Raw genomic sequence first — 144,179 nt, forward strand, 5'->3', positions numbered from 1 at the left:
CGAGAGAGAGAGAGAGGTCCAGAAGAAAACACCTCACAGTGCCAGGCTATAGAAATAAAAAATAAGTCTCTCTTTGTGAAGTAACTCAGCTTCACCTTCTGTAATAATCACCCATCTACATATAACCGGTGTGAAATGGCTAGCTAGTTAGCGGGGTGCGTGCTAATAGCGTTTCAATCGGTGATGCCACTCGCTCTGAGACCTTGAAATAGGTGTTTCCCTTGCTCGGCATGGGCTGCGGCTTTGAGGAGCGATGGGTAACGGTGCTTCGAGGGTGACTGTTGTCGATGTGTGCAGAGGGTCCCTGGTTCAAACCCAGGTAGGGGCGAGGAGAAGGACGGAAGCAAAACTGTTACATTGGTGCCGTGACCCGGATCACTGGTGTAATAAATTATATTTTTGATTAATAACATTACACAGTTAAAACTTGTTATAACTACTTCTTTTATAAGCATGGTCTGTTGTTCAACACACCCCATTTCTAAAGCACAAAATTGCTGATGCACGAACAGGATACCCAGTGTTATAAAACTGCAGACCGCACAAAACAGTTATGGAGCAATAAAACTAAACCGCCCGACTTGGGTAATTGCTCACATTCCTCCAGGCAGGAAACCCCCTGGCCCTAAGACAATAACTGCTGGTTACTGTCTCCTCTTATCTCGTGACTGCAGAAACACACAGGAATGCCACTACACGAACGCACACACATACACACCCACACCCCTCTGTCGGGACTGGGTTCCAAGGACAAAGAACACTGCCAAGAACCAATGGGACATTGATACCAGCCTGGAGGGGACCACCCTCAACTCACAACGACCAGTCAGGAGCACAGACTACCAGAATCTACCTACGTCATTTTAATGTATAAAATGTAAATCCACTCCTTGTTTCGGGGCTCTCTTCCGATAGTTCCCTAAGAACTAGACGAACGAGCCCGTGCACGCTTTCCCAGATATCTTTACCTCTGAATAAACTGCCTTTACTATACCTTATCCACCTCGTCCAGCGTCTCAACTTGGTCTCATTTCTCCAGTAAATGCTTTATCAACACTGGTTACTGCGGAAAAGGAGGAGGTCAAAAGGGGGGTGAGTGTAACTAGTGTGAAATGGCTAGCTAGTTAGCAAGGTGTGCGCTAATAGCATTTCAATTGGTGACGTCACTCACACTGAGACCTTGAAGTAGGTGTTTCCCTTGCTCCTCAAGAGCCGTGACTTTTGTGGAGCAATGGGTAACGGTGCTTCGAAGGTGACTGTTGTCGATGTGTGCAGAGGGTCCCTGGTTCGAGCCCAGGTAGGGGCGAGGAGAGGGACGGAAGCAAAACTGTTACATACATATAAAGTATGAAAGAGAGAGAACGTTACGGTTTGTATGGTGGATAGGAGCTCTGTTTTCAGTTCGATTTTCATTAATAAAGTAATTTAATTTAAACAATTTGTCAATAAAAACAAACACAGAAGAGTGTTGATTTTAATGTTTATTGTATTTTACACAACACAGGAAATGTGAATTGATTATATTTGAATCAAAACAGTTGCTGAATCATAACACGATATTCGTTCTATTTTTATTGTTTTAAAACTTTGTTAAGGAAAATACATTTCCACATTAGCTATTGTTTATAGTCAACAGAAAAATCCCTTTAAATCTGTGTTAATCTCTCGTGGACAGATTCTCGTAACAGGAAATTACAAACTTTCATGGGAGAATTCTACTTCTGGGTAACCAAGATTAAACATATGTTAATATTAAGGCTTTGTTCACCATTGCTCTCATGTGGTGAAATGATTTATGATGCATACTGTATATTTGCAAAACAATGTGTAACTGTAATCATTGTATCTGTGGTTGAAATCAGTTCAGGTAACAGAACCGAAAATCATAAAATAACTAAATAAGAATGGATTAACTTTTTCAATGCTAGTTATCACATTTCGCATTGGATTTATAAACGACAAAAAGGTAAGACGTGTTTTTAATTCTGGTGCTGCTCTGCATACACAAGCGTGTTAGCTATCTAGCTCAAAAGACATTCAAAGTTCCTCAATAGAAGCCGCTCCTCTTAGGTATAATTACGTGGACCTAAATCAGATCATGCATGTCATAACAAGATGCCCAGCACTTCAAGACTCCTCCTCAACCCTCTCTTGCTCTCTCCCCACCCACACAATTTCAGTCGCATCTTGCGCCGTAAGCTACAGTTGTCTGTACATCACGCGTGTAAACAACTAATAGCTTGCCTGCTCTATCCGCGCTGATTGGTGAAGTAATTTAATGAGCTAAATGTAAAACACGGTTGATTCACAGGTTAAAAAAGGAACAGAAAGGAACGATATAATCCAGTATTTGTTTTGGTTCGAACCAGTTCAGAACATTATTTTGCTGGTCGGAACAGTGGAAGCCAAACCTTGACCCGGAAAATAAAAAAAACTATCGGCCTATATCGAATCTTCCATTCCTCTCAAAAATGTTAGAAAAAGCTGTTGCGCAGCAACTCACTGCCTTCCTGAAGACAAACAATGTATACGAAATGCTTCAGTCTGGTTTTAGACCCCATCATAGCACTGAGACTGCACTTGTGAAGGTGGTAAATTACCTTTTAATGGCGTCAGACCGAGGCTCTGCATCTGTCCTCGTGCTACTAGACCTTAGTGCTGCCTTTGACACCATCGATCACCACATTCTTTTGGAGAGACTGGAAACCCAAATTGGTCTACACGGACAAGTTCTGGCCTGGTTTAGATCTTATCTGTCGGAAAGATATCAGTTTGTCTCTGTGAATGGTTTGTCCTCTGACAAATCAACTGTACATTTCGGTGTTCCTCAAGGTTCCGTTTTAGGACCACTATTGTTTTCACTATATATTTTACCTCTTGGGGATGTTATTCGAAAACATAATGTTAACTTTCACTGCTATGCGGATGACACACAGCTGTACATTTCAATGAAACATGGTGAAGCCCCAAAATTGCCCTCGCTAGAAGCCTGTGTTTCAGACATAAGGAAGTGGATGGCTGAAAACTTTCTACTTTTAAACTCGGACAAAACAGAGATGCTTGTTCTAGGTCCCAAGAAACAAAGAGATCTTCTGTTAAATCTGACAATTAATCTTGATGGTTGTAAAGTCGTCTCAAATAAAACTGTGAAGGACCTCGGCGTTACTCTTGACCCTGATCTCTCTTTTGACGAACATATCAAGACTGTTTCAAGGACAGCTTTTTTCCATCTACGTAACATTGCAAAAATCAGAAATTTTCTGTCCAAAAATGATGCAGAAATATGTATCCATGCATTTGTTACTTCTAGGTTAGACTACTGCAATGCTCTACTTTCCGGCTACCCGGATAAAGCACTAAATAAACTTCAGTTAGTGCTAAATACGGCTGCTAGAATCCTGACTAGAACCAAGAAATTTGATCATATTACTCCAGTGCTAGCTTCCCTACACTGGCTTCCTGTTAAGGCAAGGGCTGATTTCAAGGTTTTACTGTTAACCTATAAAGCGTTACATGGGCTTGCTCCTACCTATCTTTCCAAGTTGGTCCTGCCGTACATACCTACACGTACGCTACGGTCACAAGACGCAGGCCTCCTAATTGTCCCTAGAATTTCTAAGCAAACAGCTGGAGGCAGGGCTTTCTCCTATAGATCTCCATTTTTATGGAATGGTCTGCCTACCCATGTGAGAGACGCAGACTCGGTCTCAACCTTTAAGTCTTTACTGAAGACTTATCTCTTCAGTAGGTCATATGATTGAGTGTAGTCTGGCCCAGGAGTGTGAAGGTGAACGGAAAGGCTCTGGAGCAACGAACCGCCCTTGCTGTCTCTGCCTGGCCGGTTCCCCTCCACTGGGATTCTCTACCTCTAACCCTATTACAGGGGCTGAGTCACTGGCTTACTGGTGCTCTTTCATGCCGTCCCTAGGAGGGGTGCGTCACTTGAGTGGGTTGAGTTACTGACGTGATCTTCCTGTCTGGGTTGGCGCCCCCCCTTGGTTTGTGCTGTGGTGGAGATCTTTGTGGGCTATACTCGGCCTTGTCTCAGGATTGTAAGTTGGTGGTTGAAGATATCCCTCTAGTGGTGCGGGGGCTGTGCTTTGGCAAAGTGGGTGGGGTTATATCCTTCCTGTTTGGCCCTGTCCGGGGGTATCATCGGATGGGGCCACAGTGTCTCCTGACCCCTCCTGTCTCAGCCTCCAGTATTTATGCTGCAGTAGTTTGTGTCGGGGGGCTAGGGCCAGTTGGTTATATCTGGAGTACTTCTCCTGTCTTATCCAGTGTCCTGTGTGAATTTAAGTATGCTCTCTCTAATTCTCTCCTTCTCTCTTTCTTTCTCTCTCTCGGAGGACCTGAGCCCTAGGACCATACGTCAGGACTACTGGGCATGATGACTCCTTGCTGTCCCCAGTCCACCTGGCCTTGCTGCTGTCCCAGTTTCAACTGTTCTGCCTGCGGTTATGGAACCCCTACCTGCCCCAGACCTGCTGTTTTCAACTCTTAATGATCGGCTATGAAAAGCCAACTGACATTTATTCCTGATTATTATTTGACCATGCTTGTCATTTATGAACATTTTGAACATCTTGGCCATGTTCTGTTATAATCTCCACCCGGCACAGCCAGAAGAGGACTGGCCACCCCTCATAGCCTGGTTCCTCTCTAGGTTTCTTCCTAGGTTTTTGCCTTTCTAGGGAGTTTTTCCTAGCCACCGTGCTTCTACACCTGCATTGCTTGCTGTTTGGGGTTTTAGGCTGGGTTTCTGTACAGCACTTCGAGATATTAGCTGATGTATGAAGGGCTATATAAAATAAACTTGATTGATTGATTGATTGAAGGAAACAAAAAAACATTGTGATTCTGTTCAGAACGAAACGATTGGAAAATCATTTCCGTTCCAACCCTTGCTCAACACCAAAAAATTTTTTTGCAGCTTTGAAATTGGCCACTAGTGTGACCTTACACATTGTTAATCATTTAATAATAAAACATTGGATTGGTTTAGAACCGAAAAATGTATTTTTATTCCCCAAAAAATGAAATACAAAGATAGAAATGGGCTTAGTAGGTATGGGGGCTTAGTAGGTATGCTTACCCTAATTCTCCTAACCTGCTGCGTAAGTTCTCCTAACCTGATACGAAAAGTCAATTCTAACATAAATTGTATCCCATCTAGACAGCCTAGAATGGTTCCACCTAATCTTGCCTGTCTGCCAATGAGGAACTACAGGCTCATCTTTTGCCATAACCCGAAGCAGCCATAGATGACCATTCGATTCACTGCTAGTGAGTGGTGCTGAAGATAAGGTGAACTATTGGGTGTTTTAAGTGCTGAACGGTGAGTACAACAACATATAGGTTTGTGTGAGCATTGAGCTGACATTATTGTCAACATGTTTAGAGCAAATGGTGAGCCACAATACACTGCTGTGGTTGAATAGAGGCTGCAGTCAGTCATTTTGTTTTCACAGCCTAATATGCCCCATGCTGACCTGCAGTAGAGCCCTTTTTAGAGAGGTCGCTGGCCTGGGTAGTGTGTGTTTGTTAAATAGGGCACAGATCATTGAAACCATCACTGTCATTTACATATTCTTTGGTTTTAATGATGTAATCTTGATAGGTTGTTTTAGTCTTGAACTTTCCTCCCACAGCTCCTTTTTGAGTAAAAGTCAGAAGTGTCGGCTCCCGAGTGGTGCAGCGGTCTAAGGCACTGCATCTCAGTGCAAGAGGTGTCACTACAGTATCTGGTTAGAATCCAGGCTGTATCACATCTGGCCGTGATTGGGAGGCGCCCAATTGGCCCAGCGTCGTTCTTTACTGACTTGCCTAGTTAAATAAAGGTAAAAAAAAATATGTTTACTATATTTTCCTAAATGTTACCTCAGAAATACATAAACAAATAGTCAGAAATAGAAGATATGGGAAATCCCCAACCTTTTGACCACTGTAAACCTTGTCTGGGGGGTTGTGTGGTGTGGCCAGGATACGTATGGCATCTCAGTTTCACCCTGCTTACTGGGTCAGTCTGACACCAGACCCCAAATGCCACACCACAGACGTTAACTGCCAAGGTTAGGTCTTGTTCCAGGGTCAAGAGGATTGCAACGGTGAAACTGCCTCAAATTATTTCCCATTAACAAAATAACGCACTTCGTTTTATGGGCTAAAATTGGTGTGAATATGTGGTGGAATTCAATCCTAATTTCCATTCATTTTTAGTTAGTGAGTTATTTTGGGGGGGGGAACAACCTTTCACCTCAACCTTTTAAATTAAGACATGAACTTTCACATGACTTCTAACTTCACATGTATGGGAGTCAGCATTCCTAAATTCTACATTTTCCCAAAAGTTCAAACGCACTGGCCCCGCAGACATCACCTCTGAGCCAAGAGTTAAAAGGTTCCGCAATCGTCACCCCTGTCCACCTGTTTCAGCTATTCCACTGCTCTCCTCAAACCCCCTTCCTCAAAATCCGCAATCTTCCTCTGCTCTTCCTTCATATAACTATTTAGCTAATGACACTCTGACCTACTGCATGTGTAATATCACTCCCCCTCCCACCTGTTCCAACCCTGCACTGCTATGTGTCCACAGTGTGCAGGTTATTAATCAACTGCTATGTGTCCACAGTGTGCAGGTTATTAATCAACTGCTATGTGTCCACAGTGTACAGGTTATTAATCAACTGCTATGTGTCCACAGTGTGCAGGTTATTAATCAACTGCTATGTGTCCACAGTGTGCAGGTTATTAATCAACTGCTATGTGTCCACAGTGTGCAGGTTATTAATCAACTGCTATGTGTCCACAGTGTGCAGGTTATTAATCAACTGCTATGTGTCCACAGTGTGCAGGTTATTAATCAACTGCTATGTGTTCACAGTGTGCAGGTTATTAATCAACTGCTATGTGTTCACAGTGTGCAGGTTATTAATCAACTGCTATGTGTCCACAGTGTACAGGTTATTAATCAACTGCTATGTGTCCACAGTGTGCAGGTTATTAATCAACTGCTATGTGTTCACAGTGTGCAGGTTATTAATCAACTGCTATGTGTTCACAGTGTGCAGGTTATTAATCAACTGCTATGTGTCCACAGTGTACAGGTTATTAATCAACTGCTATGTGTCCACAGTGTGCAGGTTATTAATCAACCGCTGTGTGTTCACAGTGTGCAGGTTATTAATCAACTGCTATGTGTCCACAGTGTGCAGGTTATTAATCAACTGCTGTGTGTTCACAGTGTGCAGGTTATTAATCAACTGCTATGTGTCCACAGTCTGCAAGCTATTAATCAACTGCTATGTGTCCACAGTCTGCAAGCTATTAATCAACTGCTATGTGTTCACAGTGTGCAGGTTATTAATCAACTGCTGTGTGTTCACAGTGTGCAGGTTATTAATCAACTGCTATGTGTCCACAGTCTGCAAGCTATTAATCAACTGCTATGTGTCCACAGTGTGCAAGCTATTAATCAACTGCTATGTGTTCACAATGTGCAGGTTATTAATCAACTGCTGTGTTCACAGTGTATATGTTATTAATCAACTGTTATGTGTTCACAGTGTGCAAGCTATTCATCAATTGCTGTGTCCACAGTGTGCAGGTTATGAATCAACTGCTGTGTTCACAGTGTACAGGCTATTAATCAACTGCTATGTGTTCACAGTGTATATGTTATTAATCAACTGCTATGTGTTCACAGTGTGTAGGCTATTAATCAACTGCTATGTGGTCACAATGTGCAGCCTACTACGTTATGAAGTAGTAAGGTAGACTGCTGATGCCACAACCTAGTAGATAACAGGGTTGGGGTCGATTTGAATTGAAGGCTGTCAATTCAGGAAGTAAACTGAAATTCCAATTCAATAATTGGACAAAGGGCCTCTTTTTATTTTATGACTTGTCAATAAACTGAAAAGTAGAAGCTTTTCCATACGTTTTTCCATATTTGAATGTTAAATTCACATCACTTCCTGAACCCTGGTAGATAGATAGACACCCATATCCTATTCTACCCAATCACTGATGAAGATACCTTTTCTAAACTTGTATTTTTTTCCTGAGATGGTCCCCAAAATATAAGTGCTAAAAATGGAAAGGTTCTGCTACCTGAATGATTAGTCCCTGAATTTGCAATTTTGAGATAACATATTATGTTTTGATATGAGGAGTGTTTTTTCATCCTGTGATGTACCTTTTAAGCTAACTAAACTAACCCCTGCACACAGCACACCCTTGCTAAACATGGGTTCTATTCAGAAGGGTCCAATGTAGTGAACAAACATTCAGGCAGGAATATAATATATATAATTCTGCAGAGTAAGGAATCGTTTCAGCTCTTTGTATTATTTTGATCTGTGATTAAAATGTTAATATGGCACCCTCCTGAACAAACCCTGCTTCTCCCCCCTGAGTTCCTGTCTAGTTGAAATGGGACAGGAAGTAGCCCAGGTCGTAGCGTGGAGGACAGTGCAGGCCCAGCCCTTGGCAGAGGGCGAGGAGGCGCTGGCGAGCGTTGGTGGCATTGTGGGCATCTCTCACCCCGACATTACAGAAGGGCTCCTCGTACTCACCAGAGATCAGTTCATCCTCCTCTGCCAGCTCGTTCAGCCACAACGCACCCTCCTGGTGGAGCCCTCTCAGGCGCTCAGGGCTGGCTGTCGTCTTCAGGGCCTGGAGGTGCCGTGACACCACCACCATCACCCCAGCAAAGTGGCCTCTGGCTGGGAGGGCTGTGGCCGAGGGCAGGCAGGGACGCACCCCACAGGACACCATGAAGGCGGCCATCAGGAGGTCCACGCCGTACAGCTGGCGGATCCAGTCGCACAGGTAGAAGCCGCCCATGCGGGCGTTGATCTCGATGAGCCTCGGGCCCACTTCTGTCATCTTCAGCTCCACGTTGAACACGCCGTCTCGCAGGCCACAGCCCAGGCATGCGTGGTGTGCCGCGCGGATCAGCTGAGCACGCTTGTCCGGCGCCAGCCCCGAGGGCATCTGGGCGGCCGTCTCGGTGAAGGCCGGGGTGCGCGTGGGGCCGTTGTCGGACACGAAGGCGCCCTCCAGTCTCCCGTCGAACATGACCACGTCCACGTCGTGCTCGGTGCCTCCCACGTACTCCATTAGGATCATGGCGTTGCCCCAGCCCAGGCCGATGCCGGGGTAGTCTGTCTCCTCGCGGAGGTCCCCGGCGATCCTCTCAAAGTGTGCCAGACTTTCCTCCAGAGATCCTACCTTCCTCACGCCCACCGCCCCCGCGCCGTACTCCAGCTTCATCACCGCTGGGAATCTCACCACCCCCACACTGGCCCCACCAGGCCCCCCCTCCCCCCCACTGGCTGCCTTCTCCAGATCCAGGGTGCTCTCCACGTGGATACAGGGAACAGCATAGGAGGATGGGGAGGGAGAGAGGAGAGGAGCGGAGGGACGGAAAGTGCCAAAGGAATGTGAGGAGGGTGAGGAGGGTGAGGTGGAGGAAGAGGTAGGGGCGGTTGTGTCGTGTTTGCCCATTGCCTCATTGAAGAGATCTCCCCTGTCGAAATCGGCCATAGCTCTCATGCTATCTCCTTCCATGTTGACCATGCCATTCTGCTGTCTACCTCTCCTCTCATCCTCTCTAAACTCAACCAGGCTATCTGGCTGACCGGAGGGCTGCTCAACACTGATCAGGTTAGTCCCAGTAGACTTCAGTAGGCCCAAGAGGTGCCTGTGGGTGCGGCTCTTCTCCTTCGCAATGCGGATGGCCTCAGGGGGAGGCCCCCTAAGCCCCAGCCTATCACAGACCAGCGATGTCAGCACCACGCATTCGTCCCAGAAGCACACGCAGCCGTCAGGGCGGAGGCTGGAGGACAACAGCCAATCACAGATGCGGGAGCAGTGCTGGTCGTCACGCCGATGGTCGGGGAGGTCTGGCAGGGGGAGGAAGTGGTCGACCAACTGGGAGGCGAAGTGGGCAGAGTCACTGTCCACGAGCAGGATCTGATTGTAGGGGAGAAAGTTAATGAGTTCAATTCGCACATTAGCATAACTAGCTAGCCAGTAACCATTAATGTGCCATTTAATCGGACTTTGCAGTGCAGTAAAATGCACTACTAAAATAGCTGAAAAGTCTATGTTGGGCAATCTAATGTATTTACTTTCACTGTGTACACTCTTAGAAAATAATGTGCAATCTAGAACCTTAAAGGGTTCTTCGGCTGTCCCCAGAGGAAAACCCTATGAAAAACACTTTTTGGTTGCAGGTAAGAACCCTTTTGGTTCCAGGTAGAACCGTTTTGGGTTCCATGTAGAACCCTTTCTACAGAGGGTTCTACATGGAACCCAAAAGGGTTCTACCTGGAACCAAAAAGGGTTCTCTTATGGGGACAGCTGAAGAACCCTTTTGGAACCCTTTTTTTCTAAGAGTGTAGTTATTCTACATTCATCTATATAGTTATTCTCCATGTAGACATTCACCTTGAGTTTGTACTGTTTGGCTGTTTTCCAGATGAACCTCTTACTGTGTCCTCCAGCTCCCACCACCAGCACAGTTTTCCCCTGCATCAGGTAGTACTGGGAGCGGGTGAGGGGGGTGAGGAGGAGGGTGCCCCTACTCCACCCCTCTATCCCACTGTCGCATCCCTCCATCCCCATCCCTCGCTCTTGGAAGGAGGAGTGAAGACAGAGGGAGGGATGTAGGCCCAAAATAACAGGCCTGATGATGGAGCCATCCATGGTGAAAAGGAGGTCCACGCCTACGAGAGAGGGAGTAGAAAGAAGGTAGAGAGAGATAGAGATATGGAGTGGTAGAGAGGGAGATATGGAGAGGGAGATTCCTCTCAGATAGTAGCTCAGTGAGACATAGTGTTGACAGAGCGTGAGACTTATGATGTCATAAGTATACCCATGCTTTCAGAGGCTTCAACAGTAATCTGCAGTAATCTTTATCAAATCATATATCAACTCAGACAGCTTCATGAACCAACACACACCTATCATGTCGGTCTGGGCACCCGCTCCACCGCGTTGTTCTGCGGACATGCTTGACTCTGTTTCCATGACAACACAGAGGCAGGACAGGGCGGTGTCCAGTGCTAGGCGGCAGAGAGATTTTGCCATGGTAGGGTCAGTGAAACCGCACTCTAATAGGGTGGTCTCCAAAGACTGAGAGAGGGAGTGGCTGTGAGAGAGAGGATCGTCGGACACACCCACTCTACACACCAACTGAGGGAGAGGAAGAGAAAGGGAGAGGAAGAGAGAGGGAGAGGAAGAAGATAGAAGAGAAGTTAGAGATAAGGTCATTGATTTCAAACAAACAGTTCAGTTCAAGTATTTGGCATATTACATGAATGTGTCTCCCATTCCCGAGTTAAAGACAACCTCTTAGATGTTAAGTCCCCTATTTAGGGGACTTTGAGCGGTTCTGGACCGGTTCTGACTGATATTTTGGTGTACAGAACACTCTGTGAACGTCGGAGGGTCCAATTCCTTATAGTGCTTTCCGCTACCACTCTCACTTGAAGTATCAGGTTGGCTTGAAGTGAAGAGTTGACTTAAAGTGTCAGGTTTCATACATTTGCATAGGGAGTGACGTGTCACATTTTCTGGCCTATCCAGACAAATAATCGATTTCCTTTGCCTCTGAGCGATAGAGCCCAGCCTGGTAGACGACATATTAACGGGGACAGTCTAGCGAATACAACTGCTGTAGTTTCATCTCACTGTGATATTCTCAGCCAGATGTAGCCCTCTCACAATGAAAAAATACTAAATGATTTTGTAGAATTCAAACACGACCACTTTCTCTTGGTCACAGACGGTGGATTCTGCAGACATTTAAATGGTGTCTGTACGTTGTTCAAAGGACACTTGGCAGAAAATGCTCCATCATTAATTATATGAAATGGTGCCAAAATTGTATTGTCACTAAATATGATCATATTTATTTTACAGTTATAAGAAATGTGAAATCTTATAGTAAGTCGTTTATAATTTGGTTGTTACTATATTTAGAAAGCATTTCAGTCATTTCAAGCCCTAATAGGAAAAAAATTACATAAATTATATATTTTCATATTATTTGTAGTATGTACTGTACACCTCAGCTATTGATAAAAAAAGGACCAGAAAACTATGCATCATTACTCGTTATTGTTAATGACCATGTCATTAAAAAGTATTACTTTTGGGTATGTCTATTTAAATCTACATTTTGCCATAACGTTGAAGAGGAGACAACATCAACATTTTACAGAGCTATATACAAATACACTGAGTGTATAAAACATTAGGAACACCTTCCTAATATTGAGTTGCACCCCCCTTTTCCTTCAGAACAGCCTCAATTCGTCAGGGCATGGACTCTACAAGGTGTCGAAAGCATTCCACAGGGATGCTGGCCCATGTTGACTCCAATGCTTCCCACAGTTGTGTCAAGTTGGCTGGATGTCCATTGGGTGCTGGACCATTCTTGAAATTGCTGAGCGTGAAAAACCCAGCAGCTCTACAGTTCTTGAGACAAACTGGTATGCCTGGCACCTACTACCAGACCCCGTTGAAAGGCACTTCAATCTTTTGTCTTGACCATTCACCCTCTGAATGCCACACATACACAATCCATGTCTCAATTGCCTCAAGGCTTAAAAATCCTTCTTTAACCTGTCTCTACCCTTCATCTACACTGACTGAAGTGGATTTAACAAGTGACATCGATAAGAGATCATAGCTTTCACCTGGTCAGTCTATGTCATGGAAAAAGCAGGTGTTCTTAATGTTTTGTACACTCAGCTATACGTTGACAGTATTGAGGGTCAATGCAAATACATGGTAAAGGGTCAAAAAGCTGCTGCTAGTCATACAACAATGTGTTCATGATGCACATAGTCAACATTTCATTTTTCTCTCCTACCTCGTTCTCTCTCGTTCTCTGTCTCTCTTACTCTCACCTTGTAGAGGAGAGGCAGGTCCAGAGGTGAGCGAGTTACTATGGCACACAGTCTGAAGGACAGGTCTGGAACCTGAGGCCTGCAGTCTGACAGACACACAGGCACACAACAACTACCTCATTAGAACAGAGATGGAGAGGACCATCTTTAGTAATGGTCGTAGTATATTACATTGAAAGTAGTTAGAGAGTCTTTACAAGTTCAATGTCATATGAAGACCACATACAAATAAGCATGAAAACAAGGTCCTCAAACATCAAACTACACTCATCCATCCTTACTAAAGCCCTCACCGGTGTACTGTTCCCAGGTGCGGTCCTCTACCCGTGGCCCAGGCTTCAGTGGGGAGCAGTAGGCCTCCAGCAGCACTGCCTCGCCAGGGAGGAGCTGGGGAAGGAGATAACTCACCTTGGCCCAGACCTCATCCCTGCTGTTCCTGGACAGGTAGACAGGGGGTGAGGTTGCCTCGCCCACGAACCTCCCCCCACTGCACCTGAGCACCACCTAGGCACAGAGAGAAAGGAAAGCTTTGTGTACTTTTACATAAAGGCTGACTGAATTCTTTAACAAACAGGACATACCCTCTCTGATCCCCTCATATTCTCAGACTCCAGGAAACTGTCCACCTTGTTTCGGACAGAGTTCATCCCTTCCTCCGCCCCCATTTCCAGGTGCACCACCTCCACCCCTCCTGTCCTGCCCTCCTCCAGCCTCATCTGCCCCGGTGGTAACAGAAGGGCCAGGGTTGGGGGGCAGTGGATCTTGGCCTTCTGCAGCAGAACCCTGGTGGTCAGAACATTCCCCCAGAACTGACCCAGTGCTCCAGAACCTCCGCTTGGGCAGTCTGTCTCTCGGGTCATTTCCTCCTTAGCCCAAGGGTCAGATGACAGGAAGTAGGTGACCTTGCGAGGCGGGTTGAAGTTGGATAGGAAAGTGCGCCCTCCCAGGTCAAAGGTGACAGCCTTGTGGACCAGGAGGGAGGAGGAGCGAGAGAGCCAGGATGGACAGAGACACAGGAGAGCATCTCCTAAAGAGAGAGAGAGAAAGAGGGGGGGGGGGGATTTGAAAGGGGTAAACGAGAGAGAGAGAAGAAGGGAGAAACAGAAGGAGTGGGTGATGGGGGAAGTGAGGTAGAGAGAAATTGGAAGGGTGTAAGAGAGTGAGAAGAGGGGGAGGAAGGGAGAGAAGAATTATAGAGGGGTGCTAGACATCTTGTGTTTGGCATAGGGCCGATGTACCTAGAAAACTGGAGATTGGAAATATCATTGACATATTTCCATAGAAAAAGGTCAAAAGTCATAAAGATGATCGTGCCACATGTAAACAGAACTATTTTTTTACCACTTGTTCCCACTTCAACGTTGGAGTAAAGTGTTTTAATCTGTTATTGGTCCTAAGAGAGGGACAAAGTAGGCGGGAGAATGACTATTTATCATTGCTGGGATAATTATAGTTTTAACTATGCTTTGTGGAAAGTAACTACTTTGTGGGGGAACAAACAGTTACAAACAGTTACCTACAGTCTTAACATTTTTTTGCTATCATAAACCTAAAAGGGTTCTTTGGCTGTCCTCATAGGATAACCATTTGAAGAACCCTTTTGAGTTCCATGTTGAACCCTTTCCATAGAGAGTTCTACATGGAACCCAAAAGAGTTCTATCTGGAATGAAAAATGCAACCCCATTTAGACGTTTTAAGAGGAAGCTGATTCCAACTCCAATATGTGATAGATGCCGAATGAATGCTTTTGGAACACTAATGCACATGTTTTGGGAATGTCCTGTGGTGTCCCAGTGCTGGTCACATGTTTCAGATTTCTTCACAAAAATGATAGGTTTCCCTGTGAACTAAGATCCACCTTTGTTTTTGTTGAATGACTCTTCACTTGTATTGCAACTGGTTCAGAAAATAATAGTTTATGCAGGGTTAACAGCAGCAAAAAAGGTTATCCTTAGTGCTTGGATTTCCCCTACAATCCTCTCCCCTCAAACATGGTTATCATATTTTCAAGATATTATTCGTATAGAGCGATCAGTGGCCGTGATAAACAAAGCTCGGGCAAATACAGTTGAGGCATGGGATGTATTATGCAAAAACTCTATCAGATATCAACAACTCTTGACCAAGCAATGGACCTACATGGTTAGGGGAGTGAGGGAGACGCCATTTTCTTTTCTGAGAATAAAATTGAATGTTTTATTGTAAACTCTTACTTCCTTTCTGTAAATGTCATATTGTGCACTCATATAATTGATGTAAATATGTAAATAGTTGTATTGAATGTTAATGTTGTCATGTCGGCTAGTATTTGTAAAGTGATCCGGCCTTGTGTGTTGTATATTGTGAAATAAAAATAAAATGTTGATCACAAAAAAAGGGTTCTACCTAGAAACAAAAAGGGTTCTCCTTTGGGGACAGACGAAGAACCCTTTTTTCTAAGAGTGTACAACTATTTGAATACAGATCCCAAAAAATTACTATGTTTTGAAACAATTTGAATACAGATCTCAGAAAGCAACTACTTAAAAAATATATTTACAGATCTGTGGAAGTGACTACTTTTCAGAAACTATTGGATTGCCTGCCTTCAACTAATGGCAGGGTTGTATCTGGAACGGTATGTTGGAAGAAAGAAGCAGAATGAATAGCAAACACAATCTCCTATACTATTCCAATCTGACAGTCATTGGATCTACACAATACATTTCTATCTGAACATTCTGTAAATGTCCATTCTCCTGAATGACCATTGTCCCAGGCGTACATTATCAAGTCAAACAAAAACAAATGATATTTTGTACAGATATGTAAAAATACGTTGTGATGCTCAACGTCTGTATGACTCTTTCAACATGCCACTACAGTACCTACAGTACCCGATGTCACAGGAAGGCCAAAAAGATCATCAAGGACAACAACCACCCGAGCCACTGCCTGTTCACCCCGCTATCATCCAGAAGGCGAGGTCAGTACAGATGCATCAATGCTGGGACCATCTACTGCATCTTGCCTATGCCTATCATTAGTCACTTTAAATAACGCCACTTTAATAATGTTTACATATCCTACATCACTCATCTCATATATATATACTGCTCTACCATCTACTGCATCTTGCCTATGCCACATGATCATTGCTCACCCATATATTTATACGTACATATTCTTATTCATCCTTTACATTTGTGTGTGTATAATAAGATAGTTGTTGTGAATTTGTTATATTGCTTGTTAGATATTACTGCATTGTCGGAACTAGAAGCACAAGCATTTCGCTACACTCACATTAACATCTGCTAACCATGTGTATGTGACCAATGAAGTTTGATTTGAAAAAGTTGAAAGCTGCAATTTATTTGATTAATTAATGCCACTGAAAATACTGCAGAGAAATTCAAAGCCATTTGCAAACAGCAAGTTGGATGCTTAGCAAAAACAACTTTGATACTCTTTGGCCATCTGAGGGGAAGTGATCTTGTTTCAAACACAACTTTAAAGGGATAGTTTATTTAGTACACAAACTAACATGATTTCCAACTTACCTTGGCTGTAGTTGATACATGACGGCAGTTTCTGGATATATTGTTTCCTTTCGACACGTAATAGCCATATTTTGTTACTGTTAGCATTCTCAGTAACACTTAAAATCAAACTGTTACTGTGCCTGTGTTATAAAACTGTAATTCGTTTGGAAGCAACATTTTAACATGTTGTTACATAATACTTTGGTAATTGCATTTTAATTGCATAGCAATGAGCTGAAAGTTTTAGTAACTACTGTACACAAGAGGAATAGTGACTGTTCCTTATTCCACGTATGTAACAATTCCAACGTATGTAATAATTCCATTATTATGCAACAATAAAGCAATTTCTAAAGTCCTATGTAACAGCAATGTTGCTATTGTAATAATCACTAAGTTACTACATATGTATAAAAACTTGATGTTAAGTGTTACTGTATAACTTATGTCACTCATTATGAAAATATATTTGTTAAGTCATTTTGAAACTGCAAAAGTTGTCTACTCTAATGTTGAGGTGATACCATGTCCCCCTTAAAATCAGTTGGAGCTGATTTGCTGGAGTAAAAAAAAAAGAAAGTATGTCCAACAAAAGTGTATTTTATTTTTTTGCTCTTAAAACTTTGGGGGGCCAAATAATATCACTGGGGTGCCAGTTGGGGAACCCTGCTACTGTAGTTTTTGGTTCCTCGTCAAATATTTGCCAGCCATCAAATATATGTATATATTTTTCTCAAATAACTGTATATATTCAAATACCTTCAACTATTATTTATTTTTCTGAGACCTGTATTTGAATATCACAGAAAATAGTTGCCTTTTAGTTGAAACTATAAAGACTATATTCAACTACCTGAGTATTTTCAAATAAACTACAAATAAACACATACTGTAAAGTACAAAATGCAACTATTTTCTGCCCATGTCTGCTATTTATGTATAAAAAGAGTCAAGGAGGGGAGTGACATTCTAATGAAATGTCAACCTACACTAGTGAGCTTTCCCCTCAACCCGTTGGCCATCAGGCTAAAATTAGAGCTATTACTGTTAGACTCAGAGTTTTTCTCTAGAAGGCGATTATGTTATTTGATAATGACACTAATGAATCACATAAAAGGATTGCCGTTCCAATATATACACTACATGACCAAAAGTATGTGGACACCTGCTTGTCGAACATCTCATTCCAAAATCATGGGCATTAATATGGAGTTGGTCCCCCCTTTGCTGCTATAACAGCCTACACTCTTCTGGGAAGTCTTTCTAGTAGATGTTGGAACATTGCTGCAGGGACTTGCTTCCATTCAGCCACGAGAGCATTAGTGAGGTCGGGCACTGATGTTGGGCGATTAGGCCTGGCTTGCAGTCAGTGTTCCAATTCATCTCAAAGTTGTTTGATGGGGTTGAGGTCAGGGCTCTGTGCAGGCCAATCAAGTTCTTCCACACGATCTCGACAACTCATTTCTGTATGTTCTTGCTTGTGCACAGGGGCATTGTCATTCTGAAACAGGAAAGGGCCTTTCCCAAGCTGTTGCCATGAAGTTGGAAGCACGGAATCGTCTAGAACGTCATTGTATGCTGTAGCGTTAAGATTTCACTTCACTGGAACTAAGGAGTCTGAACCATGAAAAACAGCCCCAGACCATTATTCCTCTTCCACCAATCTTTACAGTTGGTACTGCATTGGGGCTGGTAGCATTCTCCTGGCATCCGCCAAACCCAGATTAGTCCTTTGGACAGCCAGATGGTGAAGCGTGATTCATCACTCCAGAGAACACGTTTCCACTCCAGAGTCCAATGGCGGCGAGCTTCACACCACTCCAGCCGACGCTTGGCATTGCGCATGGTGATCTTAGGCTTGTGTGCGGCTGCTCAGCCATGTAAACCCATTTCATGAAGCTCCCGACGAGCAGTTCTTGTGCTGATGTTGCTTCCAGAGGCCGTCTGGAACTTGGTAGTGAGTCTTGCAACCGAGGACAGACAATTTTTACACGCTACTCACTTCAGCAGTCCTGTTCTGTGAGCTTGTGTGCCCTAGCACTTCACGGCTTAGCTGTTGTTGCTCCTAGACGTTTTCATTTCACAATGACAGCACTTACAGTTGACCGGGGCAGCTCTAGCAGGGCAGAAATTTGGCGAACTGACTTGTTGGAAAGGTGGCATCCTATGACGGTGCCATGTTGAAAGTCACTGACTTCTTCAGTAAGGCCATTCTACTGCCAATGTTTGTCTATGGAGATTGCATGGCTATGTGCCCTGTCAGCAACAGCTGTGGCTGAAATAGCCAAATCTACTAATGTGAATGGGTGTCGACATATTTTTGTATATATAGTGTATTTTACTGGTGCTCTGACAAGGTAAAGTTTTTAGGTCTATAGATGGATAAGAAAACCATGTACAATCTAACACCATTCTGCTTGGCACTAAGGGACACTTGGAAGACATCTTGGAAAACAATTTGGCACATACTTTGAAGGGTAAAGGTATATGTTTTGGCCGATGCTCTAGCCAAACAGGCTTTACATTGATTTACTGTTAGACTGATACCGGCAAGTGTGTAACGGCAGTCTAGCTCTCCCTCCTCCTCGGACGAGGAGAGGCGAGAAGGATCGGAGGACCAATGTGCAGCGTGGTAAGTTTCCATGATTTAATATGCACGAAAACAATACACAATACAAAATAACAAAAGAACTAACCGCAACAGTCCCGTGTGGCACAAACACTGACACAGGAAACAACCACCCACAATCCCCAACACAAAACAAGCCACCTATATATGATTCTCAATCAGGGACAACGATTGACAGCTGCCTCTGATTGAGAACCTTGCTTGGTCCGAGAACCATATTAGGCTGAACACAGAAACAGACAAACTAGACACACAACATAGAATGCCCACCCAGCTCACGTCCTGACCAACACTAAAACAAGCACAACACATAAGAACTATGGTCAGGACGTGACAGTACCCCCCTCCTGAGGTGCGGACTCCGAACGCACCCCTAAAACTCAAGGGGAGGGTCTGGGTGGGCATCTGTCCGCGGTGGCGGCTCCGGCGCAGGACGAGGACACCACTCCACCATTGTCTTTGTCCCCCTCCTTAGCGTCCTTTGAGTGGCGACCCTCGCCCCCGACCTTGACCTAGGAATCCTCACTAAGGTCCCCACATGATTTAGGAGACAGCTCAGGACAGAGAGGTAGCTCAGGACAGCTCAGGACTGAAGGGCAGCTCCGGACTAATGGCAGCTCCGGGCTGAGGGGCAGCTCATGACTGGAGGGCAGCTCATGACTGGAGGGCAGCTCATGACTGGAGGGCAGCTCCTGTCTGGCGGGCGGCTCTGGCTGCTCCTGTCTGGCGGGCGGCTCTGGCTGCTCCTGTCTGGCGGGCGGCTCTGGCTGCTCCTGTCTGGCGGGCGGCTCTAGCGGCTCCTGACTGACGGACGGCTCTAGCGGCTCAGGACAGACGGGCGGCTTTGAAGGCTCAGGACAGACGGGCGGCTTTGAAGGCTCAGGACAGACGGGCAGTGCAGGCGGCTCTGGGCAGACGGGCAGTGCAGGCGGCTCTGGGCAGACGGGCAGTGCAGGCGGCACTGTGCAGACGGGCAGTGCAGGCGGCACTGGGCAGACGGGCAGTGCAGGCGGCACTGGGCAGACGGCAGACTCTGGCCGGCTGAGGCGCACAGTAGGCCTGGTGCGTGGTGCCGGAACTGGTGGTACCGGGCTAAGGACACGCACCTTAAGGCTAGTGCGGGGAGCAGGAACAGGGCACACTGAACTCTCGAGGCGCACTATAGGCCTGGTGCGTGGTACCCGCACTGGTGGTACCGGGCTGAGGGCACGCACCTCAGGGCGAGTGCGGGGAGAAGGAACAGTGCGTACAGGGCTCTGGAGACGCACAGGAGGCTTGGTGCGTGGTGCCGGAACTGGAGGTACTGGGCTGGAGACACGCACCACAGGGAGAGTGCGTGGAGGAGAAACAGGGCTCTGGAGACGCACTGGAAGCCTGGTGCGTGGTGTAGGCACTGGTGGTACTGGGCTGGAGACACGCACCTCAAAGCTAGTGCGGGGAGCAGGAACAGGGCACACTGGACTCTCGAGGCGCACTATAGGCCTGGTGCGTGGTACCGGCACTGGTGGTACCGGGCTGAGGGCACGCACCTCAGGGCGAGTGCGGGGAGAAGGAACAGTGCGTACAGGGCTCTGGAGACGCACAGGAGGCTTGGTGCGTGGTGCCGGAACTGGAGGTACTGGGCTGGAGACACGCACCACAGGGAGAGTGCGTGGAGGAGGAACAGGGCTCTGGAGACGCACTGGAAGCCTGGTGCGTGGTGTAGGCACTGGTGGTACTGGGCTGGAGACACGCACCTCAAAGCTAGTGCGGGGAGCAGGAACAGGGCACACTGGACTCTCGAGGCGCACTATAGGCCTGGTGCGTGGTACCGGCACTGGTGGTACCGGGCTGAGGGCACGCACCTCAGGGCGAGTGCGGGGAGAAGGAACAGTGCGTACAGGGCTCTGGAGACGCACAGGAGGCTTGGTGCGTGGTGCCGGAACTGGAGGTACTGGGCTGGAGACACGCACCACAGGGAGAGTGCGTGGAGGAGGAACAGGGCTCTGGAGACGCACTGGAAGCCTGGTGCGTGGTGTAGGCACTGGTGGTACTGGGCTGGGGCGGGAAGGTGGCGCCGGATATACCGGACCGTGCAGCCGTACTTGCTCCCTTGAGCACCGAGCCTGCCCAACCTTACCTGGTTGCATGCTCCCCGTAGCCCGACCAGTGCGGGGAGGTGGAATAACCCGCACTGGGCTGTGTTGGCGAACCGGGGACACCATGCGTAAGGCTGGTGCCATGCATGCCGGCCTGAGGAGACGTACTGGAGGCCAGATACGTTGAGCCGGCCTCATGGCACCTGGCTCAATGCTCGCTCTAGCCCGGCCGATACGTGGAGCTGGAATGTACCGCACCGGGCTATACACACGTACAGGAGACACCGTGCGCTCTTCCGCATAACACGGTGTCTGCCCGTACTCCCGCTCTCCACGGTAAGCATGGGAAGTGGGCGCAGGTTTCCTACCTGACTTCGCCACACTCCTCTTTAGCCCCCCCCCCCCCCCCCAATACATTTTTGGGGTTTCTTCACGGGCTTCCAGCCACGCTTCCGTGCTGCCTCCTCATACCACCGCTCCTGGGCTTTAGCTGCCTCCATCTCTTCCCGAGAGCGGCGATGTTCTCCTAAGTGAGCCCAGTGTCCTTTTCCCTCCAAAATTTCCTCCCATGTCCAGGAGTCCTGTGTAGTTGGCCACTGCTGCTGCTGTCGCTGCCCGTAGCCACGCTGCTTGGTCCGAGTTTGGTGGGTGGTTCTGTAACGGCAGTCTAGCTCTTCCTCCTCCTCGGACGAGGAGAGGCGAGAAGGATCGGAGGACCAATGTGCAGTGTGGTAAGTTTCCATGATTTAATATGCACGAAAACAATACAAAATAACAAAAGAACTAACCGTAACAGTCCCGTGTGGCACAAACACTGACACAGGAAACAACCACTCACAATCCCCAACACAAAACAAGCCACCTATATATGATTCTCAATCAGGGACAACGATTGACAGCTGCCTCTGATTGAGAACCATATTAGGCTGAACACAGAAACAGACAAACTAGACACACAACATAGAATGCCCACCCAGCTCACGTCCTGACCAACACTAAAACAAGCACAACACATAAGAACTCTGGTCAGGACGTGACAAAGTGTGTACTGGTACTTATACAAAAACTGTGACCAAATGTTTATTTTGTTTTGACATTTTGACAGATTTCCATGACCAACAATTGGCGGAGTCTCTACATACATATAAAAAAGTAATGATAAATGTGGTATTGACACTGGCTGCTGGCTGCTCTCTGATCCCATGTAGCCTGTTAGGCAACTTCATAAAACACATGTGGTCAACCCTCAGTCTGGACAGCTACTGGGTGTGCAGGCTTTTGATCCAGCCCTGCTCAAACACAAACAGTGTATTACTGTCTGTGCACATCAAGCCCAGACGATAGTGGAGATCCATAAAGCCCACTAGCGGCTGCCCAGGCTACTTTGCAGGCTGACTAGCATCTATTGATGTTGCAATGTCCCATATATTGGATGCCCAAATCAACTGGAAGTATCTACAAAACAAGTTGAAGCCACTTAATACAAAAGAAAGGCTACATCTAATATGTTTTCCTAAAATTACTTTTCACGATTCATATGATTAAATTCACCGCGATTGAACAGAATCCCAATTAATACAATGGCAAAATGAATCATTAGTTTCATAAAAAATAATAGTTTATATTAATCATTTGAATCGTTATTCGCGAGTGTCAGTGGAACGTTTTTGGACATGATGAAAACATTAATACATGCTAATAATAACTAAACAGTTAACTATAAAGATAACTAGCCAGGCTACAATATATATTTTTTCTACCTATTTAATCTGTTCTCTATCATATTTTATAGTCTAAGCCAGGGCTCTCCAACCCTGTTCCTGGAGCGCTACCCTCCTGTAGGTTTTCTCTCCAACACCAGTTGTAACTAACCTGATTTCAATTTATCAACCAGCTAATTATTACAATCAGGTGTGATGGATTAGGGTTGGAGTGAAAACCTACAGGACAGTAGTTCTCTAGGAACAGGGTTGGAGACCCCTGGTCTAGGCCTACCTGCTGCTACAATATCCTTGAGCAACCGCCCACTCGCACACATGTAGGTGATGCGCGCACACACATACAGTACTGTCACGTGTGCTCCCTCTCCGGCCTCTAGGTCACCAGCCTGCTCGTTATGGCGCACACCTGTCACCATTGTTGCGTGCACCTGGGCGTCATCAGACTCACTTGGACTCCATCACTTCCCTGATTACCTTCGCTTTATATGTCACTCTCTTTGGTTCCTTCCCCAGGCATTATTGTTTCTGTTCCTGTGTTATGTATGTGCGTTGTTCGTGTTTCCTATTTTGTATTATGTTGTGTTTTGTTTATTTATTAAAAACACTCACTCCTTGAACTTGCTTCCCGACTCTCAGCGCACATCGTTACAAGTATGCACTAAAGCAAGGCTATTCAGCTATATTCTCATGGGGCCAGATGTAAAAAAAAGGTTAATTGTGAGCATAATATTGTGTCGCTTAATTAAACCGTTCAAGTGCAGGAGTCAAGTTTATATGAATAAAAAATAATCAACATGCCACACAGGTGCTAGAAACCGCTAGAAACCGCTAAATAACTACACTATACAGTATACAACCACCATAGTGCATGTCATTTTGGCACTGAATGTCGTATTTTTGCGTTTTTAAAAATATTAATGTTCAGAATTGATCAAAGGGCCAATCTAAATTAATAACACGGGCCGGATCTAGCAGCTGTGCCGCCAGTTGAATAGTCTTGCGCTAAAGTGTCATATTCCGATCCTGGCTGATATGGTGATTATTATGTGATTGATCAACTATTCAAAAATAACAGTTCCTAAATTACATTAAAATAAATGATGAAATTAATTTCCATGACTTTTCCTGGCATGGAAAACACAATTGTAAAAATCTATGTATTTTCCAGGATTTTCATGAAGTACAAACCCTGCTTGTACATATCTGCTGTGTTTCCTGTCTGGGTGTGTTCTGCTACCATACCTGGGCTCCGTTGGCCTGCCTCTAACAGCAGAGAGAGGTAGGGGAGTGGGGATCCCAAAACACAGATGCACATCTCAGAGTGACTCATACCTGGAAGAGAACACAGTAGAACTGCCATTATGGTCAAAATCCCCATACATCGGTACTTCAGCCTTTCATGAAATAGAAAGTAGTTAGGTCCAAAAACAACTATACAGGGGTCAGCAATATGGTAGGTCATCTAAGCTAATTTCCTACATGCACACAGCCCTCTGGCCCTTTCCGGTCTGCAGACACACTTTGATACACCTGTTCACCTGCTAACCCAGTGACATATAGTGCTAAACTCACATGGTCTGGGTGACTCTGTGCAGGTTAAGATCCAGTGATAGGTTCACCTGGCCTGTAGGCTTAGTTCTGATTTAACGGTTCAGAGAGTCACAGGTAGAAATGAAAGGTGATAGAGCATGACTCCAATATCATAGAGATTGTAATAAACATGGAGGTGTCTTTCTAGCCTGGTACACTTTTATCTGACACATCCTGAATGTTTCAGCCTGGTGATCGTAGCTCGGGTCTCACCCTGTGGCAGGTCCTGTGTTTCAGGCAGGTCGATCTCCCTCAGAGCCTCCTGCAGGGTCTGGAACAGCGCCACCTCCTGTCTGGAGGACCGTGCCCTCGGTCCCCCAGTAGCACAGCCCCCTGGAGAGGAGGGGAGGCTGGGGACAACGGTGCTGGGGGGAGAGCTGAGAGAGAGCTGTGGGGGATAGGTGTGAGATGGACAATGTGTGTGTGTGTGTGTGTGTGTGTGTGTGTGTGTGTGTGTGTGTGTGTGTGTGTGTGTGTGTGTGTGTGTGTGTGTGTGTGTGTGTGTGTGTGTGTGTGTGAGCGAGCGAGAGAGCCAGAGAGTGTAATATAATAGGATTAATGAGAAAATAATCTAAAATTGAGAGGAGACCTGTCATCAAAGGGATTGTATTATAATCTATACATTTATAAACTATCTACAATTACAATTTATAAACAAAGCAGTTCGACACATACAACAACACAGAGTTACACATGGAGTAAAACAAACATACAGTCAATAATACAGTAGAAAAATAAGTCGATATACAATGTGAGCAAGTGAGGTGAGATAAGGGAGGTGAAGGCAAAAAAAGGCCATGGTGGCGAAGTAAATACAATATAGCAAGTAAAACACAATGGTAGATTTGCAGTGGAAGAATGTACAAAGTAGAAATAGAAATAATGGGGTGCAAAGGAGCAAAATAAATAAATAAATACAGTAGGGGAAGAGGTAGTTGTTTGGGCAAAATTATAGATGGGCTATGTACAGGTGCAATAATCTGTGAGCTGCTCTGACAGCTGGTACTTAAAACTAGTGAGGGAGATAAGTGTTTCCAGTTTCAGAGATTTTTGTAGTTCGTTCTAGTCATTGGCAGCAGAGAACTGGAAGGAGAGGCGGCCAAAGGAGGAATTGGTTTTGGGGGTGACCAGAGAGATATACCTGCTGGAGCGCGTGCTACAGGTGGGTGCTGCTATGGTGACCAGTGAACTGAGATAAGGGGGGACTTTACCTAGCAGGGTCTTGTAGATGACCTGGAGCCAGTGGGTTTGGCGACGAGTATGAAGCGAGGGCTAGCCAACAAGAGCGTACAGGTCGCAGTGGTGGGTAGTATATGGGGCTTTGGTGACAAAACGGATAGCACTGTGATAGACTGCATCCAATTTATTGAGTAGGGTATTGGAGGCTATTTTGTAAATGACATCGCTGAAGTCGAGGATCGGTAGGATGGTCAGTTTTATGAGGGTATGTTTTGCAGCATTAGTGAAGGATGCTTTGTTGCAAAATAGGAAGCCAATTCTAGATTTAACTTTGGATTGGAGATGTTTGATGTGAGTCTGGAAGGAGAGTTTACAGTCTAACCAGACACCTAGGTATTTGTAGTTGTTCACATATTCTAAGTCAGAACCGTCCAGAGCAGTGATGCTGGACGGGCGGGCAGGTGCAGGCAGCGATCGGTTAAAGAGCATGCATTTAGTTTTATTTGTATTTAAGAGCAGTTGGAGGCCACGGAAGGAGAGTTGTATGGCATTGAAGCTCGTCTGGAGGGTTGTTAACACAGTGTCCAAAGAAGGGCCAGAATGGTGTCGTCTGAGACAGTATACCACGCGTATGACAAAACATGTTGTCACGCCCTGACCTTAGAGATCCTTTTATTTCTCCATTTGGTTAGGTCAGGGTGTGATTAGGGTGGGCATTCTAGTATTTTCGTTTCTATGTTGGCCTGGTATGGTTCCCAATCAGAGGCAGCTGTCTATCATTGTCTCTGATTGGGGATCATATTTAGGCATCCTTTTCCCACCTGTTGTTTGTGGGATCTTGTTTTTGTGCAGTTGCCTTGAGCACTGCAATACTGCACGTTTGTTATATTCTTTGTTGTTTTGGTTGTAAGTTTCATTATTAAATATAATGTGGAACTCTACACACGCTGCGCCTTGGTTCACTCATTTCAACAAGCGTGACACATGTATTTTTACTGCTCTAATTACTTTGGTAAACAGTTTATAATAGCAATAAGGCACCTCAGGGGTTTGCAATATACACTGAACAAAAACATAAACGCAACATGCAATAATTTCAAAGATTTTACTTACAGTTCATATAAGACAATCTGTCAATTGAAATAAATTCATTAGGCCCTAATCTATGGATTTCACATTGAAATAAATTCATTAGGCACTAATCTATGGATTTCACATGACTGGGAAAACAGATATGCAGATACCTTAAAAAAAAGGTACGGGCATGGATCAAAAAACCAGAACCATCTGGTGTGACCACCCTTTGCCTCAAGCAGCATGACACATGTCCTTCGCATAGAGTTGTTCAGGCTGTTGATTGTGGCCTGTGCAATGTTGTCCCACTCCTCTTCACGTCGATCCAGAGCATCTCAAACATGCTCAATGGGTGACATGTCTGGTGAGTATGCAGGCCATGGAAGAACTGGGCCATTTTCAGTTTCCAGGAATTGTGTACGGATGCCTGCGAAATGGGGCAGTGCATTATCATGCTGAAATATGAGGTGATGGCGGCGGATGAATAGAACGACAATGGGCCTCAGGATCTCGTGACGGTATCTCTGTGCAATCAAATTACCATCAATAAAATACAATTGTATTCGTTGTCCGTAGCCCCAACACCACCATAGGGCACTCTGTTCACAACGTTGCCATCAGAAAACCGCTCTCCCAAATGACGCCAAACACGCTGTCTGCCTGGTGCAGTTGAAACTGTGATTCATCTGTGAAGAGCACGCTTCTCCAGCGTTCCAGTGGCCATCGAAGGTAAGCATTTGCACAATGAAGTCGATTATGACGACAAACTGCAGTCAGGTTAAGACCCTGGTGAGGACGACGAGCACGCAGATGAGCTTCCCTGAGACAGTTTCTGACAGTTTGTGATGAAATTCTTCAGTTGTGCAAACCCACACTTTCATCAGCTGTCCGGTGGATGGTCTCAGATGATCCCGCAGTTGAAGAAGCCGGATGTGGAGGTCCTGGGCTGGCGAGGTTACATGTGGTCTGAGGTTGTGACGATGTTTGGACGTACTGCCAAATTCTCTAAAACGACATTGGAGGTGGCTTTTGGTAGATAAATGAACATTAAATGATCTGGAAACAGCTCTGGTGGACATTCCTGCAGTCAGCAAGTCAATTGCACACTCCCTCAAAACTTCAGACATCTGTGGCATTATGTTGTGTGACAAAACTTCACATTTTAGAGTGGCCTTTTATTGTCCCCGGCACAAGGTGCACCTGTGTAATGATCATGCTGTTTAATCGGCTTCTTGATATGCCATACCTGTCAGGTGGATGGATTATCTTGGCAAATGAGAAATACTTACTAACAGGGATGTAAACAAATTTGTGCACAAAATTTGAGAGAAATACGTTTTTGTGCGTAAGGAACATTTCTGTGATCTTTTATTTCAGCTCATGAAACATGGCAACAACACTTTACATGTTGCATTTATATTTTTGTTCAGTGTAGTATCGTCCAAAATGTATATTGTGATAGTTAACTGCATAATTCCCCCCCCCACCACTACTATAAACTACTTAAAACCCCTTTACAAACCCTTCATGAACTGTTTTTCCTTGATGTAAGGTATGAACACTTCCCCCCCCCCCAATTGATTTCCAACCAGTTTCCCTTTCCAACTATAAATAATTAATAGTCAATAAACCATTCCATGATGTAAATTGTGAACACGATTTTTCCCTCAAGTGTTACCCAACACTGTCTGAGAGGGGAATGTGAACGTCAGAGTCACACTGATACTGTTAAACACATGCCACTGACAGCTGATAGCTGATAGCTGTGTGTGTACATATAATACCGCATCACACCCACGTAGTAAACACTCTTTCATTAGCATACACACACACGGTTTTGGTCCTATGGCTTTTTAAACACTGGAATATATTCCAATAAAGTATGGATTGGTATGGGCCCCAGAAAAACATTGTTAATTAAATGCTAAGATCTCTCTTTTATGTTTATAGGTTTTATATTATAATCACATCAGTTATTTACAGCTATACTGTTTGAAGTTTATATTTTTTTAGAACACAAAATGTTATTTCATAATATTTATCAGTTAGCTGGCTAAATCATTGTTATGTGGGCGCTAAAATCAGATATCAAATACAAACATGCATTAATTATTTATGCAAATGAATCACATACACAGAAACAGCATTGTTTGGTATGCAATCATGCAGAAGAACTATACACACGGTCGGCTTGTTCTCCTTCAAACCTCTCTCTTTGTCCATCAAGCTACAGTTGAAGTCTGAAGTTTACATACACCTTAGCCAAATACATTTAAACTCAGTTTTTCACAATTCCTGACATTTAATCCAAGTAAAAATTCACTGTCTTAGGTCAGTTAGGATCACCACTTTATTTTAAGAATGTGAAGTGTCAGAATAATAGTAGAGAAAATGATTTATTTCAGCTTTTATTTCTTTCATCACATTCCCAGTGGGTCAGAAGTTTACACACACTTAATTAGTATTTGGTAGCATTGCCTTTAAATTGTTTAACTTGGGTCAAATGTTTTGGGTAGCCTTCCACAAGCTTCCCACAATAAGTTGAGTGAAATTTGGCCCATTCCTCCTGACAGAGCTGGTGTAACTGAGTCAGGTTTGTAGGCCTCCTTGCTCGCACACACTTTTTCAGTTCTGCCCACAAATGTTCTATAGAATTGAGGTCAGGGCTTTGTGATGGCCACTCCAATACCTTGACTTTGTTGTCCTTAAGCCATTTTGCCACAACTTTGGAAGTATGCTTGGGGTCATTGTCCACTTGAAACACCCATTTGCGACCAAGCTTTAATTTCCTGACTGATGTCTTGAGATGTTGCTTCAATATATCCACATCATTTTCTATCCTCATGATGCCATCTATTTTGTGAAGTGCACCAGTCCCCCCTGCAGCAAAGCACCCCCACAACATTATTCTGCCGCCCCTGTGCTTCATGGTTAGGATGGTGTTCTTCGGCTTGCAAGCCTCCCCCTGTTTCCTCCAAACAATTGTTGGAAAAATGACTTGTGTCATGCACGAAGTAGATGTCCTAACCTACTTGCCAAAACTATAGTTTGTTAACAAGACATTTTTGGAGTGGTTGAAAAACGAGTTTTGATGACTCCAACCTAAGTGTATGTAGACTTCCGACTTCAACTGTACATCTACTCAGGGTTTTCTAAAGCTAACCAGATTCAGTTAGCTTCACATTCCAGCTCAGGCTTCATCCGTACTACGAAGGTCGGTATTGCTCATCCGCCTACAGCTAACTCTAGCAGGCTTTTAACTGCGCCTGCATGTTAAAAAAATTAAAATAAAATATTTAACCTTTATTTAACTGGCTAGTCGAACACCTAACTCGTCATTAAAGACAATGGTGAATCATCAATCCATGGCCGAGTCAGTGACATTTTCATTTGTGCTGAAATCGAAATAAAAAACACAAAATCGTTCAAATCCAGCATGCTATTGTGTGAAATAGGCTTTTAGAAGTTCTGTCTATCTAACATTTCCGGAAATGACCATTCAAAACCTGCCCACGAGTCCTGAAAACTAGCCCAACATGGTGTTTTTCCCAGCATGTCACGCCCCGATCTGTTTCACCTGTCTTTGTGATTGTCTCCACCCCCTCTAGGTGTCACTTATTTTCCCCGGTGTATTTATCCCTGTGTTTCCTGTCTCTCTGTGCCAGTTTGTCTTGTCTGTTCAAGTCAACCAGTGTGTTTTTCCCGTGCTCCTGCTTTTTCTATTCTCTTTTGCTAGTCCTCTCGGTTTTGACCCTTGCCTGTTTCTGGACTCTGTACCCGCCTGCCTGACCATTCTGCCTGCACTGACCTCGAGCCTGCCTGCCACACTGTACCTCCTGGACTCTGAACTGGTTTTGACCTTTATCCTGTCCACGACCATTCTATTGCCTCCCCTTTTGGAATATAATAAATATCAAAGACTCAAACCATTTGCCTCCCGTATCTGCATCTGCGTCTGGCCTTGTGCTCTTATACAGCAAGAGAGGAGTTGGCACATTTAGCCAATAAACCCTTTTTCCATAATGTTATCGAGCGAATTAAGGAATGTCAACGTAATTTGTAAAGACGTAAGGAGCTAAATTCGGTTCTCCATCAAAATAATAATTATTGCGAGCTAACATGACTATTAAAGGAATTTGAATATGTCGAAAGAGAAAAGAGAATTAGTTGGCCCTTAATAAACTCGCCAGATAATTATCCGTCAATGGATGTTGATTTAACGGCTATGATTGTAAATCCCTTATGCACATGTGCATAACTATAGACCAATCTGACAGGAGAGTTTGAGGGATGAAATCTGGACAAAGGATCTCAATCTCTGTTCAAGAAACATTTGGGGGAAAATCGAACTAATGTTAGGCTATTTATTTTCTGGCAATTGTACCGTTATTATGTGCCAGACTGCAAACCGTTATAAATGAATTGGCTTATCATTTCAATAGGCTAGGCTTACTGACTCCGGGTTTATGATTGTAATTACATTTTGCCATGGTTTTCTGTTGTTTAATAGCCTGCTGGAATAGGATATTGAGGGTTGTAATTTTCAAACATTAATAATATGAACTGAATAGGCCCATGCTTGTCAACAGACAGTGTTTTTTTTAACCTGTAGCCTAATCTGACTGAATGTTACCTAATCTAATGCATTCTGACTACAGCTGATCTGCAATTGCGATAGAACTGTGACCATGTTCACAGTTGATAATTTCCAATTTCATTAACTAAACATGGCCATTAATAATTGCATAATAACACAAGGCTACAACAACAATAAACTGAAGTTATAGGCTGTTTATTAAATCCGTTTGCCAGCTCCAGGTAGGCTACACAAGTGGCACAAATTGATTTGCAATGGCTCCAGTGATATCCTCATTTCAACATATGTATTGTATCAAATGGTAGGCTACAGTAGCCTACAGTAGCATATAAAATAATAGGCTACTTGATGACCAACAGATGCAGATGTATCATTCTCCACATTTAATGTCAGTTTTATTGTGGACTTTTCAGAAGCATGCCAGGGAGTTCCATAACTTCCATGGTTTTCCATAAGCAAAGTCGACATTAGAATTAAGCAATAAGGTTTGAGGGGGAGTGGTATTTGGCCAATATTTGTTTGTATGGTCTGATATAACACAGCTTTCAGCCAATCAGCATTCAGAGCTTGAACCACCCAGTTTATAATTAAGCAATAAGGCGCTAGGGGGTGTGGTATATGGCCAATATACCACTGCTAAGGGCTGTTCTTAAAACACTAAGCAAAGCGGAGTGCCTGTATACAGCCCTTAGCCGTGGTATATTGGCCATATACCACAACCCCCCAAGGTGCCTTATTGCTATTATAAACTGGTTATCAACGTAAGAAGAGCAGTAAAAATACATGTTTTGCCATACCCGTGGTATAGCCAATCAGCATTCAGGGCTCAAACCACCCAGTTTATAATGCAGTTTAAACCACCTCTGAGGCGAATGTATCTAATATGTGCTGGAGCGCCTAAAGTAGTTTTCCTGTGCTTTGACGCTGTTATTTCTTGATGCACATCAGTTCTAGCGCGTTAATATGTTTTATGGAAAAATAGTTGGAAAAACAGTAGGTTGTCTCAATAATGACAATATAACCTACAACATGTAAAAGGTTGACACGACATGCGCGCGTGCTGCTTTGTCTCCTCTCACTCAAATCACTCAGCTGCAGCGCTCAATCTCAACACACACACACCTCTCTTGCCCTCTCCCCACCACTCACTCACTCATCAACAGGCTGCTTCACTGCCTGATAGTAAGCAGCAGCAGGTCACGGTGAAATATAGATTTTTCAGAAAAATGCCAGGGCGGCCGCGGTGCAATTTAGGAGTAGCCGCGACCAATACATTTTCAGACGCGTGTACAAAAGTGTTACTGTCTGTTAAGTTTAAAATGCAGTCTGTCATTACCAAATTAATAAAATATTTAAGCAGTCGTCTGCCTCAAATGAAGGGGACGGGGACGCAATCTTTGCAAGAGGGAGGTCATCTGATGTAAATGGAGATAGCCGTGAGTTAGCATCCCCCAGAGCAGGTTAGATCTGAAGGATTCGTTGCCATAGGAATGTACCTGGCTAAAAGGTGAGCCACTTTCGTATGACCGGTTATCTCGAGTTGAACTCAGTTTACCAAAGTTATCTCACTAACTCCTCAACCTGCTTTGTAGTATACCCCTATGATCCCGCTTTCACCCCTCTCTCCCTCTGTTTGCCTATTATCACCCTGTTTATTTACCTTTCTATTTCTAACTTATCACCCTGTTTATTTACTTTCTATTTCTAACTTATCACCCTGTTTATTTACTTTCTATTTCTAACTTATCACCCTGTTTATTTAACTTTCTATTTCTAACTTATCACCATGTTTATTTACCTTTCTATTTCTAACTTATCACCCTGTTTATTTACTTTCTATTTCTAACTTATCACCCTGTTTATTTAACTTTCTATTTACCTTTCTATTTCTAACTTATCACCCTGTTTATTTACCTTTCTATTCTAACTTATCACCCTGTTGATCTACTTTCGTATTTCTAACTTCTTTCCTACTGACCTACCGGTACACACCTGAAGGGGTTTACTCTATTGTTTAATTCCCACCACCACCAGCTACAGTAGTTTGCTGCTTCATCACAGTAATATCGTGTCATACGAAAGAATGCCAAGGTTTTCAGTTTCACATACTGTAAAAAATATTAAATTAAGCTATAAATACTTATTGGCACTGCAGGAAATACAGCCCCACCTCTCGCTTAGCATTCATTGCACTATAACCTCTGTAAATCACACTTGACACTCTACATTTAACACGATACGCAGAGACCCTTAATAGACACTGTTTCTCACACAGACAACACACAGACAACAGGCAGACAACAGGCAGAACTGTAACGGTTCCGAGAGTAATATTGCAGCTACTGTCCTTCCAATCTCTCCTTATTCCGCTACACAGCAATATCTCTTCTTTACACCCCTTCCTTTGGTCTCTACCACCCTCAGTCTTTCTCCCTCTTCCATTCCTCGCCCTATCACTGATTCCCTGACAGACATTGTCACACACACACAAAAAAACCATTCTAATTCTTCTGTCAATACACTGTACGGCATTGTATTTCAACACAAACATGTTGCACTCAATTGCATTTGTACGCCAAACGCCGCAAAACACTATTCAGTCAATTTATGAAATGTTATAAATGCAGATCAAGAACAAGCAAAACTTTTGAAGACTTCTCATCTGACAACAATTCAAATAGCATCATGCAATAACATACAACACTGAAAAACATTGTCTCATTCACACATTTACAAGAAAAGCTTTTCAGAAAAGCTAAGGAACACTTGATTAAAAGAGAAACATTCAACACCTGCAGATATAAACTCACATCAATGTTCATTCAACCAAACTGTGTCTCTCTCTCTCTCTCTCTCATTCATCTCACCATAGTGTCTGCAGTGACCAAGTGGCAACCTGGAAATGACAGAAAGAGGAAGAAATTGAGAGGGGTAAGGAAAGAGAGAGGGAGGGAGCAAGCTGGAAAGGGTCAGAGGAGGGGTAAGAGGGGGGGTTCAGAGGAGGGAGGGGTCAGAGAGGAAGGGGTCAGAGGAGGGAGGGGTCAGAAAGAAGAAAAGTGCAGATAGCAGAGAAGAAGAGTACAAGTAAAAACATAACAGATGACATGCTATAAAACATGTCTGTTTTCTATGTAATATCTTGTAAAAAGGAATATCTTGTAAAAGGCCCATGTGAGCCTAATACATTTAAGTGGCAACATTACTAGTACGCTGACCCATATTGACTTTGTAAAACCCAACACATTTTGAGAGCCCAGTACTTCCATTGACCTTGGAGATCACAGGAATGCCAACCTGTTGTTCTATTATGATAACACATACTTCCTGGGGTAGTCTGCAAATGGGCATCCATTTTTCACTTGGTTGACCGTTTTTCAACATTCAAACTTTTTCTGTAATTGAAATTCAAAACAACTTGACTCTCTGAAAGAAAATAGGTCAATCACAGATATTATAGTCTACCCTTTTCAAACCTGTTATCTTTGGCCTTTCTGCCTGAACTTTGCCAATGTAAACAGATGGAGTAGATTGCAGGTCTCTAGGACGGGCGTTGATTGGCAGGGGATCTAAGGAGCCAGGCTGTACCTCTGCACCAGCTGACAGGCTCCACAGGTGAGTGTCGACTAAGGGACGTTCCCATACCTTATCAGGTGCCATGCAGGTATAGGACAGGTATGGAGCACGTTTTAACAGTCCGACGCTATCAGTCGGTCTCACTACTTCACACACACATTGTACCAGCCAGCCTCTCTGGCTATCTGATCACTGGGATGGTCAAGGGCTGGCCTCTTAGATTTTCTGAAACACACAACCCAGACAAAGGTAATGTTATCAGAAGTAATCAAACTTTATAAAACCTGATGACTGATGGGAACATGGTGTGTATGTTTACTGTTGTTGAGTCACTAACCTCGTTCACCGGACACTTCCTGGCTATGCACAATTAGCCTGGGGAAGAGGTTACAAGGTCAATCTCGCGCTCACACACCTTTTAATATGCTCTGATGGAGGTTGACTGATCGAAAGCTTAGCCTCTATTAAAATACATTTGCATCTGACTAAGTGTGAAGAGACTTTTTCCTGTTTCTCCAACTGGCCTGAATAACAAATGGGCAGGAATAACAAAACAATTAATTTACATTTGAGTAATTTTATCCAGAGCAACTTACAGGAGCAATTAGGGTTAGGTGCCTTGCTCAAGCGCACATCGACAGTTGTTAACCGCTAGGCTACCGGTCAAAACACATCTGCTATCTATTGAAATCAAGAGGTTCTTAAGAAAAATCACATTCTGTTAGTTGAAAATTTCGCATTTTATAAAAACATTATAAAAATAACATCTGATTGTTTTACTGTACAGATATCCAGCACATAATATTGTTGAAAAAACATTTGAAGATCACATAATTTCATAAAAACATTTGTACATCACATAATTTCATAAAACATTTTAAATGTACATGGTAGGTCTGAGCAAGATGGGGAGTCACCACCTCAGGGTTGGCCATCTTCAGTGTGGCGCAGGCAGAAGGCCAGCCTGGGCCAGGTGGAGTGACCACCTCAGGGTCAGCCATCTTGAGTGTGGCACAGAGAGGAGGCAGTAGGCCAGCCTGAGCCAGGTGGAGTCACCACCTCAGGGTCAGCCATCTTGAGTGTGGCACAGAGAGCAGGCAGTAGGCCAGCCTGAGCCAGGTAGAGCCAGTAATCTCTCCCCTGATGGGAAATGTTACCCAGAACCCTTAGCACATGGTGGGTTGGGGAGAAAGATTATCATTCAATCTCATTATCAAATCCTTTCCCTGACCAAACTGAGTCAAAGTGCATGGCTCAGTGGATGGTGAAGCATAGTGCTGGACACATATAGGTTAAATATGCCACATAATGTGTCAATAAGAGAATGTAAGTTGACCAGGAAAAAATCTGTAATGCTGTAACTTTTTCTGACTGGGTCAAATTATGCATGTGTTCCGTCAAATTAGATACTCGAATCGTGTTTAAAGGAGTTGACATTTGTAATATGATGGATATCACACAAGCATTCTACATGGCAGAGCTCCAGTGTGAAGGGGGTGATGTATCCCTGCTGCTAAAAATACTATCACTTTATATGACAAGCAGTAATCTATACGGCTTGATAACACACACGGATGTATAAATCAATTCACTCTCTCACACACAACACATACACCAGTGGAGGCTCCTCAGAGGAGGAAGGGGAGGACCGACCATCCTTCTCAGTGAAATTTCATAGAAATAAAAATAGTGAAACTAAAAATGTTTTCCTGTTTAGATAAAACTATACTAAATATATTCACGTCACCAAAAACAGATTAGAAAACACTGTTTTGCAATGAAGGTCTATAGTAACTTCAACAGCACTCGCTGGGGTAGCACCATGGTTTAGCCGGAGGACAGCTAGCTTCTGTCCTCCTCTGGGTACATTGACTTCAATACAAAACCAAGGAGGCTCGTAGGCCTCACCCCCTTCCATAGACCTAGATGGTAATTATGACCACTTCTGGAGGACGACCTCCAACCAATCAAAGCTTTTGCAGTATGAACTGATATGTTGTCCATCCAATCATAGGATTAGGATCAGAGAATGAACCTAGTGTGTTGTATTGGGGTTGTGCCAAAGAGCATTATAGGGCGGGGCGGGTCTATGTGTTGAGAAGCTTGGTGAGTTGGTGACATTATTGGATAGTGATAGTTGAGCAATTTTTGGATATTATTCAATTCCAATTAGGTTCTTCAAATCACAGGAGACGGTGGAGGTAGATTATACATTGTTTTCTTGGTTTTAGAACTTTATTTTTGCTAGCTACCAGCTCCAGTGTGCAGGAAAATGTTGTTGACTTTTTGTTGAAGAACCCCTTTCATTCTCTGGGGTACACGGAAAAGGTGTGAATTAAAACCGAGGTTCGACCTCTGCCTGAGATCAGTTTCATGAAGAAATATGAAAAGGTGATGGCGTTCAATACGAATGAATATCAAAGGTATAGCTGGTTAACAGGGAGCCTTTCATCAAGCTGCCTGTATTGCAGGCCTTGCCTGCTCTTTGGAAAGTCAGCCTTGGGCGAAAGAGAGGTACAGTGACCTGAAGAACATCAATCGTTCAGCTAAACGCCAAAACAAAAGCAGGGAGCATATAAATGCCACATCCGATTCAAGATTCTGCAAAAAAGCTGCATCACTCATGAAGAAGGTCTATGTATTCAAGCTGCGCAACATATGAGAAAGTAAGAAGAAACAGGGATGTTCTCAAGCGGCTTATCAACATCACTGTGTTTTTGGGCCTGCAAGAATGGGCTTTTAGAGGACACAACAAGAGGGAAAGTTCCTCTAACAGGTGCAACTACAAGGAGCTTGCAGCGATAATTGCAGGTTAAGATGCTTTACTTGCTGAACATATGAAACGTTCTACTGTCTAGTGTCTTTTTCTGAGATGTCGAAATCAATTCAATAGCTTCCATCGCATCATCCATAAAAAGTTAGATTAAAGAGCGAGGTTGACGCAGAATGCTCAAGTAGGCTTTCCACTGTACTCAGGTATGCCTATACGTTTTCAATCCAAAATGATTATCTGGAATTAACTGGAATTAATCAATCAACATAATAGTCTACAGTTGCAACTGTCAAACTGCAGTAACTTGTTCATATGATTTATATCAGTTGTCCAACTGAATGTATTCAACTGAAATGTGTCTTCTGCATTTAACCCAACCCCTCTGAATTAAAGAGGTGGAGGGGGCTGCCCTCCTTGACATCCACGTCTTGGGTGCCCGGGGAACAGTGGGTTAACTGTCTTGCTCAGGGACAGAATGACAGATTTTTATCTTGTCAGCTCGGGGATTCGATTCAGTTGCTGCAGTTTTACAGGGTTTTCACCCACCCCCAGGGCCTAGAGTTTTTTTCCAGTTTTTTTAAAACCATGTGACCTGATTAGGAAAAACGATGGGACCCTTTTTTTCACTTTTTAATCACTGATGTTGTGCGTAATGTCACTTTCTCCAGAGTCCATTCTCCAGAGTCCGTAAGGCCTCTGGAAATAGGCCATGGGCTATTATTGCATGTTTTGACAAATTTAAGCAAAAGGAAATGGCGAAGAGCAGGGGCAAAGAACTCAGAAACACAGATTTTGGAATGAATGATCACTTTCCCACCGAGATCAATGAAAGGAGAAAAAAACAATATCACCATCATGAAAGCAAAGCGCTGCCTGAATCAACGAGTCTCCATGGGGATGGATAAACTTTATATCAACGGGCAATTGTATGGAGTAACTCCCTGGCTATTTTAATTTAACGTTCAAATTTGAGTTTGTGTGTTGTAGTGTATCATGACAACTTCAACTATAACGAATACATGCTCTATTGATCTACACTTAATAAGGAAAGGGTTGCATATAGCTCAGGTTAATGTATGTAGCCTTCCTAACAAAATACATGAGGCTTTTTACTTGGTCAACATAAATAATATTCATATTTTGGCTTTGACCGAAACACATTTAGATGCATCTGTAAATGATGGGCAAATGAACATTCATGGATATAGTCTACTGAGAAGAGATAGGAATAGGAATGGTGGGGGTGTAGCACTGTACATTCAGAATCATATACCTTTTAAGAGAAGGGATGACCTTAATGTATGTCAAGTAGAGGCACTATGGGCTCAGGTACATCTGCCTCACCAGGCACCCATATTGGTAGGATGTGTGTATAGACCTCCTAGCTCTAAGGTGTCCTATCTGGATGACTTATGTACTGGGTTTGACCAGGCCACAGATAGCAACAGAGATGTATTTATCTTGGGTGATTTTAATATAAATTGTTAGGGTCATAATAATTCAAATAGAACAAAATTGATGAGATATGCCAAGAACTGTGGTTTGAAACAAATGGTTAATGATACTACTAGATCATCAATTAAGTTGGGTCATCGTTCAGACACATGCATTGATCTGATTTTCTGTAATATACCATTGCAATGCTTAAAAGACAGATCAATGCCAGTGGGCTGGACAGACCATAATATTGTGACCATAACCATGAACACCAAGGTTCCAAAGAAACCCCCTAGGATTGTGGTTAAGAGAAATTTTTAAACATTTAATCATGAGATATTTCAAAATGATTTGGCTGCTGTACCCTGGGAGCTGATTTGTCTAGAGGATGATTTAAATCATGCTACAGAATGTTTTATTGATTTGCTCACTGAGGTAATGGACCATCATGCCCCTATAAGAAAGAGTACAGTTGGTGCTCGTCCATCTCCATGGATTGATGATGAACTGGGTGAGGCTTTTTCTCAAAGAAATATGGCAAAAGTCTTTGCAGCCAAGTCAAAATTAGAAATTGATGAACAGAATTATAGAACATTACGTAATTCTGCAGTTAAATTGAATCAAAAGAAAAAAAAGTTATTTTACAACAATGCTTTTATTGATTGTAAAAATGATTATTAAAAGGTATGGAACACAGTTAAGGGCTTACTTGGTACATCTATCTCATCATGTCCATCTAGTGTGGAGGTTGACGGGAGAATAATAACAAAACCAGTTGATATTGCCAATCATTTTGCAGATTTTTTTTACAAAGAAAATGAATTTACTGAGCAACAATGTAAACATACATTCTTCCAAACAAGCTATTGTCCAATGGATTGATGATCATATTATGAGCAACAAGATCTGCTCTTTTAGTCTGCAAACGGTGTCAGTGGAGGAGGTGTTAAACCTATTGAAGTCATTACCTGATGGTAAATCTACAGGTTATGGTCTTATGGACAATTTTTTGCTTCACTGTGCTGCTCCAAAGATTGCAGTTCCACTGAGATACATATTTAATTGGTCACTGGAAAAGGGGATGTTTGCAAATGTATGGAAGCATGCAAAACTGTATCCTATTCCGAAAGACTGCAAAGAACCCATTACTCCTGCCAATAGTCGAACAATTAGTCTACTCCCTGCACTCGGTAAGATATTGGAGGGTATTGTGAGTAGACAAATATGGGAGTACATGGAAAAGAATGATCTGATTACAGCCAATCAGCATGCTTATCGCAAAAACCATTCCACTACCACTGCATTGGTTGACATGACTGACCAGTGGCTCAATGCTATGGATAATGGCAAGTTTGTGGGTGTACTATTTTTAGATTTCAGTGCAGCATTTGATTTAGTGGATCATTAAATAATTTTGACAAAATGAATGCATTATGGTTTTAAGGAGGTAGCATTGAATTGGATACAGTCATATCTAACTGACAGGAAACAGTCCACCTATATCAATGGTTCATTTTCTTCCCCTCATGTGTTAAACTGTGGAATACCGCAGGGCAGCTGCCTTGGGCCACTTCTCTATTTAATATATACCAACGACCTTCCCTATGCCTTAGCTGAAACTCAAGCTACTATATTTGCAGATGATACTACAATTTATGCAGCAAGACAATCGGTTCAACAGGTACAGCAAGCTTTACATGGAGAATTGGAGAATATTAGGGAGTGGGTTTGCCAAAACAAACTTGTTTTAAACACCAAGAAAACCAAAATTATGTTGGTCTGTTCCACTAGGAAAAGGCCAAAACAGCATGGGATAGAATTAAGTATGGGAGGAGTACAAATTGAAGAAGTGGCAGAAACCAAACTATTGGGAGTGCAGCTAGACAACTGCTTATCATGGTCGTCTCAAATAACTAATCTATGTAAAAAAAATATTAAAACAGCATGCATAATCAGAAGGATAGCTAAATATTTACCAGGAAAAATTCTTCAGCAAATAACACAAGCATTAATTGAGAGTCAAGTGAACTACTGTTCTGTGGTCTGGGGAAATGCATCATCAAGTGAAGTTATGAGGCTGCAGAATGCACAGAACAAAGCAGCAAGGATTGTTTTAAGGTGGAGATATGGTTCTTCTGTTGCAGTCATGCGCAATGTTCTTGGTTGGTCATCAATCGACAAGATAATTGAAAAAAACATGCTTATTTTATTTCATAATATACATCATTTAAAATGGCCAAGTTCTATTCACAACGGTATTCAGTTGGTAAGAGACAGACATTCCGTAAATACTAGGAATAGATTGTCCACCATCTATGCGTTGTCCAGACAGAAAAGAGAAATAGGCAAAATAACATTTTGATTTAGAGCAATAAAGAAATGGAATAAATTAACTGAGCAAACTAGAAACCTTTCAATATATACATTTAAACATTATTTTAAAACGATTTAAATATAATACATAGAAATGTTGTGGGACTATAGTAGATGAAGAATCACTATTTTTTAGATTGAGTATTTATTGGGTCATTATGTTAGTATATTATGTATGTTTGTAGTAGTGTGTTATATGTGAAAATGTGTTTGTATTATAAATTGTATTTTAATGTTTTCCAGCATCTTGAACAGCTCCGCCACCTAGGGAAGAGAAGGCAGAACAACGGTCCCAGGATAGAGAGGATAAAATATCTGTCATATTCAGTGTCCTTCAGCTGCTAGTTGCTGTACTTCTCTGCTGGGTTACTGACTAGAATATTCATCTCTGACACGTGGTTGTTATATTAGAGCACAATACCTGATCGCTGGCGAGTGTGTCCATGGTTAGTGCTATCTACCTCATAACTAGATACCAAAAAGCCATTTCAGACTATCAATCAAGTTAGAGTAGCTAGCTTGTTCTATCTTAGCAGGCAATCCTGCTGGTAAGGTTGGTAGACTTTAGAACTGCAAGCAATAACTAAATGTACTGAATTATACTCACATTCCTTTCAATCTTTTACCCAGATTTTAGCAGAGAAGCATATACACAGAACACAAATATATGCAACATGCAACAATTTCTAAGATTTTACTGAGTTACAGTTCATATAAGAAAATCAGTCAATTTAAATAAATTCATTAGGCCCTAATCTAGGGATTTCACATGACTGGGAATACAGATATGTGTCTGTTGGTCACACATGCCTTAAAAAAGGTGATGTGACACCTCTTTCACATAGAGTTGATCAGCCTGTTGATTGTGGCCTGTGGAAAGTTGTCCCACAATTGAGGTAATATGTACATGTAGGTAGGGGTAAAGTGATTATGATAGATAATAAACAGAGTAGCAGCAGCGTATGTGAAGAGTGTGAAGGAATGTGTGTGGTAGCAGTGTGGTAGCAGAGAGAACAGTCTATGACTTGGGTGACTGTAATTTTTAAAAATGTTTAGGGCCTTCCTCTGACACTGCTTAGTATAGAGGTCCTGGATGGCAGGAAGCTCAGCCACAGTGATGTACTGGGCTGTACGCACTGCCCTCTGCTGAGCAGTTGCCATATGCAGCCGGTCAGGATGCTCTCGATGGTGCAGTTGTAGAACTTTTTGAGGATCTGTGGGCCCATGCCAAATCTTTTCAGCTTCATGAAGGGGAATCGGCATTGTCGTATTGGGACCATTTAAAAAAAAAAACTTTATTTAAAACCTCTTATGGCTGCAAGCCCGAGGTCGGTACACCTATGACAACATCCCCCACCCCCCCCACACTGATTAGCATCGCTAGCATAGCGTCACAATTAAATAGTAGCATCTAAATATCATTAAATCACAAGTCCAAGACACCAAATGAAAGATACAGATCTTGTGAATAAAGCCACCATTTCAGATTTTTAAAATGTTTTACAGGGAAGACAAAATATGTAAATCTATTAGCTAACCACGTTAGCAAAAGACACCATTTTTCTTTGTCCACCATTTTTTCTCTCCACCAGTAGCTATCACCAATTCGGCCAAATAAAGATATTGATAGCCACTAACCAAGAAAAAACCTCATCAGATGACAGTCTGATAACATATTTATTGTATAGGATAGGTTTTGTTAGAAAAATGTGCATATTTCAGGTATAAATCATAGTTTACAATTGCACCCACCATCACAACTCGACTAGAATAAATACACAGAGCAACGTGTATTACCTAATTACTAATCATAAAACATTTCTTAAAAATACACAGCTCACAGCAATGGAAAGACACAGATCTTGTGAATTCAGACAATATTTCAGATGTTCTAAGTGTTTTACAGCGAAAACACAATAAATCGTTATATTAGCATACCACATGTGCAAACGTTACCAGAGCATTGATTCTAGCCAAAGAGAGCGATAACGTAATCATCGCCAAAATATATGAATTTTTTCACTAACCTTCTCAGAATTCTTCCGATGACACTCCTGAAACATCATATTACAACATACATATAGAGTTTGTTCGAAAATGTGCATATTTAGCCACAAAAAACCGTGGTTATACAATGACAAAACTAGCAAAACTAGCCTGAAAATGTCGGGCGCCATATTTGACAGTGATCTTGTCTCATGATTAACTATTCATAAACTTGACTAAAAAAATATAAGTTGGACAGCTATCGAAAGACAAATTAGTTCTTAATGCAATCGCTGAATTACATTTCTAAAATTATCCTTACTGTGCAATACAGGGTTCGCCAAGCGAAGCTATACCAAAGAAAATGGCGGAATACGCGTTTAAAATTTTTCGACAGAACAACGATTTATCATCTTAAATATTTCTTACTATGAGGTGATCTTCCATCAGAATCTTGGGCAATGTATCCTTTCTTGGGTCTAATCTTCTTTTGGTCGAAAGATGTCCTCTTGTCCGTCGAAATGCCCACTAACGTTCGACCGGTACTGGAAACGTGCCCAAAGCTTCAAAGTGCATCACTAAGAATTGCCTCAAAATCGCACTAAACGGATATAAATTGCTATAAAACGGTTTAAATTAACTACCTTATGATGTCTTTAACACCTATAACGAGTAAAAACATGACCGGCGAAATATTACTGGCTAAACCCAAGCTTGGAAAGAGAGCAGGTCCAACGTCCATCGTGCGTCAGGCGCAGCAGGAAAAGAACGGTACATCCGGTCTTTGGCGTTTTATACAGGCCCTGATTGCGCAATCGACTCCATTCAAATTGTCACCTCTTACTGACATCTAGAGGAAGACGTGGGCAGTGTTTGTATCCTCATAGGATTTACAGGGACTTTAAAACTGACCTGGGACCAGAGGCCAACATTTCTGAAATCTCACTCCATATCAGGAAAAGTGCTGTAGAATGAGTTCTGTTCCACTCAGAGACATAATTCAAACGGCTATAGAAACTAGAGAGTGTTTTCTATCCAATAATAACAATAATATGCATATTGTACGAGCAAGAATTGAGTACGAGGCCGTTTGAAATGGGCACCTTAAACAGAGCTACTCAATACTGCCCCTGCAGCCATAAAAAGTTAACTAGGCAAGTCAGTTAAGAACAAATTCTTATTTTCAATGATGGCCTAGGAACAGCGGGTTAACGGATAACTGCCTTGTTCAGGGGCAGAACGATTTCTACCTTGTCAGCTTGGAGATTCGATCTGGCAACCTTCCGGTTACTAGTCCAACGCTCTAACCACTAGGCTACCTGCCACCCACTATGGTGGTCTGCTTGAAACATGCAGGTATCATAGATTGGAACAGGGAGAGGTTGAAAATGTGGTCTTAGTGCCAGCATCGGTTTGTGGTGGTTAATAGACAGCCACGAAATATATAGATGAAAACTCTCTCGGTAATGCACGGAAAACCCAGCTAACTATATATTATCCATGTCCTGGTTCAGCCACGACTCTGTGAAACATAGGATATTATCGTTTTTAATGTCCTGTTGATAGGATAGTCTCGAACGGAGCTCATCCAGTTTATTCTCCAGTGATTGCATGTTCGCTAGTAGAACAGAGGGTGAAGGTGGATTATCCACTTGCCGACGCAGTCTCGCAACGCAAACGGCTTTTCGACCTCTGTAACGGCATCTCCTCTTCATACGAATGATGGGGATTTGGGCTTGGTCTAGGAATAGCAGTATATCCTTCGCGTCCGACTCCAGTTCAAGGTTATATCTGTTCTGATATACAGAAGCTCTTTTCGGTCATAGGAAACGATGGCGGAAACATTATGTACAAAACAAGTAAAAAATTGCGCAAAAAAACACACAATTGGACAGGAGCCCGTAAAACGGCGGCCAGCACCTCTGGCGCCAATCTTTCATATTCAGGGTATAAACCTTCAAACTTATTTTTCGATAATATAGACATTAGTTTAGATTAGGTTCTAACTTTTCTTTGGACATTTCAAAATGGATTAACAATTTTACTTTTCCCATTACATGATTGCGCATGAATTACCTTTTACACTACGACACATCTGTTTGGTGATTAGGCTTACGATAGTGTTCTGCCCTGGAACTTGTTATTGAATGGCATCTGAAAGCAAAAGTAGCCTATTGTATAGCAGATGATTAGGATGAATTATTCCTCCATGGTTCTGACCTGCTCGTTGTGCATTGCCTTGTATCAATCTGGCTGAACTCACCTTTTTCATATGCTCGCCTCTTGAATTGAACTCTGAACCGCTGCCCTGACGACCAGCTTTGTGGCGGACTGCATTCAACCTAAACATTTCATATATCTACCAATCTATCCGGTTTAATAAGTTAGATAGCTAAGTTGATAAGACATGAGTTTGTTAACGTCACATTTTACCAAGAGTTGTTGACGTTATCTGTCTTGTTTTGCACACTTTGTACAAAATAATAAAATGCAGTACTACAGGATATTTCTTAACGTAGCTCTTTATTAGCTAGCTATAACTGGCATGTTCACGTATCGCCAACCAGGATCAAACTGACCATCACCTAACCATTTGGGTGGTCTTAACCAATCATAGCACAGTATGATATGGCGGTAAAATGCATCCAATTATAATTCAGTATGTTTACACATATGAATATTACATCCCCCTTCTTTTAAAACAAAAGAAAAATGTTTACATATTCTAAGCATTTCTTTTGAAAACATGCTCTGCAGTTTGAACTCAAGGTAAGTAACCATTTATATTGCATACTATACCAACTGAATCAACATAGACTCTGAAACAATAATCCAACATACTGTTACTTTTCAAACAAGGGATTCTCAGCAACTCAGCTTTCACTGTAGAAATAACATCTTAACATTTCAAACAAATACAATACCAAAGCATTTCAAGTGAACTTTCAATAACAAGTTTACAGTCTGGAACTCTTTTAGGGCAGCGATCCGCCCACACCCTTTGACATTTCACAGGTCTAGGACAGCTCTGGGCTTGACCTCTCTTCCTGACCTTGTGCGATATGATGCTGAGCATGCTTCTGTGTCAGTCAACAGTTCTTGTGGTGTTGCAGGTAAGTATGGTGTATGTTGTGCTGTGTGTGTGTTTAGTCCATCACGTTCTCTTTCAGGGGAACAGTTCATCTCATCAGTGTGTTGTTCTTTTGTGTTCAGTAGGTGACGGCGATTGCGGCGGTACACGTGCGGACGTGATATGAACGTTCAGTGTCAGCTGGCTGGATGACGACTGCTGGCTTCCAGAGGCCATGCTCTTGGATTCTAACTGACTCCCCGTCGATCAGTGGTGGCAGTGGTCTAGCTGACCTGTCGTAGTATCGCTTTTGTTGTTGTTGTCTCTGTGCACGTTTTCCATGCATTTCCTTGTAGCTGACGACCTCAGGTTGCAGCTGCTGGTTGGTGCTGGGAAGGATTGAGCGAAGGCTGCGGCTCATCAACAGCTGGGCTGGTGATTTGAAGTTGTCAACTGGAGTGTTGCGGTATTCAAGGAGACTGAGGTAGGGGTCTCTCTTGTCTGCTTTTGCTTTATCCATGAGTGATTTAGCAATCTGCACTGATTTTTCAGCAAGGCCATTACTTTGAGGGTAATGCGGGCTTGTGGTGACATGTGTGAACTCCCATGCTTTTCTGAAGGATTCAAACTCATTTGATTTGTAACAGGCCCCATTGTCAGATATTAAAGTCTCTACAATGCCATGCCTGGCAAAGGCTGCTTTCAGCTTGTGTATCACAGCTGCAGATGTGGTGCTGTGAAACTTGTCGAGTTCGAAGTATCTGCTGTAGTAGTCCACTGTTACGATGTAGTCCTCGTTGTTCCAGGTGAACAGATCGGTTGCCACGACCTGCCAGGGTCGGTCTGGGATACAGTGAGGTAACATTGTCTCTTTGGTGTTTGAGGGGCGTCGTTCAAGACATATGGCGCATTTACCAACAATGTCCTCTATTTGTTTGCACATTCCGGGCCAGAACAAAATGTCCCGTGCTCTCTGTTTGCACTTTTCCATGCCCATGTGTCCAGCATGGATCTTTGTCAAAATCTCTTCTCTGAGACAGGTAGGAATAATGATTTTCTCTCCTTTGAAAATTATTCCGTTGATCTGTGATAGTTCATCACGATGGTTCCAGAATTCTGAGACGCTCTGAGGGCATTTTCTCCTCTCCTCAGGCCATCCATCCTGTATGACTTTCCTCAGCTGTGCGAGTTGTGAGTCCTTTTCTGTTTCTGCTTGGATCGCCTTCAGTTTTGTGTCACTAACTGGTAAGTTGCTGTACACAGTGTGCACTTGCATGTCCATGCCTTCACTGAGGCTGCTGTCCTTATAGGTAAGAAACTTCCTGGAGAGCGTGTCTGCGACAGAGATGTCTTCGCCTGGACGGTGAGTGATTGTGAAGTCGTATTTTTGTAGTTGAAGGATCATTCTCTATAGCCTTGGCGGGGCTGCGGCTAGTGGTTTCCTCATGATTGACTCAAGGGGCTTGTGGTCGGATTCCACAATGACTTGTCGTACATATATGTACTGATGGAAACGTTTACATCCGAACAGAATGGCGTAGAGCTCCTTTTCAATTTGAGCGTAGTTGATTTCACAGTCTGTGAGAGATTTGGAAGCGTAGCCGATGGGCTTTCCTTCTTGCAGTAGCACTGCACCTAGTCCATACTTCGACGCGTCCACTTGGAGTCTGAGCTCTTTGTTGGGGTCGTAGTAGGCAAGGATTGGTCCTGGTTCTCTCGCTTCTGACACCATGTCTTGTTTTGCACACTTTGTACAAAATAATAAAATGCAGTACTACAGGATATTTCTTAACGTAGCTCTTTATTAGCTAGCTATAACTGGCATGTTCACGTATCGCCAACCAGGATCAAACTGACCATCACCTAACCATTTGGGTGGTCTTAACCAATCATAGCACAGTATGATATGGCGGTAAAATGCATCCAATTATAATTCAGTATGTTTACACATATGAATATTACATTATCTTCTTCATCGGTAGAATAGTCAAAAGTAATGTTTTTAGACAAGGTACGAGATGATGGTGATAAAGTGGGCCAGCTGTAAAGTGCTTCAGGAGTGCTTCAAGATAAAGCTATTGGCACCAGTGCCTCCAACCTACTGCAACAAAATGCACTTAAAAACAAACTGTAGAAAAATATGACTTTTAATTCCATTAAAAATACAGTAGAAAAGTAACATACTTTCTGACCATGAAACTTTTCGAAAAATGTTCTTAGTCCTAATATCTTTAAAATATTTTTCAACCTCATGATTCTCTTACCATTTAAGTTATGCATTCATCACTAGGGTGTAAGGGTAAAACAAGGGCCCCTTGGTTTCATTGGTATTTTGAGGTTCATTTGATCTTTAGGATCGGCTATATGTATTCACCACGTAAGACATACAGCAGCAGATGCTGTCCTAGCCCAATAATGGACCAAAGTAGCCTAACGTTACTCCTTATAGTTCAAGGACCTTTACGTGTTCTGTTTAAAGGGCAAATTGGCTCTGGCAGCCAAAACAGCATCTAAACGGAAATCGATTCTCAATTGCGGTACGGTCGTAGAAACATAAATCCCTCTACTTTCATATCATACCAAAATAATTTCACAAATGGAAAATACACACTTACTGTACACTGTTTTAACCGGTATTAACACAGCCGACAGTATTTTTCAGTGACAACACGTTTGTGGCGTCTGCCTTCCGTTTACACACAGGTGTTCGGAGACGCAGATAGCTAATTAGTACAGGTAGTCTGCTCTGTCTTCCGTCTGTTTTCCGTAAACAAGCACTGTAACATGGAGAAATGGCTGTGTTGGAACCTTAACCCTATAAAGGTGTTTAGTATATTTTTTTCTCACTGATATGAATATATACGCTACTGTTCAAAAGTTTGGGGTCACTTAGAAATGTCCTTGTTTTTGAACGCAATAAAATAATGTTTTATTGCTTCTTTAATCAGAACAACAGTTTTCAGCTGTGCTAACATAATTGTAAAAGGGTTTTCTAATGATCAATTAGCCTTTTAAAGTGATAAACTTGAATTAGCTAACACAACATGCCATTGGAACACAGGAGTGATGGTTGCTGATAATGGGCCTCTGTACGCCTATGTAGATATTCCATAAAAAAAATTGCCGTTTCTACACAAAAAATGTGCTTTTCCTTCAATAACAAGGACATTTCTAAGTGACCCAAAACTTTTGAACGGTAGTGTACGTTCCTTATGTTTCAAAATTCGTACCGCAAGCAATGCATGTTCACGTTCAGAAAGAGCGTCGGGGCTCTATATCAGTCAGTTAAAACCTTTTCTCAATAGGGGGTGCTGTTTTCACTTTGTAAAAATTTCGTTCCCAAATTAAACTGCCTCGTACTCAATTCTTGCTCGTACAATATGCATATTATTATTACTATTGGATAGAAAACACTCTCTAGTTTCTAAAACCGTTTGAATTATATCTGTGAGTAAAACAGAACTCAAGTTGGAGCAAACTTCCTGTGAGGAAGTGAGAAATCTGAAATCAGGCAGGCTGTTCTGGGGTCAGTTTATTAATTTGCATGTCTTCTATTGGTCGAGATGCACTGCATACGCCTTCCCCTAGATGTCAGCAAATAGTGAGAATTGGAATGGAGTTGCTAGGCAGATCTGAGGCCATATAAATGGTCTTGGAACGTGGGGTGCAGACTTTTCAACATTCGCCATGACGCAAGACAGACCTCAGGATGGCGTTCTGGAAAGCTCCCGTTATAGGCCTTAGATATATCCGGCTCTGATTTTGTTCGATATAGGTGTTAAAGACATCATAATGTTGTTATTTTAAACCGAGTTATATCAGTTTATATCAGTATATTGCGATTTTCTGATATTTCTTTGTGCTGCGTTATAGTGAGTTGGGCACGTCTGGGCCACATGGCTAATGTTTACTGCTAATTCCAAAGTTGAAGGCGACAATCTACAACCGAGCAACGATTCTTTTGGACAAAGGACAACTTGCCCAAGATTCTGATGAAAGCTCATCAAAAAGTAAGAACTATTTATGATGTTAATTCGTTGTTCTGTTGAAAAATGTAAAACTCCTATTCCGCAATTAATTTCGGTGCGGTCTCGCTTTAACGCACGCTGTATGTCGTAGTAACGTTAATTTTAAAAATCTAACACAGCGGTTGCATTAAGAACTAATGTATCTTTCATTTGCTGTCCAACCTGTATTTTTTAGTCAAGTTTAATTTAGTTAAGTTAATGATTAGATTAGGTGCCTCTCCCAAGATTTCTCCCGACATTTTGTTGGCAGCTTGGCTACTATTCTCATTGTATAACCACAATTTGTGCCGCTAAATATGCACATTTTCGAACAAACTCTATATGTATTGTGTAATATGATGTTATAGGACTGTCATCTGAAGAAGTTTGAGAAGGTTAGTGAAAAAATTAATATCTTTTGCTGGTTTATTCGTTATCGCTATTGTTGGCTTGAATCAATGCTGTTGTGTGGTTGGCTATTGTAGTAAGCTAATATAATGCTATATTGTGTTTTCGCTGTAAAACACTTAAAAAATCTGAAATATTGGCTGGATTCACAAGATCTTTGTCTTTCATTTGCTGTACTCTGTGTATTTTTCATAAATGTTTTATGATGAGTATTTAGGTAATTTACGTTGGTCTCTGTAGTTATTCTAGTTGCTTTGGTGAGAGTTGTGATGGTGGCTGCAATGTAAAACTATGATTTATACCTGAAATATGCACATTTTTCTAACAAAACATATGCTATACAATAAATATGTTATCAGACTGTCATCTGATGAAGTTGTTTCTTGGTTAGTGACTATTTATATCTTTATTTGGTCGAAATTGTGATAGCTACCTATGCAGGAAAAAAATGGTGGAAAAAAAAAGTTGTGTCTTTTGCTATCGTGGTTAGCTAATAGAAATACATATTGTGTCTTCCCTGTAAAACATTTTAAAAATCAGAAATGATGGCTGGATTCACAAGATGTGTATCTTTCATCTGGTGTCTTGGACTTGTGATTTAATGATATTTAGATGCTAGTATTTACTTGTGACGCTATGCTAGGCTATGCTAGTCAGCTTTTTTACTGATGGGGGTGCTCCCGGATCCGGGATTGTGATGAAGTAGAAGGCTCTTAACAAAACTCCCCCGGTCAGAAGATACTATCATCAATTGGCGCTAAAGGTAGTTAGCGGCTATGAATGGGCTAATGCTATAGTAAACTTGACATTTTCTTAAAACGTTCTGTTTTTCACTATCACACAAACATGCAAGGAAACGTCATAATTAAAATGTACGGTAACATAGATAGCTGCAGCACATCACATAGTATGCAAAACAGCAAACTGTACAATCATTTTTTGGGGGGATAAACTAATAAAAACAATGTTTTAACTTCAATAAAATGCATTTAATACAGTATACAATGTTATAAAAAAAATCTAACAAGTCCCCAGGGCCCGGTTTTTCTAAAGTTATCTATCTGGATTTCGCCTATCGGATACAATTAAATGCATAGAAATAGAATGAATAGTACAGACAAATCATTGACTTGAATGGGGACTTCTGTTCTATTCATTTTATTTCTATGCATTTCAACCTCTCCGATAGGCGAAATCCAGATAGATAACTTTTGAAAAACTGGGCCCAGTTGATTTGGTCTAGGGAGACCATTGTGTGGACAGACAGTCTTTACCATTATTGCTCTACTACCATTTAGGTAGAATCCTGGGTCCAGGTCCACACTTGACACAGCCCCATTGTAGGTGATCTTCATCTCTAAAGGCCTGACTTACTCTTAGATGATTTATTTTTCTGAGGAGAACAAAAACAAAAACATTTAAGGCTCTGTATATTGCAACAGTTAGAGGTCTGAGGACTAAGGCATGCAGTGAGCAGTATAAACATGCTGGAATTCAACGACAAGAAAGAGCATGTGTGTCTGTCTTGCTACTACTTCTACACCTTGGTAAAGATGAGGATGATCGCTTCCTTACCTTTCTAGGAGGGGTCTTTGTGGATGCCTGTACAGGGGTGACCGGAGTCTCAGGCACTGCAATCTCCACTGAGAGTTTCAGCTTTTTCTTCTCTGTAGAGAGTTTAACACACATTAAACAGACACTCTTCAGTGTAAAGTTATTTTGTTGTCTGAGACAAGGATTTTAGAGAAAGAGTCACTCACTTTTCTTCTTCTCTGTTGGAGGATCAGGCGTTCCTGTGGTGGATGGAGGTAGTGGGTCAGTTTTAACGCCATTCCCTTTAGTCTTGTTCTTGTCTTTTTCCCGTTTCTTCTCAGTCTCATTGTCCCTGCTCATCTTCTCCTGTTTCTTCTCAGTCTCATTGTCCCTGCTCATCTTCTCCTGTTTCTTCTTTCTTTCCTTCTCTTTTTCTGCCCCATTCTCCTTAGTCGTCTTCTCCTTTTTCTTCTTCTCTGGTTCCGTCTTCTCCTCTACAATCTCCTTTTTCTTTTTCTTCTTCTTGGGTTCTGGTAGATTCTTATCTGCTTTAGCCTTACTAATGTTCCCATTTTTCCTCTTTCCTTTCTTGGCTGTCTGTTTTCCATTAAGTGTTGTGGTAGAGAGCATGGAGGGTGGCTGTTTGTCTGCTACAGCTATTAGGTCAGCTGTATTATTGTTGATCTCCTCTGCTTGGCGTTCAGGGGATGGGGAGGGAGGTGCTGACTTGGCTTTACTGTCTTTTGCTGGTGTCTTGGTCTTCCCATTCTCCTCAGCCATGGCTTTTTTTTCAGTTGTAGCTTTGAACTTTTTAACATGACCAGCCTTTTTCACTGCAGCGTCAGCCTTGGGTTTTGGTGTTTTCGTTGCAGATTTGGCCCTGGGATTGGGGGGTGTTTCCAGTGCAGATTTAGCCCTGGGCTTCCTCGGTGCTCTTGTTTTCTTTGCTGCTGAGGCAGGTGAGGTGGGAGCAGGTGGAGCATTCAGTGCAGTGATGGCGTCTATTTTGGCAATATCAGTGTCTGTGGACAGAGAGGTAGGTCGACAGTAAATAAACAACATGGCTAACATAGACCTACTATGAACACCTCCTATACTTTATGTAAAATACATCATGCAGATGAACTGTCAACACCTACTGTACTTTATGTAAAATACATAATACAGTTCTGTTTATATTGACATAATGAAGTTATTAAAGGGTGATGCTGTCTGTCTTATGGCTGTTATGATTTTAAATCCTTTACCCACTCTCTGACTCACAACCCTCTCCATCCTCTCATTTTCCTCCTGCTCTCTTCTTGTCTCTCCCTCCCCCTCTCTCTCCCCTCTGCTCCTCCCCTCCTCCCCACTCTCCCTCCCCTCTCTTTCCCCTCTCTCTCACCTGACAGTTCCCGTGCCAGTTTCTTCCACTTCTCCACATCCAGTTCGGTGTCAGAGTCTGAGTCAGACTCGTCTCCCCCAGTAGGAGGAACAGGAGGGGTCTGAGGCATGGCGATCATGACAGTCTCCGCCTGTGGAGGGGAGGGCTTCTTCCTCTTGTCCTTAGCGGGCATGTCCCCTGGTTTCTCTTCACATCTCTTCCTCTTGGCTGATGAAGCTGAGGCCTGAAACCAGGGTTAGTAAGAATAAGTCAGTTAGGGGCAGTTATCTAGCTAACAGTATGTGGTTCACCATGTGCATGTACAGATGAGAAAAGTCAACTTAGAGAGTTATCTGTACCTGTGCTTTCTTTGTTGCTGTTGCTGTCTTGTCTTTTGTGGTCACCTTCTTTCGTTTTGGTGTGGCTGGGGCAGCTACATACAAGGGAAAGAGACAAACCTACATTAACTTACACCACCATCAATGCAGAACACACATAGGGCCACATGCAGTTTGTTTGGAATAACTGGAATCCTTACTAGACGGTGCCTTGCTTGGAGTAGCAGCAACCACTGGTTTAGCTGGGGTAGCAGGAGTGGCTTTTGTCTTGGCTGTTGAACTTGGTTTTGGTTGCTTCACTGGTGTAGCTTTAGTTGTGGCAGCTGTTGTCTGAATCAGTGTAAAGACAGATACAACAGTGAAGAAATGTGTTAAGAAAACTAATTATGAAGATTATTTCGCACTACACAGGGATATACAGTGCCCTCAGAAAGTATTCAAACCCCTTGACTTTTTCCACATTTTGTTACGCAACAGCCTTCTGTAAAATGGATTAAATAAATAAAAATCTCAGCAATCTACACACAATACACCATAACGACAATGCGAAAACAGTTTTTTCGAAATTTTTACAAATGTATTACAAACAAACAGAAATACCTTATTTACAAGTATTCAGACCATTTGCTATGAGACCCAAAATTGAGCTCAGGTGAATCCTGTTTCCATTGATCATCCTTGAGATGTTTCTACAACTTTATTGGAGTCTACATGTGGTAAATTAAATTGATTGGACATGATTTGGAATGGCACACACCTGTCTATATAAGGTCCCTCAGTTGACAGTGCATGTCAGAGCAAAAACCAAGCCATGAAGTTGAAAGAATTGTCCGTAGAGCTCCGAGACAGGATTGTGTCTAGGCACAGATCTGGGGAAGGGTACTAAACAATGTCTGTAGCATTGAAGGTCCCCAAGAACACAGTGGCCTCCATCATTCTTAAATGGAAAGTGTTTGGAACCACCAAGGCTCTTCCTAGAGCTGGCCGCCCGGCCAAACCGAGCAATCGTGGGAGAAGGGCCCTGGTCAGGGAGGTGACCAAGAACCCAATGGTCACTCTGACAGAGCTCCAGAGTTCCTCTGTGGAGATGGGATAAACTTACAGAAGGACAACCATCTCTACAGCACTCCACTAATCAGGCCTTTATGGTAGAGTGGCCAGACAGAAGCCACTCCTCAGTAAAAGGCACATGAAAGCCCACTTGGAGTTTGCCAAAAGGCACCTAAAGACTCTCAGATATTGAGAAACAAGATTCTATGGTCTGTTGAAACCAAGATTGAACTCTTTGGCCTGAATGCCAAACATCATGTCTGGAGGAAACCTGGCACTTTCCCTACGGTGAAGCATGGTGGTGGCAGCATCATGCTGTGGGGATGTTTTTCAGCGCAGGGACTGGGAGACTAGTCTGGATCGAGGCAAAGATGAACTGCGCAAAGTACAGAGAGATCCTTGATGTACTGCTCCAGAGCGCTCAGGACCTCAGACTGGGGTCGAAGGTTCACCTTCCAACAGGACAACAACCCTAAGCACACATCCAAGAAAATGCAGGAGTGGCTTCGGGACAAGTCTCTGAATGTCCTTGAGTGACCCAGCCAGAGCCTGGACTTGAACCCGATCGAATATCTATGGAGACCTGAAAATAGCTGTGCAGCTTCGCTCCCCATCCAGCCTGACAGAGCTTGAGAGGATCTGCAGAGAAGAATGGGAGAAAGTCCCCAAATACAGGTGTGCCAAGCTTGTTGCGTCATACCCAAGAAGACTCAATGATTTAATCGCTGCCAAAGGTGCTTCAACAAAGTACTGAGTAAATAAATAAATAAATTTGCTAAAATGTCTATACCTCTTTTTGCTTTGTCATTATGGGGTATTATGTGTAGATTGATGAGGGAAAAAACTATTTAATACATTTTATCATAAGGCTGTAATGTAACAAAATGTGGAAAAAGTCAAGGGGTCTGAATACTTTCCGAAGGCACTGTACACTACATGACCAAAAGTATGTGGACACATGCTCGTCAAACATCTCATTCCAAAATCATGGGCATTAATATGGAGTTGGTCCCCCCTTTGCTGCTATAACAGCCTCCACTCTTCTTGGAAGGCTTTCCACTAGATGTTGGAACATTACTGCAGGTTCTTGCTTCCATTCAGCCAAGAGCATTAGTGAGGTCAGGCACTGATGTTGGGCAATTAGGCCGGCGTTACAATTTATCCCAAAAGTGTTCGATGGGGTTAAGGTCAGGGTTCTGTTCAGGCCAGTCAAGTTCTTCCACAACGATCTCAACAAACCATCTGTATGGACCTAGCTTTGGTGCACGAGGCCTTGTCATGCTAAAACAGGAAAGGGCCTTCCCTGTTTGTCTATGGAGATTGCATTGCTGTGTGCTTGATTTTATACACCGGTCAGCAACAGGTGTGGCTGAAATAGCAGAATCCACTAATTAAAAAAGAAAAGAAAAAAAGAAACAGGTCTGCTTGTCGGGGAGGATGTCTGCTACAAAGACAGAGCACTCAACCCAACTGTCAATCAATGTATCAATGCATCAATCTTCCATCCATCCATGTGATTATTTTGCAGTCTATTTTTTGTCTACTTTCATGTTATGTATCCTCTATTATTTCTTACAACCGACAAGAACTCTTGTAATCCCCACATGTTTTAAGATGACCGCAATCATCCCTGTTCCTAAGAACTCTAAGGCTTCATGCCACAATGACTACCACCATGTAGCACTCACTTCTGTAATCATGAAGTGCTTTGAGAGGCTGGTTATGGCATTTTTCTACTCCACCATCCCAGCCACCTTAGACCCACTGCAATATGCATACCTCCCCAACAGGTCCATAGATGACGCAATTTCAATTGCTCTCCACACTGCCCTCACTCACCTGGGGTGGGGGGCACCCCCCCCCCCCATCCACATTGATGGGGCGGCAGTGGAGCAGGTAGACAGCTTCAAGTTCCTTGGTGTCCAAATCACTAAAGACTTAAAATGGTCCAAACACACACGCACAGTCCCAAAGCAAGCAGAGTGTGCAAAGCTGTCATCAAGGCAAAGGGTGGCTACTTCGAAGAATCTTTTTGTTTGTTTAACACTTTTTTAGTTAATACATGATTCCATATGTGTTATTTCATAGTTTTGATGTCTTCACGATTATTCTATAATGTAGAAAATAGTAAAAATAAAGAAAAACCCTTGAATGAGTAGGTGTGTCCAAACAAAAGGCATTTCCCTGTACTTGTGCATGTGACATTAAGACTTGAAACATCTGTATCTCCATCCCCCTCCTATTTCACCTGTGGAAGCAGACTCTGGCTCTCATCTTCACTCCCTGAGCTGCTGTCACTGTCTGAGCTCTCTGCTGGTTTCTTGTTCAGGGTCAATGGAGTGACCGCTGACCTGGCCTTGACCTTTGCAGCTGGAACATGATTGGCTTTGGGTGTCACAGGGATTTTCTTTAAACAGTGGGGGAGAGGAACAGAGCACCATCATTAACAGGAAGAATATCTCACTTTGACATCATGACCTTCTATCAGTGTTAACCTCTGAACTGACCAGTGTGATTCCTCACCTGTGGTGGTGTCTCCTCACTCTCTGAGTCTTCAGAGACCTCTGAGCTGTCAGACCCAGAGCTCTCCCCCATTGTGGCCTTTCCTCCAGAGGTGCTCTGCACTAGAGCCTTGCCCTTAGCTGGTCTGGCAGTAGCTGGGCTCTGATGCTTTGGGATCTGGGAGCCTGGAAAGACAGATATCCTCAGAGTTAAAGAACATGACATACATGATCTTCGGGGCTCTAATTCCGGCTGGCATTAAGGCGGCACCAGTGTCAAACGCACCTTCTTGGCAATTCCGACCCGATAAAGCCAGTGCTCTGCTATTTTCAAACTGTTGGATTGGTAATTTACCTATCTTCTATCAGCTAGTACAGTGGTTCCCAAACTTTTTATAGTCCCGTACCCCTTCAAACATTCAACCTCCAGCTGCGTACCCCCTCTAGCACCAGGGTCAGCGTACTCTCAAATGTTTTTTTTGTTGCCATCATTGTAAACCTGCCACACACACACTATACGATACATTTATTAAACATAAGAATGAGTTTGTCACAACCCGGCTCGTGGGAAGTGACAAAGAGCTCTTATAGGACCAGGGCACAAATAATAATCAATAGTTTTGCTCTTTATTTAGCCATCTTACATATAAAACCTTATGTGTTCATCAAAAATTGTGAATAACTCACCACAGGTTAAGGAGAAGGGTGTGCTTGAAAGGATGGAGAGAGTCTCAGTCTTAAATCATTTCCCACAGACAGTCTGTGCCTGTATTTAGTTTTCATGCTAGTGAGGGCAGAGAATCCACTTTCACATAGGTATGTGGTTGCAAAGGGCATCAGTGTCTTAACAGCGCGATTTGCCAAGGCAAGAAACTCTTGAGCGCAGCCCTATCCAGAAATCTTGCAGTGGCTTCTGATTCAATTTTCACAGAACTGCTTTTTGCAATTTCGATGAGGCTCTCTTGTTCAGACATCGGTAAGTGGACTGGAGGCAGGGCATGAAAGGGATAACGAATCCAGTTGTTTGTGTCACGCCCTGGCCTTAGTATTCTTTGTTTTCTTAATTATTTTAGTTAGGTCAGGGTGTGACATGGGGAATGTATGTGGTTTTTGTAGTGTCTAGGGTGGTTGTAAGGTTTAGGGGGTTTATTAGAGTAGTTGGGTTTATGCTTAGTATAGAAGTCTAGCTGTGTCTATGGTTGAGTGTATGTTTCTAGGTATGTCTATGGTTGCCTGAGTGGTTCTCAATCAGAGACAGATGTTTTTCATTTGTCTCTGATTGGGAGCCATATTTAAGGCAGCCATAGGCATCATGTATTTGTGGGTAATTGTCTATGTCGATGTTCTATGTTGTGCACTTAGTCCTTGCTTAGCTTCACGTTCGTCTGTTTGTTGTTTTTGTTTCGTTTTTTCCTTCTTTAATAAAGAGAAGATGTATTTTCCACGCGCTGCATGTTGGTCCTCACTCTCTCCAAAAGACGATCGTGACAGTTTGTGTCATCCATTTCGGGAAAGTACCTGCGTAATTGCACACCCAGCTCACTCAGGTGCTATCACATTTGACATTGTCCTTAAGCTTGAGTTCATTTGCACACAAAAAATCATACAATGATGGAAAGACCTGTATGTAGTCCTTGTTAATTATGACAGTGAAGAGTTCCAACTTCTTAATAATAGCCTTAATTTTATCCTGCACATTGAATATAGTTGCGGATAGTCCCTGTAATCATAGATTCAGATCATTCAGGCGGGAAAAAACATCACCCAGATAGGCCAGTCGTGTGAGAAACTCGTCATCACGCAAGCGGTCAGGCAAGTGAAATTATGGTCAAAGTAAAGAAAACTTTAAGCTTGTCTCTCAATTCAAAAAAACGTGTCAATACTTTGCCGCTTGATAACCAGCGTACTTCTGTATGTTGTAAAAGCGTTACATGGTCGCTGCCCATATCATTGCATAATGCAGAAAATACACGAGTTCAGGGGCCTTGCTTTAACAAAGTTAACCATTTTCACTGTAGTGTCCAAAATGTCTTTCAAGCTGTCAGGCATTCCCTTGGCAGCAAGAGCCTCTCGGTAGATGCTGCAGTGTACCCAAGTGGGGTTCGGAGCAACTGCTTGCACGCACGTTACCACTCCACTATGTCTCCCTGTCATGGCTTTTGCACCATCAGTACAGATACCAACACATCTTGACCACCAAAGTCCATTTGATGTCACAAAGCTGTCCAGTACAATATAAATGTTTTGTTTTTAAATGTGAATTACATTTTTATTTGGCGTACCCCCGACGGCATTGCGCATACTGCAGTTTGGGAATACGTGGTGTAGTGTATACAAAAGTATGTGGACACCCCTTCAAATTAGTGGATTCGGCTATTTCAGCCACACCTGTTGCTGACAGGTGTATAAAATCAAGCACACAGCCATGCAATCTCCATAGACAAACATTGGCAGTAGAATGGCCTAACTGTAGAGGTCAGTGACTTTCAACGTGGCACCGTCAAGGGATGCCACCTTTCCAACAAGTCAGTTCATCAAATTTCTGCCCTGCTAGAGCTGCCCATGTCAACTTTAAGTGCTGTTATTGTGAATTGGAAACGTCTAGGAGCAACAACGGCTCAGCCGCAAAGTGGAAGGCCACACAAACTCACAGAACGGCACCGACGAGTGCTGAAGCTTGTAAAAAACGTCTTTCCTCGGTTGCAACACTCACTCCCGAGTTTCAAACTGTCTCTGGAAGCAATGTCAGCACAAGAACTTGACTAGCCTGCACAGAGCCCTGACCTCAACCCCATCACACATCTTTGGGATTAATTGGAACACCGACTGCGAGCCAGGCCTAATTGCCCAACATCAGTGCCCGACCTCACTAATGCTCGTGGCTGAATGGAAGCAAATCCCCGCAGCAATGTTCCAACATCTAGTGGAAAGTCTTCCCAGAAGAGAGGAGGCTGTTACAGCAGCAAAGTGGGTACCAACTCCATATTAATCCCCATGATTCTGGAATGAGATGTTCGACGAGCATGTGTCCACATAGTTTTGGTCATGTAGTGTATCTTTATCAAGATAGACTTTGTGAGCCTTGAGACATAAACATATCTCTTCACATATCGCTTCACAAAATCAATTGCTCATTAATGTCCATTCCTTTCCTCCACAGTCCTCAGATATAGATCTCCATCTGTGTAGATATTGTAAACCTTCATACGTCAAATTAATTCTGCATCAATTCCTTTCCTTCACCGTCTTAAAAATTCCTTAAACATCCGGTATTTATCAGGATAGACTTCACAAGCCTTGAGTCATGAATATATCTCTTCAGAATACCAATTTCACATCCTTATCTGTTCCTTTGACTCACAGTCCAAAAGACAAGTCTTGTTGCATAGCTGTATCTCTCTGTCTCAGACCCATCTCAGACCTTGCTTTCCCAATGAGCACAAGACGTTGAAAAGATGTCGAAAAGACATTGGAAATACATATTTTGGTTGAAAACCAAACCATCTTTTTGACACATTTTGCTCACTGGGTTATCTCTATCAGTACACAGTAGTAATGATGAACCTTCCTTCAGACTCACATCTCATTGAGATTGTTAGCAGTTGATGTTATTCTTCAATAACACAAACTCCAAAGCAAATCAGAGAGAGAAAAATAGGTTTATTTGAGAAGGACAAATCATAGATGTTATGCTGGGAGATAGATGTTCAGTCTCCCCTGTCCTCAGCTTTTCTCCACAGAACAAAGGAACAGGATGCCATTTATAACCCCCCACCCTAGCCTGGGGATGACCAATCAGATGTCCTTGCAGTACAACTGGGCCAATGGCCAAAGAACACGTATCCTGCTCCAGACTCAATATACAGACCAATGAAAACGTGGCACACGTAGCTCTGAGTCCAGGACTGACATTCCACAGATTCTACAGATGTTGAACCAAAGACCAACTATTTACATTGACAATTCCCTATTGACCATTAGTACTCTTGTCATCTCATCCTCTGCGTTGTGTATTTATTTTCAAAAAATTCTTATAAGATGAATAGAGGATGATTGAGGATCCCAGTCCTATTGATGGGTCACCAACACTCTGAGACTGAGACAGAGAAGGTGACAGAGGGAATAGAGCTGCCATACTCTCTGACACGCCTTGCTATTATTCTCATCTAACTGGAGATGTTTTGTTTCTGCTCCTGGTGCTCTGTGACAGACTGGGTTGATGTGATGTCTCTGCTCCTGGTGCTGTCTGTGACAGACTGGGTTGATGTGATGTCTATGCTCCTGGTGCTCTGTGACAGACTGGGTTGATGTGATGTCTATGCTCCTGGTGCTGTCTGTGACAGACTGGGTTGATGTGATGTCTCTGCTCCTGGTGCTGTCTGTGACAGACTGGGTTGATGTGATGTCTCTGCTCCTGGTGCTGTCTGTGACAGACTGGGTTGATGTGATGTCTCTGCTCCTGGTGCTGTCTGACAGACTGGGCTGATATATCTGTTCCTCGGCGTACACATCACTAACCAAATTAAATGGTCCACCCACACAGACCGTGTTGTGAAGAAGGCGCAACAGCGCCTCTTCAACCTCAGGAGGCTGAAGAAATTTGGCTTGGCCCCTAAGACCATCACAACTTTTTACAGATGCACCATTGACAGCATCCTGTCGGGCTGTATCACCGACTTGTACGGCAACTGCACCGTCCGCAACCGCAGGGCTCTCCAGACAGTGGTTCAGTCAGCCCAACACATCACTGGGAGCACACTGCCTGCCCTCCAGGACAACTACAGGACTCCAGCCCCCTAGATACGGCCTGTTCACCCCGCTACCATCCAGAAGGAGAGGGCTGTACAGGTGCATCAACGCTGGGACAGAGACACTGAAAAACAGCTTCATCAGACTCTTAGATAGTCGCCACTAGCCGGCCTCCGTCCAGTACCCTTCTCTGAACTTTAGTCACTGTTACTAGCCGGCTACCACCTGGTTACTCATCCCTGCACCTTAAAGGTTGTCGCCCAATGTACATCGACATGGAACACTGGCCACTTTAGTCATGTTTACATACTGTTTTACACACTTCATATGTATATATTGTATTCTAGTCAAGGCCATATATACAGTTGAAATCGGAAGTTGACATACACCTTAGCCAAATACATTTAAAAACTCGGTTTTTCACAATTCCTGACATTTAATCCTAGTAAAAATTCCCTGTTTTAGTTATGTTAGGCTCACCAGTTTATTTTAAGAATGTGAAATGTCAGGCTGTGACATAACAAAATGTGGAAAAAGTCAAGGGGTCTGAATACTTTCTGAAGGCATTGTACACTATATGACCAAAAGTATGTGGACACCTGCTTGTCAAACATTTCATTCCAAAATGATTGGTTGTTTACTTTGGATGTAGTCTCCTATAGTGTATGTCTGACACTACAGTTACAGTGGGGCAAAAAAGTATTTAGTCAGCCACCAATTGTGCAAGTTCTCCCACTTAAAAAGATGAGAGAGGCCTGTAATTTTCATCATAGGTACACTTCAACTATGACAGACAAAATGAGGGAAAAAAATTCAGAAAATCACATTGTAGGATTTTTTATGAATTTATTTGCAAATTATGGTGGAAAATAAGTATTTGGTCAATAACAAAAGTTTATCTCAATACTTTGTTATATACCCTTTGTTGGCAATGACAGAGGTCAAACGTTTTCTGTAAGTCTTCACAAGGTTTTCACACACTGTTGCTGGTATTTTGGCCCATTCCTCCATGCAATTCTCCTCTAGAGCAGTGATGTTTTGGGGCTGTTGCTGGGCAACACGGACTTTCAACTCCCTCCAAAGATTTTCTATGGGGTTGAGATCTGGAGCCTGGCTAGGCCACTCCAGGACCTTGAAATGCTTCTTAGCCACTCCTTCGTTGCCCGGGCGGTGTGTTTGGGATCATTGGCATGCTGAAAGACCCAGCCACGTTTCATCTTCAATGCCCTTGCTGATGGAAGGAGGTTTTCACTCAAAATCTCACGATACATGGCCCCATTCATTCTGTCCTTTACACGGATCAGTCGTCCTGGTCCCTTTGCAGAAAAACAGCCCCAAAGCATGATGTTTCCACCCCCATGCTTCACAGTAGGTATGGTGTTCTTTGGATGCAACTCAGCATTCTTTGTCCTCCAAACACGACGAGTTGAGTTTTTACCAAAAAGTTATATTTTGGTTTCATCTGACCATATGACATTCTCCCAATCTTCTTCTGGATCATCCAAATGCTCTCTAGCAAACTTCAGACGGGCCTGGACATGTACTGGCTTAAGCATGGGGACATGTCTGGCACTGCAGGATTTGAGTCCCTGGCGGCGTAGTGTGTTACTGATGGTAGGCTTTGTTACTTTGGTCCCAGCTCTCTGCAGGTCATTCACTAGGTCCCCCCGTGTGGTTCTGGGATTTTTGCTCACCGTTCTTGTGATCATGTTGACCCCACGGGGTGAGATCTTGCGTGGAGCCCCAGATCGAGGGAGATTATCAGTGGTCTTGTATGTCTTCCATTTCCTAATAATTGCTCCCACAGTTGATTTCTTTAAACCAAGCTGCTTACCTATTGCAGATTCAGTCTTCCCAGCCTGGTACAGGTCTACAATTTTGTTTCTGGTGTCCTTTGACAGCTCTTTGGTCTTGGCCATAGTGGAGTTTGGAGTGTGACTGTTTGAGGTTGTGGACAGGTGTCTTTTATACTGATAACAAGTTCAAACAGGTGCCATTAATACAGGTAACGAGTGAAGGACAGAGGAGCCTCTTAAAGAGGAAGTTACAGGTCTGTGAGAGCCAGAAATCTTGCTTGTTTGTAGGTGACCAAATACTTATTTTCCACCATAATTTACAAATAAATTAATTAAAAATCCTACAATGTGATTTTCTGGATTTTTTTTTCTCATTTTGTCTGTCATAGTTGAAGTGTACCTATGATGAAAATTACAGGCCTCTCTCATCTTTTTAAGTGGGAGAACTTGCACAATTGGTGGCTGACTAAATACTTTTTTGCCCCACTGTAGTTAGATGATTGGAGATAAAGGCTGTACCTTTAACAGGTTTTGTTTCTTCCTCTGCTGAACTCCAGCTCTCTGTGCTGCTTTCAGGGTCTGCTTGACAGTTCTTTTTTAACTTGGAAGAATCCGGTTCTGTTCCCTTTTTTGAGCTCTTGGAAGTACTTAAGAACACAGTTGAATGTTAAAATCAAACCCAATGCAATCAATTTATCAGACAAAATAATGGCTGGAATTTTAAGAAAAAGTATAGGCTACTCACTCTCCGAACCATTTATTGTAGATCTCCAGTAGTGATGTTGACAAGGCTTCTGGTTCTCCACCCTATAGAAAAAATAAAGACTGACAAAATCAAACACAGGGAAATCTAGCTAGCTACATAATGAAAACAAGAAACTACACAGCAGAGTTCAATCTATTAGTGTAATCTCCATGTATAATCTACAGCCTCTACCAAGAGGTCTGGACCTTCATGGCACTGGCACAGTAGTGTAGAGAGCATATAGCAGGGGTCCCCAATTAGATTCAGCCGCGGGCCGATTTTTCCTTGAGCGGATGGTCTGGAGACCGGAACATAGTTATAAATAATTTTTACACTGCAAATTGACCGCAAGAATCCCCAAAATATATAGCATTGGACAAAAACAGAATCATTTCAAGCCTTGTTTACATTGGGATACGATCACATATGACTCTCTACTTGTGTACTTGGGAACAGGGTTCAAATAAGCAGGCGCGGGCTGCCTATTGGGGAACCCTGCAATTGATTATTGTTGCATAGACTCTTGTTCAAGCGTCGCTCCGGCTGTTCCTCCTAGCTACACTGTTACAACTATTTTATTACATCGTAACACGTTTCCTAAGGAGAATGATAGCGCTAATGTTACAATGTATTAAGCAGGAAACATAATAGATATATCGACCTTCTTCACATGCTTCTTGAGTTCTTCTGCAGCTTTCTGGAAGCCGTTCTCTTTTAAATACTGGTAGATCAAATGGTTCAATTTTTGATTTGAAGCATGCTCCTTCCTTAAATACATATTCAGACGTTAACACAAACACAACAAGATAACGTTACATTTTAACTAATTTAATAAACTCGGCCACATCGGTGTGCATGCTTTCATTCTTCACATCGGGCATGGTAAACTTTCAACTTTGGCCCATGAGTGTCTATCCGCCCAAGACCGTGTGCATGATGGGAATTGTAGTGCTGCCACTGCGGATGCACTGATTGGGTATTGTCCACTTTTCCCAACTTTATGCAAAGTCATATCGAGTGTTTCCCATGATGAATTTGACGCTGTGTGACCCAACGCTGGAGACGATGGCTGACAAGAATACTACGATGGAACGAATCATAACGAATCATGCAAAAAATTTTTTACAGTTGAGAGGATTATGTTAGTTAATGTAGAGACAAATGGTTATGCATATTTTTCTGTCACAAAGTTAATTTACGAAAATCGCTATTTAGCAAGCTAGCTAACTAGCCAACATTAGCCAGCTATAGTAGCTGGCTAGCGGTATGGGTGTTGTGACAAGCTAGGTAAAGTTGGTTTTATATTCACACATTCAGACATTCAACAGACATTCTCCAAAAGCCATTTAAAACTGTAAAAATCAATAACTAATTAATTGATTGTCACAGAAACATAAAACTAGATATGGTGTATTCTATAAATGTCTAGCATACTTTTACAACATTTGTTTTGAATAAAATATAAAGTTTGATTTGATGGAAATGCATCAAATCTTTAAAATGCAATTTAAAGCTGTATAAATAAATAGCTAATTCACCCTTTGTCACAGAATCATCAAGCTAGATATGATTTACTCTATAAATGTCTAGCATACTTTTACAACCTTTGTTTTGAATACAAATTCTAGTTTTGATTTGATAGAAATACATAAAATCTATAATATGCCATTAAAGCGGTATAAATCAATGCCTTGTTTTGTTTTTTATTCTAACACTGTCAAATCAAACCTTATTGATCACATACACATGGTTAGCAGATGTTAATGTGAGTGTAGTGAAATGCTTGTGCTTCCGGTTTGGATAGTGCAGTAATATCTAACAAGTAATCAAACAATTCCCCAACAACTACCTAATACACATGAATCTAAAAGGAGTGAATGAGAATATGTACATATAAATATATGGCTGAGCAATGGCCGAGCGGCATAGTCAAGGTGCAATAGATGGTATAAAATACAGTATATACAGTTGAAGTCGGAAGTTTACATACACCTTAGCACCCAATACATTTGAACTCAGTTTTTCACAATTCCTGACATTTAATCCTAGTAAGAAATCCCTGTTTTACGTCAGTTAGGATCACCACTTTATTTTAAGAATGTGAAATGTCAGAATAATAGTAGAGAGGATGATTTATTTCAGCTTTAATTTCTTTCATCACATTCCCAGTGGGTCAGAAGCTTACATACACTCAATTAGTATTTTGTAGCTATGCCTTTAAATTGTTTAACTTGGGTCAAACTTTTCGGGCAGCCTTCCACAAGCTTCCCACAATAAGTTGGGTGAATTTTGGCCAATTCCTCCCGACAGAGCTGGTGAAACTGAGTCAGGTTTGTATGCCTCCTTGCTCGGCACACTTTTTCAGTTCTGCCCACAAATGTTCTATAGAATTTAGGTCAGGGCTTTGTGATGGCCACTCCAATACCTTGACTTTGTTGTCCTTAAGCCATTTTGCCAACACTTTGAAAGTATGCTTGGGGTCATTGTCCATTTGGAAGACCCATTTGCGACCAAGCTTTAACTTCCTGACTGGTGTCTTGAGATGTTGCTTCAATATATCCACATCATTTTCTATCCTCATGAAGCTATCTATTTTGTGAAGTGCACCAGTCCCTCTTGCAGCAAAGCATCACCACAACATGATGCTGCCACCCCTGTGCTTCATGGTTGGGACGGTGTTTTTCGGTTTGCAAGCATCCCCCTTTTTCCTCCAAACATAACGATGGTCATTATGACCAAACAGTTCTATTTTTGTTTCATCAGACCAGAGGACATTTCTCCAAAAGGTACGATCTTTGTCCCCATGTGCAGTTGCAAACCGTAGTCTGGCTTTTTTATGGCGGTTTTGGAGCAGTGGCTTCTTCCTTGCTGAGTGGCCTTTCAGGTTATGTCGATATAGGGCTCATTTACTGTGGATATAGATACTTTTGTACCTGTTTCCTTCAGCATCTTCACAAGGTCCTTTGCTGTTCTGGGATTGATTTGCACTTTTCGCACCAAAGTACGTTCATCTCTAGGAGACCGAATGCGTCTCCTTCCTGAGCGGTATGACAGCTGCGTGGTCCCATGGTGTTTATACTTGCATACTATTGTTTGTACAGATGAACGTTGTACCTTCAGGCGTTTGGAAATTGTTCCCAAGGATGAACCAGACTAGTGAAGGTCTACATTTTTTTTCTGAGGTCTTGGCTGATTTCTTTTGATTTTCCCATGATGTCAAGCAAAGAGGCACTGAGTTTGAAGGTAGGCCTTGAAATGCATCCACAGGTACACCTCCAATTGACTCAAATTATGTAAATTAGCCTATCAGAAGCTTCTAAAGCCATGACATCATTTTCTGGAATTTTCCAAGCTATGTAAACTTCTGACCCACTGGAATTGTGATACAGTGAATGATAAGTGAAATAATCTGTCTGTAAACAATTGTTGGAAAAATTACTTGTGTCATGCACAAAGTAGATGTCCTAACCGACTTGCCAAAACTATAGTTTGTTAACAAGAAATGTGTGGAGTGGTTGAAAAATGAGTTTTAAAGACTCCAACCTAAGTGTATGTAAACTTTTGACTTCAACTGTACATATGATATGAGTAATGTAAGATATGTAAACATTATTAAAACTGGCATTATTTAAAGTGGCATTGTTTAAAGTGACTAGTGATCCATTTGTTAATGTGGCCAGTGATTGGGTCTCCATGTAGGCAACAGCCTCTATGAGTTAGTGATGGCTGTTTAGCAGTCTGATGGCCTTGAGATAGAAGCTTTTCTTCAGTCTGTCAGTCCAAGCTTTGATGCACCTGTTCTGACCTCGCCTTCTGGATGGTAGCGGTGTGAACGGGCAGTGGCTCGGGAGGTTGTTGTCCTAGATCATATTATTTGCCTTCCTGTGACATCGGGTGCTATAGGTGTCATGGAGGGCAGGTAGTTGTGCAGAACGCACCATCCTCCGGAGAGCCTTGCGGTTGAGGGTGGAGCGGTTGCCGTACCAGGCTGTGATACAGCCCAACAGGATGCTCTCTTGTGGATCTGTATAAGTTAGTCAGGGTTTTGGGTGACAAGCCACATTTCTTCAGCCTCCTGAGGTTGAAGAGGGGCTGTTGCGCCTTCTTCACCACACTGTCTGTGTGGGTGGACCATTTAAGTTTGTCAATGATGTGTACGCCGAGGAACTTAAAACTTTCCACTTTCTCCACTGCTCTCCCTTGGATGTGGATAGGGGGATGCTCCCTCTGCTCTTTCCTGAAGTCCATGATCATCACCTTTTGTTGACGTTGAGTGAGAGGTTGTTTTCCTGACACCACACTCCTAGTGCCCTCACCTCCTCTCTGTAAGCTGTCTCGTTGTTTTTGGTAATCAAGCCCACTACTGTTGTGTCGTCTGTAAACTTGATGATTGAGTTGAAGGCGTGCATGGCCATGCAGTCGTGGGTGAACAGGGAGTACAGGATGGGGGCTGAGCACACACCCTTGTGGGGCCCCAGTGTTGAGGGTCAGTGAGGTGGATATGTTGTTTCCTACCTTCACCACCTGGGGGCGGCCCGTCAAAGTCCAGGACCCAATTGCACAGGGCGGGTTTGAGGCCCAGGGCCTCCAGCTTGATGATGAGCTTGGAGGGTACTATGGTGTTGAATGCTGAGCTATAGTCAGTGAACAGCATTCTTACATAGGTATTCCTCTTGTCCAGATGGGATAGGGCAGTGTGCAGTGTTATGGCGACTTCATCGTCTGTGGACCTGTTAGGGAGGTACACAAACTGAAGTGGGTCTAGGGTGGCCGTAAGGTGGAGATGATATGATCCTTGACTAGTCTCTCAAAGCACTTCATGATGACAGAAGTGAGCGCTATGAGGTGGTAGTCATTTAGTTCAGTTATCTTTGCCTTCTTGAGTACAGGAACCATAGTGGTTCATCTTGAAGCATGTGGGGACAGCAGACTGGGATAGGGAGCGATTGAATATGTCCGTAAACACATCAGCCAGCTGGTCTGTGCATGCTCTGAGGACGTGGCTAGGGATGCCATCTGGGCCAGCAGCCTTGTGAGGGTGGCACTGTATTATCCTCAAAGCGGGCAAAGAAGGTGTTTAGTTTGTCTGGAAGCGTGATGTCGGTGTCCGTGACGTGGCTGGTTTTCTTTTTGTAGTCCTTGCCAAATACGTCTCATGTCTGAGCCGTTGAATTGCGACTCCACTTTGTACCTGTACCGGCATTTCGCTTGTTTGATTGCCTTGCGGAGGGAATAAGTACACTGTTTATATTCAGTCATATTCCCAGACATCTTTCCATGGTTAAATGCAGTGGTTCGCACTTTCAGTTTTGCGCGAATGCCGCCATCCATCCACGGTTTCTGGTTAGGGTAGGTTTTAATAGGCACAGTGGGTACAACATCTCCAACGCACTTCCTTATAAATTCACTCACCGAGACAGCGTACAGGTCGATGTTATTCTCTGAGGCTGACCGGAACATATCCCAATCCGCGTGATCAAAACAATCTTGATGCGTGGATTCTGATTGGTCAGACCAGCATTGAAGGGTTCTAGTCACTGGTACATCCTGTTTGTTTCTGCCTACAGGACGGTAGGAGCAAGATGACGTTGTGGTCGGATTTGCCGAAGGGAGGGAGGGGGAGGGCTTTGTATACATTGCGGAAGTTAGAGTAGCAGTGGTCGAATGTTTTACCCCGTGCGTAGTGCAATCAATATGCTGATGAAATTTAGGTAGCCTTGTTCTCAAATGTGCTGTGCTAAAATCCCTAGCTACAATAAATTCATCCTCAGGATATATGGTTTCCAGTTTACATAGAGTCCAGTGAAGTTCCTTTAGGGCCATCTTGGCGTCTGTTTGGGAGGGAATGTAAACAGCTGTGACGATAACTGACTCTCTTGGAAGGTAATATGGCCGGCATTTGATTGTGAGGAATTCTAGGGTGGGTGAGCAGATGGACTTGAGTTCCTGTATGTTGTTATGATTACACCATGAGTCGTTAATCATGTAGCATACACCCCCGCCCTTCCTCTTCCCAGAGAAGTGTTTATCTCTGTTGGCGTGATGCACGGAGAAGCCCGGTGGCTGAACCGATTCCGACAACATATCCCGAGAGAGCTGTGTTTCCGTGAAACAGAGAACAATCTCTGATTTTTTATTTATTTATTTCACCTTTATTTAACCAGGTAGGCTAGTTGAGAACAAGTTCTCATTTGCAACTGCGACCTGGCCAAGATAAAGCAGAGCAGTTGCGACAAAAACAACAACACAGAGTTACACAAACAAACGTACAGTCAATAACACAAAAGAAAAATAGAAAGAATCTATGTACAGTGTGTGCAAATGTAGAAGAGTAAGGAGGTAGGCAATAAATAGGTAGTAATATGGGGATGAGGTAGTTGGTTGTGCTATTTACAGATTGGCTGTGTACAGGTACAGTGATCGATAAGCTGCTCTGACAGCTTGTGCTTAAAGTTAGAGAGGGAGATAAAAGACTCCAGCTTCAGAGATTTTTGCAATTCGTTCCAGTCATTGAGCAATCGGGGGTGAAGGGCCTTGGTCAGTGGTAGAGTGGCCAGACGGAAGAAACTCCTCAGTAAAAGGCACATGATAGCCCGCTTTGAGTTTGCCTTAAGGCACATAAAGACTCTCAGACCATGAGAAACAAGATTTTATGGTCTGATTAAACCAAGCATGAACTCTTTGGCCTGAATGCCAAGCGTCACGTTTGGAGGAAACCTGGCACCATCCCTACGGTGAAGCATGGTGATGGCAGCATCACGCTGTGTGGATGTTTTTTAGCGGCAGGGACTGGGAGACTAGTCAGGACAGAGGAAAAGATGAACGGAGCAAAGTACAGAGAGATCCTTAATGAAAACCTACACCAGAGCGCTCAGGACATCAGATTGGGGCGAAGGTTCACCTTCCAACAGGACAACAACCCTGCGCACACAGCCAATACAGCGCAGGAGTGGCTTTGGGTCAAGTCTCTGAATGTCCTTGAGTGGCTCAGCTAGAGCCCAGACTTGAACCTGATCAAACATCTCTGGAGAGACCTGAATATAGCTGTGCAGCAACGCTCCCCATCCAACCTGACAGAGTTTGGGAGGATCTGCAGCGAAGATTGGGGAGAAACTGCCCAAATACAGGTGTGCCAAGCTTGTAGCATCATACCCAAGAAGAATCTCGGTTGTAATCACGGCCAAAGGTGTCACAGGGTCTGAATACTTTCCGAAGGCACTGTAAGATTAGATACATGGGGAATGTTCCACTGTAAAACTGATACATGATTAGATACATTGGGAATGTTCCACTGTAAAACTGATATATGATTAAATACATGGGGAACGTTCCACTGTAAAACTGATACATGATTAGACACATGGGGAATGTTCCACTGTAAAACTGATATATGATTAGATACATGGGGAATGTTCCACTGTAAAACTGCTATATGATTAGACACATGGGGAATGTTCCACTGTAAAACTGATATATGATTAAATACATGGGGAATGTTCCACTGTAAAACTGATATATGATTAAATACATGGGGAATGTTCCACTGTAAAACTGCTATATGATTAGACACATGGGGAATGTTCCACTGTAAAACTGATATATGATTAGACACATGGGGAATGTTCCACTGTAAAACTGATATATGATTAGATACATGGGGAATGTTCCACTGTAAAACTGATATATGATTAGATACATGGGGAATGTTCCACTGTAAAACTGATATATGATTAAATACATGGGGAATGATCTGGAGGTCAATAATCAAGAAAGAGAGAAGGCAAAAATATTTAGAATTCAGCCTGAAAAAATATTTATTGTTAATAAAAAACACTATTTATGGATTGAAGCAAAACGTCCTAGTTATGTAGATACACTAACCAAGCATTAACAGATTGAGTAACAGCTTTCTACGTCATTTCTAATCTGAGTTACTGTGTTGTTACTTTGTGCCTCGTGTTACTTTGTTCCCCAGTCTCCCCTATTGTGTATTGGAATATGATAATATTTGCTCTGGATTTGATAACTAAATTTGAAGACTACTTGTCTAGAGACAAATGTGTCATTGTTTTATCAAAGTAAGGAAGTTAAATTACACACTTGTGTTTCCGCACCCTTTTGTCAGAGGAAAGGGGGCTAGCTAATATCAGAACTGTTCATTCTAGAACGAGGAAGACAACACATCAAGAGGTTTCAGTTGCAGCTTTTTCTCAGTTTGACTTGCATAGCCAGACTTGTGGACAACAGTAAAGGAAATGTCTTTTTGGGGCTCATTTGAAGTCTGTTAATTGAATTAGGGAGTGAAGAGAGAGACATGGAGGCTGTTTTTGGATTGTTGGTGATGATCGCACGAGTGTCTCATGGTAAGTTACGTCTTTATTTGTGTCGTAGCTCATTATGCAAGAGCCTACTATTTTCAGACTGTGAAGACTATGGCTATATGGAGACAGGATGGAGGTAGAGAGTTAGAGGTTTTCCATTCCAACCATGTCTGAGTATAACTTTAGATGGCTTGTGTGCCCTTATCATTGCAACAGCATAATTGGTGTTTGGAAAATATATTGTTGATAAAAGATATGCATATTCCTGGCAAACCTGAGTCTGCTCCATCTGATTGTTCCTTTCAACAATGTTTTCTGCTGTATCCCACTCATTGTAGAAGTCATCTTTGAAGTTATTGTCAACTCAGTATCAGACAATTAAATTACAAAAAAGCACTCCAGTTCAGTCATAGTTATGACAGTAACATATTTTCACTCTATCCACTTATACCAGTTGTGTCAGAATTGTGACACAATGTTCAACTTTGTCCTCAGGGATGTTGACCTCCTCCTGTGATGCTAGGGAGGATGGATGTCAGTGTTATGGAGGTCTGGGAGGAACTGTCTATCTCCAGCTGACTGACACTACAGTATCTGAACTGACACCACTGGTGCTAGTATAAAGATATTCAGAATGAAAAACAACACAGTGAGAATCCATGACCCCATTAAAGCTAGATCAGAGTTCTTTATCAACAACGGGACATTTAGGATATCTAACACAGAAAAGAGTGATTCTGGTGAATATGTCTTAGAAATCTATGATTCAGATGGAAAACGTTTGAGCATCAGAGGAGTACAACTGATAATTGGAGGTAAGGAGCTAAACATCTTAAAAAAGATAGCTACATGACTGTATTTTACTTAACCTTGCAAGTCAGTTAAAAACAAATTCTTATTTACAATTACTGCCCCTGAACAGTGCCTTGTTCAGGGGCAGAATGACAGATTTTTACCTTTTCAGCTCAGGGATTTGATCTAGCAACCTTTCGTTTACTGCACCAATGCTCTAACCACTAGGCTACCTCACACCCCCAAAATATATAGGGATTATTGAAAGTTGGAACAATCCTTGTCTGGCAGGGAAACAAAAAATAAATAATATTTGTCATTATTTGAGCCCAAAAAATACATCTAGGGGAATTTTTAAAGGTTTATTATATTTATATTATTCATTTCCATGTGGGCACTGTGCCAGGAAATGCCCTTGTCTAGAGCAAAGGATCACACTTTCAAAAAAGTGTTTAAAATTCAAAAAACTTGCGAAAATGTATAATAACTGTTAAAGGAGCTCATGTAGTTTCCTACAATAGCGCTCTCTGAATTAAAGTAATATTTCTCTCAAAACTGTTTTCCTAAAAAAATGTGTCCAGAGTACCATGACAATGCCTTCTTTATCTCCTGATTAACTGTAGTGCAACAAGACATGGTCCTGAAAGTCCTCTACTTTTGAAAGATTTAACCCCAGGATGCATAGTAAACATGGCGCCCCAAGAATGCATATGCTGGGTCAAAATTACCCGATAATGTAATATCTGTGTTTTAAAATACGCAATATCTGTGGGTCTAAAATATTATCCATTTTGTGGAACATAATTATTTTGAGTGATGATTTTGGATCTTTCAATAATTATTTTATTGTTTGAAATGTTTTTTCTCGCTCTTCAACAGTTTGATACTCATTTCAATGATAACATATTATGAAAATTCATAACAGCAATTGAAAATATTAGCATAATATTCTTACAATAAATCTTACAATCAAAGTTTCACATTCAACCTTTTAGTATGAACAACTAAATAAAACCACCTTAAGCATGTTTTATAATATTTCAAAACATTTATTGGAAAATCCAAAGTTCATCATCAATATAAACGACAACACCAACAATAATTGTTGTGAATTTAGAAAACATGAACACTAAAAGGAACAAAGTGTGCGTCTTTGTGATGCTTACTCATGCTGTCTTGGTCCATGCATTTGTTACAAACAACAAGCATGTGACTGTGCTCTTTGCAGACGGGTGTGTTGCACTGAGAACACCAGCAGCTGACTTTACTATCATTTGCTCTTGGGCAGAGCTGGCACCTCTTCTGGCTCTGGCGGCTCTGAGTGGTGGTGGCATGGCTCTCTTTCATCACCCCACATCTTTACATTGACTCAGTTCTTCTGTGGAGATGGGAGAACCTTCCAGAAAGACAACCATCTCTGCAGCACGCCAACAATCAGGCCTTTATGGTAGAGTGGCCAGCCTTAAGCCACTCCTCAGTAAAAGCCACATGACAGCCCGCTTGGAGTTTGCCAAAAGGCACCTAAAGAACTCTCAGACCATGAGAAACAAGATTATCTGGTCTGATGAAACCAAAATTGAAGTCTTTGGATGGAATGCCAAGCGTCATGTCTGGAGGAAAGCTGCTCATCCACAGTGACGCAGTCACTGGAGATGAACCTTCCTCTACAGTTTGCTAGGAAAAGGTCTCACACATACCGGAAGGCTGCCAGGCTTCTCTGAACACTCTGGTCCTCTTGTCATCAAGCCTCAGGTAGCGACGGATATCCTCATATCTTCAGACCGACATGGTGGCCTTATACATTGGATTCTGCAGTGGATCCAAAAATAGCTCCCGTGTGGAGACATCTCACCTTTTCTCCATGTCGTCGATGAGGGTTAAACCAATAAAGGCCTTTAGTTACTCTTTGTTGACCTCTCCCTACTCTGCCCCTTTTGCTGTCGCAATTCTCAGGCACTGGGCAGCTCCTCAGGATGTTATGGCTTCTGGTCCTACCTTTAGTGGGGGGGGGGGGGGGGGGGATGTTCACTCCAGTAAGACCCCTTTTTACTACCACGTGCATCCACAGCTCCAACTTGACCCACAACTCCAACTTGACCCGTCCATAAGACTCACATCGGCCCCCCAGTCGATGAGTACCTGGAGAGACTTGGACTGTTTGCCCCACAGCTGGCATGGAGAGGGGGGCGAGTAAGGGGAGAAGAACAATTATCTTTAAGACCCACCAGTGTACTCACTCCAATGAATGAGCTAGGTCTCTTGAAGGGACAGGTAGACACAAAATGACCAGCAGTACCACAATACAGACAACTCTGGGTGTCAAGTCTGTGTACGTGTTTGGCTGGAGACAGCCTAGCCCTGCCGAGCTGCATCGGCTCGGTAAGAGGTGAATCGTCAGTCTTCGGAGGCTCTTGGAGGAACTTGGGTAAGCTCGGATCCTCTCGGGGACGTAGACGCTGGGAACTTCCGGAGTTCCTCAGATGCAAGGTGGGATCCTTGAGTGAGCGATTGGAACCGCAATCAGACCTCTTCTCCCTCCTACGTTCCCGTAGCTGACCATCGATCCGGATGGTTAAAGCGATGAGTGAGTCGAGATCCACGGTAGCTCCCAGGCTGCAAGCTCTTCCTTTACTTCCCCCGATAATCCGTGCAGGAACGTGTTGAACAGCGCTTCCGGGTTCCAGGCACCCTCCGCTGCTAGCGTGCGGAAATCCACCGCATAGTCTGCTACACTGAGGGAGTCCTGCCGAAGCTGGAGTAACAGCCTCTCTCCCGGACACCAGAAACTCTTAACTTTTTTTACCTCCGCCACAAATTCCTCCAGACTGAAACAAACGGCCGACTGTTGTTCCCTAACGGCCATAGCCCAGGCGAGGGCCCTCCTGGACATCAGCGGTACGCTATCTTAGAGCGGTCCGAGGGGAAGGAGGAAGGCTGCAGCTACATGACAAGGGAACACTGAGCGAGAAACGCCCGACAGGTGTCCGATTCTCCATCAAAGCGCTCCGGGGGAGGTAAGCGGGTTCTCGGGAAACCGGAGTGACGGCTGCTTCTCGCTGGGTTACTGAGGGGCTGAATGGTTACCGTTGTGGTAGGCTGCCTAGTAGGCAACCCACAGACTTGCCTACTCCAATGCTTGGTCGTGACGTTCGGCCGTGGCCTGGAACCCCTCCATCAGACCGCGAAGCAACTGTCTAACAATTCACAACATTAAGAAATATATTAGATGTCGGAGTGGCATTGACTAAAATACAGTAGAATATAATACAGTATATACATATGAGATGAGTAAAGCAGTATGTAAACATTATTGAAGTGACTAGTGTTCCATTATTAAAGTGGCCAGTGATTCCAAGTCTATGTATATAGGGCAGCAGCCTCTAAGGTGCAGGGTTGCGTAACCGGGTGGAAGCCGGCTAGTGATGGCTATTTAAAAGCAAGGGAATTCTATTTTTCCAGTCCCACAAAAAATACAGTAAACCCTCACTTTGCCACTCAGAAACGTATTCCAGTGTCTGCCTGCCTGCCAGTTGAAAATCTTTGCCAGTGTGTGCGTGTGTATAGGTTACCTGCCCCTCCCTCCGAAGCATAGTCTACTCTAGCTACTGATGTTACAAGCTTCATTCACAAATTAGGGAGAGAGATTTTTAATTAGAGAAGAATGGATGAACTTTTTCACTGCTAGTTAAGGATACTATAGTTATCACGTTTCATATTAGATTTATTAACTACAAAAAGGTAAGATGTATAAGCTTGTTAGCTAGCTAACTTAGCAAGCTCTGGTCTAGATCTCAAACTCTAGCTGGCATTATGTGTACTTTAATGGAACGGAGAGTTATGATCAAGGCCTAGCTTTAGTCCAATGTTAGTTAAGCCAACTCTGAATTTAAAAGACAATCAAAGTTCCGTCATAGAAGCCGCTCCTCCAAAGGTATACTTCTGGGGGCCTAATTCAGATAATATATGTCATAACAACAAGATGCCCAACGCTTCATTACCAGTACTCTCATCACCCACAAAATTTCAGTCGCATTTCGCACTTTACACTACACTTGTCTGTCCAATGAATGTACATGGCTTGCCCGCTTCATAGCAAGCTGCTCTATCCATTGGTGAAGTCATTTAATGTCGAGCTAAATGTAAAAAAATTATTTCAGAGATTTTAAAGGAGCAGAAAATAACAATATAAACCGTTACTGTTTTTGGGTTCGAACCGGTTCAGAACTTTATGTTTCTAGTCGGGACAGAACTAAAAAAAAATAATGGGACTTGTTGACAAGGAATGCCCACAAACAATTAAATATTACTTTCCTTTACTTTCAACCGAATAAATAAAAGGTGTACAGCCATGTACAAACGATACAAAATACAGCAAAGTGATACAGCCCACTCAACATGTGGAAGAGTCGCATTGAACAGATCCGACTCTGGGTGATGACCTCATCAAAGGGGAAAGGTCACGGTCAATGCCAGTGCCAATAATAACCATGTACACATGAATAGCAATCATACTATACTGCAGGTAAGTGCAATTCATATTCAATGAAATTATTTATATACTGTCCACACTATAACAGTACTGTTCAGAACGAAACAATTGGAAAATAATTTCTGTTCCAACCCCTGCTGGACTGTGGACCTTGTTCGTCTTTCAATCACCCACATGGGTATATGATCGTAAAAAGAAGATGGTTGAGGTGGGACTTGCAGTGGCTTATATTCATGGATGCCAATTCGTAATAGGCTGAAAGTATCTCACCAGAGTAAGCATCTGCGCGAGCGATTAGTAGGCCATCTATCCGATGTTGTCTGGTTAAAAAGAGTGTGACATTGTTGCCGCCTTGAATGCAAGGGAAGCCAGCGAGCATTTGGTCTCCCATAATAAAAAAGTATAAAATAATAGCCAATCATCTAAACTGAAGTACCTCAACTGAGAATGGTCCTGAAGCACAGTGGTGTAAAGTACTTAAGTAAAAATACTTTAAAGTACTATATGCTTTGTTTGTAAATTATGTTTGAGTCTTGTAGTGTGCCTCGCTATCAGTAAATTTAAAAAACAAGAAAATCGTGCTGTCCGGTTTGCTTAATATAAGGAATTTGAAATTACTTAAGTATATTTTAGCAATAACATTTACTTTTGATACTTCTATAAGTATTTTTAGAACCAAATACTTTTAGACTTTACTGAAATAGTATTTTACTGGGTGACTTTTACTTGAGTCATTTTCTTTTAAGGTATCTTTACTTTTACTCAAGTATGATAATTGAGTACTTTTTCCACCACTGCTGGCGCAACAACAAAAAAGTGTAAAGGGAAGCCAGTTTGGATTTGGTTTCACTCCTATCACAATGCATCGAGAGCAGAAAGAACTTGAATTGTTGCATCTCATTGTGTTGTTGTCCTCCGTTGGCTAGATAGCTGGCTAAAATTGTCCCTTTCCTAAATTAGCCATGGATGGAGATAGGGATTTGGACTTGTGGTTTTACTTAATTCTATGTACCGGCCAATGATTATAAAGGCGATTCTGATCCAATCATAAATTCATACATTGTGCCCCTGGCCTGAGAGGATGGAAGTTCAATATGTAATTAGATGTAGAAGGCTAATGTTAACTAGCTTATGTTGCCAATTCAAGAAAGTTAGGCTAGCGAGCAAGCATTTTAGCCAGGTAGCCTAGGACAACAAAAAATAAAAGCGTGTACTGTATGACAGAGTGATAGACTGTTTCATCAACATAAAAGAGAGGAGGATGGAGGACATTGCCGTTTCTCTACAAGTGGGGTGAGTCAACACGTTTTTTCTACTTGCACGCATACAAACATACACACACACACAGACAGAAATCAGAACCATGGACAGCCACATCATATTTAGCTTACGTTAATTGGACTAAATTATTTTTGGTATCTTTTAGTTGTCACTGTGTTAGACTAAGCAGAGGTGATTTGATGATGTTGAAGTTGAAATGGTGCTGGAATAGTGGAGGCAGCTCCTGTTTTCTTTTCGACTTGCGTTGACTCTCTGGTTTTAAATCAATAGTTGTTTAGTAGTCCGAAAATGTTGGAAACATTAACTTGCATGACCATGCTGTAGGTCATGTAACTGTTTATTAGATGCAATTTGCTTTGTGGACTTCACCAGACAGATGTTGCTGTCCGGTTTTGTGATGAAACAAATGTGTTGTTGAATTTATTCTGCCACTGTGTCTTCTTATATATCATGGTCACAAGACATATGAACTAACACGTTATAGAGCAAACACCAATTATCACAACACATAGGTTGTAATAAGGCTTTTTAGTCTGACTTGGCTTCCTCAGTGATTTTACTCACGCACCGGTACTGGGGACTTGCAGCGTGTCAAGTGTCTAAAATAGAACCAAGTTAGAACTAAGATCTATTTTAGCGTCTGGCTATGTTTACTGTTCCCTTCTTAATATAAGTGTTATTTTGTCTCTCTTTTCCACAGGAACAGGGTTCAATGTGTTTGTTTATTTCCAACTTGCTGAAGTCTTCATTCTGCTGACAATCTGTGTGGGATCATACTGTTTCTACAAGAAGAAAACTTGTACAAGAACAAGGTCAGTAACCATATATTGTACCTTTCAATTAAGGTCTATATTTGTTTTAAACATTTTTCTTTTTATTCTGCTTAATTCTCTCTCTCTCTCGATGATGATGGTCAGTAAGCAGAGGAATATGAAGTCTCTCAGGTGGATCACGGTGGGACTTAGAACATCAACACCCTCCTCTAAGAGTTGCTATGGGGATCAACCAGGCTTTGAGATTACCTTATGAAATAATGACGATATAATACTGCTTATCACTCTTTTAATCTTGAAACTCAAAGCACAGTAATGTATTTAAACCAAAAAAAGACCATTCTATTCTTTTGACATTTATTTTCTTATTTTCATTATGTTCCTTCAGACCTGCCTTTAACAACATGAATAGTGAATGATCAATGTGATGATGTTTATTTCATGGATTTTAAAACTTGAATTGTAGTGATTTAGTGCTTTTTATTTTGTTCATACTGTTACATAAACTAATGAAAAAGATGTTTTTTCGAAATACATTTTCTTGCATATTCTAATGCTACCTACCTTCTTAAACACAAACAAATTATTATTTTACCAATAGCAGACATCACATGTATTTATTAGACTGTTAGAATATTGACATCTGAAAGACTCATCATTGGCTTGAAGGGGGTCCCTCTAGGCTTTTCTAGTGTTAAGTATCATTTAAAATGTCAAAGGAGTGTATAGTACAGTGTATTGATTGCATGGCAGGGTTTTGTTTTTTGATGCTTGTGATATACAGTAACAGAAATGTTCGAGAGTTGAAAGGCTTTTTAAATAGGGAACTGTAACAGACTCTTTCATTCCTACTGTAACTTTATCATGCGCCAAATACAGCAAGTGTAGACCTTACCGTGAAATGCTTACTTACAAGCCCTTATTAACCAACAGTGCAGTTCAAGAAGAGTTAAGAAATGTTTTACCAAATAAACTCAAGTAAAAAATTATAAAAAGTAACACAATAAAATAACAATAACGAGGCTATATACAGGAGGTACCGGTACCGAGTCAGTGTGCGAGGGTACAGGTTCGTTGAGGTAATTTGTACATGTAGGTAGGGGTGAAGTGACTATGCATGATAATAAACAGCGAGTAGCAGCAGTGTACAAAGAAATGGAGGGGGGTCAATGTAAATAGTCCGGTGGCCATTTGATTAATTGTTCAGCAGTCTTATGGCTTGGGGGTAGAAGCTGTTAAAGAGCCTTTTGGTCCTAGACTTGGCGTTCTGGTACTGCTTGCCGTGCGGTAATAGAGAAAACAGTCTATGACTTGAGTGACTGGAGTCTGATGATTTTATGGGCTTTCCTCTGACACCGCCTATTATATAGGTCCTGGATGGCAGGAAGCTTGGCCCCAGGGCCGTACGATGGTGCAGCTGTAAAAAAAATTGAGGATCTGGGGACCCTTGCCAAATCTTTTCAGTCTCCTGATGGGGCAAATGTTTTGTCGTGCCTTCTTCACGACTGTCTTAATGTGTTTGGACCATGATAGTTTGTTGGTGATGTGGACACAAAGTAACTTAAAACTCTCGACCCGCTCCACCACATTCCTGTCGATCTAAATGGGGGAGTGTTCGGCCCGCCTTTTCCTGTAGTCCACGATCAGCTCCTTTGTCTTGCTCACATTGAGGAAGAGGTTGTTGTCCGGGCACCACACTGACAGTTCTCTGACCTCCTCCTTATAGGCTGTCTTATCGTTGTCGGTGATCAGGCATACCACGTCAGCAAGCATGTGTTGTCAGCAAACTTAATGATGTTGGAGTCGTGTTTGGTCATGGTGTCATGGGTGAACAGGGAGTGCAGGAGGGAACTAAGTAAACACCCCTGAGGGGCACCAGTGTTGAGGATCAACGTGGCAGACTTGGTGTTGATTACCCTTACCACCTGGGGGCGGCCAGTCAGGAAGTCCAGGATCCATTTGCAGAGGGAGTCCCAGAGTCCTTAGCTTAGTGATGGGCTTCATGGGCACTACGGTGTTGAACGCTGAGCTGTAGTCAATGAACAGTATTCTCACATAGGAATTCCTTTTGTCCAGGTGGGAAAGGGCAGTGTGATTGAGATTACGTTATCTGTGGATCTGTTGGGGCAGTATGCGAATTGGAGTGGGTGTAGGGTATCCGGAGGATGCTGTTTAAGTGAGCCATGACCAGCCTTTCAAAGCACTTCATGGCTACAGATGTGAGTGCTACGGGGCAGTAATAATTTAGGCAGGTTACCTTCGCTTCCTTGGGCACAGGGACTATGGTGATCTGATTGAAATTCTTGTAAGCATCTGGATTAGTGTCCTGCTCCTTGAAAGCGGCAGCTCTAGCCTTTAGCTTGATGCAGATATTGCCTGTAATCCATGGCTTCTGGTTGGGATATGTACGTATGGTCACTGTGGGGATGACGTCGTCGATGCACTTTTGATGAAGCCGATGACTGAGGTGGTATACTCCTCAATACCATTGGATGAATCCCGGAACATATTCCAGTCTGTTCTAGCAAAACAGTCCTGTAGTGTAGCATCCGCGTCATCTGACCACTTCTGTATTGAGCGAGTCACTGGTACTTCCTGCTTTAGTTTTTTCTTGTAAGCAGGAATCAGGAGGATAGAATTATGGTCAGATTTGCCAAATGGAGGGCGAGGGAAAGCTTTGTATGCATCTCTGTGTGGGGAGGAAAGGTGGTCTAGAGTTGTTTTTCCTCTGGTTGCAAATGTGACTTGCTGGTAAAAATGTGGTAAAACTGATATAAGTTTGCCTGCATTAAAGTCCCCGGCCACTTAGTGCCAGCATCGGTCTGTGGTGGTAAATAGATGGCTACGAATAATATAGATGAGAACTATCTTGGTAGATACTGTGGTCTACAGCTTATCATAAGGTACTCTACCTCAGGCGAGCAATACCGCAAGACTTATTTAATATTAGACATCGCGCACCAGCTGTTATTGACAAATAGACACACACACCCACCCCTCGTCTTACCAGACGTAGCTTATTTGTTCTGCCGGTGCATGGAAAATCCCGCCAGCTCTATATTATCCGTGTCGTCGTTCAGTCACGACTCGGGGAAACAAGATATTACAGTTTTTAATGTCCCGTTGGTAGGATAATCGTACTGTAGGTCATCAATTTTATTTTCCAATGATTGTATGTTAGCCAGTAGAACGGATGGCAGTGGGAATTTACTCGCTCGCCTACGGACTCTCAGAATGCAGCTCGACCTTTTCCTCTGTCTTTTCTTCACACAAATGACAGGGATTTGGGCCTGTTCCCGGGAAAGCAGTATATCCTTCTCGTCGGACACGTTAAAGGAAAAAGCAAAAACTAACAAAATAGCACAGCTGGTTAGGAGCATTTAAAACATCAGCCATCCTCTTCGGCGCCATCTTAGATCATGTTTTAATTTGATGTATTTGTGTGATTTTTAATGTATAGAAATAAAGCAAGCAACTTTTAAAACATTAAAACCTAATTTCTCATTATCTACTACCTTTTGAACATGCTGGACCTCATTTTTCATTGTCATTCATTTGTTTAAAGCACAACAAACTAAGTGAATATGTGCAGGGATTCTGACTTTTCTATGGGTCCACTGAAAGAAATGTTATCACACAGACTGTAGCACTTCCCTTCATGAAGAGCCAATGCTGAGGTGTAGTCAGTCAAACATCCCAATGTCATAGACCACATCTCACGTCACCAGATCTGTGGTCTGATGTGATTAGTGCCTGGCAGAGAGTGATTCTTGATAAGAGACTGGAATGGAGAGAAAATTTAAGTATCCTTTTCAAGAAAGCACAAAGTCCTTTGCTCTTTCATTGTATTCATTCATTGACTTCTAATACATATTTATGTGGTATTGGCATTTAAAAATAAAAAAAACATTAAGTTGCCAGATATGAATTAGCAATACCATTAATACATTTTCAGAGGATAGGGAACCAAATTGCATTTGAAGACTTTTCTCATGAGAAATAAAAAGCATGAACACGTTCTTAAAAATAAGTTCTCCCTCACAAATCAAATCAATTGTATTCGTCACATGCTTCGTAAACAACAGGTGTAGACTAACAGTGAAATGCATACGGGCCCTTCCCAACAATGCAGAGAGAAACAAAATAGAGAAATAATGGAAAAGTACAGTACCGAGTACCACTTCCTCCCGATTCGGCCCATACCCGGTACGACATCTGGACTTTTTCCTCACCAACACTCCTGACTGTCTGTCATGATCATTTGAAGCATACTCGGACCAACGTGCAGCGTGATCTGGGTTTCACATCTTTATTTAGTGAAAGGCACAAAACAATAAAGCAAGAATGAAACAAACAACAAACCGTGACTACAGAGGTGCTACATGCACTAACTCAAAACAATATCCCATAAAACACAGGTGGAAAAAAATGCTACTTAAATATGATCCCCAATTAGAGACAACAATTGCCAGCTGCCTCTAATTGGGAATCATACCAAACACCAACATAGAAAAACTAAACTAGAACCCCACAAAGAAAATAATAACTAGAATACCCCCCAGTCACACCCTGACCTACTATACCATAGAAAAACAAAGGCTCTCTATGGTCAGGGCGTGACACTGTCCTCCCTCAAGCATATTAGCAGATCGTGCCACCTCAAAGCTAGCTAATGAATCTACGCAAGCGGGACACTTAATGCTGAGGAGTATGTTTGAAACATCCCCATGTACTACACTGGCACCACACTGCCACATCTCTGTCCTCTTACCTATAGGCCGTTTCATCGTTGTCGGTGATCAGGCCTACCGCTGTCGTGTCATCGTCAAACTTAATGATGGTGTTGGAGTCGTGGGCGGCCACGTGGGGCCACAGTGTTGAGGATCAACGTGGCGGATTTGTTGTTGCCTATCCTCACCATCTGGGTCAGCCCGTCAGGAAGTTCAGGATCCAGTTGCAGAGGGAGGTGTTCAGTGCAAGGGTCCTTAGCTTAGTGATGAGCTTGGAGAAAACTATGGTGTTGAACGCTGAGCTGTAGTCAATGAAAAACATTCTCACGTAGGTGGTTCTTTATGCCCAAGTGGGAAAGGGCAGTGTGGAGTGCAATAGATATTGTGTCATCTGTGGATCTGTTGTGGTGGTATGTGAATTGAAGTGTGTACTGTACAGGGTGTCTGGGATGATGGTGTTGATGTGAGCCATGACCAGTGTTATGGCTCGATAGTGATTTAGACAGGTTACCTTGGCGTTCTTGGGCACAGGGACTGTGGTGGTTTGCTTGAAACATGTAGGTATTAAAGACTGGGTCAGGGAGAGGTTGAACATGTCAGTGAAGACACTAGCGAGCTGGGCAGCACATGCTCTGAGTATGCGCCCTGGTAATCCATATGGCCCTGAATGTTAACCTGTTTCAAAGGTCTTACTCACATTGCTATGGAACAGCGGGTGCTCTTTTGCATGGTTCAGTGTTGCTTGCCACGAAGCAGAGTATGTGAACGGAGTTGAGCAGTCAAAAATCTTGCTCATTGCTCCGCTAATAACTGCTCCACGTTCAACAAAAATAAATAAAACTCGGCTCCAAATTATAATAAAATCTCAATTTATCCAACATCCATCCATCCAACATCTGTATTGTTGTGACTACATGGACCTACCATTTGGTTTTTAAGTATTGAAACCAAACCATATCATTTGAATGAAAAGTATTTTCATAAATAACATGAAAAGGTGACTGTAAGAAGCACTCATCATTTCAAATAATCTACATCATGTGTGAGTTCCAAATATCATTACTGAGCCGGACAAACTTCTGTTCGATGAGAGCCCAAGCACCTCCCCAGTGTTTCTCCAGATCAAGTAGGCAGACATTTGTGCATCTCCAGTCAGAACAGTTAAATAAAGGTAAAATAAATAAAAAATGAATGCATTCCGATTCTTGCATAGATTGTAATGGACACATATGATGTGTGTAAAATATTTTTTTCAAGGTTGTACTGATAATGATGAGCTAATGCTAAGCTAATTGTCAGCTATGTGTCACACCATGCTTGTTGACATCTGACATTCTGGTTGTCACGCGAATGTCTGTCAGACCAAAGATGTTATAACAAAACAAAGTGAAGGGATCGTTCACTTGTCTTTTGAGTAAACTTCCGGAAGTGAGTGATGGTAGACAACACAGCCCCTTCAACATGCAGTCTGCAAACACTCTCTCTCTCTCTTTCCTCAGCCAAAGGTCCAATATCACATCATCAACTTGTATCGATCATATTTTTACTAACATGGCTGAACATTGTTCTAAACCTGTATCAGTGGCACTAGGTTGTAGTCATGATAACTTGGTTGCACTCACTAGGAAAACTACAATACCAAAGGCCCTAAGGTAAAATACACTGTGAGGTCAAACGGTGCCCCATGGATTGATGATGAGCTAAGAAATGCAATGATTCAACATTATGATGCCAAAAAAGCAGCAGATAAATCTGTTACTCTGTTTGATGAGCAAAGCTATTGTAAATTAAGAAATCTTGTGAGAAGGGATTCCATCAGCACAAAATTGATGAAGTAAAGGGTGATGGGAAAAAACTGTGGAGAACGTTGAATGGGTAGGAATTCAAACATCTACCTCTTTTGTTGAATAAGAGGGTATATTTATTACAAAACCACATGACATCGCAAACTACTTTAATTAATATTTTACAGTTCTCATGTAATGGTCTGATATCGGGTTTCTAGCATGCATACAAAGAAGGGCATTCTACGAGTACAAATGACAGATGATTGGTTAAAGAGTATGGATGACAGGAAGTTTCTGCAGCAAGGAAAGATATAAAAAAGCTCAAATGGCTCAAAACATGTCTGCCAGATTAGCTCTTCATTGCTCTAGCCGTATGAATATTATCCAAATGCATCAGAATCTCTCATGGCTTCACATTGAAAATAAATGACTATCCAGTCTTCTGATTTTCTTCAAGAATGTTATATTTAAAAGAAAAACACAGTATTCTTCAGGCCATTTAGTACATACTAGCAACACGCATAACCACCAAACCAGACAAGTAAATTCAGGGCATCTATGAACCCAAGCCAAGGAAAAATCGCCTTAAATCTACAGTTTTATATAGAGCCATAGCTGAATGGAACTCGTACCAATCCACATTTCTCAGGCAAAAAGTAAATCCACCTTAAAAAAAATATATATACGGTCTATCGCATTAGAAGTTTTTTTTTCTTCTTGAAAGTGGATTTATAAATGCATTTATAAATGCATTTGATTGATTGATTTTATTTTCCCCTATCTATTAAAATGACCAATTACAAAACAAATGTAATAAGGTGCAGCAGATCAAAGTAGCCATGAAACTGCCAGATAAACCATCAACATTATGTAGAGATCATACGTACTACTTCCTTAGACCTAGTAACCATTTCCTTAAATAGCTGGAAATACTGTCAAATTGAAACAAATTGTGTAACATAGGTGAATACAATATGCTGAGACACAGCACATGTGCATTCATGTAGATTTACAAGTGCCTATAGAAGGTCTACATCCCCTTGGATTTCTGCACATTTTATTGTGTTAGAAAGTGGGATTAAAATGGATTTCATTGTAATTTTTGGTCAATGATCTAAACAAAATACTCAAAGTGGAAGAACATAAAAAAGAACATTAAAAAAAGTTCATCCATAAAGCATGAAACTCCTATGTCCTGAAAAACTCCTATGTCCTGAAAAGCCTATGTCCTGAAGCTCAGTTCAAAAGAACTACTGCATCTTTGATGTGTCTGGGTGGTTTAATGCATCATTCACAGCATAATTATTAACCTGACCATTCTTAAAGACATATTCAATGTCTGATTTGTTATTGTTACCCATGTACCAATCACTGCCTGTCTTTATGAGGCTTTCGAAAAAGTCCTTGGTCTTTGTAGTTGAATCTGTGCTTGAAATGCAATACTTGACTGTATGGGGGACAGAGGAAGGGGAAGTCATTTACAAATCATGTCAACACCTAATATGTCAGTCCATTTAACTTAATATGTGATTTGTTAAGCCACATTTTACTTCTGAACTAATTTAGGCTTGCCTAAACAAAGGGGTGAATACTTATGCCTTGACTATTTTAGTTATGACATTTTTATTAATTTAAAAAAATTGTAAAATGTTCTTTTCACTTTGACATTATGGAGTATTTTGTGTAGATCAATTAATATTTTTCAATCCCACTATATAACACAACACTGTATGTATAAGGGGCTTAAAAGCAATGGACTCATTGAATGCAAACAGCCAGTAGGGGTTTAAGAATAATTTATACCTTAAGTTTAGAATGCTAGACTTATGTTCTCAAAAAGGAAGTGGTCAGCATGCTATATGTGCTTCTGTGTTACCACCTTCTGTAGATGAGTGCTGTTGTTGTGCTCTGTGGGTGTTGTTGCCTGGTAACGGTGTCCTGAATTCAGTCAGGGGGTCCTCCTCAGCTATAAACAGGGCCGCACCATACCAAACCATACCATACCAAACCAACCATACCGTACTAAACCATACCATATCAAACCATACCATGCACATTTGTGGCCTGCTGGAGGTCATTTTGCAGGGCTCTGGCAGTGCTCCTCCTTGCACAAAGGCGGAGGTAGCGGTCCTGCTGCTGGGTTGTTGCCCTCCTACGGCCTCCTCCACGTCTCCTGATGTACTGGCCTGTCTCCTGGTAGCGCCTCCATGCTCTGGACACTACGCTGACAGACACAGCAAACCTTCTTGCCACAGCTCGCATTGATGTGCCATCCTGGATGAGCTGCACTACCTGAGCCACTTGTGTGGGTTGTAGACTCCGTCTCATGCTACCACTAGAGTGAAAGCACCGCCAGCATTCAAAAATGACCAAAACATCAGCCAGGAAGCATAGGAACTGAGAAGTGGTCTGTGGTCACCACCTGCAGAACCACTCCTTTATTGGGGGATGTCTTGCTAATTGCCTATAATTTCCAACTTGTGTCTATTCCATTTGCACAACAGCATGTGAAATTTATTGTCAATCAGTGTTGCTTCCTAAGTGGACAGTTTGATTTCACAGAAGTGTGATTGACTTGGAGTTACATTGTGTTGTTTAAGTGTTCAAATCAAATCAAATCAAGTTTATTTTATATAGCCCTTCATACATCAGCTAATATCTCGAAGTGCTGTACAGAAACCCAGCCTAAAACCCCAAACAGCAAGCAATGCAGGTGTAGAAGCACGGTGGCTAGGAAAAACTCCCTAGAAAGGCCAAAACCTAGGAAGAAACCTAGAGAGGAACCAGGCTATGAGGGGTGGCCAGTCCTCTTCTGGCTGTGCCGGGTGGAGATTATAACAGAACATGGCCAAGATGTTCAAAATTTTCATAAGTGACAAGCATGGTCAAATAATAATCAGGAATAAATGTCAGTTGGCTTTTCATAGCCGATCATTAAGAGTTGAAAACAGCAGGTCTGGGACAGGTAGGGGTTCCATAACCGCAGGCAGAACAGTTGAAACTGGAATAGCAGCAAGGCCAGGTGGACTGGGGACAGCAAGGAGTCATCATGCCCGGTAGTCCTGACGTATGGTCCTAGGGCTCAGGTCCTCCGAGAGAGAGAAAGAAAGAGAGAAGGAGAGAATTAGAGAGAGCATACTTAAATTCACACAGGACACTGGATAAGACAGGAGAAGTACTCCAGATATAACCAACTGACCCTAGCCCCCCGACACATAAACTACTGCAGCATAAATACTGGAGGCTGAGACAGGAGGGGTCAGGAGACACTGTGGCCCCATCCGATGATACCCCCGGACAGGGCCAAACAGGAAGGATATAACCCCACCCACTTTGCCAAAGCACAGCCCCCGCACCACTAGAGGGATATCTTCAACCACCAACTTACAATCCTGAGACAAGGCCGAGTATAGCCCACAAAGATCTCCACCACAGCACAAACCAAGGGGGGGCGCCAACCCAGACAGGAAGATCACGTCAGTAACTCAACCCACTCAAGTGACGCACCCCTCCTAGGGACGGCATGAAAGAGCACCAGTAAGCCAGTGACTCAGCCCCTGTAATAGGGTTAGAGGCAGAGAATCCCAGTGGAGAGAGGGGAACCGGCCAGGCAGAGACAGCAAGGGCGGTTCGTTGCTCCAGAGCCTTTCCGTTCACCTTCACACTCCTGGGCCAGACTACACTCAATCATATGACCTACTGAAGAGATAAGTCTTCAGTAAAGACTTAAAGGTTGAGACCAAGTCTGCGTCTCTCACATGGGTAGGCAGACCGTTCCATAAAAATGGAGATCTATAGGAGAAAGCCCTGCCTCCAGCTGTTTGCTTAGAAATTCTAGGGACAATTAGGAGGCCTGCGTCTTGTGACCGTAGCATACGTGTAGGTATGTACGGCAGGACCAACTCGGAAAGATAGGTAGGAGCAAGCCCATGTAACGCTTTATAGATTAACAGTAAAACCTTGAAATCAGCCCTTGCCTTAACAGGAAGCCAGTGTAGGGAAGCTAGCACTGGAGTAATATGATCAAATTTCTTGGTTCTAGTCAGGATTCTAGCAGCCGTATTTAGCACTAACTGAAGTTTATTTAGTGCTTTATCCGGGTAGCCGGAAAGTAGAGCATTGCAGTAGTCTAACCTAGAAGTAACAAATGCATGGATTAATTTTTCTGCATCATTTTTGGACAGAAAATTTCTGATTTTTGCAATGTTACGTAGATGGAAAAAAGCTGTCCTTGAAACAGTCTTGATATGTTCGTCAAAAGAGAGATCAGGGTCAAGAGTAACGCCGAGGTCCTTCACAGTTTTATTTGAGACGACTTTACAACCATCAAGATTAATTGTCAGATTTAACAGAAGATCTCTTTGTTTCTTGGGACCTAGAACAAGCATCTCTGTTTTGTCCGAGTTTAAAAGTAGAAAGTTTTCAGCCATCCACTTCCTTATGTCTGAAACACAGGCTTCTAGCGAGGGCAATTTTGGGGCTTCACCATGTTTCATTGAAATGTACAGCTGTGTGTCATCCGCATAGCAGTGAAAGTTAACATTATGTTTTCGAATAACATCCCCAAGAGGTAAAATATATAGTGAAAACAATAGTGGTCCTAAAACGGAACCTTGAGGAACACCGAAATGTACAGTTGATTTGTCAGAGGACAAACCATTCACAGAGACAAACTGATATCTTTCCGACAGATAAGATCTAAACCAGGCCAGAACTTGTCCGTGTAGACCAATTTGGGTTTCCAGTCTCTCCAAAAGAATGTGGTGATCGATGGTGTCAAAGGCAGCACTAAGGTCTAGTAGCACGAGGACAGATGCAGAGCCTCGGTCTGACGCCATTAAAAGGTAATTTACCACCTTCACAAGTGCAGTCTCAGTGCTATGATGGTGTCTAAAACCAGACTGAAGCATTTCGTATACATTGTTTGTCTTCAGGAAGGCAGTGAGTTGCTGCGCAACAGCTTTTTCTAAAACTTTTGAGAGGAATGGAAGATTCGATATAGGCCGATAGTTTTTTTATATTTTCCGGGTCAAGGTTTGGCTTTTTCAAGAGAGGCTTTATTACTGCCACTTTTAGTGAGTTTGGTACACATCCGGTGGATAGAGAGCCGTTTATTATGTTCAACATAGGAGGGCCAAGCACATGAAGCAGCTCTTTCAGTAGTTTAGTTGGAATAGGATCCAGTATGTAGCTTGAAGGTTTAGAGGCCATGATTATTTTTATCATTGTGTCAAGAGATATAGTACTAAAACACTTAAGTGTCTCTCCCGATCCCAGGCCCTTGCAGAGCTGTGCAGATCCAGGACAGCTAAGCCCTGGAGGAATACGCAGATTTAAAGAGGAGTCCGTAATTTGCTTTCTAATGATCATGATCTTTTCCTCAAAGAAGTTCATGAATTTATTACTGCTGAAGTGAAAGCCATCCTCTCTTGGGGAATGCTGCTTTTTAGTTAGCTTTGCAACAGTATCAAAAATAAATTTTGGATTGTTCTTATTTTCCTCAATTAAGTTGGAAAAGTAGGATGATCGAGCAGCAGTGAGGGCTCTTCGATACTGCACGGTACTGTCTTTCCAAGCTAGTCGGAAGACTTCCAGTTTGGTGTGGCGCCATTTCCGTTCCAATTTTCTGGAAGCTTGCTTCAGAGCTCGGGTATTTTCTGTATACCAGGGAGCTAGTTTCTTATGACAAATGTTTTTCGTTTTTAGGGGTGCAACTGCATCTAGGGTATTGCGCAAGGTTAAATTGAGTTCCTCAGTTAGGTGGTTAACTGATTTTTGTCCTCTGACGTCCTTGGGTAGGCAGAAGGAGTCTGGAACGGCATCAAGGAATTTTTGTGTTGTCTGAGAATTTATAGCACGACTTTTGATGCTCCTTGGTTGGGGTCTGAGCAGATTATTTGTTGCGATTGCAAACGTAATAAAATGGTGGTCCGATAGTTCAGGATTATGAGGAAAAACATTAAGATCTACAACATTTATTCCATGGGACAAAACTAGGTCCAGAGTATGACTGTGGCAGTGAGTAGGTCCAGAGACATGTTGGACAAAACCCATTGAATCGATGATGGCTCCGAAAGCCTTTTGGAGTGGGTCTGTGGACTTCTCCATATGAATATTAAAATCACCAAAAATTAGAATATGATCTGCTATGACTACAAGGTCCGATAGGAATTCAGGGAACTCAGAGAGGAACGCTGTATATGGCCCAGGAGGCCTGTAAACAGTAGCTATAAAAAGTGATTGAGTAGGCTGCATAGATTTCATGACATGAATTTTGTAAATTGAAATTTGCTATCGTAAATGTTAGCAACACCTCCGCCTTTGCGGGATGCACGGGGGATATGGTCACTAGTGTAACCAGGAGGTGAGGCCTCATTTAACACAGTAAATTCATCAGGCTTAAGCCATGTTTCAGTCAGGCCAATCACATCCAGATTATAATCAGTGATTAGTTCATTGACTATAACTGCCTTTGAAGTGAGGGATCTAACATTAAGTAACCCTATTTTGAGATGTGAGGTATCACGATCTCTTTCAATAATGGCAGGAATGGAGGAGGTCTTTATCCTAATGAGATTGCTAAGGCGAACACCGCCATGTTTAGTTTTGCCCAACCTAGGTCGAGGCACAGACACAGTCTCAATGGGGATGGCTGAGCTGACTACACTGACTATGCTAGTGGCAGACTCCACTAAGCTGGCAGGTTGGCTAACAGCCTGCTGCCTGGCCTGCACCCTATTTCATTGTGGAGCTAGAGGAGTTAGAGCCCTGTCTATGTTGGTAGATAAGATGAGAGCACCCTTCCAGCTAGGATGGAGTCCGTCACTCCTCAGCAGGTCAGGCTTGGTCCTGTTTGTGGGTGAGTCCCAGAAAGAGGGCCAATTATCTACAAATTCTATCTTTTGGGAGGGGCAGAAAACAGTTTTCAACCAGCGATTGAGTTGTGAGACTCTGCTGTAGAGCTCGTCACTCCCCCTAACTGGGACGGGGCCGACACATCTTTCTAGCTGATTTACACGCTGAAGCTATGTTGTGCTTGGTGACCTCTGACTGTTTCATCCTAACATCGTTGGTGCCGACGTGGATAACAATATCTCTATACTCTCTACACTCGCCAGTTTTAGCTTTAGCCAGCACCATCTTCAGATTAGCCTTAACGTCGGTAGCCCTGCCCCCTGGTAAACAGTGTATGATCGCTGGGTGATTCGTTTTAAGTCTAATACTGCGGGTAATGGAGTCGCCAATGACTAGGGTTTTCAATTTGTCAGAGCTAATGGTGGGAGCCTTCGGCGTCGCAGACCCCGTAACGGGAGGAATAGATACAAGAGAAGACTCGGCCTCAGACTCCAACTCGCTACTTAATGGGGAAAACCGGTTGAAAGTTTCTGTCGGCTGAATGAGCGACACCAGTTGAGCATTCCTACAGCATTTCCCTCCAGAAGCCATGAGAAAGTTGTCCGGCTGCGGGGACTGTGCGGGGGGATTTATACTAACGTTACTATCTGTACTTACTGGTGGCACAGACGCTGTTTCATCCTTTCCTACACTGAAATTACCCTTGCCTAACGATTGCGTCTGAAGCTGGGCTTGCAGCACAGCTATCCTCGCCATAAGGCGATCGTTCTCCTGTATATTATGAGTACAGCGACTGCAATTAGAAGACATCATGTTAATGTTACTACTTAGCTTCGGCTGTTGAAAGTGCTGACGAACCATGTCCAGATAAAGCGTCCGGAGTGAAAAAGTTGAATGAGGGAAAAAAGTTGTGATGGAAAAACAAAAAATATAAACTGTAATTAAAAAGAAGAAAAAAAAAAAAACGTAAAGTTGTCAGCTAGCAAAGTAAGGTTGGCAACAAAACGCACAGCAACAAAACGCACAGCAACACGTCTGCATATTCAAGAGGAAGTGACGACACCAGGATGCTCACATCTAGACCTGTGTTCCCTTTATTTTTTTGAGCAGTGTACATAGTATTAAAGATTTGTTGCTTCATTTGTTACTGTAACTAATTGTATCTAGCATTCCCATATTTCTGTACATATTTTTATGAAATATACATGAACAACCCAACAACTAAACAGTGTGCATTTGCTGAACTGAGTCCTTCTGTTATTGATTTAACATGTTTTTGTAATGTCTGCTTCCAACTCACACTCTCAAACACGTAGATCCCCTGAACGCAGCTCACTCTCCAAATCCCAATCACCTGAATTTTGATCACCTGTTCACACACCTGTATGTCATTTACACACACTATGTAGTTCAGTTCTTGCACCCCATCACTATGAGGTATTGTTTGTTTTGTGACACACGTCTTTCAGAGTGCTGGTTTTCCCAGTGATTTACTTCTCCCGTGTATGATAGTTTTTGCCTGCCTCACTAACGAAGCCTTTTTGCCTTTTTTTGCCTCGGATTTCCTGTTATATACCTATTGCCTGATCTCCCAGACTACGTTACTAGCCTTTTCCCTGCCTGTACTGTCGCCCTTTGGGACCTCCTGTGTATGACCTTCTGCCTGCCCCTGGACCCAGCTACCTGCCTCCTCCTGTGGGCCTTTACAATAAACACCTGCTGCGCCCTGCACTTGAAACCAGCTCTCTGTCTCCCCTAGTGTTCATTACAAAAGGGAACATATAAGCAGACAATGGAAGCTCTTACAATATTCCATGATGACATTTCTCTAAAACAGGCTATAGGCTACATGGTGCACCACCAAGTCAGAACAGTAGGCTAAATGATGAGGGGGAAAGGGACCAAATTAACAGCTCACTACACAACATACACTCAGTATTACTTTCTTAGCTACAGTATACATATCTCCCTGGCATATTACATAATTCATGCAGAAGCATATAATACATTTTTGGACTCATCTTGTTGTGCTGTGGTCACTTGAACAGGAAGGTGGCGCAGCGGTCCTTTGTGGGAACATTTTGTCATCAAAGTCTGTCATTCTCTGGATTTATGGTGCTCCGGCTGGGAAAATATGTTTTGGGAACTCGGGCCTCTTTCCAGAGCTCCGACCTGAAGATCACTGACGTCACGATTTCTGAGTTCCCAGTTTTCCTGAACTCACTGAGTCTGAGATTTCCCAATTCTGAGATTCCAGTTGTTTTGAACAAGGCAGAAGTCATGCTGGATTGACAGCATGGCCAATGTTGAATGTTAATCAATTTAAGCTAGGAAAAGAGACCCTTAAACCCAGACTTGGACCACACACCCACTCCACTGAATAGCTGGCTAGTGATTGCTTTAGAACGCTTGCAGTTAGCCACTGATTCCTTCCAAACCACTCATTGTTGAATTTGCTATGAGCGCCGATACATTTTATCTATAATTTCTCGTCATAATTTCTCTTCATTTGACAAGTTTTTAAAAGGGTTTGCCAGTAGATTGTCCACTTGATTCATGATGATGATTGCTAGCTAAGATTTTGAAAGTTTGATGTTGACATGATCAGTCCAATCAATGCTACGGTAGATATAACGTCATTTGATGTTATTTCACCTGTGGCCAATGACCTTGAGCCTTCTTGGAAGGGCACTTCTAATGTAACTCTATGGCAGCACTCAAGGAAGGGTCTTGAATTTTCGATTTTGAGGTGATCTAGCTTCCCCATGAGTGACAGAACACTGAGCCAATCAAGGCGCAACTAGAGAACTTCACCAACCCCTGCGCTCCGTATTTTCCACCACAGAAAGCCCTGAGCTAGGCTGAAACACCTGCATTTTGGAGCTGCCTTACTCAAGAAAGCAAAAAAAATAAAATGTTTGTATGCGACTTTATTAAGTCAATTACATTGTTTGCAAACTGATATGTAACACGTATTAATACCAAAATAACATGCAAAACAGGCAACAACAAAAAAAGCTAGATAAACAGGTGGACTCAAAACAGGTGTCCCACCTGCTCTGAATTATGGGTCACCACTGGCTGTTCATATAATGAAGAAGTGAGACTTTGATGAGGCTCTTCCTCTTTCCTCTGAGTCAGAACCTATGAATAGGGTCAAAATTACACCTCTTCTTTTGCTTGTCACACAATGGGTGAATTATTCTGAGTGGCAGGAACAGCTCTCTCTCATACTATCCTTGCATTGGTTTTTGTTTATGCCGTAAAACATTGCCAGATTATGGAAATTCAGCTCTGAATAGAAAATAGAGGACTTTGTTGAAGTACCAAAGTTAATTTGATAAACTGAGACCCTGCGTTGTGAAGAGACATGGAGGCTGTTTTAGGACTGTTGGTGATCTCAGCAGGAGTGTCTCATGGTAAGAAACATCTTTATAGGTGTTGGTTTTCCTCTTCTTTTATGCAGAATATAATATCAGGAGTCTTGTATATCATGAAGCAGAAATGATGGATGATGAGGGACAATATTCAGAACACTGTGGAAGACAGTTGTCTCTTTACTCATTGTCCCATAATAATGATCACTGACTCAATGATCCCTATCACGTTGATGCTGTTTGTTTGGTTATACTGTTAGCCGCTTGTATCCTCGTCTGTAAAATGATACATGACTTGACATGGGTTAGAACAGTGATAGTCACTACATTGTCTTTTCTTCTTGATCTTCAGGCTTGGAGACTTCCTGTGATGCTAGAGAAGATGGATCTCAGTGTTATGGAGCTCTGGGAGGAACTGTCTATCTCCAGCTGGTGACTGATGCCACGAGATATGCTGAACTCTCATTTTATAAAGGCTCAACTGGTGCTAGAACAGAGATATTCAAATCGAAGATGGACAAATGGGTAATAAAAGACACCCCCATTAAAGACAGAGTACACTTCTTTATAAACAATGGGACATTGAGATTAAATAACGCAAGAAGTACGGATTCTGGTGAATACCTGAGAGAAACATTTAATTCAGTAGGGGTAGCATTAGGGATCAGAGGACTACAACTGTTCATCGAAGGTAAATAACTATCTTACCAAATAATAACTTGCCAAATAATTATTACACATGATAACTTTGACAAGCTATTGCTCTGGCTAAACTACACATATGTGGCTACCTAATAATACAAATAATGAGAAATGCATGGAGTCATTTTTATTGTCATAGTCTACTGTAGTTGGTACATAGAGTCATAACCACATCCATCAACATTAAATAATCTGTTGGTTATTTGAAATGCAGTCATTGTGTGTCATTAATCTGCTGCTCCTGTTGACTACAGTAGTTTCTGTGGCTTTCAAGAAGAATGGCTGGTGTTGTGTTCTAATGTGTTTTGCCCTCTTACTACAGTTACATATCCTTCTTCCCCCACAGCTCCAGTGTCCTCTCCTCAGCTGTCCTCTGAGTGTCTGTCCCATGGAGAGATGAGGGTGTCCTGCTCCTCTGAGGGGGATGGTCCCCAGTACAGCTGGACTCTGGATGGACAGACGCTGAGAGACACTAAGGCCTCTTCTGATAACGAGACAAACACCATCACTCTGAAGAAAGGCCTGTCAGGAAATCTCACCTGTACCATCAGAAACTACATCAGCAGTGATTCTATCAGCAAGATAATCTCACCTTGTCCAGGTAAGCTACTGTACTCTCACATTGTCAACCCTGTACTCTCTGTGTCACTCTGTTTAGTTTAGCAGACACATCATGCAAAATAATACATGATTATATTGATATTAATGATGATGATGATTGACTTCATCGTCATTGTCATCATGACCTTTAGGGTCGTTCTACGAAATTAGTCCCTTTTGCATCCCTTTGATATTTTCTTTAATATAGACCACATGGAAACTTCAATAAATCAGATTTTTGACAATTTTTCAAACACATAGCTTGTCAAAATTAGCTGAATACTTAATTTATGTGTCATTCTGTCTCCCTTCTGTTCCCTAGAACCAGGAGTCAGTGTGTTTGTTTATTTCCAAATTGCTGAAGTCTTCATTCTGCTGACAATCTGTCTGGGATCATACTATTTCTACAAGAAGGAAACCTATCATCATGAAGAAGGTTAGTAATGCACCATTGTACCTTTATTGAAGGTATTTTGTTTAATAGGTTTCTCATTTTATTCTGCTTAATTCTCTCTCTCTCTCGATGATGTTGAGTAAGCAGAGTGTATGCAGTCTCAGGTGGATCATGGTGGGACTCAGATGAGGGTGTTAATGTCCTGAGAGGTGCTATGGAGACCAACTAGGCTGTGAGATTACCTGATGATGATTTAATATTGCTTACCATTGAAAATATTTGATTTTGCTCTTTTAAGGTTTAATTAAGCTTTTATTATCATTTAGAATTTTAAATGAGCTTATAGTACAGTGTACTGCATTGCAGTGTTTTGTTTTATGTTGCTTGTGACATACAGTAACCTAAATGTATGATATTGGGAAGACTTGTTAAATGGTGAAAGGTAACAAAACGCTTTCCTTCTTAACTTTATTATGCTTTAATATAGCGTATTTGTGTGATTTTGAATTCATAAAAATACAAGCAAGCAACTTTTAAAACATCCTGGAACTCATTTTCCATTAACTACTACTTTAAAAAAATCCTGGACATTATTTTTCAGAATCTACAATTTTTTAAACATTCTGGACCTCATTTCTCATTATCTACTACTTTTAAAACATTCTGGACCTCATTTTAATAACTTGCCAAATAATTATTACAAATGGTAACTTTGACAAGCTCTACATATTGCTCTGGCTGAACTACAAATATGTGACTGCTTAATAATCAAAATAATGAGAAATGCATTTTATGTGTAACCATGGAGTCATTTTTATTTTCATATGTTACTGTAGTTGGTACATAGATTTATAGCCAAATCCATCAACATTAAATCATCTGTTGGTTATTTGAAAAACAGTCATTGTGTGTCATTTTCTTTATCTACTACTTTTTGTTTAAAGCACAAAAAACGAAGTGAATATGTGCAGGGATTCTGACTTTTCTATGGGTCCACTGAAAGAAATGTTATCACACAGACTGTAGCACTTCCCTTCATGAAGAGCCAATGCTGAGATGTAGTCAGTCAAACATCCCAATGTCATAGACCACATCTCACGTCACCAGATCTGTCTCCTACTTCCTAGAATGATGGGCTATGAGTTAGTCACCTGGAATGCATTTCAATTAACAGGAGTCCCTTGTTAAAAGTTAATTTGTGGATTCTTTACCCTTCTTAATGCGTTTGAGCCAATCAGTTGTGATGTGACAAGGTAGGGGTGATATACAGAAGAAAGCCCTATTTGGTAAAAGACCAAGTCCATATTATGGCAAGAACAGCTCAAATAAGCAAGGAGAAACGACAGTCCATCATTACTTTTAGACATAAAGGTCAGTCAATGCGGTAAATTTCAAGAACTTTGAAAGTGAAGTTGCAAAAACCATCAAGCTCTATGATGAAACAAGTTCTCACGAGGACCACCACAGGAAGAAAGGAAGACCCAGAGTTACCTCTGCTGCAGAGGATACGTTCATTAGAGTTACCAGTCTCAGAAATTGCATCCCAAATAAATGCTTCACAGAGTTCAAGTAACAGAAACATCTCAACATCAACTGTTCAGAGGAGACTGCGTGAATCAGGCCTTCATGGTCGAATTGCTGCAAAGACACCATTATAAAAGTACACCAATAATAAGAAGAGACTTGCTTTGTCCAAGAAACACGAGCAATGGACATTAGAGCAGTGGAAATCTGTCCTTTGGTCTGATGAGTCAAAATTTTTGATTTTTGGTTCCAACCGCCATGTCTTTGTGAGATGCAAAGTAGGTGAACGGATGATCTCCGCACATGTTGTTCCCACCGTGAAGGTTGGAGGAGGAGGTGTGATGGTGCTTTGCTGGTGACACAGTCTGTGATTTATTTTCAATTCAAGGCACACTTAACCAGCATGGCTTCCACAGCATTCTGCAGCAATACGCCATCCCATCTCGTTTGTGCTTAGTGGGATCATTTGATTTTCAACAGGACAATGACCCAACACAACTTCAGGCTGTGTAAGGGCTATTTGACCAAGAAGGAGAGTGATGGGGTGCTGCATCAGATGACCTGACCTCCACAATCACTCGACCTCAACCCATTTGAGATATTTTGGGATGAGTTGGACCGCAGAGTGAAGGAAAAGCAACCAACACGTTCTAAGCATATGTTGGAATTCCTTCAAGACTGTTGGAAAAGCATTCCAGGTGAAGCTGGTTGAGAGGATGCCAAGAGTGTGCAACGCTGTCAAAGGCAAAGTGTAGCTACTATGAAGAATCTATATATTTAGATTTGTTTAACAATTTTTTTGTTACTACATTATTCCATATGAGTTATTTCATAGTTTTGATGTCTTCACTATTATTCTACAATGTAGAAAACAGTAAAGATTAAGAAAAACCCTTGAATGAGTGGGTGTGTCCAAACTTTTGACTGGCACTGTATGTAGAGTTCAAAAGGTACTTGCACTCAAAACCATGAAAAGGAATAACCCAAGGAGATGCAAAAATAATGCACTTAATTTAATCAATGCCCAAAAGAATACAAAAAGGTGCTAGAAAACAAAAACGGATTATACGTTTTGACCCCTATACTGGCGAATAGGGAGTCAGTGCATATTAGCAAGAAATATGTAGAAGAATATAAAAAAATGGACAATCAAATGTCACATATAATTGGAAAGAGACAACAGTCTGGTCTACATAACAATATCAGAAGCAATAGACATGAAATAATAAAGTAAGCTAAAGAACTGAGAGCGCGGGGGGAGGGTCATTGGCTCGAAGGGGAGTCCCTCGAGACAAGGCTATTCTAGTGTTAATTACTGTTAAACATTTGAAAGGAGTATATAGTACAGTATATTGAAGTGTTTTCTTTTGTGTTGCTTGTGATATACAGTAACATAAATGAGTTTGGGATGGCTTTAATCAGGGAAACTGTAACATAGACACTTCCCTTCTTACTGTAACTTCATCATGTATTTGTGATTTTGAATGCATAGAAAATAATAAAAGCAAGTAGCTTTTTGAAACATTCTGGACCTAATTTCTCATTATCTACTACTTTCGAAACATTCTGGACCTCATTTCTCATTTCTTATTGTATTCATTCATTGATTTTTAATACATATTTCTATGGTATTGTCTTTTATTTCAAATGTTTTTGGCAGACAGGAATTAGCAATGGCATTATTACATTTTCTCAGGATATGAAAACAAATTGCATTTGAATACTTTTTCTCAAGTACAACAAACAGCCTGAACCTGTAACACTTTGTTAAAATGAAGTTCTCCCTCACACAGCAAATCAAATTGTATTCATCACATTCTTCGTAAATAACAGGTGTACACTAACAGTAAAATGCTTACTTACAGGCCCTTCCCGACAGTGCAGAAAGAAAGAAAATAGAGAAATAATAGAAAAGTAAAAAAAGTTATAAAAACACAATAATAGATACAATGAGTAACGGAAATATGGCTACAGTAAATACACGAGGTACAAGTACCGAGTCAATGTGCAGGGGTACGAGGTAATGACATGGCTATAAACACGAGGTACAAGTACCGAGTCAATGTGCAGGGGTACGAGGTAATGACATGGCTATAAACACGAGGTACAAGTACCGAGTCAATGTGCAGGGGTACGAGGTAATAACATGGCTATATACACGAGGTACAAGTACCGAGTCAATGTGTAGGGGTACGAGGTAATAACATGGCTATATACACGAGGTACAAGTACCAAGTCAATGTGCAGGGGTACGAGGTAATAACATGGCTATATACACGAGGTACAAGTACAGAGTCAATGTGCAGGGGTACGAGGTAATAACATGGCTATATACACGGGGTACCAGTACTGAGTCAATGTGCAGGGGTACGAGGTAATAAGATGTAATAACATGGCTATTCTTCTGGCTGCAAGCCCGACGTCGGTACACTTATGACAACAGCCAGCTCAAGTGCAGGGCGCGAAATTCAAAATATATTTTTTAGAAATATTTAACTTTCACACATTAACAAGTCCAATACAGCATTTGAAAGATAAACATCTTGTGAATCCAGCCAACATGTCCGATTTTTAAAATGTTTTACAGCGAAAACACCACGTATATATATGTTAGCTCACCACCAAATACAAAAAAGGACAGACATTTTTCACAGCACAGGTAGCATGCACAAAACCAACCTAACTAACCAAGAACCAACCAAACTAACCAAGAAACAACTTCATCAGATGACAGTCTTATAACATGTTATTCAATAAATCTATGTTTTGTTCGAAAAATGTGCATATTTGAGCTATAAATCAGTTTTACATTGCAGCTACCATCACAGCTACCGTCAGAAATAGCACCGAAGCAGCCAGAGTAATTACAGACACCAACGTCAAATACCTAAATACTCATCATAAAACATTTCTGAAAAATACATGGTGTACAGCAAATGAAAGACAGGCATCTTGTGATTCCAGCCAATATTTCTGATTTCTTAAGTGTTTTACAGCGAAAACACAATATAGCATTATATTAGCTTACCACAATAGCCAGAAACACAAGCCATTTACCAGCAGCAAAAGTTAGCGATCGTATCAAACCAGCAAAAGATATATAATTTTTGACTAACCTTGATAAGCTTCATCAGATGACAGTCCTATAACATCAGGTTATACATACACTTATGTTTTGTTCGAAAATGTGCATATTTAGAGCTGAAATCAGCGGTTATACATAGTGCTAACGTAGCATCTTTTTCCCACAACGTCCGGATATTTTTCTGACACTCACATATTCTGACCAAATAACTATACATAAACATTACTAAAAAATACATGTTGTATAGGAAATGATAGATACACTAGTTCTTAATGCAATCGCCGTGTTAGAATTCTAAAAATAACTTCATTATGACATCCAGCTTAGTTATAGCGAGAGAGTGCCCAAAATCTGGGCGCAAACTACTAGTACAACATGTTCGACAGATATATGAAATAGCATCATAAAATGGGTCCTACTTTTGATGATCTTCCATCAGAATGTTGTACAAGGGGTCCTTTGTCCAGAACAATCGTTGTTTGGATTTAGAATGTCCTCTTCTCCAGTGAATTAGCACGGAAAGCTAGCAAAGTGGCGCGAAGCTCTCCTTCCTGAACATACTCTGCGTATGTTCAGGAAGGAGAGCTTCGCGCCACTTTGCTAGCTTTCCGTGCTAATTCACTGGAGAAGAGGACATTCTAAATCCAAACAACGATTGTTCTGGACAAAGGACCCCTTGTACAACATTCTGATGGAAGCAACACGCCTAACGTCCCGAAAAAATTTCAATAATCTAATAAAACTATATTGAAAAAACATACTTTACGATGATATTGTCACATTTATCAAATAAAATCAAAGCCGGAGATATTAGTCGTCTATAACGTAGGGTAGGGTATTGGAGGCTATTTTGTAAATGACATCGCCGAAGTCAAGGATCGGTAGGATGGTCAGATTTACGAGGGGATGTTTGGCAGCATGAGTGAAGGATGCTTTGTTGCGAAATAGGAAGCCAGTTCTAGATTTATCTTTGGATTGGAGATTATGAAGGACTCCTAAAGAATTAACTCTTTAGAACAAAACATGCCGGGTTGCTGCCGGCGTGTAGAGTGGTTCTAGCTGTACCCTGAATAATCAACCATTGAGATGAGTCCATTGCCGGGTTGCTACTGGCGTGTAAAATGGTTTAAAACTACGAGACCAGAAAATGGTAAGACCCTCAAACTCTCGACGAGTGGAGGTGAAGACTAGACTACACATTCAGTCTGCAGCTGTATATGTAAAACAGTCTAGGAAACTTGACCCAAAGATGAGAAAATAAGAACATTTCCCTATCAACACCAGGTGATATACCTTTGACGTATCTATTCTAACGAACAGGAGGAATAACATTTCCCTCTCAACACCATTGGAACGTCTGATGGACTGAACACTTCCAGAACAAAGCAGCATACAACTACAAAGGACATTGTGACCTTTGGTGGACAACCAGAGACTTACACAACCAGAGTTTCTGTCGACTGACTTTCCACAGACGGACCAGGTGATTTCAACAGTGAGAGACGACAAAGACATACAAGCGTAAATATGTACATTGCATTTCTAAATCCGAATGAGCGGTTGTTGGGGTACTAAATATCCATATCTATGATGAGTGTATTATTCAACTGTTAGTACGATAGTTGAATTCCTTTGTCTCTCCTTCTCCCGCTCTTTTGTTCCCCACCCACTTTCATTGTGTAACCAGCGGTCATATCGGGTTAGTCCACTAGGGACTTTTTATTGCATTATGTTAGTAATCTATCCTGTGTGTGTGTTTATGCAATTCTGTGTGATTATTTAATTAGTTAGTAAATAGATAATTAAGCCAATTTGTATAAACTGAGTCATTATGTGGACTAGGGTTCATGCTAATTTATAGAATATTACGATGTTCAGAATGAGACTAATATGAGATAAATAAGAATTAGTAATTGACTGTGACTGATGGAAGAGATATATCTTTAGAGTTTAGTTGAGAGATAGTAACTCATTAAATAACTTTTCCCATGGTGCCGCAAGATTACTAATGAGTTAATTGATACATGATTAATTGAATCACGTAATAATATTAATGTAGATAATTGATTTGATAAAATAACAGTCAACCCATGTCACGTCACGACAGAGCTAAGAGTTTGAGTTGAGTTGAGTACAACTACACATACCTCACACAGCACCTGTGACAGTAGGTCTTGCTGTATATATTTTTCTGATGATAAAATGAGGACTCAGTACCCTATAGACATATCGATGATATATCCATTGTCCATTATACTGTAGGATAGTTGTTGATATACAGTGGGGAGAACAAGTATTTGATACACTGCCAATATTGCAGGTTTTCCTACTTACAAAGCATGTAGAGGTCTGTAATTTTTTATCATAGGTATACTTCAACTGTGAGAGACGGAATCTAAAACAAAAATCCAGAAAATCACATTGTATGATTTTTAAGTAATTAATTAGCATTTTATTGCATGACATAAGTATTTGATCACCTACCAACCAGTAAGAATTCCGGCTCTCACAGACCTGTTAGTTTTTCTTTAAGAAGCCCTCCTGTTCTCCACTCATTACCTGTATTAACTGCACCTGTTTGAACTCGTTACCTGTATAAAAGACACCTGTCCACACACTCAATCAAACAGACTCCAACCTCTACACAATGGCCAAGACCAGAGAGCTGTGTAAGGACATCAGGGATAAATTGTAGACCTGCACAAGGCTTTGATGGGCTACAGGACAATAGGCAAGCAGCTTGGTGAGAAGGCAACAACTGTTGGCGCAATTATTAGAAAATGGAAGAAGTACAAGATGACGGTCAATCACCCTCGGTCTGGGGCTCCATGCAAGATCTCACCTCGTGGGGCATCAATGATCATGAGGAAGGTGAGGGATCAGCCCAGAACTACACGGCAGGACCTGGTCAATGACCTGAAGAGAGCTGGGACCACAGTCTCAAAGAAAACCATTAGTAACACACTACGCCGTCATGGATTAACATCCTGCAGCGCACGCAAGGTCCCCCTGCTCAAGCCAGCGCATGTCCAGGCCCGTCTGAAGTTTGCCAATGACCATCTGGAGGATCCAGAGGAGGAATGGGAGAAGGTCATGTGGTCTGATGAGACAAAAATAGAGCTTTTTGGTCTAAACTCCACTCGCCGTGTTTGGAGGAAGAAGAAGGATGAGTACAACCCCAAGAACACCATCTCAACCGTGAAGTTTGGAGGTGGAAACATCATTCTTTGGGGATGCTTTTCTGCAAAGGGGACAGGACGACTGCACCATATTGAGGGGAGGGTGGATGGGGCCATGTATCGCGAGATCTTGGCCAACAACATCCTTCCCTCAGTAAGAGTATTGAAGATGGGTCGTGGCTGGGTCTTCCACGACCCGAAACACACAGCCAGGGCAACTAAGGAGTAGCTCCGTAAGAAGCATCTCAAGGTCCTGGAGTGGCCTAGCCAGTCTCCAGACCTGAACCCAATAGATTATCTTTGGAGGGAGCTGAAAGTCCGTATTGCCCAGCGACAGCCCCGAAACCTGAAGGATCTGGAGAAGGTCTGTATGGAGGAGTGGGCCAAAATCCCTGCTGCAGTGTGTGTAAACCTGGTCAAGAACTACAGGAAACGTATTATCTCTGTAATTGCAAACAAAGGTTTCTGTACCAAATATTAGGTTCTGCTTTTCTGATGTATCAAATACTTATGTCATGCAATAAAATGCAAATTAATTACTTAAAAATCATACAATGTGATTTTCTGGATTTTTTTTCTGGATTTTTTTTTCTCTCACAGTTGAAGTGTACCTATGATAAAAATTACAGACCTCTACATGCTTTGTAAGTAGGAAAACCTGCAATATCGGCAGTGTATCAAATATTTGTTCTCCCCACTGTATAAAGATACCCCATTCAAACATGAATTATGTCTGATATTGCATACTTTTCTTTTAGTGTTGGAGAATCTCTTGAGAAAGACCAAATTAAATATGAATGAATGTGAAAAACATCACACTTCCACTGTCTTCCTCAAATTACCTTTCGGAGGTAGATCCAAGAGGTCAGACCAATGGGCCTTCATCTCATCACACTGAACTTTGTGGACCAGACATATCAATATCTTCTTTTGGGGCGGCAGGTAGCCTAGTGGTTAGAGTGTTGGGCCAGATTACAAGATCGAATCCCCGAGCTGACAAGGTAAAAATCTGTCGTTCTGCCCCTGAACAAGGCAGTTAACCCACTGTTCGTCATTGTAAATAAGAATTTGTTCTTAACTGACTTGCCTAGTTAAATAAAGGTTAAATTTTAAAAAATTATGACTGAGGGAACATTGCCCTCTGATAGAAGTTAGGAGAAGCTACATTTTTATGCCACCATAAGTTTATTTTGTATATATATATTTAATTTTAATTTTTTTATTATAAACACAACAAATACAAAAAAAAAATGAAATATACAAACAAGAGTTAAAAACCTAACAGACAGGTTCAAATTGGAGACCATTACATATTACATATCAAGATTCATTTTCAATTTGTTAAATACTTTTATGGTGCGTATTGCTTTTTTGTTTTTACATTTACTGATAATTTCAAAATAATATTTAAATTCTATCTTAATAGTGTGAAGAGGGGTTTGTTCACTGCCCACTTCATTTTATGGACAAAGAATCTTCCATGAAAGATAAACAAATGAACAATGAAAGTTAAATCAGGGTCCATATCATTTGGATGAAAATAAAACATAATATCAGTCTTTCAAATTAACATTAATAGTCGTTTCTTTTAAAATTAAATCTTCTAACTCACTCCAAAATCGTCTGACATAAGAACAGTCCCAAAATAAATGGTCAAGAGTTTCTGGGTCACAACCACAAAATACACATTTGTTATCAATAGCTATTTAGAATCTGTGTATAATAAAGGTTTTTACAAGGTAGATTCTATGAATGAGTTTGTATGATAGGGCTGCATTCCAGTACATTTTAGCAGAGGAAATAGTAACATATTGACATAGTTTTCTTATATACATGTATAGTTTAAAATGTCAATTCCTTCTAATTGTATTGAGGTCAAGACCTTTTTTAAATCATTCTGCAAAGATGGATGCAAGTAGCTTTCCATCATTGTTCATTAATGTGATTGGTCTCCAATTTTCTAACATCATAGAATCTTTGTTTGGTCTGGGTATTACAGAAATTAGGCCTTGTGTCATAGAAACAGGCAGTACCCCTAAATAAATTGCCTCCTTAAAAACATTAAATATAAATTAAATAATATCCTCCTGAAAATATGTATGGAATTCACTGATAATGCCATCATTCCCTGGAGATTTGTTCTCTTTTAACTTGCTGATACATTTTTTTATTTCATTGATAGGAATAATTTCATCACAAGACTTTTGGAAGTCTTCATCTATGACATTTGCATAGTCTTTGACAGAGTCTGGAAAGGCAGATATGTCACTAGTAGGACAGGCATTACTGGTATAAAGGTTACCATAGAATTCTGAAACATATTTTGAAATATCTTTTCATTTTCATTTTCTTTGCCATCTATATTAAGCGTATGAATAGATGTAAATTCAGAATTTTTTCTTTCTAAATTGTAAAAGTATTTTGTATTTTTTCACCTTCCTTCAACCATGTCCTTCTTGATCTTACAAATGCCCCTTTTGCTCTCTCTTCATACATTCGGTCCATTTCTAGTTGTATAGAGAATAACTGACCCTTTCCTTCTTCATCAAGGTCCTCCATAGAGATTAGAGAAAGTATTTCCTTAACAAGTTTATCTTCCCTCAATCTTTTAAGTTCAGCAATTTCTTTACCTCTCTTCATGGCTGTTTGTCTTATTTCATACTTCATTAATTCCCAATATTTCCCATAAGACTTAAACAGTTGGGCTTTCCTCCAATTGTCTTGTATAATATCTTTGGAATCCATCTTGAATTGATCATCTTCCAACAGTCTACTATTGAGTTTCCAATAACTCCGATTCGGTTTAACTTCAGATCCATTAATATTTAAAGATAAGAATATATCTTCATGATCAGTAAGAATTGGTGGTTCAATTGATACATTGACTACAGAATTATCTAATGAATTAGAAATCAATTCTTGACTGTCTGGACATGTCCTTGTTACTCCAAGTGAAGTCCTTTTAATCAGGATATTTAGATCTCCAATTATCTACTAATCCAAGACCAAGACATAGATTATTAAACTCAGGATTAACAATGCTGGATCTGTTAAGAGGGGGATATCTGTCAATCATCACATTAGATACAGAATTAAAATCTCCACCTAAGATAATTTTGATATCCTGAAATACACCTATAACTCTATTAATCTCTTCTTCAAATTCTTGAAATAATATCATGTTGTTCTGTTTGTTGTTGGATGCATAAATATTCCCTAATAAAAACATTTCACTGTTGAAATTTACTATTAAAATGAACCAACATCCAGAGTGGTGAGTCTTACTACTGATGACCTCCCCTTTAAATGCACCTCTTAAAACGGCTACACCTGCAGAGTGGTTGTTGCCATATGATAACCAGATATTGTTACCCCATTGATTTTTCCAAAAAGATTGACCGCAAGAACAAGCATCAGTCTCTTATAAAAAGTAAAAGTCTGCATTAAACCGTTTGCAATACAGGAAAATAGCCTTACGCTTGTTTAAATGACGAATACCCCTGACATTAGTTGAACAAAGAGATAAAGACATAAACTTCGACCAACAACCTTGTTATGCTAGTATAAGCTTTTCCTAAGGATATGTAACTCAAGAGGATTTCCATCCCATTATTAACCTCTCCAACAAAAAAATGAACAATATTGGTCATAAAGTTACCAAAGTATTCTTACTCCCACAAGGGGGAGACATTGTGTAGACTTTACAATAAGCAGTTATTCACCTATAGTTAGTATTTAGTTTACCAGTTCTCAGGTCAGCCTTTTCTCATTCAAGTGTTTGTGTACATTTTTTATAATAAAAGGCTGCTTTTCACCTGGCAATCAGTTATTTTGGCTGACAGTTCTGTCTGAGTTAGACTCTGGCTCTCTCTCAAATGTTCTGATTTGGCTGCATTTCCTTCCCATCGATGATCACTCTTGCACAGATAAAAAAATGCAGTTTTCCCTGCCTTTCGAGCTGCAGCCTCCATCAACCACAGTTTCTCTCTTGTCACTTTGTCTGCTGAAGTCAGATCCTCCGTGAACCTCAATTTTTGCTTGATGAGGAATTCACAATTCTTCGTTCGCCTCCAGAGAAGATCCCGTGTAGATCTGTTGGTGAACCGGATGATGGTTGTCCTCGGTCTCTTGTCTGGATCCTTGAGTGTTCCCAAACGATGGACGATGTCTACATTTTCCTGAAGTTTGGCTTTTGATTCGGGAATGACAGCTCCACAGATGTCAACAACTCTGCATTTGATGCCCTCACTCACCTGCTCTGGAATTCCATGGAGCCTCAGGTTCCACCTGCGCTGGTATCTCTGCCTCATTCACCTTTTGTTCGAGTTCAGCCACCTTCTTTTCATTTTCCTGACAGATAACTTCCACTTTCTTCATGTCACTTTTGAGGGTTTTCACTTCTCCAAAGATAAAGTCAACAGATTTTTTAATGGCCTCAATTTTCATTGTTTTCTCCCTAACCATGTCCTCTAAGCCATTTGCCCTTTCATCTATCTTTGCTGTCAAAAGCATTACAATATTGTTTTGCATCTCAAGAAGTGACATACCCTCTTGGCCTCTCATCTTTTCCCCCTGGGGCTTGACTGGAGGGCCGGGGCCGTAAGGTAATGGCCATGAGCTGGGGACTGTGCTCACCACATTTTCATCACCCATTGCAGTATTTCCCCCCACAGTTACATTCTGAAGAGGAGTACCCAAAAACATACCCGTAGAAATGATCCAATGGTCATAATTGGGTAAGGAAATCCAATAATTCCTTCAGCTACCAAAACAAATAATCTGCACTGACTGCCATCTTGCGCGCGCCCCGTGCCACCATAAGGTTAAAACCTCTTCTCTCACTTCCCTTTCAAGTCATTCCAGTAGATCAGAAGTGAACCCACTCCAATCTATATAGAGTATCAACAGCATGGTCTGTATCAGTAGAGGCTGCTGAGGGGAGGACGGCTCATAATAATGGCTGAAATGGAGTCAATGGAATGGTATCAAACACATTAAACAAGTGGTTTCCATGTGGTTGATACCATTCCAGACATTATTATGAGCTGTCCTCCCCTCAGCAGCCTCCACTGGTGTGTATGGTGGTAAAGAACATGTATAAGCTGTTAAAAATGCCTGGCTTTGCCTAGTAGCTAATCTAACCAATCAGTTGGCCTACTTGAACAAAACGTTATTGTTGGCCAAACAAACTCTCTGTTATCAAACACTTCCTCTTTCAGTCTGATGTGCCAAAGAAAGAAACATATCAGTGGTTTTGTCACTGACACAGGCCACCTACTATGCTGAGCCCAAATAAACACATACACATTTAATTCAGAGCAGTATATTGCATGCCAATCAATCAATCAAAGTCTCCTCCCAGTAATTTTGTAATTTTTATTAGGATCCCCATTAGCTAACGCCATAGCGCTAGCTAATCGTCCTGGGGTCCAACACCAATTAACAAGACATTACAAATAACCACAATCAAGACTTCACAAACATTCAACAAGTAGTCAATACAGATCATTAAAATACCTGACAGGAAACATATTCAGTTGATACTTTCTATTTGCTGTCCAGTTATATGGTCTATCACATTAGTTTTTTTTTTCTTTCTTGAAGGTGGAATTAGTTTTTGTCTGAGAAATATGGATTGGTAAAAAGTTCCATTCAGCTATAGCTCTATATAAAACTGTAGATTTAAGGTGATCTGTCCTTGGCTTGAGTTGTTTTAGCTCCCCTGAATTTGCCTGTCTGGTTTGGTGGTTATGTGTGTTGCTAGTATGTACTAATTGGACTGAAAAATACTGTGGTTTCTTGAAAAATATAACATTCCTAAGGAAAATCAGAAGCCTAGATAGTAATTTGTTTTTAACGTGAAGCCATGAGAGATTCTGATGCATTTGGATAAGATTCATATAGATAGAGCAATGAAGAGCTAATCTGCCAGACCTGTTTTGAGCCATTTGGAGATTTTTTTTATATCTCTCTTTGCTGCAGATGACCATATAACCGGACAGTACTCTAAGTGTGATAGGACCAGGGATTGACCATATAACTGGACAGTACTCTAAGTGTGATAGGACCAGGGATTGACCATATAACTGGACAGTACTCTAAGTGTGATAGGACCAGGGATTGACCATATAACTGGACAGTACTCTAAGTGTGATAGGACCAGGGATTGACCATATAACTGGACAGTACTCCAAGTGTGATAGGACCAGGGATTGACCATATAACCGGACAGTACTCTAAGTGTGATAGGACCAGGGATTGACCATATAACCGGACAGTACTCTAAGTGTGATAGGACCAGGGATTGACCATATAACTGGACAGTACTCTAAGTGTGATAGGACCAGGGATTGACCATATAACTGGACAGTACTCTAAGTGTGATAGGACCAGGGATTGACCATATAACCGGACAGTACTCTAAGTGTGATAGGACCAGGGATTGACCATATAACCGGACAGTACTCTAAGTGTGATAGGACCAGGGATTGACCATATAACTGGACAGTACTCTAAGTGTGATAGGACCAGGGATTGACCATATAACTGGACAGTACTCTAAGTGTGATAGGACCAGGGATTGACCATATAACCGGACAGTACTCTAAGTGTGATAGGACCAGGGATTGACCATATAACTGGACAGTACTCTAAGTGTGATAGGACCAGGGATTGACCATATAACCGGACAGTACTCTAAGTGTGATAGGACCAGGGATTGACCATATAACTGGACAGTACTCTAAGTGTGATAGGACCAGGGATTGACCATATAACCGGACAGTACTCTAAGTGTGATAGGACCAGGGATTTAATCACCTTATTCAGTGCACTAGATGTTACATAATCAGAACATTTTCTTGTGACAACAATTCCCTTACCCATCTTAATAACAATATTATCTATGTGTTCTGACCAGGATAAAGCTGCGTCCAACATGACGCCTAGTAGTTTTTTTTTCTCTCACTTCCTCTTCTACATATATCTTGCTGAGTTCAACACCAATTTGTTCATATCAATCCACTCAGACACCATTCTTAGTTCACTGCTCAGTACATCTGTTAGCTCATTACATTCTGATGCTGTGCTATACATTGTAGAATCATCAGCATACATCAAATCAAATCAAGTTTATTTTATATAGCCCTTCGTACATCAGCTAATATCTCGAAGTGCTGTACAGAAACCCAGCCTAAAACCCCAAACAGCAAACAATGCAGGTGTAGAAGCACGGTGGCTAGGAAAAAGAAAGGCCAAAACCTAGGAAGAAACCTAGAGAGGGACCAGGCTATGAGGGGTGGCCAGTTCTCTTCTGGCTGTGCCGGGTGGAGATTATAACAGAACTATGCCAAGATGTTCAAAATGTTCATAAGTGACAAGCATGGTCAAATAATAATCATGAATAATTTTCAGTTGGCTTTTCATAGCCGATCATTAAGAGTTGAAAAACAGCAGGTCTGGGACAGGTGGCGGTTCCATAACCGCAGGCAGACCAGTTGAAACTGGAATAGCAGCAAGGCCAGGTGGACTGGGGACAGCAAGGAGTCATCATGCCCGGTAGTCCTGACGTATGGTCCTAGGGCTCAGGTCCTCCGAGAGAGAGAAAGAAAGAGAGAAGGAGAGAATTTGAGAGAGCCAAGATTTTCAAAATGTTCATAAATGACAAGCATGGTCAAATAATAATCAGGAATAAATGTCAGTTGGCTTTTCATAGCCGATCATTAAGAGTTGAAAACAGCAGGTCTGGGACAGGTAGGGGTTCCGTAACCGCAGGCAGAACAGTTGAAACTGGAACAGCAGCAAGGCGAGGTGGACTGGGGACAGCAAGGAGTCATCATGCCCGGTTTGCCGTGACGTATGGTCCTAGGGCTCAGGTTCTCCGAGAGAGAGAAAGAAAGAGAGAAGGAGAGAATTAGAGAGAGCATACTTAAATTCACACAGGACACTGGATAAGACAGGAGAAGTACTCCAGATATAACCAACTGACCCTAGCCCCCCGACACATAAACTACTGCAGCATAAATACTGGAGGCTGAGACAGGAGGGGTCAGGAGACACTGTGGCCCCATCCGATGATACCCCCGGACAGGGCCAAACAGGAAGGATATAACCCCACCCACTTTGCCAAAGCACAGCCCCCGCACCACTAGAGGGATATCTTCAACCACCAACTTACAATCCTGAGACAAGGCCGAGTATAGCCCACAAAGATCTCCACCACAGCACAAACCAAGGGGGTGCGCCAACCCAGACAGGAAGATCACGTCAGTAACTCAACCCACTCAAGTGACGCACCCCTCCTAGGGACGGCATGAAAGAGCACCAGTAAGCCAGTGACTCAGCCCCTGTAATAGGGTTAGAGGCAGAGAATCCCAGTGGAGAGAGGGGAACCGGCCAGGCAGAGACAGCAAGGGCGGTTCGTTGCTCCAGAGCCTTTCCGTTCACCTTCACACTCCTGGGCCAGACTACACTCAATCATATGACCTACTGAAGAGATAAGTCTTCAGTAAAGACTTAAAGGTTGAGACCGAGTCTGCGTCTCTCACATGGGTAGGCAGACCGTTCCATAAAAATGGAGATCTATAGGAGAAAGCCCTGCCTCACGCTGTTTGCTTAGAAATTCTAGGGACAATTAGGAGGCCTGCGTCTTGTGACCGTAGCGTACGTATAGGTATGTACGGCAGGACCAACTCGGAAAGATAGGTAGGAGCAAGCCCATGTAACGCTTTATAGGTTAACATTAAAACCTTGAAATCAGCCCTTGCCTTAACAGGAAGCCAGTGTAGGGAAGCTAGCACTGGAGTAATATGATCAAATTTCTTGGTTCTAGTCAGGATTCTAGCAGCCGTATTTAGCACTAACTGAAGTTTATTTAGTGCTTTATCCGGGTAGCCGGAAAGTAGAGCATTGCAGTAGTCTAACCTAGAAGTAACAAATGCATGGATTAATCTTTCTGCATCATTTTTGGACAGAAAATCTCTGATTTTTGCAATGTTACGTAGATGGAAAAAAGCTGTCCTTGAAACAGTCTTGATATGTTCGTCAAAAGAGAGATCAGGGTCAAGAGTAACGCCGAGGTCCTTCACAGTTTTATTTGAGACGACTTTACAACCATCAAGATTAATTGTCAGATTTAACAGAAGATCTCTTTGTTTCTTGGGACCTAGAACAAGCATCTCTGTTTTGTCCGAGTTTAAAAGTAGAAAGTTTTCAGCCATCCACTTCCTTATGTCTGAAACACAGGATTCTAGCGAGGGCAATTTTGGGGCTTCACCATGTTTCATTGAAATGTACAGCTGTGTGTCATCCGCATAGCAGTGAAAGTTAACATTATGTTTTCGAATAACATCCCCAAGAGGTAAAATATATAGTGAAAACAATAGTGGTCCTAAAACGGAACCTTGAGGAACACCGAAATGTACAGTTGATTTGTCAGAGGACAAACCATTCACAGAGACAAACTGATATCTTTCCGACAGGTAAGATCTAAACCAGGCCAGAACTTGTCCGTGTAGACCAATTTGGGTTTCCAGTCTCTCCAAAAGAATGTGGTGATCGATGGTGTCAAAGGCAGCACTAAGGTCTAGTAGCACGAGGACAGACATGACCACTCTTGCTTTGTTCGTTGCTGAAGGTAAATCATCAGTAAAGATAGAGTAGAGAAGTGGGCCTAGGAAACTTCTTTGAGGAGCACCACAGTGTATATCTTTACTGTTTGAAAAGCTACCATTTAAAAACACTTTTTTCCTTCACCTGGATAGATAGCTTTCCATCCAGGATAGAGCTGCAGACTTAAATCCATAACATTTAAGTTGTCCTAGTAACAGTTCATGATCAATGACATCAAAAGTAGCACAGAAATCCAGCAACACTGCACCAACTAACTTCCTATCATCCATAATCTTTAACCAATCATCTGTCATTTGTGCTAAGGCCGTACCAATCTTGTAGTATCCAAGATGGCATAGCAGTCAGACGTCATTTTGTCCTCGTATTGTCGCGTCCTGTATATATATATATATTTACACCTTTCTTCGCATATCTTTTATATATTTTATTATCCAAGAACTCAACTACAAAAAGCTTTCCTGCAACCCGCCTCACCAATTACAAAAAAAAAGTATTATTTACCTCAAATCTGAAAATCCACAATAGAAGCTAGCCAGAAGCTAACCAGAAGCTAACCAGAAGCTAACCAGAAGCTAGCCAGAAGCTAACCTGAAGCTACCCAGAAGTTAGCCGGTTTACTGGCTAACGTTAGTATTTCAGCTAACCACGTTTTGTGGTCATCAGCTATTCCTTTAGCTCGATAATCTATCGGCACTTTTGTACAACGCGACTCAGACCAGAACATACCGGACCTATTTTTCTCAATATCCCCGGATTTCAACCGCAAGCTCTGGACATTTACACCTTGATTTCGCAGCTAGCTAGCTGCAAACCGTGTGTCTATTGGCTTACGTCGATCCCGGAGCAAACTTAAATTATTCCGGAGCTAGCCAGCTGAAGAGTTCCATCAGCCATTCCTGGGCTACAATCACCTATCCGGACCCGTTTTACTACAAATGCGGAGCCCCACCGGGCCTTCACGACTGACTACCAACATTATCTGCCCGAGGGAGTTATCCAACTGGCACCTCCGTCGCGACGTTACCTGAACGCTCATCTGGGGCCCGCTAATCGTTAGCTGTCTTATCGGCTGCTATCTGAATAAGTATATCGGTCAATTTTTCTTGGGTCACTATAACTATATCTATTTTGCCAATTGGATTGATCCCCTCTACCACACGGAACCCCACTAATCTACCGACGGAAACGCACGAGGTGACTAAAAATAGACCTCCATCCTATGCTATCTTGCTACCGATAGCCAGCTACCCGGCCAGCTGTCTGGATCGCCGTGAACCCAACCAACCTCTACTCACTGGACCCTTATGATCACTCGATTAAGCATGCCTCTCCTTAATGTCAATATGCCTTGTCCATTGCTGTTCTGGTTAGTGTTTATTGGCTTATTTCACTGTAGAGCCTCTAGCCCTGCTCACTATACCATATCCAACCTTTCAGTTCCACCACCCACATATGTGATGACATCACCTGGTTTCAATGATGTTTCTAGAGACAATATCTCTCTCATCATCACTCAATACCTAGGTTTACCTCCACTGTATTCACATCCTACCATACCTTTGTCTGTACATTATTCCTTGAAGCTATTTTATCGCCCCCAGAAACTTCCTTTTACTCTCTGTTCTAGACGTTCTAGATGACCAATTCTCATAGCTTTTAGCCGTACCCTTATCCTACTCCTCCTCTGTTCCTCTGGTGATGTAGAGGTGAATCCAGGCCCTGCAGTACCTAGCTCCACTCCTATTCCCCAGGCGCCCTCTTTTGATGACTTCTGTAACCGTAATAGCCTTGGTTTCATGCATGTTAACATTAGAAGCCTCCTCCCTAAGTTTGTTTTGTTCACTGCTTTAGCACACTCTGCCAACCCGGATGTTTTAGCCGTGTCTGAATCCTGGCTTAGGAAGACCACCAAAAATTCTGACATTTTCATCCCTAACTACAAGATTTTCAGACAAGATAGAACGGCCAAAGGGGGCGGTGTTGCAATCTACTGCAAAGATTGCCTGTAGAGTTCTGTTTTACTATCCAGGTCTGTTCCCAAACAATTTGAACTTCTACTTTTAAAAATCCACCTCTCTAAAAACAAGTCTCTCACCGTTGCCGCCTGCTATAGACCACCCTCTGCCCCCAGCTGTGCTCTGGACACCATATGTGAACTGATTGCCCCCCATCTATCTTCAGAGCTCGTGCTGCTAGGCGACCTAAATTGGAACATGCTTAACACCCCAGGCATCCTACAATCTAAGCTTGATGCCCTCAATCTCACACAAATTATCAATGAACCTACTAGGTACCACCCCAAATCCGTAAACACGGGTACCCTCATAGATATCATCCTAACCAACTTGCCCTCCAAATACACCTCTGCTGTTTTCAACTAAGATCTCAGCGATCACTGCCTCATTGCCTGCATCCGTAATGGGTCAGCGGTCAAACGACCTCCACTCATCACTGTCAAACGCTCCCTGAAACACTTCAGCGAGCAGGCCTTTCTAATCGACCTGGCCGGGGTATCCTGGAAGGATATTGATCTCATCCCGTCAGTAGAGGATGCCTGGTTATTTTTTTTAAATGCCTTCCTCACCATCTTAAATAAGCATGCCCCATTCAAGAAATTTAGAACCAGGAACAGATATAGCCCTTGGTTCTCTCCAGATCTGACTGCCCTTAACCAACACAAAAACATCCTATGGCGTTCTGCATTAGCATCGAACAGCCCCCGTGATATGCAACTTTTCAGGGAAGCTAGAAACCAATATACACAGGCAGTTAGAAAAGCCAAGGCTAGCTTTTTCAAGCAGAAATTTGCTTCCTGCAACACAAACTCAAAAAAGTTCTGGGACACTGTAAAGTCCATGGAGAATAAGAACACCTCCTCCCAGCTTCCAACTGCACTGAAGATAGGAAACACTGTCACCACCGACAAACCCACTATAATTGAGAATTTCAATAAGCATTTTTCTACGGCTGGCCATGCTTTCCACCTGGCTACCCCTACCCCGGTCAACAGCACTGCCCTCCCCTCAGCTACTCGCCCAAGCCTTCCCCATTTCTCTTTCTCCCAAATACAGTCAGCTGATAGAGCTGAAAGAGCTGCAAAATCTGGACCCTTACAAATCAGCCGGGCTAGATAATCTGGACCCTTTCTTTCTAAAACTATCTGCTGAAATTGTTGCCACCCCTATTACTAGCCTTTTCAACCTCTCTTTCGTGTCGTCTGAGATTCCCAAAGATTGGAAAGCAGCTGCGGTCATCCCCCTCTTCAAAGGGGGGGGACACTCTTGACCCAAACAGCTACAGACCTATATCTATCCTACCCTGCCTTTCTAAGGTCTTCGAAAGCCAAGTCAACAAACAGATTACCGACCATTTCGAATCCCACCATACCTTCTCCGCTATGCAATCTGGTTTCAGAGCTGGTCATGGGTGCACCTCAGCCACGCTCAAGTTCATAAACGATATCTTAACCCCCATCGATAAGAAACAATACTGTGCAGCCGTATTCATTGACCTGGCCAAGGCTTTTGACTCTGTCAATCACCACATCCTCATCGGCAGACTCGACAGCCTTGGTTTCTCTAATGATTGCCTCGCCTGGTTCACCAACTACTTCTCTGATCGAGTTTAGTGTGTCAAATCGGAGGGTCTGTTGTCCGGGCCTCTGGCAGTCTCTATGGGGGTGCCACAGGGTTCAATTTTTGGACCGACTCTCTTCTCTGTATACATCAATGATGTCGCTCTTGCTGCTGGTGAGTCTCTGATCCACCTCTACGCAGACGACACTATTCTGTATACTTCTGGCCCTTCTTTTGACACTGTGTTAACAACCCTCCAGGCGAGCTTCAATGCCATACAACTCTCCTTCCGTGGCCTCCAATTGCTCTTAAATACAAGTAAAACTAAATGCATGCTCTTCAACCGATCGCTGCCTGCACCTGCCCGCCTGTCCAACATCACTACTCTGGACGGCTCTGACTTAGAATATGTGGACAACTACAAATACCTAGGTGTCTGGTTAGACTGTAAACTCTCCTTCCAGACTCACATCAAACATCTCCAATCCAAAGTTAAATCTAGAATTGGCTTCCTATTCCGCAACAAAGCATCCTTCACTCATGCTGCCAAATATACCCTTGTAAAACTGACCATCCTACCAATCCTCGACTTCGGTGATGTCATTTACAAAATAGCCTCCAAAACCCTACTCAATAAATTGGATGCAGTCTATCACAGTGCCATCCGTTTTGTCACCAAAGCCCCATATACTACCCACCACTGCGACCTGTACACTCTCGTTGGCTGGCCCCGCGCTTCATACTCGTCGCCAAACCCACTGGCTCCAGGTCATCTACAAGACCCTGCTAGGTAAAGTCCCCCCTTATCTCAGCTCGCTGGTCACTATAGCAGCACCCACCTGTAGCACGCGCTCCAGCAGGTATATCTCTCTGGTCACCCCCAAAACCAATTCTTCCTTTGGCCACCTCTCCTTCCAGTTCTCTGCTGCCAATGACTGGAACGAACTACAAAAATCTCTGAAACTGGAAACACTTATCTCCCTCACTAGCTTTAAGCACCAGCTGTCAGAGCAGCTCATAGATTACTGCACCTGTACATAGCCCATCTATAATTTAGCCCAAACAACTACCTCTTTACCTACTGTATTTATTTATTTATTTTGCTCCTTTGCACCCCATTATTTCTTTCTCTACTTTGCACATTCTTCCACTGCAAACCAACCATTCCAGTGTTTTTACTTGCTATATTGTATTTACTTCGCCACCATGGCCTTTTTTATATTTTTATTTATTTATATATATATTTTGTTTGCCTTCACCTCCCTTATCTCACCTCACTTGCTCACATTGTATATAGACTTATTTTTCACTGTATTATTGACTGTATGTTTGTTTTACTCCATGTGTAACTATGTGTTGTTGTATGTGTCGAACTGCTTTGCTTTATCTTGGCCAGGTCGCAATTGTAAATGAGAACGTGTTCTCAACTTGCCTACCTGGTTAAATAAAGGTGAAATAAAAATAAAATAAATAAACTCGTAGAATGCCCTTCTTTGTATGCATACTGGAAACCCGTTATCAGACCATTACATGAGAAATAATCCTTGACTTGTACAGATACACTTTTTTACAATAATTTACTTAACACAGGCAACACAGGCATCATTATAGGATGAGAAATTAGGACCAGTGAAATCAGATTTTTTATAGTAGTGATGCTGGTAGCCTCCTGTACTCAGAGGAGAAGGAGAAGTCCAGCACTACAGGTTAGAACACAGCAATCACCTCAACCATAATGTTACCATAGTTACTATCAATGAGGCTACAGTACAGATGTGTGTTCACCTAGGATCTGACTAGTCTTGGATATCCCGACCTTGGAGCATCGTATTTAGGGCTGGATTACCGAATGGTGTACGCAGGGCACATGGGTTGGGGGCCCCCTGGAGGTCGAGGGACCCCCAGATAACATATGATAGCAACGTGTAGAGTTGCAAAAAATTGGCTTTAAAACTGCAACATTTTCTATCATCCTCATGGCAAAGTGTGAACAAAAGCGTGAGATGAGCTATAAAACAGCAAAAAAAAAATCGCTGACCCCATGGCAACGTGTTGAAATGCAGGAAGTTAGGTGATTTCCCCCGTGGCTGAAAATGCGGTAGTCCGTTCCTGATTGTAAGCCTGTAGGCAACTGATTCAAAGATTGCAGAAGTAAGCCGTCTGGCTCGAGAGACTAGGATCTGACTGTCATAAAATAACTGATTTCACCCATCTCATATTTTCAGACCCAGAACTAAATGGACCTCAGCCTTCAGAATGATCAAACTTGTAACTTATAACTGAGATGAGATAGAGGTTGTACTCATTAGTAGGCCAAGCAGAGAGTGGTTATTGACAAGAAACTGCAATGGAGACAAAATGCCTTTTTCAAGAAACCCAAACTTGTTTACATTTCCTTTGTTCCTTTATTGCAAAGATACAATGCTATACAACTACTCTGCATGTTTGTTCTACTAAAGTGTTGCAAGTGGGCTCACTTATGCAATTATGTTCTGGAGAGAGGATTTGAATCACATCATTCACAGTGCTTGAACCTGTAACCCTGACAATAAGATGTATGGACTCTGCAACAACCATAGAGTCTATACATCTAGCAGAACCCTTACAATATATAAAAGGTAGAGCTAGGTAGTAGGCTAGTTGAGGCATCAGAATTAACAAAACCTTTCATCAGGACAACAGATGAATGACTGCATTTTAACTTGCCAATAAATACGAATGTAATATGTTTTTATATGAAGACGTTTTTCAACCTAACAACTATGTCATTATTGCTTTGAACTTTAATGTGTGTGCTGCCCCATACTACATTTGGTGTGATATTCACTTTGTCACACAAAACTTAAAGATACAGTGCACTTCAGAAACATGTTTTAAAAGAGTTCTGGATCAGTATAATATGAAATGCTGTTCTACATTCTTGGTTATTTTTATTTTGTTCTTTTTTTGCTTCTGCTAAATGACTAAAATGTAAATGTAATGATTTGGAAAGGCTCTTTATCATTGTAACACTTCAATTATAGTACAAGTGAAAGAATATTTGTACTGATGTGTGATAGCCTTTTGTATTGTAGGGGAGCCCGGTGAACAAAGTAACAGTTTTATACTTTTTCTTAGTATGAAAATAATATTTGAGTTGAATTCATATTTTTACACAAACAACATACATATTTTATCTACCATTACCCACTGTAATGACGATTCTAGGACAGACCAGTTGTTTACAATTCAACCGACAGTGATGGAAGTTGTTTCTTGTGTCTCTCATGTGGTTAATTGTTACATCTTCAATGGTATGAATGAGGGCTGGTTGAAAAACATTCTGGTTAAAATACCCCAAATTGACAAAACATATTTTCATTTCCTCTTTTAGGCAAAAGTAAGGTATTTTTCTTAGTTGTACTAGCAAACTTGATGTAAAAATGTGAAATGTTATATCATTATGTGAATGTGTCTAAATACCATATTAAATACCATTGATTTTTAGGTAAGGGGTTAATTGTAACAAATCTTACAAATTACCCCCATTACAAATCTGAGTTTAACCTGAGTCTTGGTGCGTGAATCTGAGCCTTTTTAATCGGAATAAGTGTCAAAAGAAAATACAACAATAATTATTGTCATCAACTACACCAATCAAAAGATCTCTTCTAACTGAGAAAACGGATGTACAGTGCTTTCGGAAAGTATTCAGACCCCTTGAGTTTTTCCACATTTAGTTACGTTACAACCTTATTCTAAAATCGATTAAATAAATAAAAACTCCTCAGCAATCTACACACAATACCACATAATGACAAAAGCAAAAACAGCTTTTTCAAAAACAGAAATAACTTATTTACATAAGTATTCAGATCCTTTGCTATGAGACTCGAAATTGAGCTCAGGTGCAATCCTGTTTCCATTGATCATCCTTGAGATGTTTCTACAACTTGATTGGAGTCCACCTGTGGTAAGTTCAATTGATTGGACATGATTTGGAAAGGCACACACCTGTCTACATAAGGTCCCAAAGTTGACAGTGCATGTCAGAGCAAATACCAAGCCATGAGGTTGAAAGAATTGTTCGTAGAGCTCCGAGACAGGATTGTGTTGAGGCACAGATCTGGGGAAGGGTTCCAAAAAATATCTGCAGCATTGAAGGTCCCCAAGAACACAGTGGCCTCCATCATTCTTAAATGGAAGAAGTTTGGAAATACCAAGACTCTTCCTAGAGCTAGCCACCTGTCCAAACTGAGCAATCGGGGGAGAAGGGCCTTGGTCAGGGAGGTGACCAATATATATTTTTTATGTATTTATCCATTATTTTACCAGGTAAGTTGACTGAGAACATATTCTCATTTACAGCAGTGACCTGGGGAATAGTTACAGGGGAGAGGAGGGGCATGAATGAGCCAATCGTAAACTGGGGATTATTAGGTGACCGTGATGGTTTGAGGGACAGATTGGGAATTTAGTTAGGACACCAGGGTTAACACCCCTACTCTTACAATAAGTGCCATGGGATCTTTAATGACCTCAGAGAGATAGGACACCAGTTTAACATCCCATCCGAATGACAGCAACCAACACAGGGCAGTGTCCACAATCATTGCCCTGGGGATTTGGGATATTTTTTAGACCAGGGGAAAGAGTGCCTCCTACTGGCCCTCCAACACCACTTCCAGCAGGATCTGGTCTCCTATCCAGGGACTGACCAGGGCCGATGCTGCTTAGCTTCAGAAGCAAGCCAGCAGTGGTATGCAGGGTAGTAAGCTGCTGGCAATAACCCAATGGTCACTCTGACAGACATCTAGAGTTTCTCTGTGGAGATGGGAGAACCTTCCAGAAGGACAACCATCTCTGCAGTACTCCATCAATCAGGCCTTTATGGTAGAGTGGCCAGACGGAAGCCACTTCTCAGTAAAAGGCACATGACTGCCCACTTGGAGTCTTCCGAAAGGCACCTAAAGACTCTCAGACCAAGATAAACAAGATTCTCTGGTCTGATGAAACCAAGATTGAAATCTTTGTCCTTAATGCCAAGCTTCACGTCTGGAGGGAACCTGGCATCATCCCTATGGCGAAGCATGGTGGTGGCAACATCACGCTGTGGGGATGTTTTTCAGCTGCAAGGATTGAGAGACTAGACAGGATCGAGGCAAAGATGAACGGAGCAAAGTACAGAGAGATCCTTAATGAAAACCTACACCAGAGCGCTCAGGACATCAGATTGGGGTGAAGGTTCACCTTCCAACAGGACAACAACCCTGCGCACACAGCCAATACAGCGCAGGAGTGGCTTTGGGTCAAGTCTCTGAATGTCCTTGAGTGGCTCAGCTAGAGCCCAGACTTGAACCTGATCAAACATCTCTGGAGAGACCTGAATATAGCTGTGCAGCAACGCTCCCCATCCAACCTGACAGAGTTTGGGAGGATCTGCAGCGAAGATTGGGGAGAAACTGCCCAAATACAGGTGTGCCAAGCTTGAGAAGACTCTCGGTTGTAATCACGGCCAAAGGTGTCACAGGGTCTGAATACTTTCCGAAGGGACTGTAAGATTAGATACATGGGGAATGTTCCACTGTAAAACTGATATATGATTAGATACATTGGGAATGTTCCACTGTAAAACTGATACATGATTAGATACATGGGGAATGTTCCACTGTAAAACTGATATATGATTAGATACATGGGGAATGTTCCACTGTAAAACTGATATATGATTAGACACATGGGGAATGTTCCACTGTAAAACTGATACATGATTAGATACATGGGGAATGTTCCACTGTAAAACTGATATATGATTAAATACATGGGGAATGTTCCACTGTAAAACTGATATATGATTAGATACATGGGGAATGTTCCACTGTAAAACTGATATATGATTAGATACATGGGGAATGTTCCACTGTAAAACTGATATGTGATTAGATACATGGGGAATGTTCCACTGTAAAACTGATATATGATTAGATACATGGGGAATGTTACACTGTAAAACTGATACATGATTAGATACATGGGGAATGTTCCACTGTAAAACTGATATATGATTAAATACATGGGGAATGATCTTGAGGTCAATAATCAAGAAAGAGAGAAGGCAAAAATATTTAGAATTCAGCCTGATTTTTAAAAAATTGTTAATAAAAAAAAACACTATTTATGGATTGAAGCAAAACGTCCTAGTTATGTAGATACACTAACCAAGCATTAACAGATTGAGTAACAGCTTTCTACGTCATTTCTAATCTGAGTTACTGTGTTGTTACTTTGTGCCTCGTGTTACTTTGTTCCCCAGTCTCCCCTATTGTGTATTGGAATATGATAATATTTGCTCTGGATTTGAAAACTAAATTTGAAGACTTCTTGTCAAGAGACAAATGTGTCATTGTTTTATCAAAGTAAGGAAGTTAAATTACACACTTGTGTTTCCGCACCCTTTTGTCAGAGGAAAGGGGGCTAGCTAATATCAGAACTGTTCATTCTAGAACGAGGAAGACAACACATCAAGAGGTTTCAGTTGCAGCTTTTTCTCAGTTTGACTTGCATAGCCAGACTTGTGGACAACAGTAAAGGAAACGTATTTTTGGGGCTCATTTGAAGTCCGTTAATTGAATTAGGGAGTGAAGAGAGAGACATGGAGGCTGTTTTTGGATTGTTGGTGATGATCGCAGGAGTGTCTCATGGTAAGTTACGTCTTTATTTGTGTCGTAGCTCATTATGCAAGAGCCTACTATTTTCAGACTGTGAAGACTATGGCTATATGGAGACAGGAGGGAGGTAGAGAGTTAGAGGTTTTCCATTCCAACCATATCTGAGTGTAACTTTAGATGGCTTGTGTGCCCTTATCATTGCAACAGCATAATTGGTGTTTGGAAAATATATTGTTGATAAAAGATATGCATATTCCTGGCAAACCTGAGACTGCTCCATCTGATTGTTCCTTTCAACACTGTTTTCTGCTGTATCCCACTCATTGTAGAAGTCATCTTTGAAGTTATTGTCAACTCAGTGTCAGACAATTAAATTACAAAAAAGCACTCCAGTTCAGTCATAGTTATGACAGTAACATATTTTCACTCTATCCACTTATACCAGTTGTGTCAGAATTGTGACACAATGTTCAACTTTGTCCTCAGGTATGTTGACCACCTCCTGTGATGCTAGGGAGGATGGATCTCAGTGTTATGGAGCTCTGGGAGGAACTGTCTATCTCCAGCTGACTGATACCACAGTATCTGAACTCACATTTAAAAAAGATCCCACTGGTGTAACTACAGAGATACTCCGAATGAGAAGAAACAAAATGATAATCGCTGACTCCATTAAAGCTAGATCAGAGTTCTTCATGAACAACAGGACATTTATGATATCTAACACAGAAAAGACGGATTCTGATGAATACCTCTTAGAAACATTTCATTCTAATGGAAGTTCATTGGCCACCAGAAGACTGCACCTGTTCATTGAAGGTAAATAGCTAACCCTCTTTAAAAAATATAGCTACATGACTGTATAGGGATACTTGAAAGTTTGGGCAATCCTTGTCTGTCAGGGAAACTTTTCTTTTTTAAATCGTTCTCATTATTTGAGCCAAAAAAATACATTTAGGGAATTTTAAAAGGTAAAATATTTGCAATATTATTCATTTCCATGTGGGCTCTGTGCCAGGAAATGCCCTTGTCTAGAGCAAAGGTTCACAATTTCAAACTCCCCCAAAAAGTGTTTACAATTCTTAAAACTTGTGAAAATGTATAATAACTGTTAAAGGAGCTCATGTAGTTTCTGAAGGAGCTCATGTGGTTTCTGAAGGAGCTCATGTAGTTTCTGAAGGAGCTCATGTAGTTTCTGAAGGAGCTCATGTAGTTTCTGAAGGAGCTCATGTAGTTTCTGAAGGAGCTCATGTAGTTTCTGAAGGAGCTCATGTAGTTTCTGAAGGAGCTCATGTAGTTTCTGAAGGAGCTCATGTAGTTTCTGAAGGAGCTCATGTAGTTTCTGAAGGAGCTCATGTAGTTTCTGAAGGAGCTCATGTAGTTTCTTGCAATAGCGCTCTCTGACTTAAAGTAATATTTCTCTCAAAACCGTGATTCCTAAAAAATATGTGTCCAGAGTTTTGGTCAACTTCGTCATGTTTGTCTAAAATCCTAAATGAATCAGAAATGATTGGGGTCAGCTATACCATGACAACGCCTTCATCTCCTGATTAACTGCAGTGCAACAAGACAATGCATGGTCCTGAAAGTCCTCTACTTTTGATCGATTTAAACAAACAATATTGAAATAACCATGGTCACAGTGGAGCTGCAGTAAGTGCAGGTGATTTGCAAGCAATTCTATTATTTCATGTCACAGCAATATATCATATCTGTTAGCAAACAATTGAATTTTATTTAAAAAATGTGTTCATATAATAAAGCATAAGTGGTTGCTTTCCCATTGTATTGTTTTTGGTAAATTTGTATTGAGTCAGGCAGCTCCAAAATGCAGCTGTTTCAGCCTCACTCTGCTTTCTGTGGTGGAGGGGCAGACAGAGATCATGATTGGCTCAGGGTGCTGTTACTCATGGGGACCCTACTTCATTGCAGCAACAGCTGGGAGAGCTAGCAGGCAAAACATCCATTTTAGTAAGGGTTCTATTTATGAAGGCTAAGGGTATATCTCGGTTTGTTTATCCAGTTCTATTTATGAAGGCTAAGGGTATATCTCGGTTTGTTTATCCAGTTCTATTTATGAAGGCTAAGGGTATATCTCGGTTTGTTTATCCACTTCTATTTATGAAGGCTAAGGGTATATCTCGGTTTGTTTATCCAGTTCTATTTATGAAGGCTAATGGTATATCTCGGTTTGTTTATCCAGTTCTATTTATGAAGGCTAAGGGTATATCTCGGTTTGTTTATCCAGTTCTATTTATGAAGGCTAAGGGTATATCTCGGTTTGTTTATCCAGTTCTATTTATGAAGGCTAAGGGTATATCTCGGTTTGTTTATCCAGTTCTATTTATGAAGGCTAAGGGTATATCTCGGTTTGTTTATCCAGTTCTATTTCTTTTTGTACATGAATCCACATGTAAGGAGATGAACAACTCATTTCCCAATGTTGTATGGAAAAACAAACATCACCACCTTAAAAAGAAAGTGCTCTCTGTGACTAGGGGAGAAGGAGGTTTTCAGTTATTGGATTTTGTGGATATGAATAATACCTCTAAGATTAAGTGGTTGAAAAAAAGGCATAACTACTCCAGAGACGTTATACTTTTTTATTCCTCATAATATTTTTAAGAAAATTGTTAGTTTACAATTTTTGTTGTCTTGTAATTACAGTATATATATTTTTCTATCAGCAAGCCCTTCTGGCATGGACATGATGTTTTGTGCATGACTTTTCACTTCTTAAAGCTGTTCTGTGAAATAATGGTAATATCACTATTAAAAACAAAATAATTTTTATGCAAAATTGGACAGAGAAAAATGTAATCTTTGTAGGTGACATGTTTGATAGTCGTGGCCAAATGTTAAGTTATGAAGTAATTCACACTGGAACCGCCTGGTCTTTCAGCCTATCAGCACCCCCTAGAGAACGATGGGGGAATCTACTTTAGCAGATGCTTCAGATGCATATCAACAATGCTTGATAAATAAATGCTTGATAAATATATTGTAAAGGATTAATTGCATGAATAAACATTCATCGGAATATATCAATAAAAAAAACAACAATAGTTATTTGTTTAGCCAGAGTCAAGGATATGTTTTGTACAATTCTACAAAGTCCTAGAAAAAACATCGGCCTATAGCCTGTTTTAGTTTCCCTTACATTAAAAACATAATTGTCGTCCATTTGACCAACTTTATTTGTAGATTCGATTAGTAATAGAGTTATAGTAATTAATAAAGTCCAGTTACAGGTTATTTTGACAAAGAATCGAAAAAGAGAATCATAATAATAACAGGTGAAATCATTTGGTGAAATGATATGCTGTATTCCTAAACAAAATCACCCGTGGATAAACAATTGTCAATGATTAATTGCATAAAGAAATATTGGCTAGTGTCATAGAAACTGCTCAATATGCTCTTTCAGATGCAATATAGAAATCTAAATATTTTACCTGTATCTGTCAATTACAAGATGTGCCAATCTCTTCATGTACAATTTGACAACTGATAGGCCTAATATTGTCACTCATCAGATTATTGTCAATTTATCTTTAACTCTTATTATATGTGAAATTAGTTTAGGTGTAGTTTCGATGGGCCGCTGTGCAGGCATCGTTTGTTTCCCGCTCATCAACTTGGACAGAGTCAATGTATTGCATTATTCTAAAGGCCTCCTGCAACATGTAGCATTTTTTGGTTCCCTTAAAATACGTTTGATTAGTAATAGAGTTAAAGTAAATAAAACATTAATGTAACAGCTTATTTTTTAAAAGTAAAACGTAAAAGAGAATAGTATCAACCTTCAAGGCACACGGTCAAATAATTAACATGAGCGCCAATGCTAATAAATAGGCTTAACACAAACTCACCATTACACTAATGTTGTTCTACATTAAATCAACCTCTTCACCCTCATCATTCAGTTAGGCCTCATTTTAATTCGATTGTGAAGTAACTTGCACAGTCATCGCCCATTCCATCCATTTGCCAATCGTTCAGTAGGCTGGGAGATGGACAGAGTCAATGTATTGCATTATTCTAAAGGCCTCCTGCAACATGTAGCATTTTTTGGTTCCCTTAAAATACGTTTGATTAGTAATAGAGTTAAAGTAAATAAAACAGTCCCAAAACAGGTTATTTTTACAAAGTAAAAAGGTACGCGGTCAAATTTTTAACATGATCGCCAACACTGATAAATAGGTAGAGCACAAACTCATCATTACACTATTGCTGTTCGAAATTAAATCAACCTCTTCACCCTCCTTATCGTTCAGTTAAGCCTAATTTAAATACAATTGTGAAGTAAGGTGCACAATTATCGCCCACTCGTCGTTCATTCAGTGAGGAGAGAGACGCATTAGCGCCTGTCCTACAGCACATTGTCTTGGCTGTAGGTTAGGAACAGGTGTGGGAAAAATACTCTAAATACTGTTTGTGATTTAAAAATTCTGACAACTGAGCTTAGCTTTTTTTATAGCTTTTTTGCGGGGCTGAGTATTTAAATTACAAAATCAAACGTTAGTGGCCGTTGGCCTATGGGGTTCTAGTGTTCAGAGTCAAAGCCTGCCCTAGTTACACACAAAGAATATTTTTCTGTGCTTAATGCTATTCCCTCAGGTATCTCCCAGCTAATGAAAAGTCACATTTTCAAGGTATACTTAGAATAGAACCCAGTCTATTTATTAATGGTATTGATATCAAAAGTCCCAAGTGTACAAATAAACACATAAGATAATACTTTTTATAGCAAAAGAACAAGGAAACAGGGAAATCCTTTTGTAATTAAACAACCATTAGACATTCAATGGTGAAAGGCTTGGCTTTGTCCCTTTACGTGTTGTATTTCTATAGGATAAAATAGGTGCACCTAAAGATTCTGCACAATGTGTACCTCTCCAACACAATGGTGTCAAGGTTTACATACATTGATGTCAAGTGTACTTTCTGCAATGATGGACCTGAAATGCTGACACATTTGTTTTCCAGGTGTTACACTATTAGAGTTTGGTGGAGAACGTACTGAGTATTTTTTCTTCATCAACCCCCTGCTTTATAGTGTTTTGATAGACATTGTTTTTAATTGAGCCTCTGAAATAATAACAAAAGCTTGTCTACAGTCCAATTTTATAACAAATCATTTTCTGAATAAGTGTCATTAGCTAGATTTCAATCCAAGTGTTGACAGATTTTCATGGGAATGTTCTAAAATGTGTGACATTTTCCCACCGGTGGTGTTTCCACAAAACTGACTTGTTGTGGATAAAAATCAGTGCTTGATGACGTAGTGCACACACAATTTACTTTTTGCTTAAGTTTTCATGTACCGAATAAAAATCAAAAGTTCAATGTGTTTCCATTGCATTTTAAACTCACCAATAGTTTCGTCACAAAAACTGTTGTGTTAAATAGCAAATGTGCCTATTCTGGTCTTGGCACGTGCACTCTAGCCAACAGCTGGCAGATACGGTGCGGGTAGGCTGTGCGGGTAGGTTAGTTAGTCTACATGATGAGATTATTATGGATAAGAGCTAGTATGTTTTTATTTGTCAAATGGCAGCTAAGCATCGATAATCATGTCACCATAATATGACCCTCGATATTTACTGGAAAGCAGCATCAAGCTCATCACCGTGCACTATTCCCACTATGTGAAGTTCATCATCATTTATTTAATCAGTAGCCTAATAGACTGTATGGTTTCCCAGGTAGTGGGAGGACCACACAGCCATCCATTAAACTACTACTGTATATGTACTATTCTATCTTACGTATTCTACAGATATACTAAATATTCTGTTCACATACTGGCCATAATGCCTACACATCCCATCACACGCACGCACACACACACACACACACACGCACGCACGCACACACGCACACACACACACACACACACACACACACACAGTGCATTTGGAAAGTATTCAGACCCCTTGACTTTTTCCACATTTTGTTATGTTACAGCCTTATTGTAAAATGGATTTAACTGTTATTTTTCCTCATCAATCTACACACAATACTGCATAATGACAAAGCAAAAACAGGTTTTAAGAAATTAAATGTATTAAAACTGAAACACTGAAATATCACATTTACATAAGTGTTCAGACCCTTTACTCAGTACTCAGTTCTCAGCGATTACAGCTTCAAGTGGGTATGATGCTACAAGCTTGGCACACCTGTATTTGGGGAGTTTCTCCAATTCTTCTCTGCATCCTCTCAAGCTCTGTCAGGTAGGATGGTGAGCGTCACTGCACAGCTATTTTCAGATCTCTCCAGAGATGTTCGATCGGGTTCAAGTCTGGCCTCTGGTCGGGCCACTCAAGGACATTGAGACTTGTCCCGAAAAGGGGTTGTATGTATTTTCTCTATAAAAGCAATGAACCGGCACTATTCGTTGAGATTTCAACTATGCACTGTTCACTGGATAGTTGATTCTCCATTTTTGCAAATCTTATAATAAAGTGTTGTTTGAAAGAATCTGCAGTCTCTCTTCTTTGTCTAGGCTCTGTGCCTAGGTTCATCGTCCTGTTGGAAGATGAACCTTCGCTCCAGTCTGAGGTCTTGAGCACTCTGAAGCAGGTTTTCATCAAGGATCTCTCTGTACTTTGCTCTGTTCATTTTTCCCTCGATCCTGACGAGTCTCCCAGTCCCTGCTGCTGAAAAACACCCATAAAGCATGATGCTGCCTCCGCTATGCTTCACCATGGGGATGGTGCCAGGTTTCCTCCAGACGTAACGCTTGGCATTCAGGCCAAAGAGTTCAATCCTGGTTTCATCAGCAGAAAATCTTGTTTCTCATGGTCTGAGAGTCATTTAGGTGCCTTTTGGCAAACTAAGCAGTGGCCTCCATCTGGCCACTCTTCCATAAAGGCCTGATTGGTGGAGTGCTGCAGAGAAGGTTGTACTTCTGGAAGATTCTCCCATCTCCACAGATGAACTCTGGAGCTCTGTCTGAGTGACCATCAGCTACTAGGTCAACTCCCTGAGCAAGGTCCTTCTCCCCTAATTGCTCAGTTTGGCCGAGCAGCCAGCTCTAGAAAGAGTCTTGGTGGTTACAAACTTCTTCCATTTAAGAATGATTTAGAACACTGTGTTCTTGGGGCCCCTTCAGTGCGGCAGACATTTCTTTGTACCCTTCCTAAGATCTGTGCCTCGACACAATCCTGTCTTAGAGTTCTACGGACAATTCCTTCGACCTCCTTGCTTTGTATTTGCTCTGACATGCACTGTCAAACACTGAACACCACTGAAAATGTCACCAATAGATAGGGCAGCCGTGCTATTAGCCCCGAGACAACTTTGCAGTGTTTTGTTTTTTATGTGTTATTTCTTACATTATTAGGCCAGAATTTTTTTCGTATTATTACATACAGCCGGGAAAAACTTTTGGATATCAGAGTGGCGGTAACTCACCAGTATTACCAGCATTACGACCAGGAATTCGACTTTCCCGAATCTGATCCTTTGTTCATACCACACAGGGTAATTGAACTAATTCCAGAGGTTGATCCAAAATACTGCCGGCGGAGAAGAGGATTTCGGAGTGGACTTCTAGTCCAACTCAGGAGGTGCACACACCACCCACCGCTTCCGAGTATATTACTCGCTAATGTTCAGTATCTGGATAATAAAGTTCAAGGCGAGGATTTCCTTCCAGAGAGACATCAGGGATTGCAACATACTCTGTTTCACGGAAACATGGCTCTCTCGGAATATACTGTCTGTGTCCATACAGCCAGTTGGGTTCTCAGTTCATTGCTCAGACAAGAATACATATCTCTCCAGGAAGAAGAAGGGCAGGGGTGTATGTTTCATGATTAACTACTCATGGTGTGTTTGTGATAACACACAGGAACTCAAGTCCTTTTGTTCACCCGACCTAGAATACCTCACAATCAAATGCCGACCGATCGCGCTGCTAAAACACTCGACACTGCTACTCCAACTTCCGGGATGCCTACAAGGCCTTCCCCCGCCCTCCATTCATCAAATCTGATCACGACTCCATTTTGCTCCTCCCTTCCTATTGGCAGAAACTCAAACAAGAAGTACCTGTGCTAAGAACTATTCAAAGCTGGTGTTACCAATCAGAATCCTCGCTTCAAGATTGTTTTGATCAAGCGGACTGGGATATATTCCGGGTAGCCTCTGAGAATAACATTGACGAATACACTGATACAGTGACTGAGTTTATCAGGAAGTGTATAGGTACAACATCTCCTATACACTTCCTGATAAACTCAGCAACTGTATCAGTGTATTCGTCCGTAAGGCAATCAAATGCAAATCGTCAGTATAGAGTCAAAGTGGAGTCGCAATTCAACGGCTCAGACATGAGACGTATGTGGCAGGGTCTACAGACAATCACGGACTACAAAGGGAAAACCAGCCACAAGACGCTGAAGAAATTTGACTTGGCACCTAAAACCCTCACAAACTTTTACAGATGCAAAATTGAGAGGATCTTGTCGGGCTGTGTCACTGTCTGGTACGACAAATGCACCACCGCAACCGCAGGGCTCTCCAAAGGGTGGTCTGCCCAACGCATCACCGGGGGCAAACTACCTGCCCTCAACAACACCTACAGCACCCGATGTCACAGAAAGGCCAAAAAGATCATGAAGGACAACAACCACCCGAGCCACTGCCTGTCACCCCGCTATCATCCAGAAGGCAAAGTCAGTATAGTTGCATCAAAGATGCGACTGAGAGGCTGAAAAACAGTTTCTATCTCAAGGCGATCAGACTGTTAAATAGTCATCACTATCACATTAGAGGCTGCTGCCATATATACATAGACTTGAAGTCACTGGCCACTTTAATAATGGGACACTATTCACTTTAATAATGTTTAGATATTTTAATCTCATATATTTATACTGTATTCTATTCTATTCTACTGTATCTTAGTCTATGCTGCTCTGACATTGTTTGTCCAAATTTATATATATTCTTAATTCCAGTCCTTTACTTTAGATGTGTGTGTGTATTGTGTGTATTGTTGTGAAATTGTTAGATATTACTTGTTAGGTATTACTGCACCGTTGGAGCTAGAAACACATGCATTTCGCTAAACCCGCAATAAAATCTGCTAAACACATGTATATGACCAATGCAATTTGATTTGTTTTGATCTGTGGAATTTTATACAAATCATTTTTAATCAATTGAATTTAACACAGGTGGACTCCAATCAAGTTGTAGAAACACATCAAGGATGATCAATATGTATATGTACAGTGGGGCAAAAAAGTATTTAGTCAGCCACCAATTGTGCAAGTTCTCCCACATAAAAAGATGAGAGAGGCCTGTAATTTTCATCATAGGTACACTTCAACTATGACAGACAAAATGAGTAATAAAAATCCAGAAAATCACATTGTAGGATTTTTAATGAATTTATTTGCAAATTATGGTGGAAAATAAGTATTTGGTCAATAACAAAAGTTTATCTCAATACTTTGTTATATACCCTTTGTTGGCAATGACAGAGGTCAAACGTTTTCTGTAAGTCTTCACAAGGTTTTCACACACTGTTGCTGGTATTTTGGCCCATTCCTCCATGCAGATCTCCTCTAGAGCAATGATGTTTTGGGGCTGTTGCTGGGCAACACAGACTTTCAACTCCCTCCAGAGATTTTCTATGGGGTTGAGATCTGGAGACTGGCTAGGCCACTCCAGGACCTTGAAATGCTTCTTACGAAGCCACTCCTTTGTTGCCCGGGCGGTGTGTTTGGGATCATTGTCATACTGAAAGACCCAGCCACGTTTCATCTTCAATGCCCTTGCTGATGGAAGGAGGTTTTCACTCAAAATCTCACGATACATGGCCCCATTCATTCTGTCCTTTACACGGATCAGTCGTCCTGGTCCCTTTGCAGAAAAACAGCCCCAAAGCATGATGTTTCCACCCCCATGCTTCACAGTAGGTATGGTGTTCTTTGGATGCAACTCAGCATTCTTTGTCCTCCAAACACGACGAGTTGAGTTTTTACCAAAAAGTTATATTTTGGTTTCATCTGACCATATGACATTCTCCCAATCTTCTTCTGGATCATCCAAATGCTCTCTAGCAAACTTCAGACGGGCCTGGACATGTACTGGCTTAAGCAGGGGGACACATCTGGCACTGCAGGATTTGAGTCCCTGGCGGCGTAGTGTGTTACTGATGGTAGGCTTTGTTACTTTGGTCCCAGCTCTCTGCAGGTCATTCACTAGGTCCCCCCGTGTGGTACTGGGATTTTTGCTCACCGTTCTTGTGATCATTTTGACCCCACGGGGTGAGATCTTGCGTGGAGCCCCAGATCGAGGGAGATTATCAGTGGGCTTGTATGTCTTCCATTTCCTAATAATTGCTCCCACAGTTGATTTCTTCAAACCAAGCTGCTTACCTATTGCAGATTCAGTCTTCCCAGCCTGGTGCAGGTCTACAATTTTGTTTCTGGTGTCCTTTGACAGCTCTTTGGTCTTGGCCATAGTGGAGTTTGGAGTGTGACTGTTTGAGGTTGTGGACAGGTGTCTTTTATACTGATAACAAGTTCAAACAGGTGCCATTAATACAGGTAACGAGTGGAGGACAGAGGAGCCTCTTAAAGAAGAAGAAGTTACAGGTCTGTGAGAGCCAGAAATCTTGTTTGTTTGTAGGTGACCAAATACTTATTTTCCTCCATAATTGATTTTCTGGATTTTTTTTCTCATTTTGTCTGTCATAGTTGAAGTGTACCTATGATGAAAATTACAGGCCTCTCTCATCTTTTTAAGTGGGAGAACTTGCACAATTGGTGGCTGACTAAATACTTTTTTGCCCCACTGTATATATATACATACATATAGATGAAGCGAGGGAATAACGTTAAAGTTAAAAAAGTTGCATATTGTTAACCGGGACCTTGTATTAATTAACAGGCACACAGACGCAAGCAGTTTCGCAATATTGCAGACAGATTGCTAGCTAGTTTACTCTATAAAAGTATGCTCAACTACCGTGGTCTTCCGTGCAATAAGAGCTACAGATATGGGAAGTGGCCATAAACTGATCATAACCCAAATGTTATAACGTTTGCATGTGGCTCTAAACTAATTTCTGGGTTTGGTTATTAGTATATTCAATGTGTAGCCAATGTGTACTGGTTTCGATGCATATGAGTTTTGTTAATTGAGTGTGCCCCCCCAATATTTTAATGTAAAAGTTCCCACTGCATGGTCATAACCATATCCTGTCAAGTCCATCTCCCTTATATATTAAGATAGAATATGAGTTATGGTCCAAAATCCAATTCTGGTTTGGTTTAGTTTAGCAGATACATTATCAAAACATTACACATGATTATTATCATCATCAACATCATCATCATTGTCATTATCATCAATAGACCTTTAGGAGAAGCAGCATGGGATTCACCACTTTTCAACACAGGTTTGTGACTGTTTATTTTGCCTACCTACAGGGCTCATATATATTAACTGTACCTTATCCACCGGGACAAAGATATCAGGGTGGGTGAATGCCACCGACAATGACCAGTTCCACTGTCAACTAACCGCTGGTGCTACCGGTAAGTTTGATATAGTAATTTTAACAAATTTTATTCATTTGCTGATTAGTTGTTCCTCATAGATGAAATTGGGGAGGGGACAGTGAATCGGTCTCAGTCCGTCTATTACATGATGACCAAACTGACTCCAATGGTGCCCATATTGATTTTGTCTATCCTCATCAGACACGCATGTTAAAATACCAAAACCAACTGTAAACTCAACCAACTATACTGAACAAAAATATGAATGCGACATGTAAAGTGTTGGTCCCATGTTTCATGAGCTGAAATAAAATATCCCAGAAATGTTCCATTCTCACAAAAAGCTTATTTCTCTCAAATGTTGTGAACAAATTTGTTAACATCCCTGTTGGTAAGCATTTCTCCTTTGCCAAGGTTATCCATCCATGTGACAGGTGTGACATATCAAGAAGCTGATTAAACAGCATGATAATTACACTGGTGCACCTTGTGCTGCGTACAATAAAAGGCCACTCTAAAATGTGCAGCTTTGTCACACAATACAATGCCACAGATTCCCTAAGTTTTGAGGGTGTGCAATTGGCATGCTGACCAGAGCTGTTGCCAGAGAAATGAATGTTAATTTCCCTACCATAAGCTGCCTCCAATGTAATTTTAGAGAATTTGGCAGTACGTCCAACCGGCAACACAACCACAGACCACGTGTGTGGCGTCGTATGGGCGAATAGTTTGCTGATGTCAACGTTGTGAACAGAGTGCTCCTTGATGGCGGCGGGGTTATGGTAAGGGCAGGCATAAGCTACGGACAACGAACACAATTGCATTTTATTGATGACAATTGGAATGCATATAGAAACTGTGACAAGATCCTGAGGTCCATTGTCATGCCATTCAACCGCCGCCATCACCTGACGTTTCAGCATGATAATGCACGGCCCCATGTTGCAAGGATCTGTACACAATTCTTGGAAGCCTAAAATGTCCCAGTTCATCCATGGCCTGCATACTTACCAAACATGTCACCCATTAAGCACATCAATCGGGATGCTCTCGATTGATGTGTACGACAGCGTGTTTCAGTTCCTGCCAATATCAAGCAACTTAGCACAGCCATTGAAGAGGAGTGGGACAACCTTCCACAGGCCACAATCAACAGCCTGATAAACTCTATGTGGAGGAGATGTGTCTCCCTGCATGAGGTAAATGGTGGTCACACCCGATACGGACTGGTTTTCTGATCCATGCCCCTACAGATGCATATCTGTATTCCCAGTCATGTGAAATCCATAGTTTTGGTCCTAATGAATTTGTTTCAGTTGACTGATTTCCTCATATGAACTGTAACTCAGTAAAATCTTTGAAATTGTTTCATTTATATTCTTGTTCAGTGTAAATAAATTTGGGGAGAGGTCGAAACAAATATGAAGCATTGGCAGATAAACATTGAGTTGTTATTTTACCTGAAATGCATATGGTCCATTTTTAGCTGGGTCTTTGTAGAATGTTGACCCATTTTGAGTTACACAAAGTTGTGTGTTCTCTACTCTGACAAATAATCCACAGATAAAGGGGGAAACTTACAGTAGTTATTTTTTGTTTGTTTTCTTTGATTAATCTCTCGTCATTCATTCTTCTTCTTCTCCGGATTTTATATGGCGGTTGGCAACCAACTTTAAGGTGCATTACCGCCACCAGATGAACTGGAGTGCAGTAGTTGGTGGAAAAGGTGGAAATTATAGGCAATTAGCAAGACACCCCCAATAAAGGAGTGGTTCTGCAGGTGGTGACCACAGACCACTTCTCAGTTCCTATGCTTCCTGGCTGATGTTTTGGTCACTTTTGAATGCTGGCGGTGCTTCAGACGGAGTCTAGCATGAGACGGAGTCTACAACCCACACAAGTGGCTCAGGTAGTGCAGCTCATCCAGGATGGCACATCAATGCGAGCTGTGGCAAGAAGGTTTGCTGTGTCTGTCAGCGTAGTGTTCAGAGCATGGAGGCGCTATCAGGAGACAGGCCAGTACATCAGGAGAAGTGGAGGAGGCCGTAGGAGGGCAACAACCCAGCAGCAGGACCGCTACCTCCGCCTTTGTGCAAGGAGGAGCACTGCCAGAGCCCTGCAAAATGACCTCCAGCAGGCCACAAATGTGCATGTGTCTGCTCAAACGGTCAGAAACAGACTCCATGAGGGTGGTATGAGGGCCCGACGTCCACAGGTGGGGGTTGTGCTTACAGCCCAACACCGTGCAGGACGTTTGGCATTTGCCAGAGAACACCAAGATTGGAAAATTCGCCACTGGCGCCCTGTGCTCTTCACAGATGAAAGCAGGTTCACACTGAGCACGTGACAGACGTGACAGAGTCTGGAGACGCCGTGGAGAACGTTCTGCTGCCTGCAACATCCTCCAGCATGACCGGTTTGGCGGTGGGTCAGTCATGGTATGGGGTGGCATTTCTTTGGGGGGCCGCACAGCCCTCCATGTGCTCGCCAGAGGTAGCCTGACTGCCATTAGGTACCGAGATGAGATCCTCAGACCCCTTGTGAGACCATATGCTGGTGCGGTTGGCCCTGGGTTCCTCCTAATGCAAGACTGTCCAGGAGTTGGCGGATGCTTTAGTCCAGGTCTGGGAGGAGATCCCTCAGGAGACCATCCGCCACCTCATCAGGAGCATGCCCAGGCGTTGTAGGGAGGTCATACAGGCACGTGGAGGCCACACACACTACTGAGACTCATTTTGACTTGTTTTAAGGACATTACATCAAAGTTGGATCAGCCTGTAGTGTGGTTTTCCACTTTAATTTTGAGTGTGACTCCAAATCCAGACCTCCATGGGTTGATAAATTTGATTTCCATTGATAATGTTTGTGTGATTTTGTTGTCAGCACATTCAACTATGTAAAGAAAAAAGTATTTAATAAGAATATTTCATTCATTCAGATCTAGGATGTGTTATTTTAGTGTTCCCTTTATTTTTTTGAGCAGTGTATATACCAATTGGCCCAAGGTGGGAGCTATAGTATTGAAATGAAATTTGTGATTCACACCTAGAGAGGAGGTGAAGCGAGAGGGATAGCTGGACCTAAAAGTCTTCTCCAGCAGGTGGCGTTTTTTCTTTGGTGCATTACATGAAGTACAGGGTGTGGATTAGCTAAAAAACAGAATCATTCGTGGGGGTTGACATGTTTACTGTTGCCTTCTTAATTTATGTGTTATTCTGTCTCTCTTTTCCACAGGACCTGGGTTCAATATGTTTGTTTATTTCCAACTTGCTGAAGTCTTCATTCTGCTGGCAATCTGTCTGGGATCATACTGTTTCAACAAGAAGAAAACCTGTCCTCAAGAGCAAGGTCAGTAACCATATATTGTACCTTTCAATTAAGGTCTATATTTGTTTTAAACATTTCTCATTTTATTCTGCTTAATTCTCCCTCTCTCTCTCCAGATGATGGTGTGTAAGCAGAGGAATATGAAGTCTCTCAGGTGGATCACGGTGGATGTCCTAAGAGTTGCTATGGGGATCAACCAGGCTTTGAGATTACCTTATGAAATAATGACTAATGATGATATAATACCACTTATCACTCTTTTAATCTTGAAACTCAAAGCACAGTAATGTATTTAAACCAATAAAAGACCATTCTATTCTTTTGACATTTATTTTCTTATTTTCATTATGTTCCTTCAGACCTGCCTTTAACAACATGAATAGTGAATGATCAATGTGATGATGTTTATTTCATGGATTTTAAAACTTGAATTGTAGTGATTTAGTGCTTTTTATTTTGTTCATACTGTTACATAAACTAATGAAAAAGTTGTTTTTGAAAATACATTTTCTTTCATATTCTAATTTTACCTTCTTAAACACAAACAAATAATTATTTTACCAATAGCATACATCACATGTATTTATTAGACTGTTAGAATGTTGACATCTGAAAGACTCATCATTGGCTTGAAGGGGTCCCTCTAGGCATTTCTAGTGTTAAGTATCATTTAAAATGTCAAAGGAGTGTATAGTTGTGATAAGGTGCGTCTCGGTGAGAGGTGTAGGAGTCAGGCGCAGGAGAGCAGGGATACTGAGAAGCGTGTTTAATATAATAATTATATATACATAGTCCACCAATACAAAATTGGCACATATCCCTCTATATAAGGTCTCATAGAGCAGATCAGTGAAAACAAAACCGAAACTCGTGCCAAACGCACGGAGGAACAAACTCAGTTCCGAAAATAAACTACACGTGCGTAATAACGAGAACAAGAAATATCAACGACAAACGAGCGCAAAACCCCCACAAGCTTAATCCCGCACGAAATAAGGCAGGTAACAGGTGCCCTATATACACACAGAAATAAACGCAATTGAAACCAGGTGTGAAAAGGAACACAGACAAAACAACCAGAAAAGGAAAAAGGGATCGGTGGCGGCTAGTAAACCGGCGACGCCGAGCGCCGAGCGCCGCCCGAACAGGGAGAGGAGTTACCTTCGGTAGAAGTCGTGACAATAGTACAGTGTATTGATTGCATGGCAGGGTTTTGTTTTTTGATGCTTGTGATATACAATAACAGAAATGTTCGAGAGTTGAAAGGCTTTTTAATTGGGGAACTGTAAGATAGGCTTTCATTGTTATTGTAACTTCATCATGTTTGATGTATTGGTGTGATTTTAATGCATAGAAATAAGAGCAAGAAACTTTTAAAACATTTGAAATCTACTACTTTTGAAACATGCTGCACCTCATTTTCTCATTATCTACTACTTTTAGTTTGAAGCACAACACACTAAGTGACAATGTGCAAGGTTTTCTGACTTTTCTATCGGCCCACTGAAAAATGTTATCACACGTATTGTAGCACTTCCCTTCATTAATCTACTTGCACAGCATCCCGGATCCGGGAGCACCCCCCACAGTAAAAAAGCTGACTAGCATAGCCTAGCATAGCGTCACAAGTAAATACTAGCATCTAAATATCATTAAATCACAAGTCCAAGACACCAGATGAAAGATACACATCTTGTGAATCCAGCCATTATTTCTGATTTTTAAAATGTTTTACAGGGAAGACACAATATGTAAATCTATTAGCTAACCACGATAGCAAAAGACACAACTTTTTTTTTCCACCATTTTTTTCCTGCATGGGTAGCTATCACAATTTCGACCAAATAAAGATATATATAGCCACTAACCAAGAAACAACTTCATAAGATGACAGTCTGATAACATATTTATTGTATAGCATATGTTTTTTTTAGAAAAATGTGCATATTTCAGGTATAAATCACAGTTCTACATTGCAGCTGCAATCTGAAATAGTGCCGAAGCTGCCAGAATAATTACAGAGACCAACGTCAAATACCTAATTACTCATCTTAAAACATTTCTGAAAAATACACAGCGTACAGCAAATGAAAGCCCAACATCTTGTGAATCCAGCCAATATGTCAGATTTTTTAAGTGTTTTACAGCGAAAACACAATATAGCATTATATTAGCTTAGCACAATAGCCAGAAACACAAGCAATTTACCAGCAGCACAGGTTAGCGATCGTAACAATACAGCAAAAGATATATAATTTTTGACTAACCTTGATATACTTCGTCAGATGACAGTCCTGTAACATCATATTACACAATGCATATAGGTTTTGTTCGAAAATGTGCATATTTAGCAGCACAAATTGTGGTTATACAATGTGTTCAGTGGCAACAGGTCATGCATTCTGGCCGGCGCCATCTTGGAAAGGCACCTAAGTTTACGATTATTTATCGATTAGATTGACAAAAAAATACAGGTTGGACAGCAAATGAAAGATGCATTAGTTATTAATGCAACCGCTGAGTTAGATTTTTAAAATTAACGTTACTAGACATACAGTGTGCGTT

The 144,179-nt window shown here is 41.8% G+C and overlaps 3 protein-coding genes across 3 annotated transcripts; 1 reads left to right on the forward strand and 2 right to left on the reverse strand.

Moving 5' to 3' along the window:
* Window positions 1–8,424: 8,424 nt before the first annotated feature.
* Window positions 8,425–48,260, reverse strand: LOC120062128 (carnosine synthase 1-like). Its single transcript, XM_039011937.1, has 10 exons — window positions 48,050–48,260; window positions 47,215–47,371; window positions 24,680–24,831; window positions 24,119–24,208; window positions 13,505–13,950; window positions 13,217–13,427; window positions 12,887–13,009; window positions 10,456–10,733; window positions 9,693–9,978; window positions 8,425–9,419 (listed from the first exon to the last, which is right to left on the reverse strand). The coding sequence occupies exons 1-10, from the start codon at window positions 48,258–48,260 to the stop codon at window positions 8,425–8,427; spliced, it is 2,949 nt and encodes a 982-aa protein (XP_038867865.1).
* Window positions 48,261–51,577: 3,317 nt separating this feature from the next.
* On the reverse strand, window positions 51,578–65,883 carry LOC120062035 (transcription initiation factor TFIID subunit 3-like). The gene is made up of 11 exons (XM_039011840.1): window positions 65,680–65,883; window positions 65,019–65,080; window positions 64,793–64,920; window positions 57,751–57,914; window positions 57,476–57,634; window positions 54,378–54,507; window positions 54,199–54,272; window positions 53,861–54,083; window positions 52,704–53,498; window positions 52,519–52,610; window positions 51,578–52,336 (listed from the first exon to the last, which is right to left on the reverse strand). Exons 1-11 carry the CDS (start codon window positions 65,794–65,796, stop codon window positions 52,301–52,303), a joined length of 1,980 nt encoding a protein of 659 aa, XP_038867768.1. The 5' UTR covers window positions 65,797–65,883; the 3' UTR covers window positions 51,578–52,300.
* A 60,632-nt stretch (window positions 65,884–126,515) lies between these two features.
* LOC120062037 lies at window positions 126,516–142,289 on the forward strand. The gene is made up of 5 exons (XM_039011841.1): window positions 126,516–126,792; window positions 127,246–127,578; window positions 138,216–138,323; window positions 141,522–141,635; window positions 141,731–142,289. Exons 1-5 carry the CDS (start codon window positions 126,744–126,746, stop codon window positions 141,742–141,744), a joined length of 618 nt encoding a protein of 205 aa, XP_038867769.1. The 5' UTR covers window positions 126,516–126,743; the 3' UTR covers window positions 141,745–142,289.
* The last annotated feature ends 1,890 nt before the right edge of the window (window positions 142,290–144,179 follow it).

The sequence above is a fragment of the Salvelinus namaycush genome, chromosome 17 (assembly GCF_016432855.1).
Source record: "Salvelinus namaycush isolate Seneca chromosome 17, SaNama_1.0, whole genome shotgun sequence".
Classification (NCBI taxonomy): Eukaryota; Metazoa; Chordata; class Actinopteri; order Salmoniformes; family Salmonidae; genus Salvelinus; species Salvelinus namaycush.

Excerpts from the sequence above, each read along its gene's own strand:
- LOC120062037 (XM_039011841.1), top strand. The coding sequence starts at position 126,744 with ATGGAGGCTGTTTTTGGATTGTTGGTGATGATCGCAGGAGTGTCTCAT. Across the intron at positions 127,579-138,215 it reads ACTGCACCTGTTCATTGAAG|GGCTCATATATATTAACTGT; the intron begins GTAAATAGCTAA and ends GCCTACCTACAG. Across the intron at positions 138,324-141,521 it reads ACTAACCGCTGGTGCTACCG|GACCTGGGTTCAATATGTTT; the intron begins GTAAGTTTGATA and ends TCTTTTCCACAG.
- LOC120062035 (XM_039011840.1), bottom strand. The coding sequence starts at position 65,796 with ATGTATTTAAGGAAGGAGCATGCTTCAAATCAAAAATTGAACCATTTG. Across the intron at positions 64,921-65,018 it reads TACAATAAATGGTTCGGAGA|TACTTCCAAGAGCTCAAAAA; the intron begins GTGAGTAGCCTA and ends TGTGTTCTTAAG. Across the intron at positions 57,915-64,792 it reads AGAAACAAAACCTGTTAAAG|GCTCCCAGATCCCAAAGCAT; the intron begins GTACAGCCTTTA and ends CTGTCTTTCCAG.
- LOC120062128 (XM_039011937.1), bottom strand. The coding sequence starts at position 48,260 with ATGGTGTCAGAAGCGAGAGAACCAGGACCAATCCTTGCCTACTACGAC. Across the intron at positions 47,372-48,049 it reads CTACGCCATTCTGTTCGGAT|ACCGACCCTGGCAGGTCGTG; the intron begins GTAAACGTTTCC and ends ACTGTATCCCAG. Across the intron at positions 24,209-24,679 it reads AACACAGGACCTGCCACAGG|GTATGAGTCACTCTGAGATG; the intron begins GTGAGACCCGAG and ends GTTCTCTTCCAG.